This window comes from Pistacia vera, unplaced genomic scaffold (genome assembly GCF_008641045.1).
Source record: "Pistacia vera cultivar Batoury unplaced genomic scaffold, PisVer_v2 Contig99, whole genome shotgun sequence".
Taxonomy (NCBI): domain Eukaryota; kingdom Viridiplantae; phylum Streptophyta; class Magnoliopsida; order Sapindales; family Anacardiaceae; genus Pistacia; species Pistacia vera.
The window spans coordinates 169600-291573 of NW_022196878.1; the positions used below are offsets into that span (position 1 = coordinate 169600).

A 121974-nucleotide genomic window follows, 5' to 3' on the forward strand; every position below is an offset into this window, starting at 1 on the left:
ATGCCTATGTTATTGGACAGTCTCACATGTCATTGAAATGAGGTTGTGAGACTGTCTTAGTAATTTTTTCTCTAGCTTTATTGTTTGAGTTAATTCCTTTTTAGTTCATGTGGTTTCAATTAACTCTGGTAATCTATCTTTTAATATAATCATTACCTTATTTAGCTCAGCAAGTAATAAAAGATTCCGATAATATTTTATTACTCAGGTAATTTGTGAAGTGATATAGGGGGTTATGTGTGTTTACCAACTCAGAAGGTGGTATTTTAAGATTACCATGGTAATCCTATTTTTTTTCCAATTTTACCCTTAATAAAAATTCTTGACACAAATGCCCTCCTTTTTTATGTCAAATAACAAATAACCCAACTTGTGAATGACTTCTTTAACCTTATTAATTAATTATTTGGACAAAAACACAAACCCCCCCCCCCCCCCCGATAATCGTGAATTATACAATTTTCATTAGTCTTTTTATTCGGATTTCAGGTCTTTTTGGTGCATTTGACTTGAATTGATGTTTAATTCTTTACATTTTGTATTTCAGGTTAAAATGGACAATTTAAGCAAATAAAGACAAATTGGAAGTTTTTGACTCAAAAGTTAGCGGTCTCAAGTTAGGAGAGTTCTAAGCAGGATAAAGCACGATGAGGCTTGTTCCAAAGGGAGCATCAAGAATCGAAGAAGACGCAAGAAGCAAGTAGAGATCTGCCTCTTTCTTCGCCACGGCGACGGTCATTAATTTTAGTTTGTTAAACGCACAGTTTTACTTTGTGCATTTTTTTTGGCTGGGTAATGGCGAGGTATAAAAGAAACACTTAGCCATTTTGTCCAGGAGTCTTCGTTTTTAGGTTAAACAACTTTTACATTTTTCTTGGATTAAACTTTGAGCGATTTGGATTGTAAGAAGGGTGAAGATTGATTCTAACTAAGGGATTCATCTTTTGGGAGATTTCTCATCTTTTATTTCAGTTTCATTATGTTGAACTTGATTATTTTCGTTTTTTGTTTTGTATTGTTGATTTAGCTTGAACTAACCTATTTTGGGTTAGGGTTTTGATTGTAGTTTGGATTTTAATGGGTTAAGTGTTTTTTGTTTATTTTTCATATGAGTATGCTTTGGTTGTGTGTTTACTCTGAGTTTTATTGTTATAAGTGATGAATATGATGAGATTGAGAAATGAATCATGTATAGGCTTCTTGGGTAATCACCATTATAGTATTGGATGCTAGAGATAGATTCAAGAATTAATGAAATCATTGTAGGATTCTTCTGCTTAATGAGTTTGGAATTGTTAACATTCATTTTGTTGGGTGCGGAAGGTTAATAAGGATGAATAGTAAAACATAGCCCGAGAGGGTATGTTTAACACCTTAGTGAATTCGATTTACAACCATTGCGTATGAATATGAATTTAGTGAAATTTTAGATTTAACCCATAAAATCCGAATGAAGTCAAAACCCTACCCGTTTTAATTGAATTGATTTTTCAGTGTTTTTAATCTTGCATTCTTAGTTAAATTTTAGTTTAAAAGCATCTTGTTCGGTTTAATTAGAATTAGCTCCCATCAATCCAAAGAAGTCGATTGCTTCAACTAGATAACATTAGAGAACTTAATGCTTAGCTAACAATCCTCGTGGGAACGATACTCTATTCATCATTTTATTACTTGTGCGATTAGTATACTTGCTACATATTGCATGTTGTAGGAAACACGCATCAAGTTTTTGGCGCCGTTGCTAGGGATTGTTTTAAGTTAACATTGAGTCTTTCTATAGTTAGCTAGATTGGAGTTTGTATTTTTGTTTTTAATTTTCAGTTGATTTGTGATCTCACTTTCCTTCATTTCTGTTTTTGCAATTTATGCGAAGAACGAGACGTCAACCAGTGATCCCTATTGACCTTGAGCTTGAGAGGACCATTAGAAGACGTAACAGAGAGAGAAGAGAAAGAGAGGATTTAGTTGTAGAAGCAGAAGAAATAGTTGGTGAAATGGCTGAACCAGAAAACAGGACACTGAGGGAATTTTCAGTTCCCATAGTGAACGGTAGTGGGTTGAGCATTACTAGACTTATGGTGCAAGCAAACAACTTTGAGATCAAGCCGGCTATCAACCAGATGATCCAGCAGTCGGTTAGGTTCAATGGTGACTTGAAGGAAGATTCGAATCAGCACATTGCAAATTTCTTGGAAATTTGTGACACCTTCAAGTCAAATGGAGTGTCGGATAACGCTATTAGGCTGCAATTATTCCCATTCTCATTGGGAGATAAAGCCAAGGGGTGGTTAATGGCATTATTACCGGGAACAATAACAACTTGGAATGATCTAGCACAGAAATTCCTCCCCAAGTTCTTTTCTCCAGCTAAATCAGCAAAATTGAGAAATGAAATCACATCATTTCTATAAGATGATTCCGAGTCATTATATGAGGCTTGGTAGTGATACAAGGAGTTAATGAGGAAGTGTCCACACCATGGGTTGCCAGTTTGGCTTCAAGTCCAAACATTTTACAATGGTTTGATGGGTAATGTGCAAACCATGGTGGATGTAGCTTCAGGAGGGGCCTTGCAGAATAAGACACCTGAGGAGGCGTATGAGTTGCTTGAGGTTTTGGCAAGCAACAACTATCAAAGACCAAATGAGAGAGCAACAACAAGGAAATCTTCAGGTCTTTATGAAGTTGATGCATTCACAGCCATCTCAGCCCAACTCACGGCACTTCAGAAACAGTTGGGAACTATGCAGGTAAACTCTGTTGAAGCACCTCAACTAACGTGTGATTTTTGTGTAGGGAACCATGTGAGCAGCGAGTGTCAAGTTGGGAACACATTTACTTCGTCATCATTATCAACGGAGCAATTGAACTACTTGGTAAGAAATCAGAGACAACCAAACAACCCATACTCCAACACATACAACCCGGGGTGGAGAAATCATCCAAATCTGGCTTGGGGAAATCAGAACCAGCAAAATAACCAATGGAACCAAAGGCCAGTTCCAAATAACCAACCAGGGGTGACTAATCAACCGGGAGATCAAAGAGTGACAAAGTTGGAGGATATGTTTGGTAAATTCATGCAGGAGATCATAGGATTCATGAATGAGACGAGGACGAATTTTAGAAATCAAGGGGTGTCCATTCGGAATCTGGAGGTACAGATGGGCCAATTGGCCGAGAAGCTTAATGAGAGACCGCAGGGTTCCTTACCAAGCAACACAGTGACTAACCCACGTGAGCAAGTAAATGCAATTTCGTTGAGGAGTGGGAGAGCTTTAAAAGAAGTGAGAAATCCAACGAAAGAGGAAACTTCATCAAAGCAAAATGAAGAATTTGATGAGGAAGTTGATGAAGAAATTGAAGCTGAAGAGAAACCACCCAGCCCAAGGAAAGATGAACAGAAGCAGGAAGAGGGGAAAAAGAAAAGGAAAGAGAGATTGCCATTCCCCGAGATACCACCAGAGTTGGTGCATCACACACCACCCGTACCATTTCCTCAAAGACTCAAAAAAGAGAATCAGGATAAGCAGTTTATTAAATTTCTTCATGTTTTTAAAAAACTGCATATTAACATTCCTTTTGTAGATGCATTGCCACAGATGTCGAGCTACGCGAAATTTCTTAGAGAAATTTTATCGAACAAGAGGAAGCTTGAAGATAAGGAAATGGTGATGCTTACGAAGGAGTGCAGCGCCATTCTCCAGAAGAAGCTGCCCCCGAAACTCAAAGATCTAGGGAGTTTTACTATCCCTTGCACTATAGGAGATATAACCTTTGATCGAGTTTTATGTGACCTAGGTGCTATCATTAACCTTATGCCTTTTTCTGTTTTCAGGACACTAGGAATTAGTGAAGTTAAGCTAACAACCATATGTTTGCAACTTGCAAATCGATCAATAAAGCATCCGAGGGGCATTGTGGAAGATGTGTTGATTAAGGTGGACAAGTTTATTTTTCCTGCAGATTTCTTTGTGTTTGACATGGAAGAAGACAAAGAGATTCCTTTTATCCTGGGACGACCATTCCTAGCCACCGGAAGAGCGTTAATCGACGTTCAAGAAGGGAAGTTGATCATGAGGATGCAAGATGAAGAAATAAAATTCGGTGTCCTTGAATCAATGAAAGCTCCATCTAAACAAGAGCCGTGCTTAAAAATCGATGTAGTGGATCAGTCAAGAATTGAGCCCTTCCAACGGAATAATACTAAGGTGGAAATTCAGAGCTGCATTATCAAACCAAATCAGTTCGAGAGTGAGGACCAGAACGGAAGGGGTTGCACAAAATTTCGAGACGAGCCGCAGTTGAGTTTGAGTTTGCACAAGGAACGGATCTCTGAGATCAAAAAGGGTGAAGTAAAGCCAAGAAAATGGAAGGCGGTAGGTGAGAAGAGTTGAGCTACCAAAGTTCTGACCAAGGGATGGAAATGGGTGGTGAAACTCTCAACAAGGCCACTGTGTGAAGAAGATCATCAGCAAAAGAAGCTCCAGTACAAGGGAAATTTCCGGGAGGTGATGTACTTGAATAGTTTGGGCTGATGCGAAGGATTGAGAGAGTCGAGCTTTCGATTATAAACAAGCGCTTCTTAGGAGGCAACCCAAGTGTTTCTAACTTTTTGCTTTTCATTTTGGTTGTTTGATTTTGTGTAATTTCATTATGAGTTTCTATGAACGTTTATGTATTTGTTTTTGGGTGTTTCAGGTGACGTTTTCAGCAAAAGGAAGGAATCCAAATGCTCCAAGCTTTGCCGCGGCGAAGATTGTTCTTCACCGAGGTGAAGCAAGCTGCGAAAAAAAGAAGAATTTCCCCTGTAGGATTTCGCCCCAGTGAAGAAAAGAGAACCAATTTTTGCAAAATTTTTCTAAGGCATTTCGCCGCGGCGAAGATGTTTCTTTGCTGAGGCGAAATAAGCCTTGTATCCTCGGGAAGATTTCTTCCCGGTGAAGAGAATTTCTTCGCCGCAGCGAGACCTGGAAATTTTTTTAGGGTTCATGAATGATGAACGTCGCAGCGGCGAAGCTATTTCTTCGCCGCGGCGACGCCGCTTTTCTATAAATACTAAATTTTCTTTTTCATTCTTCACGCAACCCTTCACTTCCATTTGAGAGAAAATTTTTCAAAATTCAATCTTTTGTTTCCCTAGTGCTTCTCCAACCAAATTTCTTACTCTATAACATTCCTAAACACCAAAACAACCCATTTCAACAACAATTTTCGTGAAAATTTCACAAAAATTTATGGATAAAAAATTTGGGGCTTTTCAATCTGGGTTGTTTCCGGTTCAATTGGTGGCGAATACTCCTTCATTTTGGTAAGATCTCAATAACCCAAAGCTTTTTATCGAAAAATTTCAAGTTTATAATCATAGATCTAAAAATTTTATTGCGATTGACTTGAGAATTTTTGGGTGATTTTGAGTATTGATATTGTTTGAGGAAGAGTTGTTTGGGCTTTAAGTAATTGTTACGAGTGTGGGTATTGAATTTGTGGAGTGTTTGTGTTGAATTGAAAATTCGAAGTTTGGGGGTTAAATTGCGAATTTTTGGAAGTGTGGGTTGTTTTTACAGGTTTGAAGTGGCTGCGTAGAACAATTAGGTCTGAATTTTTGGGGTCATAATTTTGGAGTGGAATTGCAGTTTGAACGATGGCTCCGAAAATTAAGCATCCATACCAGGGCAAGGGTAAGAGAAAGGGTAAGGATATTGACAACTAGTTTGTTAATGATGAAGCTCGCAAAAGGTATGAGGGGGCAATTCAAAGAAAGGATAAGGGTATTATCCTGGAGCGTAGTTTAACCGCTAGTCAAGCCGATGACTGGAGTATAGGGAGACGTTGGGAGATGTTTAAGAGTGCTCCTGAACAACTGGCTGTTGAGCCGCTGGTAAGGGAGTTCTATGCCAATCTCCTGGATTGTTAGGAAGGTACAGTTTTTGTGAGAGGGGTTGATGTGCTATTTACGGATAGGGTGATCAATCAGTTTTACAAGCTGCCTAACCTAGATCAGGATGAATACATAAGGTTTAAGAGGTCACGATTTGAGGATAGTATCATCCTTCCAATTATTGCAAAACCTGATACAGAGTGGGCAGTTTCAAAGAAACAGATGAAGACTCTCAAGGGAACGCAGTTGACACCGATGGTTCGGCTGTGGTAATATTTTGTCTGTGCGAAATTGATGCTGAAATCACACTACAGCACAGTTACTCACGAGAAGGCGGTATTGTTTTACTCTATTGCCACAGGGAAGAGTATCGATGTGGGAGACATCATTTTGAACAGCATTAAGCTAGCAGCCAAACCAGGGCGAATAAGTTACGGTTTCCCACATCTCATCACAGCTTTGTGCCTTAGAGAGGGAGTCAAGGTTTAGGATGACGAGTATCGTATTTATGCTACCCCAGTTCTAGACTCAGAGTATTACAGGAAGCACCTTGACTGTTCGGAAGCGGCGCAACCAAGAGCAGGGGCAAAAAGGCAGCTAACAGGCCCAACCACATCCTCCAGCTCCACCGCTACACAGAAAGAAATGATGCAGCAAATGATAGGTTTAATGAAATATATGAAAAGACGTTAGGATTGGGTGGTGGAGCAGACTCAGATGATGCATGAGCTGCTACAGAATAGCTTTAAGGAGCTCAACGTTGACACTTCAGCATACCAATGGGCCGACTGGAACTCAGATGAGTACATGGACTCCGAGGAAGATTATGGAGATGAGGGAGATGAGGAAGATGAGGAAGAAGAAGACTGAGCCGGAGCACCTCTTTTACCTGTTTTTGTTTGTTTTTGTTTATTTATTTGTTTTCATTTGGTTTTGCTATTCATTTTAAACATTAAACTCATTTTATTTTGGTTTTGGTTTTGGATTTTGTTTAGTTGTTTAGTTATTGTTTTTAATTTGTAGTTTTTGAAAGGACGGGATTAGGTTGTAATATTTTCAAGTTAACTGTGCATTTGTGCTAACATAAAAGACACCACAATTTCAATTGTTTTGACAGAATTTGGGTGATGAAAAGTCCGAGACCGAGTGTTCATTGTGGAGCGACATTTCACAGGTTAACTAGGGAGCATTCTCGTACCTTTGTTGTTTTTATTATTTTCTATTCCTGATTAATGCATTATGGAACATTGGGGACAATGTCCGGTTTAGTTTGGGGGTAGGGAAATAGAAAAAAAACCTAGTTTAAGGGGTATATTGGCCGGAAACCCATAACTGCCTTAAAAACTGCCTAGCAGTACTTGGCGACTTCTAGTAAAACAAAGCCGCGTACACCTTAAACTGGAAAAAAAAAAAAAAAAAAATTTGGTTATTTTTCTTTAGTTTGTTTGTTTTTGCCAATGATGAAGTGTATAATTCAATTATAAGAATAGGGTTGTTGCAATTTTATTGTTGAGAAATGTTAAGCGTTGCTTCAAGTTTATCGTATTGACTGGATTTTGATTGAGGTCTGTTGAGTGGTTCAGCCACAACTTTCATTTATTTCGGCATGTTTAGATTCATTTTATGTGATTAGGCGAAGTTTGATAATGTTGGTGGACTCTAGAACCTAGTAGAGAAGTGCTTAAGGCGAAATTCTAGGGTTAGACATGGTTGAGGAGATGATTTAGGCATTCTTTTTGGAACGTTTGAGCTTTCTAGCCGACCCAAAATGAAATTGTCCCTAGTCACCCATTTGAGCCGTATAAATCAGTATTGTTTTATTTCTTTTTGCAAACCAAAAATTGTCTGATCCTGTTACCCTAAACACTTTATCGTACCATTAGGAGAATTCGGCCGTAATGCAAACACAAAGAATGGAATAAGAGTTGTACAAATAATCCAAACGAATAGTTTGGCGGTTGTGGGAAGGGCAATAAAAATAAAAAGAGGTAGTTCACCTCAATTCAGATTATATTCAAAAAAAAAAAAAAATTGTTTTTAGCTGGGTTTAAGGGTATATCGGCTGGAAACCAGTAATCGCCTTAAAAACTATATAGCAGTACTTGGCGACCTCAAGTTTAACAACGCCACTTACACCTTAAACCTGTGCATTTGTGGTATCAAAAATAAGAAGGATACGAGTTTGAGGGTGGTAAATAGTGGACACATTGATTGTTGGTTGAAAAGAAGTAGAGTTCGATTTGACTTAAGTGTTTGCATGAGAAAAACCGAGTTCTCCTACTTTGTTTTTCCTATCCTTTATTTGGAACCTACTACCTGAGCCTAACGTTACAAGCTTTTAAAGACCTTTTGATTCTCATCTGTGTTTAGTCCTCATTAGTGGATAGTAGTTCGATATTTAGGCTTATGGAGTCTGCCACCATTTGATGAACTTTACATTTTTGCATAAAATAATCCGAGAAGTTGGGATGTGGATTGAAGTGGGGATCACCTACTTGGTGGACCGATTGAGGAAGACAGTCGATAATGCTTATAACTTCTTGGAGTGTTGAATATTTCCTTATAATAATTTTTCAACAACTTTTGAGACTTGTGCAATTTCTAGGCGATTTGTGTGTTGAATTTGAGTCTTGAGTCTTGTTAGTTTTGTTCATTTTCCAGTTTTGTTGTGTGTGTTTGTGTTTTCGTCATTGTCTATGTTTTTGTTTTCGTTGGTTTTGTACCGTATGCTCAGGGACGAGCATATCTTTAGTTTGGGGGTATTTGATAATCCGTGGACTATATAATTTTCATTAGTCTTTTTATTTGGATTTCAGGTACTTTTTGGTGCATTTTCACCTGAATTGATGTTTAATTCTTTACATTTTGTATTTCAGGTTAAAATGGACAATTTAAGCAAATAAAGACAAAATTGGAAGTTTTTGACTCAAAAGTTAGCAGATCTCAGAAGTTAGGAGAGTTTTGAAGCAGGATAAAGCACGATGAGGCTTGTTCCAAAGGGAGAGCACCAAGAATCAAAGAAGAAAGCAAAGAAGCAAGCAAAGTGGCAGTTCTGTAAATTTAGAACCGTTCAAGTAACTTCGCCGTGGCGAAGTGAGCTAGTCACGAGCAAGATCTACTTCTTTCTTTGCTGCGGTGACGGTCATTAATTTCAGTTTTGTTAAACGCACAGTTTTACTTTGTGCGTGTTTTTGGCTGGGTAATGGGGCGAGGTATAAAAGAAACACTTAGCCATTTTGTCCAGGAGTCTTCGTTTTTAGGTTAAACAACTTTTACATTTTTCTTGGATTAAACTTTGAGCGACTTGGATTGTAAGAAGGGTGAAGATTCAATTCTAACTAAGGGATTCATCTTTTGGGGAGATTTCTCATCTTTTATTTTAGTTTCATTATGTTGAACTTGATTATTTTCATTTTTCGTTTTTGTATTGTTGATTTAGCTATGAACTAACCTATTTTGGGTTAGGGTTTTGATTGTAGTTTGGATTTTAATGGGTTAAGTGTTTGATTGTTTATTTTTCATATGAGTATGCTTTGGTTGTGTGTTTACTCTGAGTTTTATTGTTATAAGTGATGAATACGATGAGATTGAGAAATGAATCATGTTAGGCTTCTTGGGTAATCACCATTATAGTATTGGATGCTAGAGATAGATTCAAGAATTAATGAAATCATTGTAGGATTCTTCTGCTTAATGAGTTTGGAATTGTTAACCTTCATTTTGTTGGGTGTGGAAGGTTAATAAGGATGAATAGTAAAACATAGCCCGAGAGGGTATGTTTAACACTTTAGTGAATTCGATTTACAACCATTGCATATGAATATGAATTTAGTGAAATTTTAGGTTTAGCCCATAAAATCCGAATGAAGTCAAAACCCTACCCGTTTTAATTGAATTGATTTTTAAATGTTTTTAATCTTGCGTTCTTAGTTAAATTTTAGTTTAAAAGCGTCTTGTTCGGTTTAATTAGAATTAGCTCCCATCAATCCAAATAAGTCGATTGCTTCAACTAGATAACATTAGGGAACTTAGTGCTTAGCTAACAATCCTCGTGGGAACGATACTCTACTCATCATTTTATTACTTGTGCGATTAGTATACTTGCTACATATTGCATGTTGTAGGAAACACGCATCAACCCCCCCCCCCCCCCCCCCTCCAAAAACACACACACACACATAATTATTTTGGATTTGAAGATATAATTACTACATAGGTTCGTGATAAGAAAAACCTCATGTTCCTCTATTAATTTTAACCTTTGACCACTAAATTTTAGAGGGTTGTAAGTTTCTAAATAGTTTGATTGGATTGAGTCAATTCCTGTAGAAGTGGGCAAGGTCTGGGCCCAATTGATCTTGAGTCTAGGCCCAATTTGGGACTAGTCCCATTGGGGTTGAGCCCAATCGGTCCCAAGATCAGTCTTAGACCCATGAAATTTTTCAAGGTCCAGACTGGTCCTATGGGCTCGGAAAATTTCAATATGCCCTCTTAATACGCAAAATTTTGTTTAGCCCTTATATTTATTATCTATTTTATATAAAATAGAGGGGTTATGGATATTTATTAGGGGCTTAAACAAAATTGGGTAAGAGAGTTTGGGACCGAGCCTAGGACCAGTCCCAAGCTCGGGCCTTAGAGGAGGGACCGAACCAGGGCCTGGGCCCTCCTCCATGGTCCTAGTTCGGGTTTGGGACCATGCCTCCTAGGATCGATTTTTTGGGCCTGGTCCCAAATTCCCACCTCTAAATTCATGTCTTTGATTGGCCTAAATGATAATCAATGCAATTCCTCATGTAATTGCATTGCCCTATTTCTAAAATGGTGAAATTTTTTCTATTGAATTCTTTTGATAATGTTAATCTACACAAGAAAATGAAGGATCAAATGTATCTATGTTGATCAACAATGTAGTCCATATTACAAGTTAAAGACTGACTGTAAACTCGAACAATAACATTAAGATTTTCAATAATATCCTACTCCATCAAAGGATCTAAAACATTCAACCAATATTAATTTAAAGTTTATTTGATGAGATTGAGTTGTCAAAACTCTTATTGTGACCTCATGAGCCTTGCAGGAATAGTAGATAACTATTTTTGTTGAAAAACAGAGGAGAAAATAAATAAATAAATAAAAGAACAGCACAATAACAACACACAAAGGCACACAATATTTTACCTGATTTGACATAACTTGCCTACATCCATGAATGAGAGGGTTTTCTTATAACAATATGAATACGATACAAGTGTTTCATCACACCATTAATGTTCGTTCTGAGTGATCGTTGGATCCTCTAATTCTTCAGCTAAACATCTTGTTCCTACAGTGTTTTCCTGATACCAATAGTTCGCTTACATTAAAACCCCTTGTATCCTCACATTCTCTCTTTCTTTACTTCCCTCTCTCATAACCTTGAATTGGTTCTAACTCCCCTATTTATAGGTAAAATAGGACATTCTTATTCTACTATGATTCATATTCCTATTCCTAATAGAACTCCTTTAATTTAAATCATTCTCCTATTTTAACTTAAATAAAGTTCTAAACTAATTCTTATTTCCTAATACATCTACAATAGAAAAGGAAAACAATTATTCTCAATTACAAATTCCTAAACTAGAAATTTGCCTAAAACTTAAATTCTTTCTTCTTCTTGCTTGCGTTTTCTTCTTGATTGCCTTTTCTTCAACAATTACCAAAAAGTGTTCACATTCCAACTGTTTCAACCACAAAATCAAGTAGACTCACCATGGAATGCAATAAGATGAAGCAAGGAATCCCAATTCTAGCTCCATTTCTCCAATTTAAACCATCATCAGGTCTCCAAAATATGTTGTAGATTCTATCATCAATTACTACATAACAACATCTGAAGTAGACCTGGGCATTTGGGACCGGTCCTAGGAGGGCCTGGTCCCAAACCTGGACCAGGCCTATGGAGGAGGGACCAGTCCCTTGATTGGGCCGTCCTTCAAGGATCGGTCCTAAGCCTAGGCCCAAACCCTTTTGCTTTTTTTTTCAAAAAAGTCCCTTGAAAAATATCCAAAAACCTTTGTAAAATTTTAATTTGACAAAAATATTGAGGGTTAAATTGATATTTTACAAAAAAAAATAAAAATAGAATTATACAGCACATGATCGTTGGCAGCCAACGGTCATGTGGGGAATTTTTTTTTCATTTCTCCCTCCCAAAAAAAAAAAAAAAAAAAAAATCCTACACTATAAATAATCCCCCACACTTCCATTTTTTTTTCACACCAACTTTCAATCTCTCATTCTCTCAATCTCTCTACTCCAATCCAATCCTCATTCATATTCTCTTCAATTCAATTTATATTTATAATTTATTAAAAATCTTTATTTATTTATTTATGTTATTCAATTTTTTCTAGTTTTCAATATCATCTCTTATTCATATTATTATTCAATTTTTCATTTGAATTATATATTATTTTATCATAAATTCATAACAGAAGAGCCAAATGAGTTCTACGTTCCATCCATCGAAGAAATGGAAGGGTTCGATCCATTTTCATCCTTTCCAGAGGCAGCAACAACAATTTAACGACAACAACCACATTCAACCGGGACAGGGTGCAACCAAACACAAGCGAACTGTGACTCCACGGCCCAACCCCCCTGACCGTCAAAGAGGGTTGTGTCCGATGTATGGTGATGAGGAGGGGGAAGAATCGTGTAGGGTATGTAATTTTTGTGAAGTCGTTATCGATGTTGAGAATGTGACTTCGACGATGAGACGACACTTGGAGAAGAAGCACCCCCAAATAATCCAGCTATCCGATTCATCTTCAACGGGACCCAGTAAGCAAATTCAAACTCAACTTGATTTTAATCCACAATCCTCAACTCTGTCAACATGGCAATACAATGCACTCCCAAGCACGAGAGGAAATAGCAAGATACATAGTTGCTACGGACTCTCCCCTTTCTTTATCTGAAAATCCTTATTTTATTCACATAATTAAAACTGTATTTTGTTCAGCATATACCCTTGTTAGTAGAAGTACAAGTAGAAGAGACATACTAAAACCTTATAACCAAATAAATGTTCAACTTAAAAACGAATTTCAAAATTTTAGGAATATATCTATTGCACTTACTTCAGACATATGGGCTTGTAGATCAAAAATAGATTTTTTAACTGTCACAATACATTACTTAGATCATGGTTGGGGTTTACTGTTGGTGTATGCCCTAAGAAACAATTGTGTTGTTGGTTTCAGAGCATTATATCTTGTAAATACTCTTTTGAGAATAAAAGAAAGAGTTCTGATTTACATGTTGTTTACTGCTTCATTATACTATTTATAATGCATGTGAAATGTCTGAATGATATGGATCTTTAGAAGATCAAATCATCGAAGCATTCCCTACGTAAGTGATGTTAATTGGGCAATAACATTGCATAGTAGGCATGCTGAATGCCTCCATTGAATACCATGTGATGGTATTAGTGTGGGTGATTATAAGAGTTATATCACTAGGGCATTAGCATGGACAAACAGTTAGTGGACTGTTTATCGAATATGACTGATTACAATGAATCACATGGACATTTAGAATGTGGTCAATGATACATCGTAGGGTCATACTAGTGTACCATTAATCCTTAGACTTGAGACATCATGGTTGGATTCGAAATGAGATGCATATGGTTCATATGGTGTATAAACATGAGACTAGTCATGTCTTGTGTAAGAAGCCGATTTGGTCATATATTATTCATGTGCAAGGACAAGTGATGGTTAAGACGAGATTCGTTGACTCGAAATAGTTTGCACCCCGATTTCCCAACCGAATGTCAATAAACATTGGAAAAAAGAATCTCTAGCCAGAGTACAAAATAGTCATATGAAAAGTAGCTTCATGATGACACGTTCCATTGTATTGATTGACAATTAGGATAAAGATTATGTTAAGGGTTTTGACATACCATGAACCTATACTTAATTGGGATTAGATGACGGAGGGATTTTACTACATAAAACGTACAATCGGGAAAAAAGGTTCATTGGAGTTTAACTTCATTGTGGCGTAAGGGTTATGGAGCATTGCTAGATGCCTATCATGATCAGTGGGAGTTTTGATCATGAAGAGTTATAACGAAACATATCAAATTGTGATATTGGGCCCACAGCTAGGTTACAGTGAACCTAAGTGGTCACGCCTAAAAACCAATATGAGAAGAAAGAGTAATACATATCATTAAAGGTTAACGATAATTAGATGTAAATGTGTATATCCGAATTTATGTATTGGTGAGAAATAATTACTAATGAGAAGTTAGCACTTACCAAGGGTAATAAGGTAATTTGGTCATTGTTGGATTAGATTCAACTCTGGACTAAAATATATTATTGAATTAGATTCAATAATGGGTCAAATATTAAATGGGATTATTTTATATGCCTTGATTATAAATTTGTTTAAATCAAGGATTTAATATTAAATTGAAATTGTTTCAAGGACTTAGGATCAATAACAATTTAATATTAAGAGTTTATATTAAATTGAAATTAGTTCAAAGACTTGAAAACAATATTGAATTTGTGTTAAGTGTTAATATAGGATTCATATTAATTCAAGGACTTGAGAACAATTTCAAATTATTGCAAAATGATCCTTGTATATAAAAAACAAGATATTCCCAAATTTAATCTAATTTTCATTTTGATTGAAAATCTCTCTTGAGCTCTCATGGCCGACTCTATCTTCTTCATCTTGGGGAGGACTTTACTTTGAGGGTTTTCATCAAATTTGTTGAAGATCTTGAACTCCTTTTCAAGTTACAAAAGTTGTAAACCATAAAAGGTAACAATTACACCCTTTTAGTTTCAATAACATGTCATATGACCTTATACCAATGTTTTACACCAATTTTACCCTTTCTAAGCATGAATTCTTACATTTACAACAAAAGTTGATAGGTTTTAGACCATTATATACTGCACATAATGCTGACACTATTTATTTTACAATACTTGAAGTTTTGCAAGAATATGTATTAACTGATAAAGCTGTAGCGCTAACGCTAGATAATGCAGCTGCTAATACCGTGGCTATCTCTTTATTTGAAAAGAGATTGGATCCGCATGGTGGAGGCAATTTTTTTCACCAAAGATGTATTTGCCACATCATCAATTTGATTGTTAAAGTAGGTTTAGAAGCTATAAATTTGAAGACTGAGAGGGTGAGCGCGGCTATCAGATTCATCATCGACGGTATCAACAAAAGATGGCAAGAGTACATCAAATATTGTAAGCAAGAGGACCCACTGACTCGACTTTTGAAGTTTTGTACGGACATGCCTATCTGTTGGAACTCAACCTACTTGATGTTGGAAAAAGCTTTGCCAACTGCAAGACAAATTACAAATTTCATCAACCAGAAGAACCATCCGTAGGAAGTTGTCAGCTATGATGATTGGGCGGTTTGCGAACTTTTTTATTCATTTCTTAAAGTTTTTTTATGAATCCACTAATTTATTAAGTGGTATTTATTATCCTACTACTAATTTAGCGTTAGATATTTTATTTCAGATTTCTAAAACTTTTGCTAAATATAGATATAATGACATCGTAATGGAAATTGTTTCAAAGATAGAAAAAAAAATACGAGAAATATTGGTTAGATATTCCATTCTTATATGGATTAGGCCTAGTTGTAGATCCTAGATTTAAATTACACGTAGTTAATTGTATAGTTACTGAGATAGGCCAGCATTTAGGACATGATTATACGTATTATTTGATTAACTTTAAGCAAAAAATGGAAAGTATTTTTTCTTTATATTAGAGCAGGTACAATGGAATTGGAACTAAAACATCCAGCAAAGACGACCCTGATGAAGACATTTATCAAGAATCGAGCATGTGGACGTATATGGAACATGGCGGAAGTAGCAGCTCCAGCTCGTACATACATGGATCAAATGAGCTGAATTGCTACCTACAAATGGACATGTCCTACATGACGAAGAAGGAGAAATGTGAGATGGATGTACTTCAATGGTGGAAACAATATCAAAGTCAATTCCCCATTGTAGCCTAGATGGCATGTGACATTTTATCTATACCGGTTTCTACAATTTCAGCCAAGTCAGCATTCTCAATGAGTGGTAGATTGTTGAAGACAGAAGATGCTCTTTAACCAATGAGATGATTGACGTGATAATGTGTTTACGAGATTGGACTCATGTAGAGAGAAGACTATAGTTGATGATGTCAAACTACTCAAACTTTTTAGGAACACATATTTGAACGATTTAAATATTGTCGACAATGAATAATTTAATAAAAACAAATTTATTTAATTGTTTATTTGTGAAGTGTGAATATTACATTTATGTTAAAATTAATTAATTAAATTATCTCTTTAAAGTTTAAATTTAAAACACCCCATATTTATAAATAATTATTAATTATAATTAACCATTAATTAATTTATTATTTTTTAAAATTAATTACAAATTTACCAATCTCTCGGGGTGGAAATTTTTTTCGAGGCCCCTAAAAATTACTAAACCCCCCTATTTGGCCCTAAATATAAAAAAAGTTAGGGGTGGAAATAAAATTTTCAGGTCCATAAGACTGGTCCTAGGGACCTATCTAGGCCCTGAAATTAACTGCCCAAATAGGACCGGTCCCAATAGGTCTAATTTGAACACAAGTGAAAGGATGAAGAAGAATCTTCTTCTACAAGCTCAAGAAAACTAACAAAGTAGAGAAAGAAAAACAAAGAGCACAAAATTGAAAAACTGAAATGATTCTTTTTCTAACTAACTATACAAGATACACGTAATGTGCTTATAAGCAAACATTGCATGACAAGAGTAAACGACATCATTTTTACAATCAGCTTTTCTCATTTAGTTAATTTCCACTTTTGTCCTTCATTCTATCATTCCCCCATAAACCAAACATTCTATACTTCTCCTCTTATCTTCATATTCCCTCTTCATCGTAACACTCATTGCACTTTCTTCACATCTCATCTACAATTTTGTTCTTCACAACTTGTACTGATTTCTTTTTCCATCTAACAACAATTTTAACTGACTTTTTTCTTCATTAGTTTCTCTATCCTACTAATTCTGCAACTTTTAATAACGAATCTGCAACGAGCTGATGAAGTTAGCGAGCTAATTAAGTGAACAACAGCTGATGAAGTGAACAACAATAGCAAACTGATGAAGCAAACAACAATTGATGAAGCAAACAACAACAGCGAACCGATGAAGTGAACAACAGCTGATGAAGCGAACAACAACGGCGAACTGATGAAGCGAACAATAGCTGATGAAGTGAACAACAATTGATGAAACGAACAACAACAATGAACTGATGAAGCGAACAATAGCTGATGAAGCGAATAACAGTTGATGAAACAAACAACAACAGCGAACTGATGAAGCAAACAGGACAACAACTTTTAACCATTACAAAATGAATTTGCAAGAAGCTGATGAAGTTAGCGAGCTGATGAAGCAAACAATAACAGCGAACTCAAACATCTCCTCTAACTTTGATCATTTTCAATTTTCAGGCTTTCTCAATAAACAACAACTTTAACCGACTTCTTTCTTTATTAGGTTTTCTCTCCTACTAATTCTGCAACTTTTAATAATGAATCTACAACTTTTAACTTTTCCCTTAGCCATTGAAATATATGTCCAGACAAGGGCTTCGTTAGGATATCTGCCAACTGATATTCAGTACCCACATACTACACACTAATTCGTTTATCAACAACCAACTCTTGGACGTAATGCACATATATTTCAATGTGCTTCATTTTGGCATGGAAGATAGGGTTTGATGACAGAGCCCCTACACTCATGTTGTCACACCGCAGAATAGGCGTGAGTGTGTTTTTAGTTCTGTAAACAAATTTTGAATCCAAACCATTTCAGTGGCAGCTTGACACAAAGACCTGTACTCTACTTCAGTAGATGACAGAGAGACCACTTTTTGTTTTCTTGAACTCCACTAGATCAAATTTCCTCCCAGAAAAATTCCATACCCATTGGTTGATTTCCTATCTTAGTGTCACTGGCCTAATCTGCATCAGCGTATCCTTCAAGAACAAATCTTTTATCTCTGGTGAATAACAAGCCATGGTGAATGGTCCCTCGAATGTACCGAAGTACTCTCTTACAGGCTGACCAATGAGCAACCATAGGAGTCTGCAAAAACTGACTAAGTTTATTTACAGCAAATGCTATATCTGGTCTGGACAGAGTTAAGTACTGCAGGCTCCCCATAACCTTTCTATAAAGATAAGGTTGATCAAATACTTCACCATCCTCTTTACTAAGTTTTGTTTTGAGAGCCATAGGAGTCTGACAAGGTTTTGAATCTGTCATGCCAGCTTTGTTTAGCAACTCATGAGCATACCTAGTTTGCGTTAAGAGCAGTGAGGAATCATTTCTAGTCACTTCAAAACCAAGAAAGTAGTAGTTAAGTGACCCCAAGGTTTTGAGAGCAAATTTTTTATTCAAATCTATCACAATTTGCTTAATAAAATGATTATCATTCCCAGTGAGAAGGATATCATCTACGTACACCAGCAAATAGATGATTTGAGCTTCTCTTTTGAAGTAGAACAGACTAAAATCAGCAACAAAATTCTCAAAACCCCAAGAGTAAAACACTTTTCAACTTGTCAAACCAAGCTCTAGGAGCTTGTTTCAAGCCATACAAGGCTTTATGTAACTTACAAATTAACATGCTTTGGTACATGTGGATTAGCAAAACCTTCGGGTTGATACATGTAAACAGTCTCGATTAGCTCACTGTTAAGAAAGGTGTTATTGATATCGATTTGCTGGATATCCCATTGATGATAAACTACCAAGGATAGCATGACTCTTATGGTGGCAACTTTGATAACAGGTGAAAAAGTCTCAAAATAATCCAAGCCTGGTGTTTGTTGAAATCCTTTTGCAACAAGCCTTGCTTTATACCTTTGCAAAGATACATCAGAATTCAGTTTGGTCTTAAAACCCATTTGCTATTTACTATATTCATTCCAGGTATACAAGGCACCAACTCCCAAGTCTGATTGTTCATAAGTGCATTATATTCTGTCAACATTGCATCTTTCCATTCTGGTGTATTTAAGGCTTTAGTTGTAGATTTAGGCTCAACTAGGATTGTCTGACTTGATAAATAGGCACAAGGATTGGATGAGCTCAGACTGCTTTTGGACCTGGTCACCATCGGATGAGTGTTCTAAGTATTCTGAGGTTGGAACTTAGGAAAACATAAATCAACTTCCAACTGAATTCCTGGATGCTCAGAAGAAAATTTGTACTCTATAGGTGTTGTGCATCTGTCAGGTGGTTGATCAGTAGATTGATTTCTTTGTAACCTGGGACCTGGAAGAGATACAACTGAAGAAAGTACGACAGGTGATAGATTCTGCTGAGCAGAGATTGGTTCACATGCAGTCGGTTGAGTTCTTTGTAATCTGGAATCTGAGAGAGGCACTACAGCTGAAACATTTTACTGAGCTGCAAATGGATTTTGCTAAGCTACAGATGGATTTGAATGATTGTGTAGAGAGGACCTCACTGGTAATTGAGAGTCCGGAGCTTGGACTGCACACAACGTAGTTGAATTGGAATCTGGAAAATGCACTCCAGATGAAGTATTTTGCTGAGCTGCAGGCGCTGATGCAGATGGATCTGTATGATAATGTAAAAAGGATCTTACTGGTGATTGATAATCCGGAGCTTGACCTACACAAAACTCAGGGGAACTTGTAGTTATTGGATCTGAAGAATAGATAGAACAGTTTGGAAGCTGCTAGGAACTTTGAAAGATGGGAGCATTAGTCAGTCCAGCAACCTCACTATCCTCACATGAAACATTCTTGAAATCATTTTTAAATGGAAAATCATACTCATTGAACTTGGCTTGCTTGACAATATACATCTTACCAGATAAGGACATACACTTATAGCCTTTGTGAACTAGGCTATAACCCAGAAAAACACACTTCTTGGTATGGTAACCAAATTTTTGCTTATGATATGGTCTGATGAAGGGGTAACAACAGCAGCCAAACACCTTTAGATCATTATAGTTTGGTTCTTGACCAAATAACAATGTAAATGGAATTGAATAATCAAGGGAAGCTGAGGACAGTCCATTCAACAAGTAAACTACAATACCAAAAGGACTGCCACCAGAAATGAAGTGGCATAGTTGCATGTGCAAGAAGAGATAGTCCAAACTCAATAATGGCTCTATGTTTCCTTTCTACCAGACCATTTTGCTAGTGTAGATAAGGGCATGGATGTCTAAAGAATATGCCATGTTGGTCTAGATATTTGGAAAATATCCTAAACTCACCTTCCCAATCTGTTTGCAAACATTTAAGCTTATAATTCAGCTGTTTTTCAACCAAACAATGAAACTTTTTAAAGATGGGAAATGCTTCAGATTTAGCTTTCAGTGGGTATATCCACATAAATCTGTTGTAGTCATCCACAAATATGATATAATAGCAAAAACCTTCAGAAGATTTAATAGGGGCAAGTCCCCATAGATCAGAGTAAACTAATTCAAATGGAGCTTGTGAATGAGAATGAGATATAGGAAATTGTGCTTGTTGCATTTTACCATATTGACAAGCCTCACAAAAAGGTGTTTTATTGCCAAAGTAACTTGATACATTCAGCTTATTCAACACGACTTTTAAACTCTTTTCTTGAGGGTGTCCTAACCTAGCATGCCATAGCAAGGTAGTACTAAGCTTTGCATCTAATATGGGATGAACAGAAGTACAATTATTTGCTGCTAAAACAGAGTTAAAACTAGAAGGTCCAGCTTGTGAAACTGAAACTTTGTTTCCTTCGACATTAAGTGGAAAGCAGAAAGCTGGAACTGCAGATGAGGACGACAACATGGATGACATAACTGCATCAAGAGATCCAGCAGATGGCAGAGACATATGCAACTAGTACAGCCCATCTTTTAGACTCCCTTGTAGAAGTATGTCTTTAATTGTTTTGTCCTTTATAAAGCAATGTGCAGCATGAAATTCAACAATAACATCATTATCCTTTGTTATTTGTGAAATGCTCAAGAGATTTTTGGCTATACTAGGGACACACAACATATTTCTCAAACTCAACAACATAGAAGAGAAATCGGAAGATATAAAGTTAATACCTGTATGTGTAATGGGAATTGTATGTCCATTACCAACCTGAACTTGAGTATCGCCTTGATAAGCTGATGGAAGAAGCATGTTCTAAGGATCTGCCATCATATGGTTTGTAGCTCTAGAATCTACAAACCAGGTCTGATTATTTAAAGTAAGAGGAGTGGCAGATGCAAATGAGGATCCTTGGTCAGATAGACCTGTGACTGCTGGATTAGAGTTTACTTTGTCACTAGTAAATGAAGTTGTCAAGGATGATTGAGGCACATTATACTGTTGTGATGGAGGTGAAACATACTGGTGAAGGAGCACTAACTGAAGTATAAGATGATTGAAACTAAGGAGTGTTTGATTGAGGTGGTTGTGGTCGAAAGTTAAATGTAGGTTTTTGGTTAGATGGAGGTCCATATGATGAGTAGGGGAAGGGTTGAGGAGGCATGACTCTTGCTGCTGTTAATGCTTGGGTCGAAGCATCAGTGTAAATAGGAATTGTGGTGTTGGTTGGGTTAACAGGAAGTGAGCCAGCAATACTCTGATATTCATTATTAAACCGGTGATAGCAGTGAAGAGCAGAATGGCCAGTCTTCCCACATACTTGGCAAATTAGTTTAGGATGAAAATAGGCTCGACCTCTGCCTCGTCCTCTTTGCATGTTAGGACCAAACATCATCATTCCAGGATAATTAGAAAATCCACCATCAGGAGAACCATTCTGTGGAGTCAAGTACTGAGAATGAGCATACTGAGAAGAATGTTGATATTCATGTGGAAATATATTTCCACCATCATGATGGCCAGTCTGTGAGGTCAAGTACTGAGCAGGAGGATAGGCAGGTTGAACACTTGAATTCTCAAGATGTGATGATGCATTTACTGGTACAGATGTCGTTATATTCCCATTCTTGAACTTAGAACTTATATTAACAGTAGTTTCACTCTGCTTTGTAGCAAGTAATGCTGAAGCTAAGTGATCNCCTGCTTGAGGCTTCCTTCTTTGTAAACTGTAATAAACTTGGCAAATGTAATACTTTAACCATAGATTAGGTAACAAAATACTTTTGCAAAGTACACCAAATTTAGATAAAGTAGAACCTTTCAAACATCTCCAAACATTGTTTCAAAGATGGCAGCTAACAAGCATTTTATCTACTCTTTTCTCAACCTCAAGCCCAAAGGCGATTTGGACCTATTCCATGAGAAGCCGCTTAAGGATTTCCCTGAGAGTGTGTTTGGTTTAGGAAATGTTGAATTATTGGGAATATTGGATTACTGTAAAGTTAGATTACCTTGAAGATTACTAGGAATCTTTAGGAAAATATGTTTGGTTGATTGGAATAAATTGGTGGGCATCTTATATTAATATGTTTGGTTGAGAGGAATAAATTGGTAGGTATGTTATTTAAATTACTAAATTACCCTCTTTTTAAATATTAATACAATAATATTTTTATTATTAATTTTTGAATAATTTCTTTTAACGCCCAACATTTAAGATTTAGCTAAAACATCACCGCTTATATAAAACTTTAATTTATAACAAAATCAGCCCCACCCCCAAATCCACTGCCCGCTACCGCCAGCCGCTGCGAGAAGTCATCAGAAGTCACCTAAAGTCACCATGAGTAGCCCATCGTCACTGAAAGGGTTTGATTCTGGCCATTTTCAGCCAGATCTGCTCCCAATATGGTCTTTTCAACCATCAATATAGCCAGAAACGATCATATCGGAGCCTTCCAATGATGGTGGGCTACTCATGGCGACTCCATGTGACTCCCGATGACTTCCTACAGCGGCCAACGGTGGTTTGGCTGGCGACAGGCAACGGTAGGTGGGTGGGGGTGGTGGCTTGGGTAAGCTGAAATTTGTTTTGATTTCAAGGGTAATTTTGTCAAAAAAGTTAATTAATTGGGGTGAAATGGTAAAAGCAAGATTCATGTAAATAAATTTAAAAATAAGGGTATTATTGTCCTAAAATTTTGTTAATAAGGGATAGAATTGTAACAAAAAAAAATTACCTTAGTAATCTTACAATACCTAAGAAAATAGAGGTAATCAGATTACCTCTAATATTAACAACAGTAACTACTATTGATATTTGAAGATTACTAGAATCTTATATTACTTGATAACCAAACATGGTAATCAAGTAATATAAGATGACATAACCCTAGTAATCTCACATAACCTCCAACCAAATACCCCCTAGGTAATTAATTCTTAATTGGGTTTGGACTTAGGACAAGGATCCTTATAATACTAGGTTTTACTCTTTAAACCTAATATATAAACTTATTTTTCTCTTGTGTGAAAATGATAGCAAATCATGGTACAAATACATTCATTGTAATAAGAGAGATGAGATAGCATCTCAGTAATATTGACTCTGCAGAATGTAGCCTATTAATTGGGTGACCCAAGATAAATCGCGCATATTTTTTCTCTCTTTCCTAATTTGATATTTGTGTGCGTTTTTTTGGGTAAAAGATATTTGTGTGTGTTTTACTTGTGTGATTTTGTATTACTCTATATTGTTTAATTTCTGACTCTTTTTTTTTTTTTTTTTACTAACTTTCAGAACTCTTAGAACAGCCACTAACAGTGATTAACAAAACGCTGCATAAAAACACTTGCAGTTACTCAAACAAAACGCTCCCGTTTCCAGGCTTCTGCTTTTAACTACTTAACAGATTTTTGGCTACTTCAACAACCTTTCTTAACAGAAATTTCTTGGTTGAAGATCCTACTCCATCAAAGGATCTTAAACACTCCACCATATTGATTTGAAGTTGATTTGATGAGATTGAGTTGTCAAAACTCTCCTTGTGACCTCATGAGACTTGCAGGAGAAGTAGATAACTGTATAAACTACAAACTCAAGTAGACTCACCAAGGATTGCAACAAGATGAGGCAAGGAATTCCGATTCCAATTCCATTTCTCCAATTATAACCATCATCTGGTCCTAAAAATCTGTCGTAAATTCTATCATCAATTTTGTTCGAACAAATTCCGAACACAAGCCACAGGAAGACTGCGACTCCAATCTTGCTCTTTACCAAGTTTTTGCTCTTAATCCATGCTTTTTTCCCAGATAAATCTTCTATAACCGACACCACGGTAGCCAAATTCCGAAGTATTGTAATGTAAGCATGTCCCGCCTTGTACGAGAAACTGATAATTATAGCAATAATAGTTTTAGTGGTCACAATTTCAGCAGCATTAACAGCTTGATGAAGATCAGGAAAAAGACGCTGCACAATCGAGGTTTTGACTCTTCCAATAAAGCTATGATAACAAAAACCAATGGCGAAACTCAGTGCGAAAGTAATCATAACTCGCTTCCACATCTTCGGTAACATGCCCCCGATCTTCTTGAAGGTGACATCTTTTGCTGCGTATAAGAATGTAACAGCACAAACAATTGCGGATGCAGAAAGAAGAGAGGGGATTAAAATAACAAGGTAATAAGAAAACTCCCACAAGATCCAATGAACGAAGCGTTCGGAAGAGATTGAATGGATGGAATATTGGTGAAATTGGTAGAGGATAGAGAGAGGGAGGATAAAAGTGAGTGTGATTTGGGTGAAGAGTTTTGGTTTTGAGAAGATGATTTTGAAGGACTCTTTAAAGACGCCAGAGAAGCCAAGAAATTGAAGCTCTTGTTGTCGTTTTTCCATGGCTTATTTTCTGGATAATCTAGATGAGTTACGGATATATATAGTTAGGTAAAGCTTGTTCAATTATATATAATTATATATAGTGAAAGATCACGTTCAATCCAATATAATTAAATCATTTCAGATAATTAATTATTTCATGATAACGTTCAATCCAATGTATTGTGTTCAATTCTCACATAGTTTGACTTGTGGCACATAAATTATGCTACTTGTTCAACAAAAATTGATAATTGTGGTGTAGATATTATCAAGAGGCTGTTTGTTTTTTGCACCTGTATCCTAATCTTTTTGGGGCAATATTTATAATTTTTTTTAATAGATTGATTTACCCTTTAATTAAATAATTGGGTGTATTTGTTACTTTTTGAAACCTATGGGTGACTTCGGGACCTTCACTAAACTTTGAGGAGGCTTTTTATCTCTATGGAATGGATATTGATGATTACTAGCAATATCTATGGAAGATACGGTATTATTGTGTGAAGGGATACTGATTATTGTGTCGATTGATGCCTTTAGTTTACCCAAAACATTAAATTTATTGTTGCTGTTCATCAGGTAATTGCATTGCTTCTTGTTCATAGAGACTGTAGTGAAAATTTTTCTTCGGAATTCTTTTGAGAATGCCAAAGAACCAAAGAAATTGATAGAGAAAAATGTATGTTGATCAAAAATAAAGAGGAGGCTTTTTAACTCTATAAATAAATGAAAAATACAGATACAATTGACCCAAAAAGCTTGGACAATAACATTAAGATCATTTCCAGTAATAGTGGAGATCCTACGCCATCAGAGGATCCAAAACACTCCACCAGATTGATTTGAAGTTAGTCTGATGAGATTGAGTTTTCAAAACTCTTATTGTCACCTCATGAGATTTGCAGGAAAAGTAGATCACTGTGACAACAACAAGACTAAGAAGATTCCCCATGGACCCCAACAGAATGAAACAAGGAATTCTAATTCCAATTCCATTTCTCCAATTTAAACCACGATCAGGTCCTAAAAATATGTCGATAATTTTACCATCAATTACTGCAAAACAATATGAGAGCACAAGCCACATGAAGACTGCAACTCCAATCTTGCCCTTTATCAAGTTCATGCTCTTAATCATTGCTTTAATCCCAGATAAATCTTCTATAACTGAAACCGTCGCTGCCAAATTCCGAATTATGCTAATATAAACATAAATCGCCAGGTACAAGAACACGAGAGTTGAACCAATAATAGATTTAGTAGTCACAATTTCAGTAGCATTAACTTGTTCGGGAAAAAGAGGCCGAATCATCAAGGCTCCGGCTCTTTCCATAAGGTTTCCATAACAAAAATCGATGGCGAAATTCAATGCGAAAGTGATCATAACTCGCTTCCACATCTTCGGTAGCATGCCCCTGATCTTCTTGAAGGTCACATCTTTTCCTGTGTATAGGAATGTAATGGCGCAAACGATTGCGGATGTAGAAAGGAGAGAGGGGATTAAATTCAAAAGGTTATAAAAAATGTCGAGTAAGATCGAATATACGAAGTGCTTGGAGGAGATTGAACGGGAGAAATATTGGTGAATTGCGTCGATGATGGAGAGGGGGAGGATAAAGGTGAGTGTGATTTGGGTGAAGAGTTTTGGTTTTGAGAAGATGATTCTGAAGGATTCTTTGAAGATGCCGAAGAAGCCAAGAAATTGAAGCTCTTGTTGGCGTTTTTCCATGGCTTCTTTNAAGCTTTTCTGAGTGCTCAAAACTCTCATTGCAATCTCACGAGACTTGCAGGAAAAGTAGATAATTGCTCCAACAACAAGAGCAAGTAGTGTCACCATGGATTCCAACAAAATCAAGAATGGAATCCCAATTCCAACCCCATTTCTCCAATTCAGATGACCACCATAAAGTTCTAAAAATACGCTGTAAATTCTACCATTAATTACTATAAAACAACTCCCGAACGCAATAAACATCAAGACTGCAACTCCAATCTTGCCCTCTATCAAGTTATTGCTCTTAATCATTGCTTGAATCCCAGATAAATCTTCTACCACCGACACCACCTTAGCCAAATTCTGAATTATGCTAATGTAGTCAACAATCGCTATGTTCAAGAAATTGAGAGTTAACACCAATAACATTTCTAGTAGTAAGAATATCGATAGGATAAACTTGATGAGACATAAAATGCCTGTCGATCAATATTCCAACTCTTACAAGAAGCTTTTTAGAACAAAAATCAATGGCGAGACCCAATGCGACTGTAATCATAACTCGCTTCCAAATCCTCCGTAACACACCCCTGATGTTCTTGAAGGCGACATTTTTTTCTGCATATAGGAATGTAATAGCACAAACCACTGCGGATGTAGAAAGAAGAGAAGGGATAAAGATAACAAGGTAATAAGAAAACTCGAGCAAGATTGAATATTAGAGGCGTTTAGAGACGATTGTATAGGAAAAATATTTGTGAAACTGAGAGACGATGGAGAGTGGGAGGATAAAGGTGAGTGTGATTTGGGTAAAGAGTTTTGGTTTTGAGAAGATGAGTTTCAAAGATTCTTTGAAGATGCCAAAGAAGCCAAGAAATTGGAGCTCTTGTTGCCGTTTTTCCATGGCTTTGTTTTCTGAATAAATTGAGATGAGTGATGAAATGAATTATATAGGGAAAGATAATCCATTAATTGAAGTCATTCTAGATAATTAATTATTAGAACACTTGATATTAAGTTATAAAATCAAAGAACTACCAAATTTTTTATTAATTATTATTTGCACATATTTTATTGTACTTGTTCAACAAGCATGAGGAACAAAATTACTTCTCTTCCAAGAAGTATCTTTGGAACGATTTAAGTCAACCAGCATTAGCGCAAACGTAGGGTGGTTGTCTCTAGACTATATACATATTTGAATAAAGTCAATTAAAATATTTTGTTTAAAAGATGTAATGTGATAATTTCTAGAAAGTTAAAAAATTATATATAATTAAGAATTATTTCAGAAAATAATTCTAACACGTCTCCAAACAAAGTTCTCTTTCGCTACTTAAATTGACATTTATGATTACATATGAATGTCAAGATTATAGTTAATCGCTAAGATTATGCAAATCATCAAAAATCATTCAATTAATCAATTCCATTATTGAGTGTAATTACATTATTATGACTGGCAATCACCCAAAATTCTCAATCAATCAATCAATTCCCTGATTGAGTATAATACATTATTTTGTTTCCTTATTGTATAGCTAAATTTTTATAAAAATAGGTGATATATTCACAATTCAAAATAATTCAATACAATACAATTGAATTCATATAAATATATCTCTCAAGCATACTCCAACTTTCTTCAAATTGCCTCTCTTGCCTTCTCAATTCTAACATGATATCAGAGCTTCCAAGTTGAATCAGCTTCTGCTCAACTAGCCTCTCTTTTTTATCCTCGCAATTCATATAGATACTCGGTTAGCACAATACTCAGCTAGCTTCTCTTTCTGTCCTTGCAATTCAAACAAACTCGATTAGATTCTTTAATGGCAAACAACCAAAGCTCAAACTCTGACATAATTAGAGGTGGAAAAGTAACCTGTCCGGCCCAGCCCGCGGCGGGTTACTTAATTAGGCGGGTTGGTCCTAACCCGCCTGCCAACAAAGCTTAGCCCGCCAACCCTAACCTGTCGGGTTAGGCTGCGGGTCGGGCCGGGTTATCCCTATTTTTTTATTTTTTATTTTATTTTGTTTTATTTATTTAACTCTTCAAATAAATAATTAATAATTTATAAATGAATAAATGTAATTGTTTTTAATTAACTTTTCAAATATCAATAATTTAATTAAATTAATTTTTTTTTTTTTGGTTAACATTTTAAATATTAATTCAATTTTAATACAACAAAATTGTAGTATAAGAAAAATTAAATTTATTCATTCAATTGATGAAATTTTAGCAGAAGAATGAATTATATTTTATACAAGACATGGAAATTTGAGAATAAGACTTTAGTATTTTTTTTTTAATATTTTACGTACCATAAAAAATAATAATAACAATATGTCAAATATTACGAAGTTTTATACATTTTTATATTTATGATTTAGAAGTATAGTTTAATATTAGTGTGTAAAATTATTTGTTTGTAAGAGTTCAATCATAATAGTTTAATTAAAAGAATTAAAAAAATAGGGGAAACTTGAAAAAAATAATTTATTTTTTATTTTTTTAAATTTTTTTTGGGCCAACAGCCAACCCGCTGGGTTGGCTAATGCAAACAAAATAGCAACCCACCGGGTTGGCGGGTTGCCATATAGCAACTCGGCCTGCGCGGGGGTTGCATGCGGGTTGGGTTCAACCCAGCCCGCCTATAAGGCGGTCCGGGTTGAACCCTCTCTAATGCGGGCCGAGTTAGGGTTGACCCGCCTAACCCGGCCCATTTGTTCCACCTTTAGACATAATCACCCACATTTGCATCTTTTACACAAGCTTATGGTTTATGACCACAAGCTTGAAGGGGAGTGATAAAATATGAACGTCATGATTCTGGCTAATCACTAAGATTACGCTAATCATCTAGAATCACTCAATCACTCAATTCTCTTATTGAATGTAATACATTATTTTTTTTTCTTATTGTATATCTAAACTTTTGTATAAATAAGTGATATATTCACAATTCAAAATAATTCAATACAATACAATTGAGTTCATATAAAGATATCTCTCAGGCATACTCCACTTTTCTTCAAATTGCTTCTTTTGCCCTCTCAATTCTGACAATTTATACATATAATATTTTATAATTAGCTTGCAAGGGAGCTTAGAAAAATTAATGAGCACAATGAGCGATGAAACACCGTATAAGAACACAAAAAAGGATAGCAAGTGCATGTTATCATCTTAAACGGTGACATATATTTTCAACCTTTGATTTACTTCAATCTAATGGGCACTACCTGCAAGATCAAGATTCCAAATCTTTCAAGAAAGTTTTTCCATAAGAAAAATAAATGGCGAAACTCAATCGAAAGTGATCAGAGCCAATAAGGATTATGGATGTGTTTGACACATTGCATACAATGTATTAGTACTATTTTGGTATGAAAATATGGAAGAATCAAAGATGATCCGTCTAAGGCATTTTTTCATTTTCACAATTTGAACCTAAAATCAATGCATCAATCATATACTTTTTTGTCCCATACCAAAAGCGAAGTAAATTAATTATACCAAGTAACCAACTTTTATCAACGAACTGATTTTAAATCAATGTAAATGAAAAGTTGATTAAACAAATTTTATTTTTAAGTTTAAGTTTAAATATTTATTTATATGTATTTATATAGAAAATTTATATACATTAACTATTTGTGTACTTAAATATCATAAAGAATTGATAGAATATAAATTAGAATATCCCTTGTTACTTTTATGAAAAAAGTTATTTTCAATTATATTTAAATATTTATTTATACAAAATATTTTTTATTTATTTATTATTCTTATACATAACAAACACGCCCTATGACATAGAGGATCAGGATCCTCACCTGATTTGAGCTTAGATTTAAGCTTTTAAGGACTTGTGATTGATAATTACAAGATAGAATACTACTCGATACATAGTCTAAAACCATAATAAATAAATGCATGTGTGTCATAAGATCTTTAAAAGCTAATGTGATTTTAGATAAGGTGAGGATAAGTTTGTAGATCAAATAGAAATTTTCGGTATGGTTCTCAAGTGGGGTTTCACAACTTCCTCGCTAGAGTAGCAGCCTTTTATCGAGCTCAAACCGGGACATATAACAAGGATCCCCTTTCAGCATCATGAGAAGCCCCACCATATGAAACATATATCTCCCTGAAGGCAAGAAAAAGCTATTTAAAACTAAAATCAAAGAAAGGGCAAAAAGGCATTAAAAAATATAATGTCTCATATATCAAATCAGATCAGCATTGTAACAAGACACAAGCAAAACCTTAGAACAAAAGAAAAAAATTTTAGGGTTTGGATATTCATCCTCTTCTAAGTGTTATCCCAGAACCTTCATCCGCCATCTTGTATAACTTTCCAAGCATAATGCATTCAAACTTGTCAGCAAGTGACATCTTCACACCCTGGAATAAAATAGTACAATTACCAAGTTCAAAACAACAATCATGTACACAATTTGAGGCATTTTTAAGATATCATTTGCAATAGTTAACATGACGTTAATGGATTCTTGAATTTAGTACCTAGCCACTTAAACATGACATCTCGTGTCACATGGTACAAAATATATATATAAGATGTATTTTATATTATTAAAATAATAATTTATTTAATTTTCATGCCACATGGCACGAGACTATACTACAATTATCGCAAATGCGACTAGCGCTAACACACGTCCATAAACATTTTCAAGACCATAACATATTAGCAACCAGTATCTCCTCGAATCCTCCACCTTTCAACATATTTTATTTTCCACCCTTTATTTCAAATACTTGTCTTCATTCATGGTCTTCTACCATGTTTTATTGAAACCTTGTTTAGGTTTATTGAATAGAGAATGAGATTATATAAAGAGGAGTAGTTTGTATTTGTATTGTGCTTGTGCTTGTGCTTGTGCTTCAATTGTAATACGCAGAGTTTTATAAAGTCTTAAACTCTACATTTTGTATTAAATGGCAAATATAAAAGAGCCACCTTGTACAGTTTTGTTAGTTGATTGAAATGAAATAGACTTAATCCCAGTTACTTGTACTTACTTCATGATTTTCTTGATTCTTCTTCAATACGCAAATCTCTTCATGGTATCAAAGCTCTAGACAAGCATCTATGGTGAATCAAAACTTTGATTTAGCTAATTCATCCTCAGTCTGAGGAGAAATGGATTATGTTTTTACAAATTGTGCAAATACAACTGCTCCTCCTACTTTACCTTCAATCTTGATAAAGTTGTTGGAGAGGAATTATATATTTTGGAGGTCACAGATTCTGTTGGCTCTAACTTCACATGGATTGGACAACTTTGTTATAGGAGAGAAGATATGTCTTTTGATGCTCTTAATAGAGAAATCAGATGAATCAGGGGAAACGGTAAAGAAACCAAACCCTACTTACTTCACTTGGAAGAAAATCGACCAATCCTGGTTAGTTGGCTCTTTTCTACTATTTTTGAGTCTATTTTTCAACATGTAGCTAAATGCAATACTGCTTATGAAATTTGGAATATTTTGGAATTGCATTTTCAATCATTGTCTAAAGCTAGAACATTACATCTAAGAAACTTGTTACAAAGCACTAAGAAAGACTCCTGTAGCATTAGTGAATATGCACTAAAGATGAAAGAATTGGGAGATGAACTGATTGCTAATAGAGTGAATATAAGTGATGAGGAGTTGTTGTTGTACATATTGGACGATTTAGGGTCAGAATATGATGTTGGGGTAGCTAACCTTACCTTCAATAGTAGTAGAACTACATTACAAGAGGCCCAATTCCTACTTTATAAACATGAAATGAGACTTGAAAGGCAACATACTGCTTACAATAGCTTGCATGATCAGCTAGCTTCAGCCTTTGTAGTTTCCAAACAAGGATTTAATCAAGGGAACAATGAAGTTTCCTCAGTGTCTCAAAACAAAATTGTTTATGTACCAGATGTCAATACCAGTGTGAATCTTTCAAGAAATTACTATCCACAAAATCAGTCATTCATGCCCTCTAATGAACCAATGCTTCCTAACATTCCTATGCCTTCCTTTGCACCAATGTCTTCTAATGTGCCTAATGTGCCTAATATGCCTCAATTTATTGGAAGCCCTATGAGTCAAGGAAACCCCAAAACTGAATTTTCATTTCCATATCAATCTTAGTATGTACCAGCTAATGACTCAATCAATCAATTCCCTTCTAGTATGTTTATGTATAATCCATATATGGTGAGAAGTAAGGGCAGAGGCAAAGGCTTCTTTCGGCCTAAACTAATTAGTCAAGTTTGTGGTAAAGGAGGACATTTGGCTGTTCTTTCAAGAAATTACTCTCCACAAAATTAGTCCTTCGTGCCCTCTAATGTGCCAATGCTTCCTAACATGCCCATGCCTTCATTGGCACCAATGTCTTCTAATGTACCTAATATGCCTCAATTTATTGGAAGCCTTATGAGTCAAGGGAACCCCAAAACTGAATTTTCGTTTCCATATCAATCTTACTATGTGTTAGGGCCAAAAATCATCTTGGGCTTCACGAGGCCCAATAACAAAATAAACATGTCACGGCCTAAGGCCTCAACTCAATCCCGATTGGGCCTACGCTTAAAATCACCTTGTGAAGTACCCACTCTATGAGTTGGGCTATCCTATAAGTTAAGCTAAACTGGGTTTTAGCCTGTTAGCTTGCAATAGTCCATAAATAGGAAATCAGAATCACATTCTATTTCCTCTTCTACTAAGATTCCAAATCTTACTCAAACTATTAAACTTAATCTGATAAAGTCAAGAAATCATATCTCTTTCATGATAGGGATTATCTCCCAAAATAGGACTTAGTGTCCTACTAAGATTTCAAATCTTACTTAAACTATTAAACTTAATCTGATAAAGTCAAGAAATCATATCTCTTTCATGATATAGATTATCTCCCAAAATAGGACTTAGTGTCCTACTAAGATTTCAAATCTTACTCAAACTATCAAACTTAATCTGATAAAGTCAAGAAATCATATCTCTTTCATGATAGGGATTATCTCCCAAGATAGGACTTAGTGTCTTACTAAGATTCCAAATCTTACTCAAACTATCAAACTTAATCTGATAAAGTCAAGAAATCATATCTCTTTCATGATAGGGATTATCTCCCTAAAGAGGACTCAGTGTCCTACTAGGATTCCAACCCCTTGGGTTCACTATAAAAACAGAGGCTTGCCCTCTCATAGGCATGCAATCTCTCATAGTAATCTACACTACTCAAAACCATCTATTTGCTCCTAAGTTCTTACTCCCAAGAACCCGATGCCTCCGCTGTAGTCCTAGCCTCTAACAAGACTCCTGGTCATTCTTCATCTCCTTAATTCTTATTCATCTCCTTAATTCTTATCAAATAATTTCTTTTAGCCTCGTTGACTTAAGCGTCAGAGTGCCTATGACAAACACCACTCCGGTGTTTTCCGGAAGCTTCATGCTTATCCTTTCATGTGTGCAGGTCTAGCGGATTGTCAGTGGCCTCAACCTCACGGGATCAGACCATATTTTCATGACGGTAGATTTTTTCCATCTACAGTTTGGCGCCCATCGTGGGGCTCTGACAATCATCTGCCAACGGCGACTTGCAACATGAGAGGAGGCATGAAACTCCCTTCTACCGACGTCTTTGATCATATCACTACTCCTCCAGTCATCCAAGTCAAGTCTTGGACAATCACTTTCGATCAAATTCATTCAACTCTGCAATCTATTCAAAACCCATTGAGCCGAATGAAGGTGTCGCATATCTTGAAGCCCCTTTACATAAACAATTTTGGCTTATTTCCAAACACCAGAAAGAAAAACAAAAAAAAGAAATTCAAAGCCCATCTGTTTTCTTCTTCAGAAGCGCACAAATCAAGCCATATTTCACCAACACAACTTGTCACTTTTCGAAATTTCCTCCAAAATACAAATCCCAAGCACAAACAGAAAACCAAACACTTCCAAGCACTAGCGATCCTTCAAAAATTGCTCATCCCGTCTTTTACCTAGACTCCGTCAGGAGGCAAAAAAAAAAAACCAATCAAAGAATGTCAAAATTGCCTTCAAAAAATCCAAAACTTGTATGCTAGATAAGCCCATACTTTTCTCCTTCACCAAAACTGCCTCGGTGTCTTCCAAAAACAGTCTAGAAAGTGTTCAGAGCACAAAAAGAATAGAGGAAGAAGTAAGAGAATTACTGTGAAATCGCTAGAAAAACCACCAACTCCCTCAATTGAAAAAAAAAAAAAAAAAGCTTTTAAAAAAAAAAAAAAAAAAAAAAAGATAATGTGTCGAAGTTTCAATGGAATTGATGCCAAAACATGCTTTATTGCCTTTCAGTGCACATTATCTTTAAAAAAAAAAAAAAAGCCCATGTCTCGAACAATGGTGAGACTTTGAAAAAATGAGCTTTTTTAGCCTCCTGCACAAGGAATCCATGTTTCATGTGTTTTGCTCACACGCTTTGACACTCCTTTGGTGAAAAAGAGCCGAATAGATCAAAGTTTTATTTGAAAATCTTTTTGCTTGCTGAATGGACATCCACAAAAGACACCTTCAAAAGGTCGCATCCTTTAGGATGAACCTAACAGAGTGAGCAACAACAGCAGCAGATGTTGGCTCAGCAAAACCTCTCAAGTATGCATCATCAACAATTAGGCCCACAAAATAATATTTCAGGATTACAGTCATAGCAGCAGCAACAGTTACTTGGAAATTAGTCTGGAAACTCAAGCATGCAAACTAATCAAGACTCTGTCCATATGCTACAACAATCCAAGGTTCCATTACGGAATCAAAGCCAGCAAAGTGCACCTTCATTATCGAATCAAGGGCAATAGTCATAGTTGCAACAGCCACAGCAGCAATTAAGGTTTATGTTGGATCTCTATAACAAAATTCTGTGGGTACTTCTCAACAACCAAACAGGAATACTTTGTCATCACAAAGTGGAGTTAATATGCTACCGTCAAATATTAATCCCCTCCAGTTAAATTCAAATACAATACAACACCAGCATATGAAACAAGAGCACCAACAAATGCTGCAGTCCCCACAGCTCAAACAACCAAGGCAGCAACACCAGAGGCAGAGTCAAATGATGCAGAAGCCAATGCAACAGCAGCAACAAAAATTGCGTCAGTGAGCAAAACAGCACCTACAGGGGCATGCGCAAACGCATCGTTCATTTAAATGATCCTCCATTCGACACCACTCTGGCACATTTGGCATGCGCACCATTTTTTCCTGGTACGTTTTACATAAAACTTCATTTTGCTCTGCTTTTGCCAATCACATAGTAGAAGCATTCACCCCCATTTGTCTTTTTCTTTCTCCATTTGGCTTATTATTCATTTGGTTTATTACATGTGCACGCCATGCCCCCATGCATATTACTTCACCTCTTAACTTACACTCAGTTTGGTTTATTTTTTCTACATTTGACTTATTACTTCTCCATTTAGTGTATTCTTGATTGGGTCTACTACTATTACACATGCATGCCATTACTTCTCTTGTTCAATTTATCGTGGATAATTGTACATCATGTGGGATACCATACGAAGTTGTTTTAAATCATCTACTGTGACACCTTCAATCGGCCCAAACTGATTTACTGGTTTACACCTTCAATCGGCCCAGACTGATTTACTGATTCACAGCTTCAGTCGACCTAGACTGATTTATTGATTTACACCTTCAATCGGCCCAGAACGCTTTATAAGTTTACACCTTCGATTGGCCCAGACCGATTCATAAGTTTACACCTTCGATCAGCCAAACCGATTTATAAATTTACACCTTTGATTGGCCCAGGCCAATTCATAATTTACATCTTCGATTGGCCTAGACCGATTCATAAGTTTACACCTTCGATCTGCCCAGGCCAATTCATAATTTACATCTTCGATCGGCCTAGACCGATTCATAAGTTTACACCCTCGATCGACCCAGACCGATTCATAAGTTTACACCTTCAATCGGCCCAGACAGATTCATCTTTGATCGGCCCAAACCGATTCATAAGTTTACACCTTCGATCGACCTAGACCAATTCATAAGTTTACATCTTCAATCGGCCTAGACTAATTCATAAGTTTACACCTTCGATCGGCCTAAACTGATTCATAAGTTTACGCCTTCAATCGGCCTAAACCAATCCATGATTTTACGCCTTCGATTGGCCCAAACTGATCCATGAGTTTACACCTTCGATCGACCCATACCGATCCACGATTTTACGCCTTCGATCGGCCTAAACCGATCCATGAGTTTACACCTTCATGAGTTTACACCTTCGATCGACCCAAATCGATCCATGAGTTTACGCCTTCGATTGGCCCAGACCGATCCACGAGTTTAAACCTTAATGAGTTTATGCCTTCGATCGACCCAAACCAATCCAAGAGTTTACGCTTTCGATCGGCCTAGACCGATCCATGAGTTTACGGATTCGATCAGCCCAGACCGATCCACGAGTTTACGCCTTCAAGAGTTTATGCCTTCGATCGGCCTATACCGATACACAAGTTTACGCCTTCATGAGTTTACACCTTCAATCGGCCCAGACCGATCCATGAGTTTACACCTTCAATCGGCCCAGACCGACCCATGAGTTTACGCCTTCAATCTGCCTAGACTGGTCCATGAGTACGCCTTCGATCAGCCCAGACCGACCCATGAGTTTACGCCTTGGATCGGCCTAGACCGATCCATGAGTTTATGCCTTCGATCGGCCCAAACCGATCCATGAGTTTACACCTTCAATCGGCCCAAACCGATCCATGAGTTTACACCTTCGATCAGCCAAGACCGATATATAAGTTTACATCTTCAGTTGACCCAGATCGAGTGAAAGACTTGTACCTCAAATCGACAAGTCATCGACCCAATCCACACAACGGTCCATCTGACCTAACGAGTTGTTATCACTAATCCGCTCAGTCTACACTCATTCGATTAAATCTACTCTCTAAGCTAAATACTCTTTAACTTACAGAGTGGGGGGCTAACTAGTAGGGCTAAAAATCATCTTGGGCTTGACGAGGCCAAATAACGAAATAAACATGTCACGACCCAAGGCCTCAACCCAAGCCGGATTGGGCCTACACTTAAAATCACTTTGTGAACTACCCACTCTATGAGTTGGGCTATCCTATAAGTTAAGCTAAACTGGGTTTCAGCCCATTAGCCTGCAACAGTCTATAAATAGGAAATCAGAATCCCATTCTATTTCCTCTTCTACTAAGATTCCAAATCTTAGTCAAACTATTAAACTTAATCTGATAAAGTCAAGAAATCATTTCTCTTTCATAATATGGATTATCTCCCAAAATAGGACTTAGTGTCCTACTAAGATCATAATTCTTACTCAAACTATCAAACTTAATATGATAAAGTCAAGAAATCATATCTCTTTCATGATAGGGATTATCTCCCAAAAGAGGACTCAGTGTCCTACTAGGATTCCGACCCTTTGGGTTCACTATAAAAATAGAGGTTTGCCATCTCAGTAGGCATGCAATCTCCCATAGTCAATCTACACTACTCAAAACCATCTATTTGCTCCCAAGTTCTTGCTCCCAAGAACCCGACGCCTCCGCCGTAGTCCTACCCTCCGACAATACTCCTGGTAATTCTTCATCTCCTTAATTCTTATCAAATAATTTCTTTCAGCCTCGCTGACTTGAGCGTCGGAGTTCCTACGGCAAACACCACCCCAGTATTTTCCGAAAGCTTCACGTTTGTCCTTTCATGTGTGCAGGTCTAACGGATTGTTAGTGACCTCAACCTCATGAGATTAGACCCTATTTTCATGACGGTAGATTTTTTGCTTCTACAGTATGTACCAACCAATGACTCATTCAATCAATTCCATTTTGGTATGTTTATGTATAATCCATATATGGTGAGAAGTAGGGGTAGAGGCAAAGGCTTCTTTTGACCTAAACTAATCTGTCAAGTTTGTGGTAAAGGAGGACATTCTGATGTACATTATTATCATAGGTTTGATGAAGGCTTTCAAGGCTTTCCTACACCTATAGTTAATTAATGGCATCACAGAATCAGAATTCTAGTCAAACAAGTGAATCAGCTCTAGCCATGTTTGCAACAAAAAATTTACCAAGACATTTTACGCATCAATCAGCTTCTACTTACCTCAATTCTCTAGGTTTCAAAGAAATTCTCCAAACTTTCAAGGATTTCAAGACTCTGGTTTGGCAAATTTTCAAAATGGTTATCCTAGTTTTATAGGTTCTAATCAGCAACATGTTGGCACTCCACAACAAAATTAGTTCTTTCAATCTCTTGTTTCTTTAGCCAATGTTCTTGACATATCTTTTATGTCAGAGAATGTTCACTCATCTGCTTCAAGACAAACTAATCATTTACCTATAGCCAATCCTCAAACTGTTAATGATCAAACATGTTATGTGGACTCAAGGGCCACAAATCACATGACTGCTAATGCAACTAAAATGCTGCTAAAAAAAAAAAAAAATACCAAGGTGGTTCCATAGTTCAAGTTGGGAATGGCCAATCAGTTCACATTAGACACACAGGTGAGTCATTTTTACCAATGTTTTAAAAACCGACTCGAGGTGAAATTTGACAAAATGGTCGGGTCCCAGGTCTACTGGTTCAACCGGTTTAACCAGTTGGTTCAACCGATGGTGTCATCATGCTGACATCAACATGATGACACCCAAAAAAATTTCTCAAAAAATCACAAAAGACAAAAAAAGCCTGAGCTTTCTCTACACATTTCCACATGTCAGCATGATGACACCCCAAAAAAAAAATCCCGGAAAATCACAAAGAAAAAAAAAACCTAAGCTTTCTCTACACACTTCCACAACACCCCAAGAAACAAAGACAGAAAGACCAGAGAGACGACAAGACTGTTACAATAATGCCACTTCCACCTCCCTCCAATTTGCATCTACCTCCCCCCCCCCCCCCCCCCCCCCCCCCCCCCCCCTCTTCCCTCCTCTCTCTCTTCATCGCCCAAGTAAGTCTTTTTCTTCTCCTTTTTCATGCTTTCTTACCTAGGTATTTGCTCTTTTTCTTGTTATTGTTCTAGTTCTTGTGTTTTTTATTTTGATGTGTGTTGTTTGTTTGACTTGAACAATCATCTTCTATGGCAGAGAGAATCACTCCTGAAAGTAACTGCTGCTGAAGATGAGATGAAATGAAGATAACAAAGATGAAACAAAGCTGTCACTGAAGTGGAAATGAAAAAATTAAGAGATGAAGTGAAAAAATCGATGAAGAAATGAAGAAATAGACTAATGGAAGAGTAAAAATTTGGGTTAGGGCTTGAAAGAATGAAAAATTGAGGAAAAATGTTAAAAAAAAAAAAAAATCACATTTAAGAGGGGGTTAGAGTTTACCCCTTTTTTTCCCAAAACTGGTTGGATCGGCGGGTCGCTACAGTATCCCCGGTCCAACCGTGGGTCATATCGGGTGAATTCAATTATCCGTGTTTTATGCCAATTCGGCCTAGCTCAATGGTCGGGTCCCAGTTCAACCGGCCGGGCCAGGCCGAGTTTTAAAACATTGATTTTTACTTTCAAACTCTTCTCCAAGATTGTTACATCTCATAAACATATTATGTGTTCCACATATAGCCAAAAATATGTTAAGTATCTCTCAAATTACGAAAGATAATGGTGTGATTGTTGAATTTTATTTTGACTAATGCTTTGTTAAGTATAAACTCACTAGAGAAGTGCTACTATAAGGCTTTTTGAATGATGGTTTATATCAGCTTCAACTTTCACTTCCCTTTATGGCTTTTTCTTCATCTATTGCTAGCTCTAAAGCATTTAATGCACATTATCATGTTATTGTTTCTGGCTATAAAACTGTCACTCCTAGTAGTAGTAGCTTAAATGTTGTAAATCACAATAGTGATCATAGTTATATGAATAATGTTCATTTGGAGGTTTATGTTAGTCTCACAGCTCTGTGGCATGCTAGGTTAGGGCACCCACAAAAGAAAACCTTGAAGTTGATACTAAATGAAATTCATTCATGTGAATCTTTTACGAACAAAAGTTTAAGCTTTTTTTAAGCCTGTCAATTTGGCAAAATGAATCAAATTTCCTTTCCTCTATCTGATTTTCAAACTACCAGTCCGCTTGAATTGGTGTACTCTAACCTGTGGGGACTGCACTAGTTTGTTCTTCTAAGGGATTTAGATATTATATGCTATTTGTAGATGATTACAGTAGGTACATGTGGATCTATCCCTTGAAATTGAAATCTGAAGCTTTCAAAGTCTTTACCCAATTTCACTGTTTTGCTAAAAACCAAATGAATGCTAAACTAAAATGTTTACAAACTAACTAGAGAATAGAATTTAGACCTTTTATTGGTTATCTTCAGCAACATGGCATCCATGTCCATATTTACACCAACAGAATGGAAGAATAGAAGGAAGACATAGGATTATCACAATGTTTGGGTTAACTTTGTCAGCACATGTTGGTATGTCTAGCAAGCCTTTAACACAACAACCTATCTTACCAACGGACTTCCCTCAACTCCTCTTGCAAATCTTTCTCCTTTTCAGAAGTTATTCAAGCAACAACTAGTGTATACTGATCTCAAACTCTTTGGATATTGTTGTTATCCCTTTATAAGACCATACCAGAGACATAAATTGTCCTATCACACTGAAAAATGTGTGTTTATAGGGTACAACAATGCACATTATGGGTATAAGTGCCTCTTAGCATCAGGAAAGGTTTACATTGTTAGACAAGCCAAATTTAATGAAACAATTTTTCCCTTTAAAGATGATTTTAACTATTTTCTTTTTAAAGATTCTGATATTGTAGGCTCAAGTTCAGGTTTAGCGTCTAATGCAGAGGGAGGTATTTCCTCATGGAATCTTAATCACTGTATCAATTCAAGCTCTATTCCAAAAGCTTTCACTAATGATGATTCACCAGCTGCTAGTGAAGAAGCCACAGTATTTCTCCTAACTCTATGACTACTCCATCAGTGCCTCTCTCCACTAGGATATTACATTCCACTTCTAGTGTAGTTCCTACTGCTACTATAAATGAAGAGTCAACAGATACAGACGTAATGACTGCAAAATAATCCATTTTGCATCTGGTCATTGTTCTCCTGGCATACAATTGGAAGTAGTGTTACCCATTTCAAAGCAAAACATAGTCACTAATCATCATCCTATGATGACTTAATCAAAATTTGTAGCTTGTCACACTACAGGCCATGCTTATCTCTCTACTCAGACTATACTAGCTAAACCAAAAACTGCTTCTGAGGCACTGACCATACTAGAATGGCAAGCAGTAATTGAGGAAGAATTTCAAACTCTTTTAAATGAGATGAGACAAAAAGGAGTAGATTGTATCTGTATTGTGCTTGTGCTTCAATTGTAATACGCAGCATTTTGTAAAGTCTTAAACTCTGCGTTTTGCATTAAATGCCAAATATAAAAGAGCCACCTTGTACTGTTTTGTTAGTTAATTGAAATAAAACAGACTTAATCCCAATTACTTCTTCTACTTACTTTCTCCTTGATTTTTCTTGATTCTTCAATACTCAAATCTCTTCAAGGTTAAAAACGTTACTAATGAACTTCCACAGTTCTTTGGAGACTCAATGTCAGAAGTGGAAACAAAGTTTAATCAATTTCTATAGACAATATCTGCCTAATAGTATCACACAAATAGGATAAATACAAATTTTGCACAATCATTATATCCATTCTGCTCATTCTTTTAAATAACTATGACATTGATTGAGAGGGCAAAAACTCTATACAAAAGGACTAAACCTACCTAAGTATAATTGCCAATATCTTGTGTTCGATCCGGATTTGAAGTGTGAGCTAATGCCAATACCATTGCAAATTTATCACCTACACACATAAGACATATTTCTGTGTTCACGTCCAATAGCATGTACATTTCACAGTTCTAACTTCGTGCTTCAGAGCGATTAACTACATACCCACTCAAACACAAGCCTCAAATGCCCATAATAACATTAAGGGTTATCTTATCGTGTGCTCTTAGGGCACACTTAAAAACACTAGAAGACAAAAAAAATACTATGTACAAAAAGATTAACAAAAATAATAGAGATCAGAGGGGCTCGGTGGGGTTGCTAGTATAGGCACTTTAAGGACAGTCTCACACAAGGCTTAAATTAACTATTTAGTGAAAGTTTAGGATTTAGTATCCTCCTTGCTATGAAAGATTAGTTAATGAATCCATGAAATAAGGCATTCTAGGATATGAATCTTTTTATATTTGGATAGAATTCTAAGAGATCGTAATCCACCTCTTTTACCTTGATCTTCCTTTCTTGATAGTAGATATCTTCTTTTAATATAGGATTTCTCATAATTATAAGGAAGCATATCCTTAGTAATAAAAGTAGAATACTCCTTAGTCTTGCTTTTACTATATTGCCCTTGTTAAATTCAGTATCTACAAGTGTGATTTGGGTGAAGAGCTTTGGGGCCCCTTTGGTACACAAATTTTCACTACTCTATTCCCTATTCTATCCAAAACACATATTTATTTTCTTATTCTCAAAATATTATTCTATATTATTCAACTCCTTTTAAACGCCCTAGATTTGTTAATTTAACTAAACACCCCAAAAAAAAATTTAGAAATTGACAAAAACACCCCAGCAACCCACATTTGCCAGATTTCGGCCACCACTGCTGGAAGCAAGCCGGAATCTTGTAGATCGGCGCACTACCGGCTAGATCTGGCTGGTAGTGCATCGATCTAGCCTTTTCCAGCCCGATCCACAGTGGATTTGGCTAAAAAAGGCCAAATCTACCACTGAAGATCTAGATGTAGCCAATCTGTCAACAACAGCCATATCTTTGGCCGTCGTTAACGACCAAATACGGCCAGATCTAGCTGTAGATTTGGCCTTTTCTAGCTATATCCACTGTGGATCTGGCCAAAAAAAGCCATTTCGGCGCACAACCGGCCAGATCCAGTCGGTCATGCACCAATACGGTGACTCTGGCCACCCTCCTGCGGTGGTGGTCGGCTGTCAGTATTTAATGGGTGGGTGAGGGTATTTTTGTTGATTTTTAATATTTTATTATAGGGGTGTTTAGTAAATAAACAAACATATGGGGTATTTTTGTTAATTTCCAAATCCTACATCGTAATAACCACCAAATTTTACTTTTTTTAAATATTATTTTAAAAAGTATCAGAATAATGAACCAAGTGCACCTTTGGTTTTGAGAAGATGATTCTAAATGACTCTTTGAGGATGCCAAAGAAGCCAGGAAATTGGAGTTCTTGTAGGTGTTTTTCCATGGCTTCTTTCTAAAACAAATTAGGATGAGTGATGGATGGAGGTAGAGCTTGTTAATCTCTATAGTACTTATGTATAACCAAGAATTTATAAGTCAATGTTCTTGGTGGAGTTTTCCTTTTTTTTTAATTTTTTTTAATCCAAACTTAGAGTTTAATTGGTTGGACTTATTTATTGACCAAAGAGCCTATTTAAAGTCATAAGCACTTCCAAAATTTTTGTAGGTTGTTTGGTTGCATTTCAAAAATGCTTATAGAATTTTAAATAAGTTGAGACTTATAAGATTCTCCTATGGACTCTTTTTTAGTTTATTTAAAGTGTCGAAATTTCAAAAATATCTTTATTTTATTCTATAAATATGACTTGATCTATTCATTTAGATTAAAGCCTTTTTGGTAAATTAAACTTGGAAATTTTGATCTTAAAGAAAAAAAAAAAAAAAAATCTAGACTTAAACTTTTGTATGAAAGTTGAGATTGTAGGTTCAAACAAAATTTTTGTTCATGTAATTTGTAAGTCAATAAATAAGCTGATTTATATTTACTGTGAAAAACACATATTTTGAGTTTTTTTTTTTCCCCATATTTCAATTAGTTTTTTTAATGTTTTTATATTATTATAAGGAAACACTTTTCCATTTATAAAATCCAGTAATTAACATTTTTTATTTTATAAATTTATAAATTTTCTATATTATGATTAGTTGAATGTTATCTTCATAGAGACTCTCACTCGATCTCAATGGGACCATGGGTCCTAACTTATCAAGGGGTAGCATCACTACGAGGAGGAAATTTCATTAACAGTTGTCACACATAATTTCATTAATAATAACACTTTTTTTTTTTTTTTTTTTATAACCAAGGTATCTGAGAGGGAGAATAACACATAATTATTTATCTTCCAAGAATATTTAAAGAATGATTGGGGTCAATTTAAGGTTGAACATGTAAAATTAAGTTGTGCATATATTACATTATGTAATTTATGTTGTTATTAAACTGTATATATTACATTATATTATTTTTAAAGGAGATTCACCCTCACTAAGGTTTGGTGTAATAATAAAAATCCCACTAAAATTTTCAAAGTGACAAAAATTTTATTACCATTAATAAATTGTTAAAACTTATTCTATTATGCCTGAATATATATTTATTGAATCAATCTTCTACAGTTTTTTTAATATTTAAATCTTAACGTTGGGGAAATTTCTATTGTTATAGAAACCTCAAGGGGCTTTTTCTTTTTTTAAATGTAGAATGAGTCATGTTTTGTTGGGCCGTCCACCTATGTGGGCTTGGACATACATTAGCTTTTAAGCCCAAAGCAATAAAAACAGAGGTTGTGGTATTTGATCCCCTAAAACTCTTATAAGCCCCATTTTAATTAAAGAATGATGCTATTGATCCCTTATATTTTTTTTTTTGTTTTTTTTTTGTTTTTTGATAACCAATGTGTTTAGGCCAGTTTGCACGCACCTCAAATAATCTCCAGAATCTATTAAACACTTTACAAACTCAATGTTCCAAGTAAGCCACAAATATAACAGATAGTCCCAAGATAGTTTGAACTCATGAAGTCAATGAAGAGAGTAAACTTTCTTGATCACCATAGCAACCCCTTGAAATTATTTTATCTATTTAGATCTCAATTAATATTTTTTTAATTATAATTTTATCTTTTATTAAAATTACTAGAAAAGACATAAAAAATTATATTTTAAATATAAAGATGTGTTTATTTTTTTTATTTTGGTTAGGTGACAAAATCTCAGTTTGGGTTCATATATGAAGTAACTTACAGAATAATTTTATCTCTGTCCAAGTCCACCTATGTGGGCTTGGACATACATTAGCTTTTAAGCCCAAAGCAATTAAAACAGAGGTTGTGATATTTGATCCCCAAAAACTCTCTATAAGCTCCATTTTAATTAAAGAATGATGCTATTGATCACTTATATTTTATCTTTTTTTTTTCTTTTATTTTTTTTTTTTTTTTAATAACCAAGGTGTTTAGGTCAGTATGCACGTATTTCAATTAATCTTCAGAGTCTATTAAACATTTTACAAGCTCAATGTTTCATGTAAGCCACAAATGTAACAAGTAGGCCCAAGGTAGTTTGAACTCATGAAGTCAATGAAGGGAGTAAACTTTCTTGATCACCAGGACAACCCCTTGGAATTATTTTATCTATTTAGACCCCAATTAATATTTTTTTTAATTATAATTTTATCTTTTATTAAAATTACTAGAAAAGACATAAAAGAATTATATTTTAAATATAAAGATGTGTTTATTTTTTTTATTTTGGTTAGGTGACAAAATCTAAGTTTAGGTTCATATATAAAGTAACTGATAGAATAATATTAACTGATAAATATGCGCAGGTAGTAAGAGGAACTAAACACTGTTTTATTTTTTATTTTTTATTTTTTTTTTGTTACAGTTATAAACAAACTCTGATTCCAAGAAGATATAAAAAAATTATTAACAAACGAAACATTGCTAAAAGTTTTTAATAATGTTAAGAAATCTACAATAACCATACATTTTCATGCCTCCATACCATGCCAGATTTTCAGTTTTTTTCTCCTTTTTTCTTTCTTGCAAAACTTTGATTGTTATTCATGATTGGGGATTGTGTTCCCGTTATAGTAGCTACGATGATTTGGGGTTTGGGCGAAATCAGACATTAATTTCCGGGAGGGCGAACAAAATTCTTAAGCATATATAAAAATGCATTGATCTTGATGTGAAAAAAAAATTGTATTTAATAAAAAGTCACTTATTTCAAAAAATTAATTTTGTCATTAAAAATGCATATTTTATTTTGACAAGTAAGAGAAAGAAAAATTATTATAATTATGTTTAGAAGAGAAACACAATTATTTTTTTTATTTAGAATTTAGAAAATAAAGGAAGAGATAAATAAAATAAAGGGGTGAGCACGGGTAACGGGTAGAACCGGAACCGGGGGTAGAACCGGAACCGAAATCGGAACCTACTCGAAACCGATACTGTGCGGGTAGGTTCCGGTTCCAATTTTTTGAAACCGATACTGTGCGGTTCCGGTTCCGGTTCCGATTCTTGTGTGTGGAGGAACCGAAATCAGAACTTGTAAAAAGGGTACCCTGTTTGGAACCTGTAGGGGATACCCGGTTTGGAACCGATTTTTGGAACCTGTTTTAGAACCTATTTGGAACCTGTTTTGGAACTTGTTTTGGAACCTGGACTACAATGAAATATTTGTGAAATGTGAATAATGGAGGGTTTCTATTATTTTACATATAAAAAAAAATTAAAATAGAAAAAAGTTAAATTTTTAGAATAACCTAATTAAATAAATATACGAATATAATTATACTTATTACATATAAATTACACCATATTAAAAGCTTTAATATATTATAATACATTAATATTAAAGTTTTTATTAATTAAATAAATAATTGGAATTATGATCCAATTAAAAGTGTTTTACATTTTTAATGTTATTAAAAGAATTATTTTTGAATAAAATAGTATATTTAATTTAATAATAATATATTTCGTTATTTACTTCAATTATCAAATTCTAAGTATATCTATAATAAATTAGTAATTAATTAATTATATATGATAAATTGATAAACATTAATAAATTTAATAACTAGTTAAATATCATACTTAATCAATTATAACATTACATTATAGTTAAATGATTACTTAATTAATTATAATTTTATAACATTACTTAATTGATTTATAGTATAATTAATTATAGCATTACATTAATTGATTACTACTTAATTAATTGACTTATAAGTTATAACATTTAGTATATTATTTAATTAAACGATTAAAAATTTAATTAATTATAACATTACCTTATATATTTATAATATGATTACTTAATCAATTATAACATTCCATGATAAACATTAATACAAACTTAATTAAATGATTAAAAATTTAATTAATTATAATATTACATTAAAAATTTATAGTATGATTACTTAATAGTTAATTCACTATAACATTACACTATAGTATGATTATATAATTAATTATAACATTACATAATTAAATGATTACTTAATTGATTATGACATTATATTATAAATATTAGTAATTACTAATTTACTACATAAATATTAGCATAATACTTAATTAAATGATTAGAAATTTAATTAATTATAACATTACCATATAAACATTTCATTATAAACATTAATTAAGCATTACATTATAGTTAAATAATTACTCAATTAAATTATAACATTATTATATTACATTATATTATGATCACTTACTTAATTATAACATTATATAGTTAAATGATTACATAATTAGTTATGAATTTATAACATTACATTATAAACATTAGTAATTTACTAATTTACTATATTATTACATTATTTAATTAAACGATTAAAAATTTAATTAATTATAACATTACCTTATATATTTATAATATGATTACTTAATCAATTATAACATTCCATGATAAATATTAGTATATTAATTAAATGATTTGAAATTTAATTAATTCTAATATTAAATTATAGATTTATAGTATGATTACTTAATTCATTATAACATTACATTATACTATTATAGTATGATCATATAATTAATATAACATTACATAATTAAATGATTCCTTAATTGATTATGACATTATATTATAAACATTAGTAATTTACTAATTTATGCAATACTTAATTAAATGATTAGAATTTTATTAATTATAACATTACATTATAAATTTATGGTATGATTACTTAATTAATTATAACATTCTATTATAAACAATATTACAATACTTAATTAAATGATTAACAATTTAATTAATTATAATATTACATTATAATTAAACCCTAAACCCAAATATTATATTTGTTAGGGGTGTATTTGTAAACTTTTAAGGTATTTTTGTCATTTTTTAAACTAATAAGGGGGTAATTGATTTTTTATAGGGTACCCCGGAAAGGAACCGGAACCTGCATTTTAGGTTCCGGTTCCTTGAATTGAAGAACCTGCACTGTGCGGTTCCAGTTTCGGTTTTCTCGAAAAATGGAGGATACCCAGATCCGTTCACCCCTAGAGATAATAATAGGAAAAATGTTGTAAAATATTGTGGACCTCACGCCTTGAACTTTGAGGCGGTGGGGCGGTCAGCAGGGGAAGCGGTGTTTTCTATAAATACCTCCCTTCCTTTCATTATAAGGAATCCAAAATTTGAGAGGTTTTGAGCAAATATTAATTAAGTCTCATGGTACTCAATTCTCTTTCTTTGTCCCTTCTCTCTTTTATTTGTTAATTTATTCTTTTATCTAAGTTAAATATTTTACGAAGAACTTAACAAGTATAATGTTACACCTCTATTGAAAGTACGTACTTCGATTCTATATGTGTTCTTTAATCTTATGTATTCTTTAATCTCTATTTCTACTTTTATGATTAAATTTATTTATTATTATTAAAATTTTGTCTCTATGTTCAGATTTATTTATTATTGTTACATTCCGCCTTTATGGTCGGATCTATTTATTATTGTTAAATTACACCTCTATGACTGGATCTATTTATTATTGTTGAATACTATCTTCATGGTCAAATCTGTTTATTCTCATTGAATACAACATTTATGGATGGATATGCTTTTATTATATTTTCGATAACCAACGTTAGTAATTGTGCTTCCATCTTATATATGATAACTGAACTTGAAATTCCATAGATAAATATTGTTTTAGAACTTGAAGTTCTAAATATTGATTACAAACATGAAGTTTGTAAAACAGAGACAAAAAAAATGGACCTGAAGTTCCATATCATAAAGATGAAGTTCTGCAAACATCCTTACTAATGTAATTTTTTTTTTATTTTTTTTTATTTTTTTTTTAAAGATAGACTTCAAAACTGAAACATTGATATCTAGTAATGGTGGAGACATTAGTATACTGGACAATGCAACAATGCACACCATCCTTCAAGATAGAAAATATTTCTCAGGTTTGACCTTTACTAAGACTAAAATAAATACCATATCAGGATCTGCAAACATAATTGAGGGCTCCGGAAGAGCAACACTCATTTTACCAAGCGGAACTAAATTAAGTATCCATGATGCTTTATATTCTAGCAAATCTAGAAAAAAATTGCTTAGTTTCAATGATATACAACTCAATGGATAACACATTGAAACTTTAAGTGAAAATGATGGAAAGTTACTATGCATCACTACTAATACTTCATGCTGGAAGCATGTACTGGAGAAACTCCCTGCTTTCCCATTAGGGATATATTACACATTCTTTAAGAATGTTGAAGTCTATGCAATTATGAACTAGAAGTTCTCTAATCCTGAACTTTTTAAGATTTGGCACGACCGTCTTGGTCATCCAGGATCTACTATGATGCGTAGGATCATAGAAAACTCACATGGGCACCCATTAAAGAACCTGAAGATTTTGTCACCTAATGGGAATGCTTGTATTGCTTGCTCACAAGGCAAATAGGCACTTAAGTCATCCATCACTAAAGTTGGTCTAGAATCCCCATAATTTTTACAAAGAATTCAAGGTGACATATGTGGACCAATTCATTCATTAAGTGAACCTTTCCGCTATTTCATGGTATTGATTGACGCATCGGCACAATGGTCTCATGTTTGCCTACTATAATTTACTCGTAATGTTGCCTTTGCTAGATTGTTGGCACAAATTATCAGATTACGGGCACACTTTCTAGATTACCTAATTAAAGCAATCCGTTTGGTCAATGCTGGTGAGTTTATCTCAAAGACATTTGATGACTATTGTATAGCAATGGGAATTAATGTTGAACACCCGATACCACATGTACAAACCCAAAATGGTATGATAGAGTCATTTATAAAGCATATTCAATTAATTGTAAGAACCTTGCTACTACGTACATAATTACCGACTTCTGCCTATGCTCATGTTGTTTTACATGCTGCAACGTTAATTCGCCTAAGACCCACTACATATTATCAATACTCTCCAATACAGCTTGTATTTAGACATCAGTCTAATATATCGTATTTAAGAACTTTTGGTTGTGCTGTGCAAGTTCCAATTGCACCCCCTCTACACACACCAAAATGGGACCCCAACATCGTTTGAGAATATATGTTGGATATGACTCACTATCTATCATCAAATATCTTGAGCCCTTGATAGGTGATATGTTTATCGCATGTTTTGCGGATTGCCATTTTGATGAGATAATATTTCCTCATTTAGGATAAAAGGTAAAGCCTCCTGAAGTAAGGCCTGAACTTTCTTAGAAAGTGAATTCTATGTCTCATTTAGATCCTCACACATCTCAATTTGAAATCGAAGTGTAAAGAATAACACATTTGCAAAATATTGCCAACCAAATGGCTGATGCAGTTACAAATGCAACAATCATACATTTCTATTGTCAATACACCAACAAAGATTGATGTTACCAATAAACAATCCATACGGGCAGTGATCAATTCATATGTTACATGCCGAAAGCATGGTAGGCCGGTTGGAGCCAAGGATACTATTCCTAGGAAACGAAAAGCACATAACCAAATAGGTGCCAATGTTGACAATACTAGAATAGATAATTCCACATCTTCTAAACTAACTCCAGAAGAGTTAATAGTCCCTAAAAGGACACAAGCCCCTAAAGAGGAACAAATCCTTAAAGGAATACAAGAACATAGAAACGAAGAAATTTCTATAAACTATGCTCACAATAAAGAAATGAGGAATTGTGAAACAACTATTGTCAATAACTTATTCTCATACGTAGTAGCTATTGAAATTATGAATGATAAGTTCAAGCCACGTTCTATTGATGAATGTCGAAAGAGACATAATTGGAACAGGCAATTCAAGCAGAATTAACCTCTATAGAAAAACGTGCTGTATTTGGTCATGTAGTCCAAACGCTTGAAAATGTGAAACCCGTAGGATACAAGTGGATATTTGAAAGGAAACGGAATGAGAAAAATAAGATTACTAGGTATAAGGCCAGATTAGTAACCCAAATTTTTCTATAGAGACCTAAAATTGATTTCTATGAGACATATTCACCAGTGATGGATGCAATCACATTTCGATATTTGATTAGTTTTTCAGTCTCAAAAGAACTTGATATGCGTCTCATGGACGTTGTCACTACGTATTTGTATGGTAATTGGATACTGATATCTATATGAAAATCCTTGAAGGATTCAAAGTGTCAGAAGCAAATAAAAGGAACATGTATTCAATAAAATTGCAAAGATCATTATATGGGTTGAAACAATCAAGACGAACGTAGTATAATCATCTTAGTAAATATCTGATGAATGAAGGATACATCAATGATCTTGTATGCCCATGTGTCTTTATAAAAAGGTCAGAATCAAGATTTGCAATTGTGGCAGTATATGTCAATGACATGAACTTAATAAGGACTCCTGAAGAGCTCACAAAAGTTGCTAAGTACTTGAAAAGAGAATTTGAAATGAAGGATCTGGGGAAAACAAAGTATTGTCTCAGCTTGCAGATCGATCAATGTTCAAATGGAGTTTTTCTCTATCAATCAAATTAGACTGAAAAGATCCTAAAGCGATTTAATATGGATAAAACTCACCCCTTGAGTACCCCAATGATAGTTCGGTCTCTTGATCCTAAAAATGATCCATTTCGTCTTAAAGAAGATAACGAAAAGATACTTAGTCCTGAAGTACCATAAGTAAATGCAATAAGTGCCTTGATATATTTGGTACAATGTACGAGATCAGACATAGCATTTGCAGTGAATTTGTTGGTAAAATTTAGCTCTGTACCAACTCGCTGACATTGGAATGGGTATAAACATGTCTTGCGTTACCGCAATAGAGCAAAAGACTTGAGATTATTTTATCCAAGAAAATCTGTTATTGACCCTAAATTAGTTGGTTATACAAATGCTGGGTATTTCTTTACTTGAGTTTTTTACCATTGGGTTTTTCTTGAGTAAAGTTAAATACATTTATCTATAAATAGTGGAGGTCCAAGGGGGAGTGTTGTAAAATATTGTGGACCTCCACCACCTAGAACTTTGAGGCTGTGGGGCGGTCAAATGGGGGAGGGTGTTTTCTATAAATACCCCTCGTCTCTTTCATTCTAAGGGAATCCAAAATTTGAGAGGCTCTGAGCAATATTAATTAAATCCCATAGTTCTCAATCTCTTGCTTTGTCCCTTCTCTCTTTTATTTGTTAATTTATTCTTTTATCTTAGTTTAATTATTATACAACAAAAAATAAGTATTGAGATTTAAAATTAAGAAATTAAAAAGAAAAAAAATCATTTCATTTAACAAATTATGAATACATATATACACAAAGATTTACTCCTATGTTTGGCACATTTTTTTCCCACTATCCTATCCTAAAAACCCAAAAATGTATTTGTTTTAATATTCTTTAAAATCCAATCATATTCTATTCAACTCAAAATATTAACAATTACCTTTCTCAATAAAAGTTTTAAAATTAACAAAAACACCCTCATCCATCCAGGCCACTATCACCTGCTAGTAGTAGCCAACGCTAGCCGCCGTCATTGTAACGATGCACGACTGACTGGATCTGGCCAATTGTGTGCTAATCAATCCGTTTTTGGCTAGATCCACCATGGATCTGGCTGGAAACAACCAAATTGGCGACCTAAGACGACGACAACCATATCTTGGTTGTCAACGACAACTAGATTTGGCCTGATCAAGTCATCAACGTGGATCTAGACGGAAAATTAAAGGCCAAGTTAGCGCACTATTGGTTAGATCCAACTTTTTGTGCGTCATCCTAGAGGCTTCAGGCTACCATCTGGTGGTGGTGGCCGACTGCATGCAATAGTTTGGGTGGGTGGGAGTGTTTTTATCAATTTATAAACTTTTATTGTGGGGGGTGTTTAGTTAATTTAACAAACTTATGGAGTTAAAAATAATCTAAATATTTACAGAAAATATTTTTAAAAAATATACCAAAATAATTCTCAGAATCTTATCCTACTTTCCAAAAGTGTTATTCAGGATAGAATGTTATTCTAAAAAACTAACTAAACTTACAATATTTAAAAAAACAAATTTCCAAAACTTGACTCGGGCAGCAGCCAGAAGGGCCAACTAACCCTTTGACTCCGCTTCTATTGATGGCAATCTAAGAAGAAAAAAGGCTTTATATTACTTCCACTAATATATATGATGTGGGCTTGCGTCATCGTGCATGTTGATTTCATAAGTATAGCCCCACAAGCCGCGTTAAATGTTTGTTAAAGACTAGATATAGTTTCATACATAAATCCTTCTTCGTTTTAGAATTTTCTTATCATTCAACCTTTTTTTCCCCTTTACAAACATGAAAACCGCGTTGTTTTGGAAATATCAAAATTACGCTGTTTTTATTCAATCACCAAGGTCAAGTTATAGGTTAAATTCCTCCGTTTTTATTAGATTTTAAGTTTTATAATTTTCGAAAACTATTAATTAAAAATAAAAATACAATTAAGAATAATTATTAATTTCCTTATTATTTATAATAATACAAATAAAGATATAATAGTTTACAACTAATTCCCTTAACATCTTTAACCGCGTGTCACTTTTAAATTCTTCTAGGCTTTATTATTATTTTCCAGAAACCTCATCACCCATTATTCAAATTTCTTCTTTAATTAATTTTGTATAAGACTAGATATATCGATGTATAACAAAATTTCAATAACCCAAAATTATGGTCAAAATTACAACATAAAATATGACCATGAATGGAATTGCAGTTAGGTTTGAAATTGACCGCATAACCAATACACGTTTTCGACTTTTATGTTGGATAGACGTAGCCATCTTGTTATTTTCTAAACTTAATTTCAACTAAGAAATTTCCTCACCTATGAGTCTCTCTTGCTTGTTTGATCTACATTTCTTGCTTATTAAGTATAAACGTCTTGCCGCAAATATTACAATATATATTCACATAATATATCCTAAAACTAATATTTTGTATTAGAATCTCTCATTTAAATAAATTTATTATTCTCACCTTGAATAGACCCACTAAATATTTTAAATTAAGTCACCTTACCTATAAAGTATAATCAACATTTATTTAAATATTAGGGTGGTATGTCACTCTATCTCTAATCAATACATTAGAGAGTAAAAGGTAAACTTAATTTATATAAAATTGTTGTATAAACATTTTACAACCTCAATAAACATATATAATAAATTTATTCTCAGACTCGAACGTTCTGATTTCATAAAATTCAGAAAAATAAAACATTCTCATCTGAGAATTTTCACCATCGATAAAAGTGTAAATTCTAAACCTGAAATTGTTCCAATTGAACATCTTTAGCCTTGAGAGGAACATACTCTCCAAGATAAACCTCAAGATGATCAGCCAAGGAAGACTTATCAATATTCTCATGGTGATAAGACTTGCAAACGAAGTAAATAATTGTTTCAACAACAAGCCCCAAGAGAATCACCATCACCACCAACAAGAAGCAGACAATTCCCACCAAAATTGTTATCCCAACATTTGGCGACAATCCAAGTACCACAACATTCTCAAACAACACTTCAACCCCTCCAAAGAAAATACTCAAGACCACAAACATCCCAATCGAAATCCCCATTTTCCCCTTGATCAAATTCTTGCTCTTCTTCAACGCCTTGATCCCGTAAACATCTTCCAAAACTGAGACGACGCTTGCCAAATGCCAAACGATGCCGATATAAACAAACCCGCATAAGTAAAAAGCTAATAAGGCAACTCCCATCAGAGCTCCAACTGTGTTTTGTGCTAGAAAAATTGCCCAAAACACAAGGACAATCACTGCAACAACATGATATAGAAAAATGATGGCGAAACTCCAGAGAAAAGTGACCATGAGGCGCTTCCAAACCTTTGGGACGACGCTCATGACCTTCTTGAAGCTGATATTTTTGGCGGTGTAAATGCAGGCTATGGTGTAGACGACTGCGGAGGTGCAGAGGAGAGTAAGGATGAGGAAGAAGGTGAAGTAAGCGAATTTGAAGAGCCAGAAGGCGGTCCATTCGGAGGAGATGATATCGGAGAGGTTGGAGTATTTAGTGGAGCCGACTTGGGTGTGATCTAAGGCGTCTTTGTCATGGAGAATTTTGAAGAAGAGGAGCTGGGAGATTTCTATGTGGGCGAGGTAGATGAAAGAGAGGGGGAGAATGAGGGTGAGGGTGATTTGGGAGAATATTTTTGTCCATGAGAAGATGATCCTGAAGGACTCCTTGAAGATGCCGAAGAAGCTGAGAAATTGGAGGTCTTCTTGCTCTCTATCCATGGAGTTGTGATTTTCTGAAACAATAGAGGATTGAATGATGGAGGTTGAAGAAGAAGAGGTGAAGTTATAAATATTACAGGGAAGAACGAAGAAGTTGACTGAGTTTTAAGATTGCCCTTGGTCTTTGTAGAAATTACTAAAGGATTTTAGAGAGATTTTTGATGCATGAAATTAATATTTAATACATTCTATTTTTTATATTTATATTTATATTTGTTGATGAAAATCCGAAAACAATAAATTTAAAGAAAACATGCCTAATTGAAATATGTGAGGTGAGGAGAAACCAGGATTAGATCTAAACGAACCATGATTTTTTTTTTTTCATAAAATTTTCGATGTTATTATACAATTTATTATCAATAATACTATGCTTATTCACGATCTTACTAACTATCTTATTATCCTGTGTAAATATAAAACATAGTACGGGTACCATATATAATTTTAACAAAGGATAGTAAGATTGTTAGTAAGATCGTGAGTAAACATAGCATTACTCATTTATTATTTTAATTTTTTATGTTATGTTTTCGGTATTTTTGCATATTTAGAAAATTTTATTAATTTTAAATTTATTAACACTCATAAATTTTAATTTTGTATTATAGTTCTAAGTAGCGAAATATAAAAATATATTTTTGAAGCATGAAATTTTAGTTTCATCCATGTTAAAAAATATATATATAGTATCACGAAAAAGTAAATAAATTAATAATTTAAATAGAAAATATAAAAAATTGTTTATAAGCATTGCAAATATAATTGTAGGGGTAATCGAGTAATTGTAGTCAAAGTCAAGCAAACAACGGTTGACCAAATGTAAAATAATTTAGTGGATGACGAAGCTTCCCAAAGCAAAGAGATGATGACAGCTTCAAAGAAATTGTGTAGGAAATTAACTTACAATCAACTTAAAACTTCTAAGTCAATGGGTCCTCAAATCCTCATTTAAGCCACACAATGGAGAGCCTCAGAATTGCGATTTTCCACAGTTGAAATCTGATCTTGATGGTTGTGCAGATCCATTTTTATAGGGATTTTCATGTCTATTTCATATAGAAAATATCATTTTAATTAAGTATAATAAAGTATTACAATAATACTGTAATTAGAGTTAGGCTAAGTTAAAGAGGTGACTTTAAGGCAATCTAGTATCTCATGAATATAATATGTGCAATTAAAACTATATTATAATAATATTATTCACTATGTCACTAATTTGATATTATCTCTTATCATACCAAAACTTTATGTTATTTAAATAGCGATTGTCTTTACTTGAATTAAAGATAACATAATTAAAGACGATTTAATGATTCACAAGATGGATAACGTGATCCAGTACGGTAAAAAACCCAATATCAATTAATAATCTTTCAAAAAGAGTTTCTAAAAACATTTGTGTTTAAGTTACGCCTTTCACTATTATAAAAATCCTATAAGATACAATAAATTATAATTTAGGAAATCAATATTAAGCGTTCTATAAGTCACATGAATAGCAACATATATATGCATAGCTTTTGAATCATAGAGCAAAATTTCAAAAGCAAACCCACACCTTTAAAAAGTTGTTTTCTTACATTAGCCTTGTCATTTTGCCTATTGGGTGATTGAGTGTTTCTTCTTTTTCTGCTTTTAATTTTTTATTTTTTTTTCAGCCTTGTATGATTGATGCCTTTCCGATCACACTTTGTACATCATTTTACTAGTAATAATGGATAAATGCTACACATTTTAAGAAGTATTTGGAAATTTTAGTTTCAAGTAATGTGCTATCACTTATCATATATAAAATTATCTGTAAATGATAAGATTTAAGTTTCAATTTTGTTTGTTTTTGTTCTAACTTAAAAGATAAAAGTTTGCGGACTTGCAAGTTAAATCTTCTATTAGAGAGTTAAGGTGTGTATTTTGAAAAAAAAAAAAAAAAAAAAATATTAGGTAGTTTTGATAATGATTAAAAATGAAATAGAAAAAACAAAGATTGTGCATTGGGCCAGGATTATTGTTATTATTATATGGCATTGTATAAGTGCATTTTATAAGTTTTACATTTTGGATTTATAAATTTCACATTATGAGGTTATAAATTAAGTGTTGCAGTATTGATACAACGTTGTTACTATAGCAAAACTCCTATAAATTGTTTTGATCGATAGGAGTTTAGTAGGGCTAGCAAAACCCTGGGCCGGGCCAGGCCGAACCATCCTAGGTCAAACCTACATTAACCAGCCCAAGCCCATAAACCCAATATAAACAGCCTATAACACATAAATTACTCTAATCAACAAGAGCACATTCATGTGCAGCACTTAGCCTTTAGAATTTTCCAAAACTTAGCAGATTTTGCTTTTGGGCATTGGTTGGCTTCTGCTTTCTCTATACAATTTTCAGGATCCAATTCTTAAGCGTTAGGTGCAAGCAAATGCAAGAGTGAGCATCAGGCAAGGCATCTATAAAAGAAATCATGATAGTTTTATGAAAGTAACTAAGCATATATACTTTACTTCAAATTACCAAGAAGAACAAACCAAAAAACAATTAAAAATTCTTTTTCCTTTCTTCAGCTTGAGTATATATACAACTTCTTTTCGTGTTTCTCCAAGTCTCATCTTTTCAAGAACATTGGTAAGTGGAACTCATTTGTTAATTTCCTGTTATATTGGTTCATCTCTTGAGTTGGNTATGGCATTGTATAAGTGCATTTTATAAGTTTTACATTTTGGATTTATAAATTTCACATTATGAGGTTATAAATTAAGTGTTGCAGTATTGATACAACGTTGTTACTATAGCAAAACTCCTATAAATTGTTTTGATCGATAGGAGTTTAGTAGGGCTAGCAAAACCCTGGGCCGGGCCAGGCCGAACCATCCTAGGTCAAACCTACATTAACCAGCCCAAGCCCATAAACCCAATATAAACAGCCTATAACACATAAATTACTCTAATCAACAAGAGCACATTCATGTGCAGCACTTAGCCTTTAGAATTTTCCAAAACTTAGCAGATTTTGCTTTTGGGCATTGGTTGGCTTCTGCTTTCTCTATACAATTTTCAGGATCCAATTCTTAAGCGTTAGGTGCAAGCAAATGCAAGAGTGAGCATCAGGCAAGGCATTTATAAAAGAAATCATGATAGTTTTATGAAAGTAACTAAGCATATATACTTTACTTCAAATTACCAAGAAGAACAAACCAAAAAACAATTAAAAATTCTTTTTCCTTTCTTCAGCTTGAGTATATATACAACTTCTTTTCGTGTTTCTCCAAGTCTCATCTTTTCAAGAACATTGGTAAGTGGAACTCATTTGTTAATTTCCTGTTATATTGGTTCATCTCTTGAGTTGGGATATAGAGGTAATTTATTTCTTTTCTTTGAATTAAGGTCATCTACACAGTATAAGAAGAAACGAGAAGAATTGGCGAAATAATATTGATCAGTCTCACAAGTCTTTCGTTATTTGACACATCCAGGTATGTGATAAATGGAGTTATAACAATACTTACAATAAAATTTAAGGATGATAATTAGTTTGATTATGGAATTTTTATTTTTAATTTTATAACTAAATAATAATTATTTGTATTACAATTGATTTAGTACCAAAACTTTTTACAATTTTTTTTTATTTCTTTTTATTTTGATAATGGTTAATTACAACTACCGTCTCTGAAGTTTAAAAAGGTTTTAAGTTGGATGTGGTTTGTTTCTGAAACCTCAGGGTTGTTCTCTATTTAGTCCATTTTAGAATAGGTTTAACTCATTTAGACCCCTTATTTTTGTGTAAAGACTAGTAAACCCTTAGTTTTCAAAACTAACAACATTCAACCAATGTTAGCAGGGACGTAACCAGGATTTTTTAGTGAGTGGGTTCAAAACACCTAAATTGATAAATTTACAATAAAATATATATATTGAAGTAATAAGTATAAAAAATGTAATTTTAAAAATTATACATATCAATTGTGTATGTGGCTACATGCATGAACGCTAGTGTTGGTCCCTCACAAATATTATTTGACTAGTTGACTAGTAAAATACCAAAATTTACCCTTTATCATTCATAAAAAGAATAATTACTCCAAAATTAATAATCTTAATTAGAAATAATATGAATTCTATAAGAATTCCACTTTAACCTAAAATTAATAAAAGTTAACCCATATTTCAACCCATATTTCAACTTAATCAAAATCCCAAATTAATCAATAATATACTCTAAAACAAAATCCATCCAACATTTCTATAATATTTTCAACTCATATCCACAATACATTACACACTATAATAAAAGTCATCAACCACTTCCAATATATTTCAACTTCTTTCCATAACATGCAAAGATAACTCATTCATCCATCAAAATCATAGAACCCATAATAATAATAAAAAAAAAAATTTACATAACTAACATAAAACAAAACAAAAAGTAAATAAAAACCCAACAATTGGAAGCCTCACCGTTATGGCTAGACCTTGACTAGCTTGGCTAGACTATAATCTAGCCTTCATAGTTAGGTCATAGTTGTGGTAGTCGTGGCCAGACCACAACTTGGCCATGATCTTACCTAGGGGTGTAGCCAAGCTTAGCTTCTTTTGAGCAGCTTATGCTTGAGTTCGAACATTTCTTATATTTCACTAGCTGAGTATAGAGCCTGCTGGTACTCGACTTGTAAGTTCTTGAGCTTAAAAGGGCTTGCGTAAATATATCTCAATTTTAGCATATGCTCTAGTCCCTAAGTCCCAAATCCCATTCGCCAGACATAACAAGACACCCTAATTTCTTTTTTGCTCTCTATCTCTTCCATGCCATTTTCTAACCCATCTCTTTCTCACCACGGCCATGCCAAAGTCGACTTGTGATTGTGGTGGTTTTATCAAGCCTCTTTCCCCTGGGTTTTCTTGAGTTGAATGATGTTTTGTTGATGATTTTGGGCTTGAATGAAGGTTCTTGTTGGAATTAATATTTGTTGTAGTTTTGTTGTTGGTGTATTTGTGTTTGTGTTTTCTGGCCACTGGAAAATTCCAACTGCCCTTATACCAACCAACTTCCAGCTTGCACACAAATTGTTTGAGAAAAAGCCCAAGTGAAGCTGCCATGTTCCAACATAAGCCTGCGCTCAACGCCAAGCACTAGTAAACGAGTCGAGCTCGAGCCTGGGTTTCTAGAACTCGCCATGTAGAAACGTGATTTTCACATCAAGCTGAACTAGTTCAAAGTCAAACCATGCCACCAAGGCCAACAAAATTTGAATGGAAGAATGTTTCACTACTAGGGAAAACACTTCATTGTAATCAAATCCTTCCATTTGGTTGTATCCCTTTGCTACCAACTTATCCTTATGTCAAACATCTTCTTTGTTAGGAAATCCCTCCTTTTTTGCATATACCCATTTTCACCCAATCGCCTTCTTATGCTTAGATAACTTTACTAGTTCCCAAGTCTCGTTCTTATATAGGGATTGCATTTCATCATTCATGGCTTGTTTCCCTGATTCACAATCTGAACTCCTAACTGTTTCTTTATAAGTAGTAAAAATATCATCACATATGATTGGAAGTGCATAGACCACCATATTAGCAAAACAAGCAGGCTTGCAAATTTCTCGTCTTGATCTATTATATGCAATCAATTTCTATAGTTGTTGAGATTCTTGGGATAAAATCTCCATTCATCTTTATTACCCACATCAGTCACTTCAGAATCACTCTCTGTCTCGTGGACCCTATTTGGTTCAAATATAGTTTCAAACTCCACCTGTTGTGGAACTCTATTGGTCTTATTATTTTCTCTAGAATTTTTCTTTTCAACTTGTTTCTTTACCATGTTAGATTCATCAAAAGTCACATCCTTGCTAAAAACAATCTTCCTTGTGTATAGACACCAAAGACGATATCCCTCAATACTAGTAGTATGACCTAAGTATAACGCTTTCTTGGCCCTTGGATCCAACTTAGATTTGTACATGATAATATGCGGTGGCACCAAAAATATGTAAGAAATCATAATTAGCAGCAGGTTTTATAGACCATACCTTAATTGGCATCATGTCTTCAATTACAATTGATGGTAGACGATTAATGAGATGACATGCATATGTAATTGCCTCAACCAAAAACTTTTTGCCCAACCTAGAATTGGACAACATACATTGAACTTTCTCCAGCATAGTTCGATTCATGCATTCTGTCACCCATTCGATTGTGGTGTATTTCTGCCTATGAATGTCTAACAATTCCTTCATCTTGACAGACTTTCAAGAATAGGTCACTCATATATTCACTACCATTATCTAATTAGAGATATTTAATTTTTCTGCCAGTTTTAGTCTTAATCATCTTTTTCCATATCAAGAAGTTTTCCGAAACTTCACTCTTATTTTTCATAAAGTACACCCAAACTCGTAGAGAAAAATCATCAAAAAAAGTAACATAGTAGTGCATAGCAACTCTGGTAGGTCCCGATACATCTATATGCACATAATCTAGAATCTCTTTTGTTTCATGAATTGTAGATTCAAACTTTACTCTTGTTTGTTTCCCTATGACACAATGCTAAAAAAATTCCAATTTATTGGATTTTATGTCCTTCAATAAACCTTATTTCACCAAACCTTGTAATGTTTTCTCTTCGGCGTGTCTTAAATGCATATGCCATAATCTGGTTGCTTCCGAATCTACATCCTCCTAAGAGACTGTAGTTGCTAATCCAATAATTGTACTTCCTTGAAAGTAGTACCAATTATTATTTCTTCGAATACCTTTCATCACCACAAGTGTGTCTAATACAACTTTAAGAACACCATCTCGCATATTAATACTTAGTCCTTTAGATACAAAGACTCCTAATGAGATGAGGCTCTTCTTTAAACCCAGAACATATCAGACATCTGTTAGAACTCTGATCGATCCATCACGATTTTTCAAATGGATTGCACCTATCCCCATTGTTTTACACGCACTATCATTGCCCATAAAAACTTGTTCCCCAACTAGTTCCCCAAAGCTAGAAAACCATTCTCTATTATAACCCATATGATAGCTGCAACTCGAGTCCATAATCCACTCATCAGAATGAGACACCAAAGACAAACCAATTAAAGCAAAATCTGACTCATTTTCATCAATTTTAGCCACACAAACATTTGAAAGATCTTTGCCCTTATCTTTCTTTTGCAATTTAGGGCAATCCATCTTCCAATGTCCTTTCTCACGACAAAAGGCATATTCATCTTTAGTAAGTCTTCCTTTTAACTTAGATTTACTTCTATTTCTATCTTCAAATTTCTTACTATGAGATTGATCTCTAACTATTAAAGCTTGATCTAATGAATCCATATTTCCCCTTTTATCAAGTGTTCGTTTTTCATAATTTAAAAGGGAATTACAAACAGATTCATAAGACACTTTATCTTTCCCGTGAATGAAAGTGGTGGTTAAAAGGATAGAAAATAATGATAGAATTTGAGGTGGGCTTGACTCCTCGCCCAATAAGGCCTTGTTGAATGGGAGGATTACCTTCTCTTATAAACCAGTAGGCTTGATCGTGCCTAGTCGGTGTGGGACTCCAACACTCTCCCTCACAGTCAAGCCCGCATGTTGGGTCATGCCTATTATTGGAGGTAGTTGTTGGCTCTAACTCCTCACCCGCTGGTCAAACACTTAGCTCAATTGAACCTGGGCTCTGATACCAGATAGAATTTGAGGTGGGTCTGACTCCTCATCCAATAAAGACTTTATTGAATGGGAGAATTACCCTCTCTTATAAACTAGTAGGCTTGAGCGTGTCTAGTCAGTGTGAGACTCCAACAAATAACATCATAACAACTTATCAGTGTCTTTTACGAATTCATCTAAATTTGAAAAATCAGTAAAGCCTTGATGTGGTCATTCATGGACATTCCTAGCCGATAATCAAATCGAAAAAGCTTCTTCTTCAAATAGAGTACATTTTCAGCTCTTTTCCAAATGTTTTTCCTCCAAACTCTGCCAGAGTTTCCATGCAGACGTCTCCTTCATATAAGGATATTTTTGCTCCTTAGTGAGACATGAACGAATTGTCCCGCATGTCTGGCGGTTGATCTTTACCCATATTACATCCCTAAATCAAATGGTTTCTCTTCCTCAATGACACCCTCTAATTCTTGTTGGGACATGACATATTTAACTTCACACAACCACGTACTATAAGAATTTAACCCATCAAATATCAAATTTCTCTACTTCAAATTTTCCACTACTCACAACTGTCCTCAAGGACGACAAAGATTCTGCCATCTTAAAAAAAAATGTGGAACTCCAATAGCCCTAGATTAAACTACCACTTGTTGTGCTTAAAAATAATAGTATAAAATTATATCACTTCTATAACGAAATTAGTATAAAATTATACCACTTCTTAAGGGTGTTCAAAAGAACCGGTTGGAACCGAAACCAGCAGGTACCCTGGGTTTGGTTCCGGTTCCTACTCGGAACTGGTCATCAACAAGTAGGTTTCGGTTCCAAATTTTTGGAACTGTTACTGTGCAATTCCGGTTTCGGTTCCTATAGTTCAGAACCGAAACCAGGAACCAAGACTAATATAAAATAAAATTAAAGAGTAGGGGGGTTAATAAAAACTTTCGTAGAAAAAGTAATGTGAATATATTTATATTTATATTTCATAACATTTAAAGTAAGTTGGTTTGACTTTCGAGACTCTACCTTTAAAAAGTAATGGAGTTTGTAATTTGTAATTTATAATTTGTAATTTTATTTTTGTTAACAAGTGCCAGGTGGGGGAGTATTTGTAAGTTTTTAAGGGTTTTTTTTGCCATTTTAAAAACTTTTGGGGGGTCATGAATTTTATAGGGTACTTAGAACTGGAACCTGTAACACAGTTCTGGTTCTAAGTACCTAAGAACCAAAACCATCGGTTCTGATTCTGGTTTCAAATTTCAAGAAACCGTCAGTTTCGATTCAGGTTCCAATTCCTTCAAAAAATACAGATTACCCGGAACGGAACACCCCTACCACTTCTACAAGCACCAGTAAAAGATATGCAAAAAAATAAAACTGAGCAAAATTTAAACTAGAGAGAACATACAATACAATTTTTACAAAGTTCAAAAAATGTGCCTACGTCCTTGGGTTCTGATAACTAATTCATTATTTATGAGAACTACAATTGTTTGGAAACTCTCAATTACAAATTTAAAACATTCACTCAAAATATTAAAATGAGTAAATGTTTACAAATTTGTTAAGACACTAAAACCGAAGCTTAATACCCCTTTATGTAGACTTTAGGAAAATCTCACTCCTTTATATTGCCCACCAAGACTTGACTCCTTAATTTGCTAAACAATGTGGGATATAAGCAAAAATATATTTTTCCAATATTTAGTGTTTGAGCCATATTTAATCAACAATAACAATACTTACAATAAAAATATAAGGATGATAATTAGTTTGATTATTGCAATTGTTTTTTTTTTTAATTTTATAGCTAAATAATAAATAATTGTATAATAGTTAATTACAACTATTATAAATTGATTATAAATTGTAAGCCTAATATGGGTTACAAAATCAGTAGACGGAGTTGTTTTAATTTTAAAACCATGACTCAGTCGAATAAGCCAAAGAAATTTTGTCAGATAATGGCCGACAAAAAGTGCAGGGTTAGTCGCAAGTTCTAATTGTGTTTGTTTGCCGTTTGATTGAGTGGCTGAGATTTAGTAAAACTACAGTCACAAGGATTGCCCAAAAATATATAAACGTTTGTAAATCAATTTTACTTCTCAATGAAAAAGCTGAGATTTTTCTCTCAAATATTCTCTGTAATTTTGCTTTTCATATAGAAGTTTTATACAATTATTTTAATCTATCGTTTTCACTTTTGAATATTGACTAAATATTTTTCTTGACTTTCCTTTTCTTCTCCTCTGTTAACTAAATATTTTTCCAGATCTAATTTTCATAGTAATCTACTCGATATTTTCATAGTACTCAGTGGCTACAGTTTCCATCTGGGTCTGTCGCAAGTTCCACGAAAATTTCTTTTTACATAATACATGAAAATTCATTTAGCAGAAGAGAAAGCAAGAGAAAACGTTTAAGTGTTTCACCCAAACTCAAAGTTAGCGCTTCATCTAAAGTTAGCTTCTTGTTTTTGGACCATTTTCTGTATATTTCTTATTTAGAGTTGGATCAGAAATAAAATTTTTATTTTATTTTATGTTTTTATTGACTTCACTCTTTGTCATTTAAGAATTAAATAAATAAAAATAACACATTATTGAATTTATAAAAATTAGTGGTAAATTAGAAACTGAATTTTAAAGTTTTTTAGTTAACATAAAAATGCATTATATAAAGTGATTTATATTAATGGTATTTTAACATCTTCACGCACTTTATTTATATTATCACATATTTAACATATGATTCTATTTATGTATAAAGGAATCTCATAAATATTCAGTTTCTTATTAAAAAAAAAAAAAAAAAAAAAAAAAAAAAAGAAAGAAAGAAAGAAAGAAAGAAAATTGGACGTACTCTTGTTTATGTTTTACTTTTAGTTATCTTGATAGGTCTTCACTCAATAACATCAAGGTTTAAAATTCACAAAGAATTATAACTGCAAGAAAATAAATTAATTTATTATCTCTTTAATAAAATTAATTCAATTTTCTCTTGTTGTCGTGTCAGCTCTAAGGTTTTGACAAGATGTTTTGTACCCTTAACCATTTAATTTTATCTAACAGTTCATTAATTTATTAATATCGGCTACACAATAAAAACATTTAATGTTATTATTCATTTTCTTGGCATCAATTCTTGTAGATTGACATCAATCCACTAAGAGAGAGAGGTTAAGCTATGGCAGAGGCTGCGGTGGAGTTTGCTATAGACACCTTGAGTTCCCTTCTTGTCCAAGAAATCAAGTTGCTGGGAAATGCAAGAGAAGAAGTTCAAAGCATCAAAAGTGAATTGGAAAGCATAAGGTCTTGCCTCAGGGATGCCGATGCAAAGGCTGCAGCTGAAGAAGAAGGAAGAAGTAACGAAGGTGTCAAAACATGGGTAAAACAATTGAGGGAAGAAGCCTTTCATATTGAAGATGTCCTAGATGAGTACATTTTGAAGAAGGCACAACTTACTCGCGGCAGTGGCTTTCTTGGTGTTCTTCGTAAAATAAGTCGTTTCGTAAAGAAATTGAAATTGCGCCACGAAGTTGCAACTGCTATCCAAGATATCAAATCGTCGCTTGATGATATCAAACGAAGAAGACAAGACTTCAACTTCAGAGATGAAGGATCAAGTAGTGGTATAGGAGGTGTTATACCACATGACTCACGAGTTGGCTCCTTTTTCATTGAAGACTCAGAGATTGTGGGCATTGAATCTTCTAAACATAAATTGATTGATTTATTGGTGAGTCAAAGATCAAGTCTCTCAGTGATTGCCATGGTGGGTGAAGGAGGATTAGGAAAGACCACTCTTGCCGGGAAGATTTATGATAATGATGTTGTGAAGAAGCATTTTGACTGTCAGGTTTGGATCACAGTTGGGAAAGAATACATGAAGAAAGATCTGTTACAGACAATTAAACGGCAAGTTAACTGTCAAACAGGGTACGCTTCAGGGGAGATGGAGGACACGGAAGAGATGAATGAGATGAATCTGACGACTGCACTGAGAAAGCTCTTGAAAGACAAGTGTTACATGGTTGTGTTTGATGACGTGTGGAAAGATGATTTCTGGGAAGATGTTAAGTATGCTTTGCTTGATAATAACAAAGGCAGTAGGGTAATGCTGACAACACGATACATGAATGTTGCTGATTCAGTTCCTTCTGTGAATGTCCATAAGCTTGAACATTTGCCTTCAGATAAGGCATGGGAACTCTTTTCTAGAAAAGCGTTTGGGTTTAATATGTCTTGTCCAACGGAGCTGAAGAAATTGTCTCATGAAATCCTTGCAAAGTGTGGAGGTTTACCATTAGCAATCGTGGCCGTAGGTGGTATTTTGTCAAACAAAAACAAGGCTGTCTCTGAATGGCAAAAGTTACTTTGTGGTTTGGGCTCAAAGTTAGGGAGCGATCCCCATCTGAGAAGTTGCAACAGAGTTTTATCTGAAGGTTATTATGATCTCCCTCACCATTTGAAGTCATGCCTCTCGTACTTTGCCTTGTTTCCACAAGGCTTTAAAATTGTTTTTGGGAGACTAATACGCCTATGGATAGCTGAGGGCTTTGTCCAGTATAGCAAAAGCTACTCGCTTGAACAAGTTGCAGAAGATTACTTGACAGAGCTCATTGACAGAAGTTTGGTTCAAGTTTCGGAGAGAAAGGTTTCAGGACGAGTTAGAACATGTAAAGTCCATGATCTGATGCATGAAATCCTTCTAAAAAAGACTAAAGAACTGAGTTTCTATGGAGACCTAAGTGGAGAAGACATGAGTCATAAAACTCGTCGTATTTCAGTAAATAGAGGTACTGATGATGCTCTAGAAAGAATCAAGGATTCAAAGATTCGTTCTATTTGTCTTTTCGATGTAGACAAACTTCCTCAGTCTTTCATGAGTACATTTTTTGCCAATTTCAAGCTTCTGAAAATACTTGATTTTGAAGATGGTCCTGTGGAATACCTTCCTGATGGAGTGGGAAAGCTCTTTCATTTGCACTACTTAAGTTTGAAAAGAACAAACATAAAAGAACTTCCCAAGTCTATAGGCATGCTTATTAACTTAGAAACTCTAGATTTGAATTACTCTTTTGTGACTGAGCTGCCAGTTGAAATCAAGAATCTAAAAAAATTGCGTTGTCTAATTATATGGCATAAGGAGGACTTCTGTCCCAAAATACACGAGGGTCTTGGGGCTTTAACGAATTTACACAAGCTATATTCTGTCGAAGCAAATTCTGAATTTGTTGGAGAGCTTAAGCAACTAAGGCAGTTGAGGAGGTTGGACATTGTACTTGAAAATAGAGATTGGAAGGATCTGTTCCATGTTGTCAAGAATATGGAAAATCTTGAACGTTTGCGTGTAACATCTAAAGTTAAAGCAGAGATTGTTGATGTATCATCAATGGCCTCTCCTCCACAATCTCTTCAAAGTTTGTTTTTACAAGGGAATATTAAGAAGCTGCCGTTTTGGATTTCTGAGCTTCAAAAACTAATTAAAATACAATTGGTTTTTAGGGGAACAACTGATATTGATCCCATAAGTGTCCTTCAAGCCTTACCTAATTTATTGAAGCTTGTGATCAGGGTGACGTATTGTGATGAGAAATTGCATTTCGAAGAAGGTTGGTTTCCCAAGCTTGAAGAGCTGCATCTCGTCAACTTTGGAGAATTAAAATGGATGGTGATAGATAAAGGTTCAATGCCTAATTTAAAAGAATTTCGGATTGGACCAAGCCCACTTTTGACGGAGCTTCCAACAGGAATTGAGCATCTAATATATCTTAAGAGACTTATATTTCTGATGATGCCAAAAGAGATCTATTGGATGATGAAAGGTGAGAACTGGGAGAAACTCACTAAACAAATTCCAGAAGTATTGGCAACTTATAAACATGCATTTGGTTTTGGTTTTTGTTACAACACTAGATATTTGTCATCTCTGTCATGTGAAGATTTTGAGCAGCTTGTTGAAAAACAGTCTCATCCATGAAAAAACAGGTATGATTTCTTGAAAAGCGTCTTTTTAAGTTAATTTCATTGAAGCTCTTTATTGATAATGAGAAATGATTAGGGCGGTAGATCTGGAGTTATATTAATTTGTTGGAAATATTTATTACATAAAGCTGGCAATATAAGACATATTTTTCAGCTTGATAAATCAGCATATTTTTACCGTTAATTGTATTTTCATCTAAAGGTGGAAAACTTGTGTCAAAGAAATGGGGTTGTATATATATATATGGGGAAGGGATCCGCTACCCCTTGAATTAAAGCAAACTGAATGGTTAAAATATGAATGAGATAGAAATAAAATTAATTTATATCTATTATCTTATTTATTGCAACAAACGTCTCTCCTAATTAATTTTTTCAAAACTTCTCTTCACATATTTTGTGTGCTGCTCATTAAGTTTATTTAAAATGTCACTTCTTTTATTCAAATAAAAAAGGGTAATGATAATGATCAAATGCTTTTATAGTTTTATTTCTTAAATATCATATAATGCTTTTATAATTACTTATAATTCGACTAATTTTTATATTATTTTTGTATGTTAACATGAATAGGTGAAGTCTCTACTATTGTGAGAACACTGTGATGAGTCATCTTCCAGATTTATCAACCACGATTATTGAGGGTTATTTACTATTAGATGATCAAGGTGTAAAAATGGTGCAATGTTGATTGTTATCTAGAGTATTGCCTATTAAGTTGATGTGTTTTTATTTGCACTTTGTTTCTACTACTTTGTAATTAGAGTGAAAATACACATTTTTTATTTTTTTTTTATTTTTAAAACATATTAAAACTTACATTTTTTAAATAAAAGAAATTGGGGCAATTCAATGGTTTTTGTATCTTTTTGTTTTTAGTACTTTTTATTATTTTATTTCAAAAAATTTTAATAAAAAATCAATAATGTAAGTTTTCTTTGGGGTATTTTTGCAGTTAACTCCAGCAAAAGCAACTTATGAAATCTAAAAGTCCTTTATTTTAAAATAAAAACTTTTACTTTTTTTTTATAAATAAAATAAAAATTTTAAACTCAACCTCAAGTCATTTATAACCTTTTATATTTTAAAAAGTTTTAATTACTAATAAAAAAAAAAGTTTCAAATATATCTTTTTTTATACTGATAGAGGTGAAATAGAAGAATGTTTTCTTTAATAAAAAATAAATAAGTCCTTGATGTTGTTGAATCAAAACTATAAGAACTAAAATTTTTGTACCTTAATCTAAGATATACCTAACTAGACATGGCAAAATAATTATATCCAAAACTTTTTAATTTTTTTAGATACAAATATTTAAGTTTAGATATATTTTAAGATTATCTCCTCATCATTTAAATTCAATTTTAAGCTATGATAAACGATTAATAGATAAAATTTTATAATAAAAAAATATAAAAAGGATATGTTAATGATAAAATAATATATATATATTTTTTAATGTTTCATATTAATATTTTAAATATATTATATGTTAATATAAATTAAGGGTGTCAAATATATCTTATTTATTTTTATATATATGTGTATACAACTAAATGAAACTCCAACTCTAATTTTTTTTTTTTTTTCAACACATACTTATACATACAATACCATGATAAATGAATTTTTAAAAATTAAAGAAAAGTTAATAAATAATATTACACTAAAAAACTTAAAATATAGATCATAATTGTTTTGACATTTAATTTATCAATACCCTTGTTATCTAACTTGAGGTATGACGATTTATTTTTCTATAATCAATAAGGTATTAAATATATTAATCCAACACAAATTAAGATTTGAAGTACTTAAGGTCTAAAATTCGTAAATTAGTATTATGGAAATTTTATTTGTATTTATAGCATTATTGAAATTCAATATAGAACCTAACTTATATAAAACCAAGGATTAAGATTTGAAAGAAAGAAAATTAAATATTTAGAAATTTTTATTTAATAAAGAGAGAGAAACAATATTTTTAAATGATGAATTAGGTGTTTTAGTTTTTTTTTTTTAAATAAAATAATTATAATTTACATATGAAATATTGGAAAGTTTATTAACATAAAATAGTAACCTTTTAAAAATAAAAATCTTAAGAAATTAAATACGCGATTAAAAGAAAGGGAGGTGGGGCCGTGGGGAGTAATTTTGGAAGAGTCCCGTGAATAGCGGCTTCTTTCCACCGCTTTCTCGTAGAGATCACCAACACGCTACACGCTTAGTGTTCGTCCACACCACTATTTATCCTCTACCTCACTCCTCACCTTTAATCTACTCTTACCAATTCTCACCAACCACGTTCTAAATAATCCCTACCTACGCGTGTCAAACTTTCACTGACTAAAACTCCACTACGCTCTTCACTGCACCGGATCGAAGTTTCTCTCGTAATGTCCGAACCGGACACGCTGACACACATCAATTCCTAAAACAAAAATATAAAAAATACGCTAAATTGGCCGATGCGCATTGCCCACCCCTTCGTCTTCCTCACGTAACCTAACCACTGTTCATTCTCACAACCAAACCAACATCCTTCTTCCTCCAACACCACCCTCCATCAAAAAAAAAAATAAAACAATTTACTCGTGTCAAACAACTGAAAAAACGATTTTTTTTCTGTTTCGGGATCGTATCAGAAAACTGTTTTCGCAAGTTTTTTTTAATGCATGGCAAAGTTAAGAAAAGATTATGGAGTCTGAAAAACTAAATTTGCATGCGCTTGTAGGAAAATTAAGGAAGCCTTCATGGCACCGTTTCTTCTTCTTCTTTTGACTCTGGCGATAATCATCTCTTTGCAAATTAACAAAGTCTGCATACCCCATCCGGTCAGTCTTTTTTATGGATCAACGGAGTCCGATCAGTGGTTTGTTTATCCGGAAATGTTTCGGGTTCTCGGGGCAGTTGCCGAGGAGGAAGTCGTGATGTCGATAAAGGATTTTGGGGTGTCGGAGATGGGAAAACGTCGAATACCGAAACGTTTCGGAAGCGGTACTTTACATGCAAGGTTTTGGAGATAGAGGTGGCACCAGTTGAATGTGCCGGCCGGTACTTGGCTTACCGGAAGCTTCAATCTCACCAGTATTTCACGCTGTTTCTTGAAAAGGATGCTGTCATTTGGGCTCTCAGGTAATCAAAATCACTGTTTTGATTTCTTGCTTTTGATTTCTGGGATTTGTTTTTGTGTTTTTTTTGTATATTTGAAATTTTATAATCTGGTCTATTTTTTTTTTTTTTTTTATTTAGTTTAAGGGTAACATTTTTTTGTCTTTTCGCTTGGATTCACGGTTCAAGAATTGACTTGAGAGTTCTTTACTGATTGTGAAGGTTTTTAGTTGAAATTTTGAATTGGAATTCATCAATAGGGTTCAAAATGGTAAGTTTATATGAAAAAGTATGATGAGTTGTTCTGGTTTGACATATTCTTTGTGTTAAGTGTATAGTTTAATTTGGTCACGTTATTCTTAATCATAACTATTGTTTAATTTGGTCATTAGCAAGGTAGGCAGGCTAGTATGGTCCTCTCCTCATTTTGTCCTTTTGTTCCTTTTCCAAAAGGAAAAAGAAGGCTGGTGTGGGTGGGTGTTGATTCTGCTGATATTCATGCCAACCCAAAGGACCCACCAAATAATTCATTATCATATTGGTAAAGTTACTAACACTTTCTAATAAGTGTATATGTAATGCAGTGGTTACTGGCCCTGTATAAGCTATACACTCTTTAATAAAGTATATGTGCATGTAGTATGGTTAAATATTTCGGTTTTAATGTCGTTAGATAGTAGGTCCCAATTATGATTTTTCATGTTGCTAGTGACATCAGATTCTTGGTTGTGCTGGTAGCATTTGTCTCTGCCTATGCAACATTCAGAAACATGTGAAATGATGACTATTGACTTTATCTTAATGGGAGCAACCTGATTAGATGAATAATACAGCTCGAATCGATGTTTTTATGACGTAAAAGTGTAAATCTTGTTGTGTTGTTCTAATCTTTGTGTTTTCGATCGATAGGACACAAGAATGCCCATCTAGAGCCATTACCGTCTTATGGAAGAGGGAGAGGAGAGTTAGGAGGAAGACATATTAGCCTTATTCATGGAGATGGCCTCACCAATGTTGTCATTACAGGTATCAATTCTTTTTGCTTTGAATATTTTTATTCTTGAATGCATAAACAATGTTCTATATGCTTTCATAATCATAAAGGAGTGAAAGGAAGGGAAAAAAAGCAAGAATTGCTTCGATTATTTCTGCTTTTGAATATTATGATCTGTATTCATTAGCGTGTGAAAACATCTTAATGGACTTGTTTGATTGTTGAAAATAAAATAGGCTTATCTTCATAACTTAGATCCACTTAGATCAATATTTTTTTCGCAGACTGTTTCGTCCGTAGAATATATTTTATATGCTATTCTTTTTATGGTGTGTGGAACGAAACTTATTTCTAAGATAAGATTCATTGAGTACTTTATTTTATTAAATTACCAAAAAAAAAAAAAATCACCCGAGAAAGTTGTTATCGTATCAGCTTATGTGTTGGAATATTTTTTTTTCCTGTGATGATTATCCAAGATAATAGACGGAAGAGGACTCGTCTTCTTCTTCTCGTTTGTATTGGTTATACAATGAATTGAAGGATAGATGAAGTCACTAGTTTTCATATATGGTACTTTTAATAAGGAAACAGGAGGTTAATCTATCATAGACTCTTTAAATATGTGAAATAATGTCTACATCTCACATATAGAATTGAAATTTTTATAATTCGGTTTATTGGATTTTATTTTTCTGTCTTTCTTCTGCCCAATTTTGGGATATTTGATTTTTCCTTTCCTTCAATCATTCTCTTCCCAACCAACAGAGAAATTGTCCGCCTGTATATTTTTTCTTTCTTTCGTACTTAAATTCTGCGCCTATTTTTCTTCAACCAACCGTGAAGTTTCCTTCAGATTGAGGTTCCATAAAATAAATGTGCATAGAAAATTATATGTTTGAAAATTTGTGGTAGTTCATTAGGTAATCTATGGAAGATTCTTATGAGTTGTAATTAGAATTCAGTTTCTTTTACTTCCAAAATGATGAGTCATTTCTTTTCTAATGACCAATGTGAAAATTCTTATTTAGTAGTGTCTAAAACCAAAATTATGCATTATGTCACCCACAGTATGTCATCTACATTTTCTATTTATCATTTGGTAAACCATTGGTATCAATTGAGTCGAATGGTTTTTAAGTGCATCCGATAATTTTTTGTATTTTCAGGACCAGAATGGGAAGATGATGGTCAAGGGAAATTGTGGTGGGACTTATGGTGGAACAGAACATTGCAGCACACAAGAGGCCACCTCAGAACTAAAGAACTCTCATAACATTCTCATCTCCAATCTCACCTTCCATAACTCTCCCTTTTGACTATCCATCCAGTTTATTGCAGGTTCGACAATTTTTATTAATTCTCTCTTCTTGTTTTAATTATCCGCTATCTTCGGTAATGCTTGCTAACATGACAAAGAGTTAAGCAACTCTAAATGCTATCGTGCAAGACCAGTTAAGCTTTTGTTGTTTAATATATAGAAGCAAGTTGAAATATGTATGTTTCTCTCTAGTTGTGAAATTGCCGGACATCTGACAATTGAACAGAAAATTAATAAGAGTCATATGACCCCATCTCTGACCTAATGTTGAAGATAACTTTGTGCCACCGTGTGGGATCTATTAGGCTTGCTGTGGAACCAAACCACATAGAATAATTGTGAACAGAATCATTATATATACATAGCAATCATTATATGGTGCATTTTCCATCTAGTGATCGATTGACTTCATGATCATGCCTTATAATGGACCACTAATAGACAGAGAATTATTTGTTTCAGCAATGTATTATCAGAGGCATGACAATCCTTCAGATAGACATGGGAACTATTTTGTAGAAAACGGTTGGCTTTAACATGTCTTGTCCAATGGAGCTGAAGAAATTGTCTCATGAAATCCCTGCAAAGTGGGGGAGGTTTACCATTAGCAATTGTGGCTGTAGGTGGTCTTTTGTCAAACAAAAACAAGGTTGTCTGTAAAGGCAAAAGCTACTTCGTGGTTTGGTCAATTAGGAAGCAAGCCCCATCTAAAGTTGCTACAGAGTTTTATCTGAAGGTTATTATGATCTCCCTCACCACCTCAAGTCATGCCTCTTGTACTTTTGCGTTGTTTCCACAAGGCTTTAAAATTAATTTTGGGAGACTAATACGCCTAGGATAGCTGAGGGCTTTGTCCATATGCGAAACCTACTCCTTGAACAAGTTGCAGAGGATTACTTGATAGAGCTCATTGACAGAAGTTTGGTTCAAGTTCTGTAGAAAGGCTTGGGACGAGTTAGAAGATGTAAGTCCATGATCTATGATGAAATCCTTATCAAAAAGACTAAAGAATTGGGTTTCTATCGAGACCTAAGTGGAGAAGTCTTGAGTCATAAATCTCGTCGTATTTCAATAAATAGAGGTACTGATGATGCTCTAAAAGAATCAAGGATTCAATGATCGTTCTATTGTTTTTTCAGAGTAGACAAACTTCCTCAGTCTTTCATGATACACTTTTTGCCCATTTCAAGCTTCTGAAAATGCTTGATTTTGAAGATGGTCCTGTGGACTACCTTCCTGATGGAGTGGGAAAGCTCTTTCATTTGCACTACTTAAGTTTGAGAAGAACAAACATAAAGAACTTCTCAAGTCTATAGGCATGCTTTTTAACTTAGAAACTCTAGATTTAAGGAGTCTTTTGTGTCTGAGCTGCCGGTTGAGATCAAGAATCTAAAAAAAATTGCGCTGTCTAATTGTATACAATAAGGACGGAACCGGTACCAAAATACATAAGAGTCTTGGGGTTTTACGAACCTACAGATGCTAGATTTTGTGGAAGTAAACTTTGAAGTTCTTGAAGAGCTTAAGCACTAAGGCTGTTGAGGAGGCTGGGCATTAAACTTGAAATAGAGATTTGAAGGATCTGTTTGTTATTGTTGAGAATATGGAAAATGTGAAAGTTTGGCTGTAGAATCTAAATCTGAAGAAGATTCTTGATATATCATCAGTAGCCTCTCCTCCACAATGTCTTCAAAGATTGTGTTTACAAGGGAATATAAAGCTGCCGTTTTGGATTTTTGAACTTCAAAAACTAATTAAAATAGAATTGATTTATTGGAGAATAGCTGTATTGATACCAAAGTGCCCTTCAAGCCTTACCTAATTTATTGAGGCTCAAAATCCGTGTGAGGTGTTGTGATGAGAAATTGGATTTCAAAGAAGGTTGGTTTCCGAAGCTTGAAGTTTTGCAACTCATTTGATACCATAAGTGCCCTTCAAGCCTTACCTAATTTATTGAGGCTCAAAATCTTGTGAGGTGTTGTGATGAAATTGGATTCAAAGAAGGTTGGTTTCCGAAGCTTGAAGTTTTGCAACTCATTAACTTTTGAGATTAAGATGGATGATGATAGATAAAGGTTCTATGCCTAATCAAAAAGAATTTGTGTTGGACCATGCCCACTTTTGAAGGAGTTTCCAACAGGAATTGAGCATCTAACATCTTAGAGACTTGTATTTGTGGTGATGTTGAAAGAGATTTATTGGATGATGAACTCACTAAACACATTCCACAAGTATCGGTAGTTATCAAGAGGAATATGGAGAATATTTTGAATACAACCTAAATATTTGTCATCTCTGTCTGTGAAGATTTTATGAAGCTTGTTGAAAAACTAGGCCCATGTGACAGGCTGTTTCGTCCATCCCTGAAAAAACAGGTTTGTTTTTTTAACAATATGTATTTACTGTTAGATGATCAAGGTATAATAAAGGTGCAATGTTGTTTGTTATCAATATATGATCCGTATATAAAGTAATTATTGTTTGTTATAGGTTGATGATCCATGTAAATATGTGTACCATGTAATTGTCTTTTGAGTGTTGTCTTGAATTGATGTGTTTTTTTTGCACTTTGTCCATACCTTCTATTTGCACTTTGTTTCTACTACTTTGTAATAGAGTGAAAATTGACCAGATCCGAATTATCTCTTGAAACCCTCAATTACTACTCTTCTTTTACTGTTTTTTCTCTCACATAAATCACAAAACTGTGTGTCTGCTGCCTATTTTGATGGGCAGGACAAGCACTTCCTAGTTTGGTAATTAATGAAGATTAGATAGTAACCCCAAAGACAAAGTTTCACTGGTTGAACAACATGCATGGTGGTTGATTTGTTTCCCCTTGAGGAGGAAAAATTAATGAATAAACTTTTCAGTGATTGTAGGCCGGTGGAAATTGTGAGAGAAACATTGGGGATAAAGCCGAGGGTGGGCCATGTTGGCCCACGCACAGCATGACCGGCACGAAAAAGCACGCATGACAAGACACGACACAAAAAAAAGCATGGCACCAAAATATGTGGGTCGTTGCCGTGGGCCTTAAAAAGCCCGTGGACCGGCACGGCACGAAAAAAATAAAATTAAAAAATAATAAAATTATTGGGTACGTTTTGGTTCCATATTATTATCATATTCCTAATCATATTCCCCAATATTGTTTGAACCATTATTTGAGAATATTACTGTATTTTTAATTACTTTTAGACCCTTTAAGTTTATTAATTTCATTAAATACCCTAAAAAAAGTTTAAAATTAACAAAAACACCCTCACCACCCATAAATTGGAATTGTCTTCACCGATCTGACCGGAAAAAGTCATATCTGGCCATCGTTGACTGAAAACAACGGCCATATCTTTGGCTGTCACTGACAGTAAAAATGGACTTTTGCGTCGTCGACGACCACATCTGGTCGTATATTTGGCCTTTTCAAACCAGATCCGTGGCGGATCTGGTCAGAAAAGGCCATATGATGCGTTACGACACAGATCCGACCAGTCTGTGTCGTAATGCAATTTTCCAGCCATTCCGGCGTGGTGGCCGGAATCTAGCACTACGGGTGGTGGGGGTTTTTTGTTATTTTACAAAATTTTTATAATTAGGTGTTTAATTAAATTAGCAAACGTAGGGGGTTTTTTAGAAATTTTTAAATTTCCCTTCGTAAACTCCCTTATTTAACTACCCATATTATTCTCAAATCCTATCCAAAATAATAAACCAAACCCATCAAATTCTCTCTCACCCTAACGGTGAAGTTGTGGTGTGTGAGGAAGGTCTTGCATATATTTAGGAAATTTAATTATAATAACATATATGTAAATTAATTAATCAAATTTATTATTTAATTCAACCTCAAGTCCCTCACAACTTTTTATGTTTTAAAAAGTTTTAATTACCGATGAAAAGTCAAATATGTCCTTTATTCGTCTAGTTTTATACTGATAAGGTAAAGTAGAAGGATGTTTCTTTTTGGAAAAATAAATACTTCCTTGATTGTTTATGAATCAAACCATAGGGACTAAAAATTTGCCCCTTAATTAAGATACCTAACTGGACATGGCACAATAATTATGTCCAAAACTTTTTAATTTTTTATACAATATTTAAATTTAGATATGTTTTAAAGTTATCCCTCATCATTTAAATTCAATTCGATACAATAAAAAGTGCGATTAAAAAATAAAATAAAAAATAGGGGGATGGGGGATGGGGGAGATTTTAGAAGAGTACCGTGAATAGCGCGCGTCTTCCACCGCTGTCTCGTGGAGATCACCAGCACGCTACACGCTTAGTGGGCTTCACACCCATCAATTTATCCTCTACCTCACTCCGCACCTTTTACTAATCTACTCTACTACTTCTCACCGACCACGTTTCCAAATATCCAGCACCTACGCGTGTCAAATGTTCATTGACAAAAACTCCTCTACGCGCTTCACTGCACCCGACAAACCGGATCGAAGTTTCTCTCGTAATGTCCAACCGGACACGCATCAATCAACTCCTTAAAATCAAAAATATAAAAAGCATGCTAAATTGCGCCATATGCGCATTGCCCACCCCCTTGGTCTTCCTCACGTAACGCACCACTGTTTCATTCTCACAACGAAGCCACATCTCTTTCTTCCTCCCAACACCACCCTCCATCAAAAAATAAAATAAACCAATTTACTCGTGTCAAACAACTGGAGAAAACGATTCTTTTTTGTTTCGGATCGTTCTCAGAAAACTGTTTTCGCAAGTTTTTTTTTAATGCATGCAAAGTGAAGAGAAGATTAGGGTCTGAAAAACTAATTTGCATGCGCTTGTAGGAAAATTTAGGAAGCCTTCATGGCAACGTTTCTTCTTCTTCTTTTGACTCTGGCGATAATCATCTCTTTGCAAATTAAGACAAAGTCTGCGTACCCATCCGGGTCAGTCTTTTTATGGATCATCGGATGTCCGATCAGTGGTTTGTTTATCCGGAAACTTGTTCCGGGTTCTCGGGGAGTTGCCGAGAGGAAAGTCGTGATGTCGATAAGGATTTTGGAGGTGTCGGAGATGGGAAAACGTCGATACCGAACGTTTCGGAGAGCGTACGGTACATGCAATTTTTGGAGATAGAGGTGGCGCCAGTTGAATGTGCCGGCCGTACTTGGCTTACCGGAAGCTCAATCTCACCAGTAATTTCCCGCTGTTTCTTGAAAGGATGCTGTCATTTTGGGCTCTCAGTAATCAAATCACCGTTTTTTATTTCTTGCTTCTGACTTCTGGATTTTGTTTTTGTTTTTTGTATTATTTGTAATTTAATAATCTCGTCTATTTTTTTTTTTTTTTTTTAATTCGTTTAAGGTAACATTTTATTTTGTCTTTTCGCTTGGATTATGGTTCAACAATTGACTTGAGAGTTCTTTATGATTGTGAGAAGGGCTTTTAGTTGAATTTTGAATCGGGAAATCATCAAATAGGGTTCAAAATGGTAAGTTTATATGAAAAAGTTTAGATGAGTTGTTCACTGGTTTGACATATTCTTTGTGATAAGTATTAATTTAATTTGGTAACATTATTCTTAATCAAACTATATTTTAATTGGTCATTAGAAGGTAGGTACGCAGTCATGGTCCTCATCCTCATTTTGTCCTTTTTTACTTTTTCCCTAAAAGGGAAAGAAGGCTGGTGTGGGTGTGTGTTGATTCTGCTGTATTCAATGCCAACCCAGAGGACCCCCAATAAAAATGAGTAATCTATATTTACACCATCCATTACATCATTTTCATTACACCATCACCATTTTATTAATAATTATTTTATTAAATATTAAAAAAATTCAAATAATTAAAAATTTGTGTGGATGTGAGATATGCTACATCATGGTGTAATGAAACATAGTGTAATAGTGATGTAAATGTAGCATTACTCAATAAAAATTCATTATCATATTGGTAAAGTTAACTAACACTTCTAATAAGTGTATATGTAATGTAGTAAGGTTACTGGCCCTCTATAAGCTATACAGCTCTTTATAATAAAGTGTATGTGTAATGTAGAGGTTAAATATTTCAGTTTAATGTGGTTAGATTGAAATGTCACAATTATGATTTTCATGTTCTAGTGACATCAAGAGTCTGTTTGTGCTGGTAGCATTTGTCTCTGCATTGCAACATTCAGACAACTGTGAAATGATGATTATGACTTTATCTTAATGGGGAGCAACCTGATTAATGAATTTTAGCTCGAATTGATGTTTTATTGACCGTAAAGTGAAATCTTGTTGTGTTGGTTCTAATCTTTGTGTTTTCGATCGATAGGACACAAATGATGGCCCATCATAAGCCATTACCGTCTTATGGAAGGGAGAGAAGATTAGGAGGAAGACATATAGCCTTATTCATGGAAATGGCCTCACCAATGTTGTCATTACAGGTATCAATCTTTTTGCTTTGAATATTTTTATTCTTGAATGCATAAACAATGTTCTATAATGCTTTCATAATCATAAAGGAGTGAAAAGGAGAGAAAAAAAAGCAAAGAAGTCTTCGATTATATTCTGCTTTTGAATATTGATCTTGTATTCATTAGCTGTGGTGAAAACTATCTAATGGACTTGTTTTGAGTGTTGAGGAGAATAAAATAGCTTATCTTCATAACTTAGATCCACTTAGATCAATAATTTTTTTCGCAGACTGTTTTCGTCCGTAGAATATATTTTATATGCTAGCTTTTGTCTTCTTTTTATGGTGTGGTGGAACGAAACTTATTTCTAAGATAAGATTCATTGAGTACTTTATTTTTAATACCAAAAAAAAAAAAAAAAAATCACCCGAGAAAGTTGTATCGTATCAGCTTATGCACTTGGAATATTTTTTTTTCCTATGATGATTATCCAAGATAAGTAGACGGAAGAGACTCGTCTTTCTTCTCGTTGTATTGTTGATACATAAATTGAAAGGATAGATGAGAGTCCTAGTTTTCATATTATGGTACTTTTAATAGGAACACGGAGGTTATCTAATCATTAGACTCTTTAATATGTTGAAATAATGTCTACATCTCACATATATAATTGAAATTTTTTATAATTCTTGAAGTGGATTTTATATTTTCTGTCTTTCTTCTGCTAATATGATATTTGTCTTTTCCTTTCCTTCAATCATTTATCTTCCCAACCAACAGAGAAAATTGTCTGCCTGTATCGTTTTTCTTTCCTTTGTACTTAATTCCGTCGACCTATTTTTCTTCACCAACCAGTATTAGTTTCCTTCAGATTGCGGTTCCATCAAATAAATGTGCATGAAGAAAATTTTATATGTTTGAAAATTTGTTTGGTAGTTCATTGGGTAATCTATGGAGAGTTCTTATGATGAATGTCATTTCTTTTCTAAAGACCAATAGTGAAAATTCTTATTTAGTAGTGTCTAAAACCAAATTATGCATTTATGTCAGCCCACAGAGTGTCTCTACATTTTCTATATATCATTTGGTAAACCATTGGTTCAATTGAGTCGAATGGTTTTATAGTGCATACGAATAATTTTTTTGTGTTTGCAGGACAGAATGGGACGATTGAGGTCAAGGGAAAATTGTGTGGGATTATGTGGAACGAACATTGCAGCCACAAGAGGCCACCTCCTAGAACTAAAGAACTCTCATACAATTCTCATCTCTAATCTCACCTTCCGTGACTCCCCCTTTTGGACTATCCATCCAGTTTATTGCCGTTTCGACATGTTTTTATTAATTCTCTCTTCTTGTTTTAATTCTCTCTCTATCTTCGGTAATGCGTGCTAACATGACAAAGAGTTATGCAACTCTAAACGCTATCATGCAAACCAGTTAAGCTTTTGTTGTTTAATATATAGAAGCAAGTTGAAATATGTAGTATTCTCTCGAAGTTGTGAAATTGCCGGACATCTGACAATTGAATAGAAAAAGGATAAGAGTCTATGCCCCCATCTCTGACCTAATGTGAAGATAAGACTTTGTGCCGCCCTTGCGGGATCTATTAGGCTTGCTGTGGAACCGAAACGGCATAGATATGTTGAAACAGAATCTTAATATACATAAGCAATCATTATTATGGGCATTTTCTATCTGTGATTGATTGTAACTTCATGAACATGCCTTATTTGGACCACTAATAGACAGATTTATTTGTTTAGCAATGTATTATCAGAGCATGACAATCCTGGCTCCTCTTAATGCACCAATACTGATGGTATAGATCCAGGTAAACTTGTCTTTCTCTTATCGTTCTGTAGTGGATATGCATCACTCCCAGTCTTCTTTTTTTAAATGTGTATGACATATATTTTTGTTGTTTCCATTTTCTAAATAGACCAGACTCGTGCACCAATGTATGTATGAAGATTGTTATATTGAGAGCGGGGATGATCTAGTGGCAGTAAAGAGTGGGATGGACCAGTATGCATCGCCATGGCTCTTCCAAGCTCAAACATCATAGTGAGGAGAGTTTCCGGCACCACCCCAACTTGCTCTGGTGGTGGAATATAGTGAGATGTCTGGAGGGATTTTTAATATAACTATAGATCATTTACATGTCTGGAATTCAGCGGCCGGTGTGCGTATAAAGACTGACAAAGGTAGAGGGGGATATATTGCAAACATTAGATAAGTAATATCCAATGGACAGAGTGAAGGTACCCATAAGGTTCAGTAGAGGCTCTAATGACCACTCTGATGACAGATGGGATCCCAAGCTGTTCCTAAGGTTAAGGGTATTTACATTACTAATGTTGTCAGCGTAAATTCAACTAAAGCCCCTTTCTACAGGCATCAAGAATGCGCAATTTGAAGAATCTGCATAAAAATATTAGTCATTAGGCCTAGCTGCATCGGCAACGTGGCAATGTGAGTTTGTTTCAGGTTTTACCAGTCGGTGTTCCCTTCACCATGCCCCCATTACATAAAATGGCACTTCTTCCTGGTGTTCATTTTCCTGAGCTTCTTTGGATGGTTTCAGATTAAGCAAAAAAAAATTGAGTTCGAACTCTCGATTTTCAATGGTTTGCATTCAGGAATGAAGTTTGCTTACAGCAAAATGGACTGGAAGGTGAACTAACATTTGGGCATTGAATGCTCGGATTTGTTGGAGCAGAGAAAGTGAAGTTTTTTTATCTTTAGATGGGATGCTAATGAGCTTGATAAAGCACTGGTCGTGGCCTAGAATTCTGGCAGAAGCCTGATTTTACTTGTTCAAGTCGGCTAGCTGTGTGGGAAAGGTTTGTCAATGGATACTATGTGTGTTGCATGATGATTTTTCTGGTGGGTAAATATTTACCTGACTCGAACTGATTTTGTACATCAATTTCGAGATGCGTAAATGAGGCTTATAGGTCCTAGCTAAGCGAGAGTGAATAAAGGAGAGAAAGTGCAGATGTATAAAGAATACATGTAAACAGAAATTGAGATTGAATTTAGTGATAGATATAAAAATTTTAATTTTCGTTTGTTCCAAGCGTGTATAGATGTCAGAGCTTAAATGTTATGTTAAGAAAATCTTTCGTACAACAAACTATTGATAACCAACCTATTATAAGGCGAGTTCATGTCACAAATCCTGACATGATGTTTCATTATTGATTGGTTGTATGTTCATTAGATAGGAAGTTCTTATAATGTCAAGTTTTTGGAAGTAATTGTTCAAAAAAAAAGGGCACAACAAATGGTAAAGGCAGCATGAATAGGGAAGATATCAGTACCTACGTTTTCCCCCTCCCAGCAAGAGCCGTACTAGATATCAGTTTTTAGATTATGAATACTGGCCATATCTAACCAAAGTAGACTCTCAAACCAAAATTTCTCATCAAGAAAATAGCCTCAACAACATTAAAAATTGCCTGTACAATAATTAAAACGTTTACACCTACATCGCACCAGCATAGTAGAATATACACCAGTAATTCAAGCAATCACTAAATAGCCAAAGTCATGGAATTTTACAAGTCACCTGGAACTTAGTTTGAACACTAATCAATGAATTCAAATACTGACTCCCTCAAAGCATAACGCAGAAATAATACCAAATATGTAAAAACATATAATAACTCACAATTTTACATTTTTGGAGAGTTTGTATGAGATACTTCAAACAATAATAATATATTTTCCTTCAATATAAGATTTCAAAATCAAATGCTATTCATAATAGCATTTATTCATCACCATAACAATGCTATCTGAGTTCCCACAAATATCGGGGAAAAAGATATAAAGTGACCAAAGAACCACAGAAGTGGCATTACAACAGAAACAAGAAAGCAAAAAAGAAGCCTCAAAGTGAACCCTCTTCCCTCATCTAAAATTACCCTCATATCAGTCCCAACCATCCAAAACTGAATTGAAGGATAAGGCCATTATATTGTAAGTTACAATAACCCTATCTAATCACATGTATAGTACTTCCAAAATCAAATATTAATTATTGAAGCCAATGAATCATACCCTTGAATCTATACTTCTTTACTCCCTGCTGCCGCCGCTGCTCCTCAATTATCTTCTTATTCTTCTCAAGCGCTGCAGCAACCTCTGGAGCATATACTTCTCGTCATGCTTAGCCAAAACTTCAGTCGCCGCAAAATAACAATCTCCATTTCTCGCCTTCTCCGAAACTTCTTATCCGTTTTCGCATTCTTTATCTCCTCCGTAAACGGCTTGATAAACCCTCCACAATCACTGAATGACCCTCTCTAAACAAATCGGGTAATGAACCCTGATACCTAACTAAAACATCAGTAATTAAGTCAGTGATTTCAAACTCTATATCTGGAGAAGATGCCGGATGGGCCACACTGCCTTCAAGGACCAAACCGCCAAGCCTGAACTTGGTTTTTGTCGGGTTTTCTTGGTATTTTTCAAGAGCTTCAGTTGGAGTCACGTAAAAACTACTGATCTTGAAATTGTTGAGGACAATTACTATGAACCCAGCATACAGCTGAAGGTCAGTGCATAGGTCCGAGAACGACGGTTCTGTAGCTGTCGAGCTCGGCCTCCTATGTCAACCTTGTTGGACGAACCGGATGCCGACGGGCAGTGGAGAGGAAACGTAATGAATTATAGCCATTGATTTGGTGGCGGTAATCAGACAGTAAAGAGTGCATTGATGCTGAGATTCCATAACGGTGGCAGCGGAGTCAAGAGGACGTGGATTGTGGTCGGAGAGTATGACAAGTTGGGACTGAGACGAGAGGTAAATCGGTGGCCATGTTGGATTTTTCTCAATAAAATTAGTTTCAGCCTCTTATATATCAGGCCAAAGAAAGAATTTTCAACAATTCTTGCCCTTCTTTGCTGGGATAAGCTGCAAAAGTTTTAAGCAAAGGGAAAAGCATGAGACACAAATTGGATTCGAAAAAAATAACATACACAATAAGAATACTAAAAATTTTGATCCCTAAACTTAAAAAACATTAAGACAAATGTTAAATTTGGGATATCTGTTGCAAATATGTTACAAAATTACGGCAAAAACCCTAATTTCTCCTCAACAAAAAAAACAAAAAAAAAAAGACAAAACCAAAAACAATAAAATAAAATAAAATAATTGGGCGAGAACCAGAACTGAGCTAGTTTAAAACTATTAACACAATTAATATTGATACAATAAAAATTAAATAATTAGTTCTTAAAAAAAAAAAAAAAAATCAATGGATCGTGAAGGAGTCTGAAATTTGAAATATGTTTTGAGCTTCATCAAACCAAAGTTCATAATCTTCAAACCATTGAATATAAGGTAACAGAAGAGATTCCAGTTACCTAAAAAAGACGGAGGCGTCGGTGAGTAGAAGAGTTTGAAGGACCTCGACGCGGTGCGGGTGGTGGCGAGGGGAGGGGAGGCAAGGCGGCCGTTGCTATTGTTTGGAATAAGTGGCGGCGCTTAGTTTAATTTATAGTGAGTTTAGTGTGAAATTCTAAATATAACCTCACATTGATAAAAATAGTTACTTTTTAAAGAAGGGTGTAGAATAAGCATTGTAAAAGTACATCTACCACCCCATTTTTTGGGATATTATATTTAATTTTATTTCCAGTTTACAGATGGAATTTTAAAAATTTTAAGAGGAAAAAAATTTACAACCCCAACCATTATAAAACTTACCTTTATCTCCCTCAAGTTTCAAAAATGTATAATGGCACCCTACGCCAGAGTTCAAGTCATTTTAATTTGACAAGTAAAAGGTTTTTTTTAATCATTTCCTTTCACGTATAATTTGGTTAAATTGATATTATTTATTAAACCAATCGTATATCAACTAATAAACCCTCAAAATTTACAAATTAAGAAACTATTAACAAAATTTAATTGAAGATGCCATTGATATTGAACCATAATGGATGGTTGATATTTCAATCTTAGTTTGATGGTAAGCATGGTGGCATCTTCGCATAGTAGGCTGTGTTCGTAACATGGCAAGTCGCAATGAGCTACAGCCAAGGCTTGCAAGCTTGCATTGGAATCGAATACAAGCCCACATCGTTCTTAGCCACAACGTAGCCTATAGTGACAAAATCAGGAAATTGTATTTAGGGATTAAAGTGTAAAGTTTGATAAATAAGGAGAGTGACAAGTCTAATACATTTTAAGGGATAAAACTGATAAAATTTTAATAGTGCAAATTCCAATAGATGAATGAAACTCGTGTTACGTGTATGCTTTTGTGTATTATTAATTTGGGAGAAGGACAATTTCCCACCCAAGGTTGGGCTAATGACACTTTCTCATCCGTCAAGTTTCAAAATAGACACTTTCTCATCACTGACAAAAACAAAAATACTTTTTACTATTTAATTTAATTATTTTATTATTATTATTTTATGTCATGCAACAGGACCAATTACCAATATGCCCTTTCTATAAGTATGAAAATTGTATATAAATTTTAGTTAAATTCCAGTAAAAGTGTAAAAAATTATTTTTAATAAAAAGTTAGAGAGACAAATTGTAAATTTACATTCCCATTAATAATAACAATACCCTGTAATTGAGCAATAATAAAAGATTGTTGGACAGGTATTAAAATAAGCATTGAGAAGATTCTACAAAGAGTGAAAGAAGTAGAAACATGAAAAAACCATATCAATTTTTTTTATTTATTTATTATTATTATTAGTTTTTTATTGGTTCATGTCTCTCCTTTCACTTCTTTACCACCCATACCACACACTCTCTGGAACAACAGCAACATTTTGCAGAATCAAATTTCTATTTTTCTAGTATTCGCATAGACCATAGTAGCAACTTCCCAAAACCCTCAAACTCGTATGGTTTCTCTAACATCTCTTTTTCATTCTCCAACCTTAATTTCTTGATGTTCATCATCTTCCTCTTCTTCTTCCTCCACCAAATGTATTCTGCCTAGAGCTGGTCAAGGATCGGTCCTAAGCGAGCCTGGGCCTAGGCCTGTTTGGGATTGGTCCTTTGGGACTAGTCGCTCATGGGCCTGGGACTAGTCTCAGGCCCATGATGAGCAATTTTAAGACCCAGACCAGTCTTATGGGCCTGCAAAATTTCTTTTTCCCTCCTTATCTTTTTTTATATTTTAGGGGCGAAATGAAATTCTATAGGGGGGTTTAGTAATTTTCAGGGGTAGATTAGTAAGTTTTTAAAAGTTTAATTAATTTTAAAAAATAATAAATTAATTAATGGTTAATTTTAACATAAATATAATATTCACACATTCACGCTTCACAAATAAAAATTATTTATCTTCATCGTCAACAATATTTAAATCATTAAAATATGTGTTCCTAAAGAGTTCAAGTAGTTCAGGATCTTCAGGCTGTTGTTGTAGTCTTCTCTCTACATGAGTCCAATCTCGTAAACACGTTATCACTTCAATCATCTCATCGGTTAAAGAGCATCTCCTGTCTTCAACAATCCAACCACTCGTTGAAAATGTTGACTCAGATACAATTATAGAAACTGGTACAGATAAAATGTCACGTGCCATTTGGGCTACAATGGGGAATCGACTTTGATGTTGGTTCTACCATTGAAGCAATTCCATCTCACATTTCTTCTTTATCGTCATGTAGGACATGTCCATTTATAGGTAGCAATTCAGCTCATTTGATCCATGTATGTACAAGCTGGAGTTGTTACTTCTGCCATGTTCCATATACGTCCACATGCTCGATCCTTGATGAAGGTCTCCATCAGGGTCCTAATCGTCTCTCCTTGACGTTCCACTTCCACTTCCATTGTACCTATTCTGATATAAAGAAAAAAAGCTTTCCAATTTTTGCTTAAAGTCAGTCAAATAAGAAGTATAATCATATCCTAAATGCTGGTCAATCTCAGTAATTATACAGTTAACTACGTATAATTTAAACCTAGAATTTATAACAAGGCCTAATCTATATGAGAATGGAATATCTAACCAATATTTCTTGTATTTTTCTTCTATCTTTAAAACAATTTCCATTAAAACGTCATTATATCTATATTTAGCAAAAGTTTTAGAAATTTGAAGTAAAATATCTAACGCTAAATTATTAGTCGGATAATAAATACCACTTAATGTATTAGTGGAATCATAAAAAAATTTAAGAAATGAATAAAAACGTTCACAAACCGCCCAATCATCATAGCTGGCAACTTCCTCTGGATGGTTCTTCCGGTTGATGAAATCTATAATTTGTCTTGCAATTGGCAAAACTTTTTCCAACATCAAGTAGGTGAAGTTCTAACGGATAGACAAGTCCGTACATAACTTCAAAAGTCGAACCGGTGGATCCTCTTGCCTACAATATTTGATATACTCTTGCCATCTTTTGGTGCTACCGTCGACAATAAATCTGATAATCATGCCCACCCTCTCCATCTTTGAATGTATAACATCCAAACCCACTTTAACAATCAAATTGATGATGTGGCAAGCACATCTATGGTAAAAAAATTTGTCTTTACCATGCGGATCCAATCTCTTTTCAAATAAAGAGATTGTCGCGGTGTTAGTAACTGTATTATCAAGCGTTGGCAACCAATGGTTATTAAATGAACCTTCCCCCCCAGCCCATTAATAAGATAACTAACTGGACATGGCACAATAATTATGTCCAAAACTTTTAATTTTTTATACAATATAAATTTAGATTGTTTTAAAGTATCTCCTCATCATTTAAATTCAATTCGATACAAATAAAAAGTGCGATTAAAAAATAAAAAATAAAAAATGGGGATGGGGGATGGGGGAGATTTTAGAAGAGTACCGTGAATAGCGGCGTCTTTCCCACCCTGTCTCGTGGAGATCACCAGCACGCTACACGCTTAGTGGGCTTCACACCATCAATTTATCCTCTACCTCACTCCGCACTTTTACTAATCTACTCTACTACTTCTCACCGACCACGTTTCAAATAAATCCAGCACCTACGCGGGTCAAATGTTCATTGACAAAAACTCCTCTACGCGCTTCACTGCCACCGACAAACGGATCGAAGTTTCTCTCGTAATGTCCAAACCGGACACGCATCAATCAACTCCTTAAAATCAAAAATATAAAAAAAGCATGCTAAATTGCGCCATTGCGCATTGCCCACCCCCTTGGTCTTCCTCACGTAACGCACCACTGTTTCATTCTCACAACGAAGCCAACATCTCTTTCTTCCTCCCAACACCACCTCCATCAAAAAAAATAAAATAAACCATTTACTCGTGTCAAACAACTGGAGAAAACGATTCTTTTTCTGTTTCGGGATCGTATCAGAAAACTGTTTTCGCAGTTTTTTTTAATGCATGCAAAGTGAAGAGAAGATTATGGAGTCTGAAAAACTAAATTTGCATGCGCTTGTAGGAAAATTTAGGAAGCCTTCAGGGCACGTTTCTCTTCTTCTTTTGACTCTGGCGATAATCATCTCTTTGCAAATTAAGACAAAGTCTGCGTACCCCATCCGGGTCAGTCTTTTTTATGGATCATCGGAGTCCGATCAGTGGTTTGTTTATCCGGAAACGTGTTCCGGGTTCTCGGGGGAGTTGCCGAGGAGGAAAGTCGTGATGTCGATAAGGATTTTGGAGGTGTCGGAGATGGGAAAACGTCGAATACCGAAACGTTTCGGAGAGGTACGGTACATGCAAGGTTTTGGAGATAGAGGTGGCAGCCAGTTGAATGTGGGCGCGTACTTGGCTTACCGGAAGCTTCAATCTCACCAGTAATTTCACGCTGTTTCTTGAAAAGGATGCTGTCATTTTGGGCTCTCAGGTAATCAAAATCACCGTTTTTATTTCTTGCTTCTGACTTCTGGGATTTTGTTTTTGTTTTTTGATTATTTGTAATTTAATAATCTCGGTCTATTTTTTTTTTTTTTTTAATTTCGTTTAAGGGTAACATTTTATTTTGTCTTTTCGCTTGGATTATGGTTCAACAATTGACTTGAGAGTTCTTTACTGATTGTGAGAAGGGCTTTTAGTTGAAATTTTGAATCGGGAAATCATCAAATAGGTTCAAAATGGTAAGTTTATATGAAAAAGTTTAGATGAGTTGTTCACTGGTTTGACTATTCTTTGTGATAAGTATTAATTTAATTTGGTAACATTATTCTTAATCATAACAATAGTTTAATTTGGTCATTAGGAAGGTAGGTAGCGAGTCATGGTCCTCATCCTCATTTTGTCCTTTTTGTTACTTTTTCCCTAAAAGGAGAAGAAGGCTGTGTGGGGTGTGGTGTGATTCTGCTGATATTCAATGCCAACCAGAGGACCCACCAAATAAAATGAGTAATGCTATATTTACACCATCCATTACATCTTTCATTACACCATCACCATTTTATTAATAATTATTTTATTATAATATTAAAAAAATTCAAATAATAAAAATTTGTGTGGAGTGAGATATGCTACATCATGGTGTAATGAAATAGTGTAAAGGTGATGTAAATGTAGCATACTCAATAAAAATTCATTATCATATTGAAAGTTAACTAACCATTCTAAAGTGTATATGTAATGTAGTAAGGTTACGGCCCTCTATAAGCTATACTAGCTCTTTATAATAAAGTGTATGTGTAATGTAAGGTAAAATTTCAGTTAATGTGGTTAGATTGAAATGTCACAATTATGATTTTTCATGTTGCTAGTGACATCAAGAGTCTTGGTTGTGCTGGTAGCTTTGTCTCTGCATATGCAACATTCAGAAACATGTGAAATGATGATTATGACTTTATCTTAATGGGGAGCAACCTGATTAGATGAATAATTTAGCTCGAATTGATGTTTTTGACCGTAAAAGTGTAAATCTTGTTGTGTTGGTTCTAATCTTTGTGTTTTCGATCGATAGGACACAAATGAATGGCCCATCATAGAGCCATACCGTCTTATGGAAGAGGGAGAGAGAGATTAGGAGGAAGACAATTAGCATTCATGGAGATGGCCCACAATGTTGTCATTACAGGTATCAATTCTTTTTGCTTTGAATATTTTATTTTGAATGCATAAACAATGTTCTATAATGCTTTCATATAAAAAGGAGTGAAAAGGAAGAGAAAAAAAAGCAAAGAATTGCTGATTATATTCTGCTTTTGAAATTATGATCTTGTATTCATTAGTCGTGTGAAAACTATCTTAATGGACTTGTTTTGAGTGTTGAGGAGAATAAAATAGGCTTATCTTCATAACTTAGATCCACTAGATCAATAATTTTTTTCGCAGACTGTTTTCGTCCGTGAATATATTTATATATGCTAGCTTTTGTCTTCTTTTTATGGTGTGGTGGAACGAAACTTATTTCTAAGATAAGATTCATTGAGTACTTTATTTATTAAATTACCAAAAAAAAAAAAAAAAAATCACCCGAGAAAGTTGTATCGTATCAGCTTATGCACTTGGAATATTTTTTTTTCCTATGATGATTATCCAAGATAAGTAGACGGAGAGGACTCGTCTTTCTTCTCGTTTGTATTGGTTGATACAATGAAATTGAAAGGAATATGAGAGTCGCTAGTTTTATATTATGGTATCTTTAATAGGAAACAGGAGGTTAATCTAATCATTAGACTTTTTAATATGTTGAAATAATGTCTACATCTCACCTATATAATTGAAATTTTTATAATTCGGTTTAGTGGGATTTATATTTTCTGTTTCTTCTGCCTAATTATGGGATATTTGTCTTTTCCTTTCCTTCAATCATTTATCTTCCCAACCAAACAGAGAAAATTGTCGCCTGTATCGTTTTCTTTCCTTTGTACTTAAATTCCGTCGACTATTTTCTTCAACCAACCAGTATTAGTTTCCTTCAGATTGCGGTTCCATCAAATAAATGTGCATGAAGAAAATTATTATATGTTTGAAAATTTGTTGGGAGTTCATTGGGAATCTATGGAAGATTCTTATGAGAATGTCATTTCTTTCTAAAGACCAATAGTGAAAATTCTTATTTAGTAGTGTTAAAACCAAAATTATGCATTTATGTCAGCCACAGAGTGTCATCTACATTTTCTATATATCATTTGGTAAACCATTGGTATCAATTGAGTCGAATGGTTTATTAAGTGCATACGAATAATTTTTTGTGTTGCAGGACAGAATGGGACGATTGATGGTCAAGGAAAATGTGGTGGGACTTATGGTGGAACAGAACATTGCAGCACACAAGAGGCCAATCCTAGAACTAAAGAACTTCATAACATTTCATCTCTAATCTCACCTTCCGTGACTCTCCCTTTGGACTATCCACCAGTTATTGCCGGTTCGACATGTTTTTATTAATTCTCTTCTTGTTTTAATTCTCTCTCTATCTTCGGTAATGTGCTAACATGACAAAGATTATGCAACTCTAAACGGCTATCATGCAAGACCAGTTAAGCTTTTGTTGTTTAAATATAGAAGCAAGTTGAAAAATGTAGTATTCTCTCGAAGTTGTGAAAATTGCCGGACATCTGACAATTGAATAGAAAATTAAGGATAAGAGTCATATGACCCATCTCTGACCTAATGTTGAAGATAAGACTTTGTGCCGCCCTTGCGGGATCTATTAGGCTTGCTGTGGAACCGAAACGGCATAGAATAATTGTGAAACAGAATCATTATAATACATAAGCAATCATTATTATGGTGCATTTTCTATCTAGTGATTTATTGTAAATTCATGAACATGCTTATATTGGACCACAATAGACAGATTTATTGTTTCAGCAATGTTATTATCAGAGGCATGACAATCCTGGCTCCTCTTAATGCACCAAATACTGATGGTATAGATAGGTAAACTAATGTCTTTCTCTTATCGTTTGTAGTGGATATGCATCACTCCCAGTCTTCTTTTTATTAAATGTGTATTGACATATATTTTTGTTGTTTCCATTTTCTAAATATGACAGACTCGTGCACCAATGTATGTATTGAAGATTGTTATATGAGAGCGGGGATGATCTAGTGGCAGTAAAGAGTGGATGGGACCAGTATGGCATCGCCATGGCTCTTCCAAGCTCAAACATCATAGTGAGGAGAGTTTCCGGCACCACCCCAACTTGCTCTGGTGTTGGAATAGGTAGTGAGATGTCTGGAGGGATTTTTAATATAACTAGATCATTTACATGTCTGGAATTCAGCGGCCGGTGTGCGTATAAAGACTGACAAGGTAGAGGGGGATATATTGCAAACTTAAGATAAGTAATATAACCATGGACAGAGTGAAGGTACCCATAAGGTTCAGTAGAGGCTCTAATGACCATCCTGATGACAGATGGGATCCCAAAGCTGTTCCTAAGGTTAAGGGTATTTACATACTAAGTTGTCAGCGTAAATTCAACTAAAGCCCCAGTTCTACAAGGCATAAAGATGCGCAATTTGAAGAAATCTGCATGAAAAATTTAGTCTATTAGGCCTAGCTGCATCTGCAACGTGGCAATGTGAGTTTGTTTCAGGTTTTACCAGTCAGGTGTTCCCTTCACCATGCCCCCAGTTACATAAAAATGGCACTTCTTCCTGGTGTTCATTTTCCTGAGCTTCTTTGGATGGTTTCAGATTAAGCAAACGAAAATTTAGGTTCGAACTCTCGAGTTCAATGGGTTTGCATTCAGAATGAAGTTTGCTTACAGCAAAATGGACTGGAAGGTAACTAACATTTGGGCATTGAATGCTCGGATTTGTTGGAGCAGAGAAAGTGAAGTTTTTTTATCTTTAGATGGGATGCTAATGAGCTTGATAAAGCACTGGTCGTGGCCTAGAATTCTGGCAGAAGCCTGATTTTACTTGTTCAAGTCGGCTAGCTGGTGTGGAAAGGTTTGTCAATGGATACTATGTGTGTTGCATGATGAGTTTCTGGATTGGTAAATATTTCCTGACTCGAACTGATTCTGTACATGCAATTTCGAGATGCGTAATGAGGCTTAAGGTCCTAGCTAAGCGAGAGTGAATAAAGGAGAAGGAAAGTGCAGATGTATAAAGAATACATGTAAACAGAAATTGAGATTGAATTTAGTGATATGATATAAAAATTTTAATTTTCGTTTGTTACAAGCGTAGTATATAGAATGTCAGAGCTAAATGTTAATGTTAAGAAAATCTTCGTACAACAAACTTATGAGATAACCAACCTATTAAGGCGAGTTCATGTCACAAATCCTGACATGATGTTTCATTATTGATGGTTGTATGTTCATTAGATAGGGAAGTTCTTATAATGTCAAGTTTTTGGAAGTAATTGTTCAAAAAAAAAGGGCACAAAAAATGGTAGAGGCAGCATGATAGGGAAGATATCAGTACCTACGTTTTCCCCCTCACAGAGAAGCCGTACTAGATATCAGTTTTTAGATTATGAATACTGGCCATATCTAACCAAAGTAGACTCTCAAACCAAAATTTCATCAAGAAAATAGCCTCAACAACTTAAATGCCGTACAATAAATTAAAACGTTACACTACATCAAGCACAGCATAGTAGAATATACTACCAAGTAATTCAAGGCAATCACTAAAAAGCCAAAGTCATGGAATTTTACGTACCTGGAACTAGTTTGAACACTAATCAATGAATCAAATACTGACTCCCTCAAAGCATAACGCAGAAATAATACCAGAATATGTAAAAACATATATATAACTTCCAATTTAACATTTTGGAGAGTTTGTATGGAGATAACATTCAAACAATAATAAATATTTTCTTCAATATAAGATTTCAAAATCAAATGCTATTCATAAATAGCATTTATTCATCACCATAACAATGCTAATCTGAGTTCCCACAAAATATCGGGGAAAAGAATGATAAAGTGACCAAAAGACCACAGAAGTGGCATTACAACAGAAACAAGAAAGCAAAAAAGAAGCCTCAAAGTGAACCCTCTTCCCTCATCTAAAATTACCCTCAATCAGTCCCCAACCATCCAAAACTGAATTGAAGGATAAGGCCATTATATTGTAAGTTACAATAACCCTATTCTAATCACATGTATGAGTACTTCCAAAATCAAATATTAATTAATTGAAGCCAATGAAATCATACCCTTGAAATCTATACTTCTTTACTCCCTGCTGCGCCGCGCTCCTCAATTATCTTCTTATTCTTCTCAAGCGCTGCAGCAACCTCTGGAGGCATATACTTCGTCATGTTAGCCAAAACTCAGTCGCCGCAAAATAACAATCTCCATTCTCGCCTTCTCCGAAACATTCTTATCCGATTTCGCATTCTTATCTCCTCCGTAAACGGCTTGATAAACCCTCCACAATCACTGAAGACCCTCTCTAAACAAATCGGGTAATGAACCCTGATACCTAACTAAACATCAGTAATTAGTCAGTGATTACAAACTCTAATCTGGAGAAGATGCCGGATGGGCCACACTGCCTTCAAGGACCAAACCGCCAAGCCTGAATTGGTTTTTGTCGGGTTTTCTTGGTATTTTCAAGAGCTTCAGTTGGAGTCACGTAAAAACTAACTGATCTTGAAATTGTTGAGGACAATTACTATGAACCCAGCAATACAGCTGAAGGTCAGTGCATAGGTCCAGAGACGACGGTTCTGTAGCTGTCGAGCTCGGGCTCCTATGTCAACCTTGTTGGACCGAACGGATGCCGACGGGCAGTGGAGAGGAAACGTAATGAATTATAGCCATTGATGGTGGCGGTAATCAGACAGTAAAGAGTGCATTGATGGCTGAGATTCCATAACGGTGGCAGCCGGAGTCAAGAGGAGTCGGGATGTGTCGGAGAGTATTGACAAGTTGGGATCTGAGACGAGAGGTAAATCTGGTGGCCATGTTGGATTTTTCTCAATAAATTAGTTTCAGCCTCTTATATATCAGGCCAAAGAAAGAATTTTCAACAATTCTTGCCCTTCTTTGCTGGGATAAGCTGCAAAAAGTTTAAGCAAAAGGGAAAAGCATGAGACACAAATTGGATTCGAAAAAAATAACATACACAATAAGAATACTAAAAATTTATATGATCCCAAACTTAAAAAAACAATTAAAGACAAATGTTAAATTTGGGATATCTGTGCAAATATGTTAACAAAATTACGGCAAAAACCCTAATTTCTCCTCAACAAAAAAAAAAAAAAAAAAAAGACAAAACCAAAAACAAAAAAAAAATAAAATAATGGGCGAGAACCGAACTGAGCTAGTTTAAAACTATTAACACAATTAATATTGATACAATAAAAATTAAATAATTAGTTCTTAAAAAAAAAAAAAAAATCATGGACGTGAAGGAGTCTGAAATTTGAAATATGTTTTGAGCTTCATCAAACCAAAGTTCAAATCTTCAAACCATGAATAAAGGTAACAGAAGAGTTCCAGTTACCTAAAAAAGACGGAGGCGTCGGTACGTAGAAGAGTTTGAAGGACCTCGAAGCGGTGCGGGTGGTGGCGAGGGGAGGGAGGCAAGGCGGCCGTTGCTATTGTTTGGAATAAGTGGCGGCGCTTAGTTTAATTTATAGTGAGTTTAGTGTGAAATTTCAAATATAACCTCACATTAATAAAAATAGTTACTTTTTTAATAGGTGTGGAATAAGCATTGTAAAGTACATCTACCACCCCATTTTTTGGGATATATTTATTTTATTTCCAGTTTACAGATGGAATTTTAAAAATTTTAAGAGGAAAAATTTACACCCCAACCATTTAAAAAACCATTTCTCCCCTCAAGTTTCAAAAATGTATAATGGCACCCTACGCCTGAGTACAAGTCATTTTAATTTGACAAGTAAAAGGTTTTTTTTAATCATTTCCTTTCACGCAAATTTGGTTAAATTGATATTATTATTAAACCAATCGTATATCAACTAATAAACCCTCAAAATTTACAAATATGAAACTATAACAAAATTTAATTGAAGATGCCATTGATATTGAACCATAATGGATGGTTGATATTTCAATTTAGTTTGATGGTGAGCATGGTGGCATCTTGCATAGTAGGCGTGTTCGTAACATGGCAAGTCGCAATGAGCTACAGCCAGGGCTTGCAGATTGCATGGAATCGAATACAAGCCCGCATCGTTCTTAGCCACAACCTAGCCTATAGTGACAAAATCAGAATTTATTGAGGCTCAAAATCCGTGTGAGGTGTTGTGATGAGAAATTGGATTTCAAAGAAGGTTGGTTTCCGAAGCTTGAAGTTTTGCAACTCATTAACTTTTGAGGATTAAGATGGATGATGATAGATAAAGGTTCTATGCCTAATCTAAAAGAATTTGTGATTGGACCATGCCCACTTTTGAAGGAGTTTCCAACAGGAATTGAGCATCTAACATATCTTAAGAGACTTGTATTTGTGGTGATGTTGAAAGAGATTTATTGGATGATGAACTCACTAAACACATTCCACAAGTATCGGTAGGTTATCAAGAGGAATATGGAGAATATTTTGAATACAACGCTAAATATTTGTCATCTCTGTCATGTGAAGATTTTATGAAGCTTGTTGAAAAACTAGGCCCATGTGACAGGCTGTTTCGTCCAATTCCCTGAAAAAACAGGTTTGTATTTCTTAACAAATATGATATTTACTGTTAGATGATCAAGGTATAATAATGGTGCAATGTTGTTTGTTATCAATATGATGATCCGTGTATAAATGTAAGATATTGTTTGTTATAGGTATGATGATCAGCATGTAATATGTTGTGTACTATGTAATTGTTCTTTTGAGTGTTGTCTGTGAAATTGATGTGTTTTTATTTGCACTTTGTCCATACCTTCTATTTGCACTTTGTTTCTACTACTTTGTAAATAGAGTGAAAATTGACCAGATCCGAATTATCTCTTGAAACCCTCAATTACTACTCTTCTTTTACTTGTTTTTCTCTCACATAAATCACAAAACTTGTGTGTCTGCTGCCTATTTTGATGGGCAGGACAAGCTCTTCCTAGTTTGGTAATTAATGAAGATTAGTAAATAGTAACCCCAAAGACAAAGTTTTACTGGTTGAACAACATGCATGGTGGTTGATTTGTTTCCCCTTGAGGTAGGAAAAATTAAATGAATAAACTTTTCAGTGATTGATGGCCGGTGGAAATTGTGGAGAGAACATTGGGGATAGAGTCGAGGGTGGGCCATGTTGGCCCACGGCACAGCACGAAAAAAGCATAGCATGACAAGACATGACACGAAAAAAAGCATGGCACCAAAATATGTGGGTCGTGCCGTGGGCCTTAAAAAAAAGTCCGTAGACCGGCATGGCACGAAAAAAATAAAATTATTGGGTGCGTTTGGTTCCATATTATTATCCATATTCCCAATCCTATTCCCCAAATATTGTTTGGCACATTATTTGAGAAATATTACTGTATTTTTTAATTACTTTTAGACCCATTAACTTTATTAATTTCATTAAATACCCTAAAAAAAGTTTAAAAATTAGCAAAAACATCCCTACCACCCATAAACTGCAACTGGCCAGTAATTCACCGATCTGGTCGGAAAAAACCATATCTGGCCATCGTTGACCGAAAACGACGGCCATATCTTTGGCCGTCGCTGACAGCCAAAAATGGACTTTTGCGGCCGTCGACGACCACATCTGGCCGTAGATCTGGCCTTTTCCGTGGTGGATCTGGTCAGAAAAAGCCGTATTGATGCGTTACGACATAGATCCGACTAGTCTGTGTCGTAACGTAATTTTCTAGCCAGATTCCGGTGGTGGTGGTCGGAATCTGGCACTGCAGGTGGTGGGGGTGTTTTTATTATTTTACAAAAATTTTATATATTAGGGTGTTTAATTAAATTAGCAAAAATAGGGGGTTTTTTTAAAATTTTTAAATTTTACTTCGTAATACTCCCTTATTTAACTACCCAATATTATTCCCAAAATCTTATCCAAAATAATAAACCAAACCCATCAAATTCTCTCTCACCCTAACGGTGAAGTGGTGATGGTGTGAGGAAGGTCTTGCATATATTTAGGAAATTTAATTATAATAACATTATGTAAATTAATTAATCAAATTTATTTATTTAATAAAAAATTTAATTCAACCTCAAGTCCCTTACAACTTTTTATGTTTTAAAAAGTTTTAATTACCGATTAAAAGTCAAATATGTCCTTTATTCGTCTAGTTTTATACTGATAGAGGTAAAGTAGAAGGATGTTTTCTTTTGGGAAAAATAAATACGTCCTTGATTGTTATTGAATCAAAACCATAGGGACTAAAAATTCATAATCATATTGGTAAAGTTAACTAGCATTTTCTAATAAGTGTATATCTAATGTAGTAAGGTTACTGGCCCTGTATAAGCTATACTAGCTCTTTATAAAAAGTGTATGTGTATATGTATGGTTAAATATTTCGGTTTTAATGTCGTTAGATAGATGTCATAATTATGATTTTTCATGTTGCTAGTGACATCAAGATTCTTGGTTGTGCTGGTACATTGTCTCTGCCTATGCAACATTCAGAAACATGTGAAATGATGACTATTGACTTTATCTTAATGGAGCAACCTGATTAGATTAATAATATAGCTCGAATTGATGTTTTTATGACCGTAAAAGTGTAAATCTTGTTGTGTTGGTTCTAATCTTTGTGTTTTCGATCATAGACACGATGAATGGCCCATCATAGAGCCATTGCCGTCTTATGGAAGAGGGAGAGAGAGATTAGAGAAGACATATTAGCCTTATTCATGGAGATGGCCTCACCAATGTTGTCATTACAGGTATCAATTCTTTTTGCTTGAATGCATAAACAATGTTTCATAATCGTAGTTTTTTTTCCTGTGATTATCCAAGATAAGTAGACGGAAGAGACTCGTCTTTCTTCTCGTTTTTATTGGTTGATACATGAAATTGAAAGGATAGATGAGAGTCGCTAGTTTTCATATTATAGTATCTTTTAATAAGGAAACAGGAGTTATCTAATCTAGACTTTTCTAGTACGTTGAAAAATGTCTACATCTCACATATATATTGAAATTTTTATAATTCGGTTTAGTGGATTTTATATTTCTATCTTTCTTCTGCCCAATTATGGGATATTTGATCTTTTCCTTTCCTTCAATCATTTCTCTTCCCAACCAAACAGAGAAAATTGTCCCCTGTATCGTTTTTTCTTTCTTTCGTACTAAATTCTGTTGCCTATTTCTTCAACCACCAGTGATAGTTTCCTTCATATTGGTTCATAAAATAAATGTGCATGAAAAATTATTATATGTTTGAAAATTTGTTTGTAGTATTGTTAGTAATCTATGGAAGATTCTTATGAGTTGTAATTAGAATCGGTTTCTTTTACTTCAAAATGATGAATGTCATTTTTTTCTAATGACCATAGTGAAAATTCTTATTATAGTTGTCTAAACCAAAATTATGCATTATGTCAGCCACAGTATGCTCTACATTTTCTATTTTCATTTGGTAAACCATTGGTATCAATTGAGTCGAATGGTTTATTAAGTGCATCCAATAATTTTTTTGTATTTTCAGGACAGAATGGGAAGATTGATGGTCAAGGGAAAATGTGGTGGGACTTATGTGAACAGAACATTGCAGCCACACAGAGGCCACCTCTAGAACTAAAGAACTCTCATACATTCTCATCTCCTCTCACCTTCCTAACTCTCCCTTTTGGACTATCCTCCAGTTTATTGCAGTTCGACAAGTTTTTATTAATTCTCTCTCTTGTTTTAATTATCTCTCTATCTTCGGTAATGCTTGCTAACATGACAAAGAGTTAAGCAACTCTAAATGGCTATCGGCAGACCAGTTAAGCTTTTGTTGTTTAATATATAGAAGCAAGTTGAAATATGTAGTGTTCTCTCTAAGTTGTGAAAATTGCCGGACATCTGACAATTGAACGAAAATTAAGGATAAGAGTCATATGACCCATCTCTGACCTAATGTTGAAGATAAGACTTTGTGCCACCCTTGTGGGATCTATTAGGCTTGCTGTGGAACGAACAGCATAGAATAATTGTGAAACAGAATCATTATATATACATAAGCAATCATTATTATGGTGCATTTTCCATCTAGTGATCGATTGTAACTTCATGATCATGCCTTATAATGGACCACTAATAGACAGAGAATTATTTGTTTCAGCAATGTTATTATCAAGGCAGGACAATCCTTCAGATAAACATGGGAACTGTTTTGTAAGAAAGCGTTTGCTTTAACATGTCTTGTCCAACGAGCTGAAGAAATTGTCTCATGAAATCCCTGCAAAGTGTGGAGGTTTACCATTAGCAATTGTGGCTGTATGTGTCTTTTGTCAAACAAAACAAGGTTGTCTGTAAATGGCAAAAGCTACTTCGGTTTAGGGTCAAAGTTAGGAAGCAACCCCATCTAAAAGTTGCAACAGAGTTTTATCTGAAGGTTATTATGATCTCCCTCACCACCTCAAGTCTGCCTCTTGTACTTTGCGTTGTTTCCACAGGCTTTAAAATTAATTTTGGGAGACTAATACGCCTATGGATACCTGAGGGCTTTGTCCAATATAGCGAAACCTACTCGCTTGACAAGTTGCAGAGGTTACTTGATAGAGCTCATTGACGAAGTTTGGTTCAAGTTTCATGTAGAAAGGCTTTGGGACGAGTTAGAATGTAAAGTCCATGACTAATGCATGAAATCCTTATCAAAAAGACTAAAGAATTGGGTTTCTATCGAGACCTAAGTGGAGAAGTCTTGAGTCATAAATCTCGTCGTATTTCAATAAATAAGGTACTGATGATGCTCTAAAAGAATCAAGGATTCAAGATCGTCTATTTGTTTTTTCAGAGTAGACAAACTTCCTCAGTCTTTCATGAGTACACTTTTTGCCCATTTCAGCTTCTGAAAATGCTTGATTTGAAGATGGTCCTGTGGACTACCTTCCTGATGGATGGGAAAGCTCTTTCATTGCACTACTTAAGTTTGAGAAGAACAAACATAAAAGAACTTCTCAAGTCTATAGGCATGCTTTTAACTTAGAACTCTAGATTTGAAGGAGTCTTTGTGTCTGAGCTGCCGGTTGAGATCAAGAATCTAAAAAAAATTGCCTGTCTAATTGTATACAATAAGGACGGAACCGGTACCAAAATACATAAGAGTCTTGGGGTTTTAACGAACCTACAATGCTAGATTTTGTGAAGTAACTTTGAAGTTCTGAAGAGCTTAAGCAGCTAAGGCTGTTGAGGAGGCTGGGCATAACTTGGAAATAGAGATTTGAAGGATCTGTTTGTTTGTTGAGAATATGGAAAATGTTGAAAGTTTGGCTGTAGAATCAAATCTGAAGAAGAGATTCTTGATATATCATCAGTAGCCTCTCCTCCACAATGTCTTCAAGATTGTGTTTACAAGGAATATTAAGAGCTGCTGCCGTTTTGGATTTTTGAACTTCAAAAACTAATTAAAATAGAATTGATTTATTGGAGAATAGCTGATTTTGATACCATAAGTGCCCTTCAAGCTTTACCATGTATTATAATATATTAAAGCTTTTAATATGGTGTAATTTATATGTAATAAGTATAATTGTATTCGTATATTTATTTAATTAGGTTATTCTAAAAATTTAACTTTTTCTATTTTAAATTTTTTTATATGTAAAATAATAGAAACTCCCCCATTATTTACATTTTACAAATATTTCATTATAGTTCAGATTCCAAAATAGGTTCTAAAAACAAGTTCCAAAACAGGTTCCAAAACAGGTTCCAAAGCAGGTTCCAAATAGGTTCCAAAACAGGTTCCAAACAGGCTCCAAACAGATTCCAAAACAGGTTCCAAACCAGGTACCCCCTACAGGTTCCAAACAGGGTACCCTTTTTACAGGTTCTGGTTCCTCCACATGCAAGAACTGGAACCGGAACCGCACAGTAGCGGTTCCAAAAAATTGGAACCAGAACCTACCCGCACAGTGCAGGTTCTGAGTAGGTTCTAGTTCCGGTTCTGATTCTTACCCTTGGTTTTGGTTTTACCTGCTACCCGTGCTCACCCCTACTCGTAGAGACCATCAACACAGGCCTCCACACCATCTATTTATCCACTACCTCACTCCCCACCTTTACTAATCTACTCTTAAACAATTCTCACCAACCACGTTTCCAAATAAATCCACCACCTACGCGTGTCAAACGTTCACTGACTAAAAACTCCACTACACGCTTCACTGCACCCGACAAACCGGATCGAAGTTTCTCTCGTAATGTCCGAACCGGACACACTGGCACACGTCAACTCCTTAAAGTTAAAACCAAAAATATAAAAAAGTACGATATGTTGCGCCGTATGCGCACTGCCCACCCCTTTTTCGTCTTTCTCACGTAACACACCACTGTTTCATTCTCACAACCAAACCAACATCTCTTTCTTCCTCCCAACACCACCCTCCATCAAAAAATAAAAAAATTTACTCGTGTCAAACAACTGAAAGAACGATTTTTTTCTCGTTTCGGGATCGTATCAGAAAACTGTTTTCGAAGTTATATTTTTTTTCTATATAATGCATGCAAAGTGAAGAGAAGATTATGGAGTCTGAAAAACTAAATTTGCATGCGCTTGTAGGAAAATTTAGGAAGCCTTCATGGGCGCCGTTTCTTCTTCTTCTTTTGACTCTGGCGATAATTCTCTCTTTGCAAATTACGACAAAGTCCGTGTACCCCATCCGGGTCAGTCTTTTTTATGGATCATCGGAGTCCGATCAGTGGTTTTTTTATCCGGAAACGTGTTCCGGGTTCTTGGGGGAGTTGCCGAGGAGGAAAGTGGTGATGTCGATAAAAGATTTTGGAGGTGTCGGAGATGGGAAAACGTCGAATACCGAAACGTTTCGGAGAGCGGTACGGTACATGCAAGGTTTTGGAGATAGAGGTGGCAGCCAGTTGAATGTGCCGGCCGGTACTTGGCTTACCGGAAGTTTCAATCTCACCAGTAATTTCACGCTGTTTCTTGAAAAGGATGCTGTCATTTTGGGCTCTCAGGTAATCAAAATCACCGTTTTTGATTTATTGCTTCTGACTTCTGGGATTTTGTTTTTGTTTTTTTGTATTATTTGTAATTTAATAATCTCGGTCTATTTTTTTTTTTTTTTTTTTAATTTCGTTTAAGGGTAACATTTTATTTTGTCTTTTCGCTTGGATTATGGTTCAACAATTGACTTGAGAGTTCTTTACTGATTGTGAGAAGGGCTTTTAGTTGAAATTTTGAATCGGGAAATCATCAAATAGGGTTCAAAATGGTAAGTTTATATGAAAAAGTTTAGATGAGTTGTTCACTGGTTTGACATATTCTTTGTGATAAGTATTAATTTAATTTGGTAACATTATTCTTAATCATAACTAATAGTTTAATTTGGTCATTAGGAAGGTAGGTACGCTAGTCATGGTCCTCATCCTCATTTTGTCCTTTTTGTTACTTTTTCCCTAAAAGGAGAAAGAAGGCTGGTGTGGGTGTGTGTTGATTCTGCTGATATTCAATGCCAACCCAGAGGACCCACCAAATAAAAATGAGTAATGCTATATTTACACCATCCATTACATCATTTTCATTACACCATCACCATTTTATTAATAATTATTTTATTATAATATTAAAAAAATTCAAAATAATTAAAAATTTGTGTGGATGTGAGATATGCTACATCATGGTGTAATGAAAATAGTGTAATAGGTGATGTAAATGTAGCATTACTCAATAAAAATTCATTATCATATTGGTAAAGTTAACTAACACTTTCTAATAAGTGTATATGTAATGTAGTAAGGTTACTGGCCCTCTATAAGCTATACTAGCTCTTTATAATAAAGTGTATGTGTAATGTAGTAGGTTAAATATTTCAGTTTTAATGTGGTTAGATTGAAATGTCACAATTATGATTTTTCATGTTGCTAGTGACATCAAGAGTCTTGGTTGTGCTGGTAGCATTTGTCTCTGCATATGCAACATTCAGAAACATGTGAAATGATGATTATTGACTTTATCTTAATGGGGAGCAACCTGATTAGATGAATAATTTAGCTCGAATTGATGTTTTTATGACCGTAAAAGTGTAAATCTTGTTGTGTTGGTTCTAATCTTTGTGTTTTCGATCGATAGGACACAAATGAATGGCCCATCATAGAGCCATTACCGTCTTATGGAAGAGGGAGAGAGAGATTAGGAGGAAGACATATTAGCCTTATTCATGGAGATGGCCTCACCAATGTTGTCATTACAGGTATCAATTCTTTTTGCTTTGAATATTTTTATTCTTGAATGCATAAACAATGTTCTATAATGCTTTCATAATCATAAAGGAGTGAAAAGGAAGGGGAAAAAAAAGCAAAGAATTGCTTCGATTATATTCTGCTTTTGAATATTATGATCTTGTATTCATTAGCTGTGTGAAAACTATCTTAATGGACTTGTTTTGAGTGTTGAGGAGAATAAAATAGGCTTATCTTCATAACTTAGATCCACTTAGATCAATAATTTTTTTCGCAGACTGTTTCGTCCGTAGAATATATTTATATATGCTATTCTTTTTATGGTGTGGTGGAACGAAACTTATTTCTAAGATAAGATTCATTGAGTACTTTATTTTATTAAATTACCAAAAAAAAAAAAAAAATTCACCCGAGAAAGTTGTATCGTATCAGCTTATGTGTTGGAATATTTTTTTTTCCTGTGATGATTATCCAAGATAAGTAGACGGAAGAGGACTCGTCTTTCTTCTCGTTTGTATTGGTTGATACAATGAAATTGAAAGGATAGATGAGAGTCACTAGTTTTCATATTATGGTATCTTTTAATAAGGAAACAGGAGGTTAATCTAATCATTAGACTCTTTTAATATGTTGAAATAATGTCTACATCTCACATATAGAATTGAAATTTTTATAATTCGGTTTAGTGGATTTTATATTTTCTGTCTTTCTTCTGCCCAATTTTGGGATATTTGATATTTTCCTTTCCTTCAATCATTTCTCTTCCCAACCAAACAGAGAAAATTGTCCGCCTGTATATTTTTTCTTTCTTTCGTACTTAAATTCTGTCGACCTATTTTTCTTCAACCAACCAGTGATAGTTTCCTTCAGATTGAGGTTCCATAAAATAAATGTGCATGAAGAAAATTATTATATGTTTGAAAATTTGTTTGGTAGTTCATTAGGTAATCTATGGAAGATTCTTATGAGTTGTAATTAGAATTCAGTTTCTTTTACTTCCAAAATGATGAATGTCATTTCTTTTCTAATGACCAATAGTGAAAATTCTTATTTACTAGTGTCTAAAACCAAAATTATGCATTTATGTCAGCCACAGTATGTCATCTACATTTTCTATTTATCATTTGGTAAACCATTGGTATCAATTGAGTCGAATGGTTTATTAAGTGCATCCGAATAATTTTTTTGTATTTTCAGGACAGAATGGGAAGATTGATGGTCAAGGGAAATTGTGGTGGGACTTATGGTGGAACAGAACATTGCAGCACACAAGAGGCCACCTCCTAGAACTAAAGAACTCTCATAACATTCTCATCTCCAATCTCACCTTCCGTAACTCTCCCTTTTGGACTATCCATCCAGTTTATTGCAGGTTCGACAAGTTTTTATTAATTCTCTCTTCTTGTTTTAATTATCTCTCTATCTTCGGTAATGCTTGCTAACATGACAAAGAGTTAAGCAACTCTAAATGGCTATCGTGCAAGACCAGTTAAGCTTTTGTTGTTTAATATATAGAAGCAAGTTGAAATATGTAGTGTTCTCTCTAAGTTGTGAAAATTGCCGGACATCTGACAATTGAACAGAAAATTAAGGATAAGAGTCATATGACCCCATCTCTGACCTAATGTTGAAGATAAGACTTTGTGCCACCCTTGTGGGATCTATTAGGCTTGCTGTGGAACTGAAACAGCATAGAATAATTGTGAAACAGAATCATTATATATACATAAGCAATCATTATTATGGTGCATTTTCCATCTAGTGATCGATTGTAACTTCATGATCATGCCTTATAATGGACCACTAATAGACAGAGAATTATTTGTTTCAGCAATGTTATTATCAGAGGCATGACAATCCTTCAGATAAGACATGGGAACTGTTTTGTAGAAAAGCGTTTGGCTTTAACATGTCTTGTCCAATGGAGCTGAAGAAATTGTCTCATGAAATCCCTGCAAAGTGTGGAGGTTTACCATTAGCAATTGTGGCTGTAGGTGGTCTTTTGTCAAACAAAAACAAGGTTGTCTGTAAATGGCAAAAGCTACTTCGTGGTTTAGGGTCAAAGTTAGGAAGCAATCCCCATCTAAGAAGTTGCTACAGAGTTTTATCTGAAGGTTATTATGATCTCCCTCACCACCTCAAGTCATGCCTCTTGTACTTTGCGTTGTTTCCACAAGGCTTTAAAATTAATTTTGGGAGACTAATACGCCTATGGATACCTGAGGGCTTTGTCCAATATAGCGAAACCTACTCGCTTGAACAAGTTGCAGAGGATTACTTGATAGAGCTCATTGACAGAAGTTTGGTTCAAGTTTCATGTAGAAAGGCTTTGGGACGAGTTAGAAGATGTAAAGTCCATGATCTAATGCATGAAATCCTTATCAAAAAGACTAAAGAATTGGGTTTCTATCGAGACCTAAGTGGAGAAGTCTTGAGTCATAAATCTCGTCGTATTTCAATAAATAAAGGTACTGATGATGCTCTAAAAAGAATCAAGGATTCAATGATCGTTCTATTTGTTTTTTCAGAGTAGACAAACTTCCTCAGTCTTTCATGAGTACACTTTTTGCCCATTTCAAGCTTCTGAAAATGCTTGATTTTGAAGATGGTCCTGTGGACTACCTTCCTGATGGAGTGGGAAAGCTCTTTCATTTGCACTACTTAAGTTTGAGAAGAACAAACATAAAAGAACTTCTCAAGTCTATAGGCATGCTTTTTAACTTAGAAACTCTAGATTTGAAGGAGTCTTTTGTGTCTGAGCTGCCGGTTGAGATCAAGAATCTAAAAAAAATTTGCGCTGTCTAATTGTATACAATAAGGACGGAACCGGTACCAAATACATAAGAGTCTTGGGGTTTTACGAACCTACAGATGCTAGATTTTGTGGAAGTAAACTTTGAAGTTCTTGAAGAGCTTAAGCACTAAGGCTGTTGAGGAGGCTGGGCATTAAACTTGAAATAGAGATTTGAAGGATCTGTTTGTTATTGTTGAGAATATGGAAAATGTGAAAGTTTGGCTGTAGAATCTAAATCTGAAGAAGATTCTTGATATATCATCAGTAGCCTCTCCTCCACAATGTCTTCAAAGATTGTGTTTACAAGGGAATATTAAAGCTGCCGTTTTGGATTTTTGAACTTCAAAAACTAATTAAAATAGAATTGATTTATTGGAGAATAGCTGTATTGATACCAAAGTGCCCTTCAAGCTTACCTAATTTATTGAGGCTCAAAATCCGTGTGAGGTGTTGTGATGAGAAATTGGATTTCAAGAAGGTTGGTTTCCGAAGCTTGAAGTTTTGCAACTCATTGATACTATGTGCCTTCAAGCCTTACTATTTATGAGGCTCAAAATCTTGTGAGGTGTTGTGATGAAATTGGATTCAAAGAAGGTTGGTTTCCGAAGCTTGAAGTTTTGCAACTCATAACTTTTGAGATTAAGATGGATGATGATAGATAAAGGTTCTATGCCTAATCAAAAAGAATTTGTGTTGGACCATGCCCACTTTTGAAGGAGTTTCCAACAGGAATTGAGCATCTAACATCTTAGAGACTTGTATTTGTGGTGATGTTGAAAGAGATTTATTGGATGATGAACTCACTAAACACATTCCACAAGTATCGGTAGTTATCAAGAGGAATATGGAGAATATTTTGAATACAACCTAAATATTTGTCATCTCTGTCTGTGAAGATTTTATGAAGCTTGTTGAAAAACTAGGCCCATGTGACAGGCTGTTTCGTCCATCCCTGAAAAAACAGGTTTGTTTTTTTAACAAATATGATATTTACTGTTAGATGATCAAGGTATAATAAGGTGCAATGTTGTTTGTTATCAATATATGATCCGTATATAAAGTAATTATTGTTTGTTATAGGTTGATGATCCATGTAAATATGTGTCCATGTAATTGTTCTTTTGAGTGTTGTCTTGAATTGATGTGTTTTTTTTGCACTTTGTCCATACCTTCTATTTGCACTTTGTTTCTACTACTTTGTAATAGAGTGAAAATTGACCAGATCCGAATTATCTCTTGAAACCCTCAATTACTACTCTTCTTTTACTTTTTTTCTCTCACATAAATCACAAAACTGTGTGTCTGCTGCCTATTTTGATGGGCAGGACAAGCACTTCCTAGTTTGGTAATTAATGAAGATTAGTATAGTAACCCCAAAGACAAAGTTTCACTGGTTGAACAACATGCATGGTGGTTGATTTGTTTCCCCTTGAGGTAGGAAAAATTAATGAATAAACTTTTCAGTGATTGTAGGCCGGTGGAAATTGTGAGAGAAACATTGGGGATAAAGCCGAGGGTGGGCCATGTTGGCCCACGCACAGCATGACCGACGAAAAAGCAGCATGACAAGACACGACACAAAAAAAAGCATGGCACCAAAATATGTGGGTCTTGCCGTGGGCCTTAAAAAGCCGGGACCGGCACGGCACGAAAAAAATAAAATTAAAAATAATAAATTATTGGGTACGTTTTGGTTCCATATTTTATCCATATTCCTAATCATATTCCCCAATATTGTTTGACCATTATTTGAGAATATTACTGTATTTTTAATTACTTTTAGACCCTTTAGTTTATTAATTTCATTAAATACCCTAAAAAAAGTTTAAAATTAACAAAAACACCCTCACCACCCATAAATTGGAATTGTCTTCACCGATCTGGGGAAAAATATATCTGGCCATCGTTGACTGAAAACAACGGCCATATCTTTGGCTGTCACTGACAGTAAAAATGGACTTTTGCGCGTCGACGACCACATCTGGTCGTAATTTGGCCTTTTCCAACAGATCCGTGGGATCTGGTCAGAAAGGCCATATGATGCGTTACGACACAGATCCGACCAGTCTGTGTCGTAATGCAATTTTCCAGCCATTCCGGGTGGTGGCCGGAATCTAGCACTACGGGTGGTGGGGGTTTTTTGTTATTTTACAAAATTTTTATAATTAGGTGTTTAATTAAATTAGCAAAGTAGGGGGTTTTTTAGAAATTTTTAAATTTCCTTCGTAAACTCCCTTATTTAACTACCCATATTATTCTCAAATCCTATCCAAAATAATAAACCAAACCCATCAATTCTCTCTCACCCTAACGGTGAAGTGTGAGTGTGTGAGGAAGGTCTTGCATATATTTAGGAAATTTAATTATAATAACATATGTAAATTAATTAATCAAATTTATTTATTTAATTCAACCTCAAGTCCCTCACAACTTTTTATGTTTTAAAAAGTTTTAATTACCGATAAAAGTCAAATATGTCCTTTATTCGTCTAGTTTTATACTGATAAGGTAAAGTAGAAGGATGTTTTTTTTGGAAAAATAAATACTCCTTGATTGTTATGAATCAAAACCATAGGGACTAAAAATTCCCCTTAATTAAGATACCTAACTGGACATGGCACAATAATTATGTCCAAAACTTTTTAATTTTTTATACAATATTTAAATTTAGATATGTTTTAAAGTTATCCCTCATCATTTAATTCAATTCGATACAATAAAAAGTGCGATTAAAAAATAAAATAAAAAATAGGGGATGGGGATGGGGAGATTTTAGAAGAGTACCGTGAATAGCGCGCGTCTTCCACCGCTGTCTCGTGGAGATCACCAGCACGCTACACGCTTAGTGGGCTTCACACCATCAATTTATCCTCTACCTCACTCGCACCTTTTACTAATCTACTCTACTACTTCTCACCGACCACGTTTCCAAATATCCACACCTACGCGTGTCAAATGTTCATTGACAAAAACTCCTCTACGCGCTTCACTGCACCCGACAAACCGGATCGAAGTTTCTCTCGTAATGTCCAAACCGGACACGCATCAATCAACTCCTTAAAATCAAAAATATAAAAAGCATGCTAAATTGCGCTATGCGCATTGCCCACCCCCTTGGTCTTCCCACGTAACGCACCACTGTTTCATTCTCACAACGAACCAACATCTCTTTCTTCCTCCCAACACCACCCTCCATCAAAAAATAAAATAAACAATTTACTCGTGTCAAACAACTGGAGAAAACGATTCTTTTCTTGTTTCGGATCGTATCTCAGAAAACTGTTTTCGCAAGTTTTTTTTTAATGCATGCAAAGTGAAGAGAAGATTAGGGGTCTGAAAAACTATTGCATGCGCTTGTAGGAAAATTTAGGAAGCCTTCATGGCAACGTTTCTTCTTCTTCTTTTGACTCTGGCGATAATCATCTCTTTGCAAATTAAGACAAAGTCTGCGTACCCATCCGGGTCAGTCTTTTTATGGATCATCGGATCCGATCAGTGGTTTGTTTATCCGGAAACGTTCCGGGTTCTCGGGGGAGTTGCCGAGGAGGAAAGTCGTGATGTCGAAAGGATTTTGGAGGTGTCGGAGATGGGAAAACGTCGATACCGAACGTTTCGGAGAGCGTACGGTACATGCAAGTTTTGGAGATAGAGGTGGCGCCAGTTGAATGTGCCGGCCGTACTTGGCTTACCGGAAGCTCAATCTCACCAGTATTTCCGCTGTTTCTGAAGGATGCTGTCATTTTGGGCTCTCAGTAATCAAATCACCGTTTTTATTTCTTGCTTCTGACTTCTGGGATTTTGTTTTTGTTTTTTGTATTATTTGTAATTTAATAATCTCGTCTATTTTTTTTTTTTTTTTTTAATTCGTTAAGGTAACATTTTATTTGTCTTTTCGCTTGGATTATGGTTCAACAATTGACTTGAGAGTTCTTTACTGATTGTGAGAAGGGCTTTTAGTTGAATTTTGAATCGGGAAATCATCAAATAGGGTTCAAAATGGTAAGTTTATATGAAAAAGTTTAGATGAGTTGTTCACTGGTTTGACATATTCTTTGTGATAAGTATTAATTTAATTTGGTAACATTATTCTTAATCAAACTAATTTTTTGGTCATTAGAAGGTAGGTACGCAGTCATGGTCCTCATCCTCATTTTGTCCTTTTTGTACTTTTTCCCTAAAAGGGAAAGAAGGCTGGTGTGGGTGTGTGTTGATTCTGCTGTATTCAATGCCAACCCAGAGGACCCCCAATAAAAATGAGTAATCTATATTTACACCATCCATTACATCATTTTCATTACACCATCACCATTTTATTAATAATTATTTTATTAATATTAAAAAAATTCAAATAATTAAAAATTTGTGTGGATGTGAGATATGCTACATCATGGTGTAATGAAAAAGTGTAATAGTGATGTAAATGTGCATTACTCAATAAAAATTCATTATCATATTGGTAAAGTTAACTAACACTTTCTAATAAGTGTAATGTAATGTAGTAAGGTTACTGCCCTCTATAAGCTATACTAGCTCTTTATAATAAAGTGTATGTGTAATGTAGAGGTTAAATATTTCAGTTTAATGTGGTTAGATTGAAATGTCACAATTATGATTTTTCATGTTCTAGTGACATCAAGAGTCTGTTTGTGCTGGTAGCATTTGTCTCTGCATTGCAACATTCAGACAATGTGAAATGATGATTATGACTTTATCTTAATGGGGAGCAACCTGATTAATGTAATTTAGCTCGAATTGATGTTTTATGACCGTAAAAGTGAAATCTTGTTGTGTTGGTTCTAATCTTTGTGTTTTCGATCGATAGGACACAAATGAATGGCCCATCATAAGCCATTACCGTCTTATGGAAGGGAGAGAAGATTAGGAGGAAGACATTAGCCTTTTCATGGAGATGGCCTCACCAATGTTGTCATTACAGGTATCAATCTTTTTGCTTTGAATATTTTATTCTTGAATGCATAAACAATGTTCTATAATGCTTTCATAATCATAAAGGAGTGAAAAGGAAGAGAAAAAAAAGCAAAGAAGTCTTCGATTATATTCTGCTTTTGAATATTGATCTTGTATTCATTAGCTGTGGAAAACTATCTAATGGACTTGTTTTGAGTGTTGAGGAGAATAAAATAGCTTATCTTCATAACTTAGATCCACTTAGATCAATAATTTTTTTCGCAGACTGTTTTCGTCCGTAGAATATATTTTATATGCTAGCTTTTGTCTTCTTTTTATGGTGTGGTGGAACGAAACTTATTTCTAAGATAAGATTCATTGAGTACTTTATTTTTAATACCAAAAAAAAAAAAAAAAAATCACCCGAGAAAGTTGTATCGTATCAGCTTATGCACTTGGAATATTTTTTTTTCCTATGATGATTATCCAAGATAAGTAGACGGAAGAGACTCGTCTTTCTTCTCGTTTGTATTGTTGATACATGAAATTGAAAGGATAGATGAGAGTCCTAGTTTTCATATTATGGTATCTTTTAATAGGAAACAGGAGGTTATCTAATCATTAGACTCTTTTAATATGTTGAAATAATGTCTACATCTCACATATATAATTGAAATTTTTATATTCTTGAGTGGATTTTATATTTTCTGTCTTTCTTCTGCCTAATATGATATTTGTCTTTTCCTTTCCTTCAATCATTTATCTTCCCAACCAACAGAGAAAATTGTCTGCCTGTATCGTTTTTTCTTTCCTTTGTACTTAATTTCCGTCGACCTATTTTTCTTCACCAACCAGTATTAGTTTCCTTCAGATTGCGGTTCCATCAAATAAATGTGCATGAAGAAAATTATTATATGTTTGAAAATTTGTTTGGTAGTTCATTGGGTAATCTATGGAAGATTCTTATGATGAATGTCATTTCTTTTCTAAAGACCAATAGTGAAAATTCTTATTTAGTAGTGTCTAAAACCAAATTATGCATTTATGTCAGCCCACAGAGTGTCTCTACATTTTCTATATATCATTTGGTAAACCATTGGTTCAATTGAGTCGAATGGTTTATTAGTGCATACGAATAATTTTTTTGTGTTTGCAGGACAGAATGGGACGATTGAGGTCAAGGGAAAATTTGTGGGACTTATGTGGAACAGAACCATTGCAGCCCACAAAGGCCACCTCCTAGAACTAAAGAACTCTCATAACATTCTCATCTCTAATCTCACCTTCCGTGACTCTCCCTTTTGGACTATCCATCCAGTTTATTGCCGGTTCGACATGTTTTTATTAATTCTCTCTTCTTGTTTTAATTCTCTCTCTATCTTCGGTAATGCGTGCTAACATGACAAAGAGTTATGCAACTCTAAACGGCTATCATGCAAGACCAGTTAAGCTTTTGTTGTTTAATATATAGAAGCAAGTTGAAATATGTAGTATTCTCTCGAAGTTGTGAAAATTGCCGGACATCTGACAATTGAATAGAAAATTAAGGATAAGAGTCATATGACCCCATCTCTGACCTAATGTTGAAGATAAGACTTTGTGCCGCCCTTGTGGGATCTATTAGGCTTGCTGTGGAAACGAAACGGCATAGAATAATTGTGAAACAGAATCATTATATATACATAAGCAATCATTATTATGGTGCATTTTCTATCGATTGATTGATTGTAACTTCATGAACATGCCTTATATTGGACCACTAATAGACAGATTTATTTGTTTCAGCAATGTTATTATCAGAGGCATGACAATCCTGGCTCCTCTTAATGCACCAAATACTGATGGTATAGATCCAGGTAAACTAATGTCTTTCTCTTATCGTTCTGTAGTGGATATGCATCACTCCCAGTCTTCTTTTTTATTAAATGTGTATTGACATATATTTTTGTTGTTTCCATTTTCTAAATATGACAGACTCGTGCACCAATGTATGTATTGAAGATTGTTATATTGAGAGCGGGGATGATCTAGTGGCAGTAAAGAGTGGATGGGACCAGTATGGCATCGCCATGGCTCTTCCAAGCTCAAACATCATAGTGAGGAGAGTTTCCGGCACCACCCCAACTTGCTCTGGTGTTGGAATAGGTAGTGAGATGTCTGGAGGGATTTTTAATATAACTATAGATCATTTACATGTCTGGAATTCAGCGGCCGGTGTGCGTATAAAGACTGACAAAGGTAGAGGGGGATATATTGCAAACATTAAGATAAGTAATATAACAATGGACAGAGTGAAGGTACCCATAAGGTTCAGTAGAGGCTCTAATGACCATCCTGATGACAGATGGGATCCCAAAGCTGTTCCTAAGGTTAAGGGTATTTACATTACTAATGTTGTCAGCGTAAATTCAACTAAAGCCCCAGTTCTACAAGGCATCAAAGATGCGCAATTTGAAGAAATCTGCATGAAAAATATTAGTCTATTAGGCCTAGCTGCATCTGCAACGTGGCAATGTGAGTTTGTTTCAGGTTTTACCAGTCAGGTGTTCCCTTCACCATGCCCCCAGTTACATAAAAATGGCACTTCTTCCTGGTGTTCATTTTCCTGAGCTTCTTTGGATGGTTTCAGATTAAGCAAACGAAAATTTAGGTTCGAACTCTCGAGTTCAATGGGTTTGCATTCAGGAATGAAGTTTGCTTACAGCAAAATGGACTGGAATGTGAACTAACATTTGGGCATTGAATGCTCGGATTTGTTGGAGCAGAGAAAGTGAAGTTTTTTTATCTTTAGATGGGATGCTAATGAGCTTGATAAAGCACTGGTCGTGGCCTAGAATTCTGGCAGAAGCCTGATTTTACTTGTTCAAGTCGGCTAGCTGGTGTGGAAAGGTTTGTCAATGGATACTATGTGTGTTGCATGATGAGTTTCTGGATTGGTAAATATTTACCTGACTCGAACTGATTCTGTACATGCAATTTCGAGATGCGTAAATGAGGCTTATAGGTCCTAGCTAAGCGAGAGTGAATAAAAGGAGAAGGAAAGTGCAGATGTATAAAGAATACATGTAAACAGAAATTGAGATTGAATTTAGTGATATGATATAAAAATTTTAATTTTCGTTTGTTACAAGCGTAGTATATAGAATGTCAGAGCTTAAATGTTAATGTTAAGAAAATCTTTCGTACAACAAACTTATGAGATAACCAACCTATTATAAGGCGAGTTCATGTCACAAATCCTGACATGATGTTTCATTATTGATTGGTTGTATGTTCATTAGATAGGGAAGTTCTTATAATGTCAAGTTTTTGGAAGTAATTGTTCAAAAAAAAAGGGCACAAACAAATGGTAGAGGCAGCATGAATAGGGAAGATATCAGTACCTACGTTTTCCCCCTCACAGCAGAAGCCGTACTAGATATCAGTTTTTAGATTATGAATACTGGCCATATCTAACCAAAGTAGACTCTCAAACCAAAATTTCTCATCAAGAAAATAGCCTCAACAACATTAAAAATTGCCTGTACAATAAATTAAAACGTTTACACCTACATCAAGCACAGCATAGTAGAATATTACTACCAAGTAATTCAAGGCAATCACTAAATAAGCCAAAGTCATGGAATTTTACAAGTCACCTGGAACTTAGTTTGAACACTAATCAATGAATTCAAATACTGACTCCCTCAAAGCATAACGCAGAAATAATACCAGAATATGTAAAAACATATATATAACTTCACAATTTTACATTTTTGGAGAGTTTGTATGGAGATAACATTCAAACAATAATAATATATTTTCCTTCAATATAAGATTTCAAAATCAAATGCTATTCATAAATAGCATTTATTCATCACCATAACAATGTTAATCTGAGTTCCCACAAAATTATCGGGGAAAAGAATGATAAAGTGACCAAAAGACCACAGAAGTGGCATTACAACAGAAACAAGAAAGCAAAAAAGGAGCCTCAAAGTGAACCCTCTTCCCTCATCTAAAATTACCCTCATATCAGTCCCCAACCATCCAAAACTGAATTGAAGGATAAGGCCATTATATTGTAAGTTACAATAACCCTATTCTAATCACATGTATGAGTACTTCCAAAATCAAATATTAATTAATTGAAGCCAATGAAATCATACCCTTGAATCTATACTTCTTTTACTCCCTGCTGCCGCCGCTGCTCCTCAATTATCTTCTTATTCTTCTCAAGCGCTGCAGCAACCTCTGGAGGCATATACTTCTCGTCATGCTTAGCCAAAACTTCAGTCGCCGCAAAATAACAATCTCCATTTCTCGCCTTCTCCGAAACATTCTTATCCGATTTTGCATTCTTTATCTCCTCCGTAAACGGCTTGATAAACCCCTCCACAATCACTGAATGACCCTCTCTAAACAAATCGGGTAATGAACCCTGATACCTAACTAAAACATCAGTAATTAAGTCAGTGATTACAAACTCTATATCTGGAGAAGATGCCGGATGGGCCACACTGCCTTCAAGGACCAAACCGCCAAGCCTGAACTTGGTTTTTGTCGGGTTTTCTTGGTATTTTTCAAGAGCTTCAGTTGGAGTCACGTAAAAAACTAACTGATCTTGAAAATTGTTGAGGACAATTACTATGAACCCAGCAATACAGCTGAAGGTCAGTGCATAGGTCCAGAGACGACGGTTCTGTAGCTGTCGAGCTCGGGCTCCTATGTCAACCTTGTTGGACCGAACCGGATGCCGACGGGCAGTGGAGAGGAAACGTAATGAATTATAGCCATTGATTTGGTGGCGGTAATCAGACAGTAAAGAGTGCATTGATGGCTGAGATTCCATAACGGTGGCAGCCGGAGTCAAGAGGAGTCGGGGATTGTGTCGGAGAGTATTGACAAGTTGGGATCTGAGACGAGAGGTAAATCTGGTGGCCATGTTGGATTTTTCTCAATAAAATTAGTTTCAGCCTCTTATATATCAGGCCAAAGAAAGAATTTTCAACAATTCTTGCCCTTCTTTGCTGGGATAAGCTGCAAAAAGTTTTAAGCAAAAGGGAAAAGCATGAGACACAAATTGGATTCGAAAAAAATAACATACACAATAAGAATACTAAAAATTTATATGATCCCTAAACTTAAAAAAACAATTAAAGACAAATGTTAAATTTGGGATATCTGTGCAAATATGTTAACAAAATTACGGCAAAAACCCTAATTTCTCCTCAACCAAAAAAACAAAAAAAAAAAGACAAAACCAAAAACAATAAAATAAAATAAAATAATTGGGCGAGAACCAGAACTGAGCTAGTTTAAAACTATTAACACAATTAATATTGATACAATAAAAATTAAATAATTAGTTCTTAAAAAAAAAAAAAAATCAATGGATCGTGAAGGAGTCTGAAATTTGAAATATGTTTTGAGCTTCATCAAACCAAAGTTCATAATCTTCAAACCATTGAATATAAGGTAACAGAAGAGATTCCAGTTACCTAAAAAAGACGGAGGCGTCGGTAAGTAGAAGAGTTTGAAGGACCTCGACGCGGTGCGGGTGGTGGCGAGGGGAGGGGAGGCAAGGCGGCCGTTGCTATTGTTTGGAATAAGTGGCGGCGCTTAGTTTAATTTATAGTGAGTTTAGTGTGAAATTCTAAATATAACCTCACATTGATAAAAATAGTTACTTTTTAAAGAAGGGTGTAGAATAAGCATTGTAAAAGTACATCTACCACCCCATTTTTTGGGATATTATATTTAATTTTATTTCCAGTTTACAGATGGAATTTTAAAAATTTTAAGAGGAAAAAAATTTACAACCCCAACCATTATAAAACTTACCTTTATCTCCCTCAAGTTTCAAAAATGTATAATGGCACCCTACGCCTGAGTACAAGTCATTTTAATTTGACAAGTAAAAGGTTTTTTTTAATCATTTCCTTTCACGTATAATTTGGTTAAATTGATATTATTTATTAAACCAATCGTATATCAACTAATAAACCCTCAAAATTTACAAATTAAGAAACTATTAACAAAATTTAATTGAAGATGCCATTGATATTGAACCATAATGGATGGTTGATATTTCAATCTTAGTTTGATGGTGAGCATGGTGGCATCTTCGCATAGTAGGCTGTGTTCGTAACATGGCAAGTCGCAATGAGCTACAGCCAGGGCTTGCAAGCTTGCATTGGAATCGAATACAAGCCCGCATCGTTCTTAGCCACAACCTAGCCTATAGTGACAAAATCAGGAAATTGTATTTGGGGATTAAAGTGTAAAGTTTTATAAATAAGGAGAGTGGCAGGTGTAATACATTTTAAGGGATAAAACTGATAAAATTTGTAATGCAAATTCCAATAGATGAAACTCGTGTTATGTGTATGCTTTTGTGTATGAGTAATGTTACACTTACATCACTCTTTTACACAATTTTCATTACATCATGATGTGGCATATGTCATAACCACACAAATTTTTAATTATTTTGAATTTTTAATATTGTAATAGAATTTGTGTGGTTGTAGCATATGCCACATCATAATGTAATAAAAATGGTGTAAGTGTAGCATTACTCTTTGTGTATTATTTATTTGGGTGGGAGAAGGACAATTTCTCACCCAAGGTTGCGCTAATGACACTTTCTCACCTGTCAAGTTTCAAAACATACACTTTTTCACCCACTGATAAAAACAAAAATATCTTTTACTATTTAATTTAATAATTTTATTATTATTATTTTATGTCATGCAACAGGACCAATTACCAATATACCCTTTCTATAAATATGAAAATTGTATATAAATTTTAGTTAAATTCCAGTAAAAGTGTAAAAAATTATTTTAATAAAAAGTTAGAGAGACAAATTGTAAATTTACATTCCCATTAATAATAACAATACCCTGTAATTGAACAATAATAAAAGATTGTTGGACGGTATCAAAATAAGCATTGAGAAGATTCTACAAAGAGTGAAAAAAGTAGAAACATGAAAAAACCATATCAATTTTTTTTTTTTTTTTTTTCTTTTGATTGGTTCATGTCTCTCCTTTCACTTCTTTACTACCCATACCACACACACCCTCTGGAACAACAACAACATTTTGCAGAATCAAATTTCTATTTTTCTAGTATTCGCATAGACCATAGTAGCAACTTCCCAAAACCCTCAAACTCGCATGGTTTCTCTAACATCTCTTTTTCATTCTCCAACCTTAATTTCTTGATGTTCATCATCTTCTTCTTCTCCTTCCTCCACCAAATGTATTCTACCTAGAGCTGGTTAAGGATCGGTCCTAAGCGGGCCTGGGCTTAGGCCCGTTTGGGATTGGTCCTTTGGGACCAGTCGCTCATGGGCCTGGGACCAGTCTCAGGCCCATGAGCAATTTTAAGACCCAGACTGGTCTTATGGGCCTGCAAAATTTCTTTTTCCCTCCTTATCTTTTTTTTATATATTTAGGGGCGAAATGAAATTCTGTAGGGGGGTTTA

At 34.7% G+C, this 121974-nt stretch overlaps 5 protein-coding genes, 1 non-coding gene and 4 pseudogenes across 6 annotated transcripts; 5 read left to right on the top strand and 5 right to left on the bottom strand.

Moving 5' to 3' along the window:
• Window positions 1–2378: 2378 nt before the first annotated feature.
• Window positions 2379–2485, bottom strand: LOC116121519. Its single transcript, XR_004126739.1, has one exon. It is a non-coding gene; the product is annotated as a small nucleolar RNA R71 (small nucleolar RNA).
• Window positions 2486–55010: 52525 nt separating this feature from the next.
• Window positions 55011–56162, bottom strand: LOC116121513. Its single transcript, XM_031407467.1, has one exon. The coding sequence runs from the start codon at window positions 56138–56140 to the stop codon at window positions 55142–55144; it is 999 nt and encodes a 332-aa protein (XP_031263327.1). The 5' UTR covers window positions 56141–56162; the 3' UTR covers window positions 55011–55141.
• A 10850-nt stretch (window positions 56163–67012) lies between these two features.
• On the top strand, window positions 67013–69808 carry LOC116121486 (disease resistance protein RPM1-like). The gene has a single exon (XM_031407440.1). The coding sequence runs from the start codon at window positions 67013–67015 to the stop codon at window positions 69806–69808; it is 2796 nt and encodes a 931-aa protein (XP_031263300.1).
• A 2706-nt stretch (window positions 69809–72514) lies between these two features.
• LOC116121487 lies at window positions 72515–84146 on the top strand (annotated as a pseudogene).
• A 1511-nt stretch (window positions 84147–85657) lies between these two features.
• On the bottom strand, window positions 85658–86336 carry LOC116121488 (annotated as a pseudogene).
• Window positions 86337–90785: 4449 nt separating this feature from the next.
• On the top strand, window positions 90786–95244 carry LOC116121512 (annotated as a pseudogene).
• Window positions 95245–96692: 1448 nt separating this feature from the next.
• Window positions 96693–98219, bottom strand: LOC116121489 (annotated as a pseudogene).
• Window positions 98220–99127: 908 nt separating this feature from the next.
• Window positions 99128–109623, top strand: LOC116121511 (probable polygalacturonase). Its single transcript, XM_031407466.1, has 5 exons — window positions 99128–99158; window positions 105162–105574; window positions 106689–106809; window positions 107996–108170; window positions 108630–109623. Exons 2-5 carry the CDS (start codon window positions 105365–105367, stop codon window positions 108727–108729), a joined length of 606 nt encoding a protein of 201 aa, XP_031263326.1. The 5' UTR covers window positions 99128–99158; window positions 105162–105364; the 3' UTR covers window positions 108730–109623.
• A 4887-nt stretch (window positions 109624–114510) lies between these two features.
• LOC116121510 (probable polygalacturonase) lies at window positions 114511–117619 on the top strand. Its single transcript, XM_031407465.1, has 3 exons — window positions 114511–114528; window positions 116286–116356; window positions 116475–117619. Exons 2-3 carry the CDS (start codon window positions 116305–116307, stop codon window positions 117107–117109), a joined length of 687 nt encoding a protein of 228 aa, XP_031263325.1. The 5' UTR covers window positions 114511–114528; window positions 116286–116304; the 3' UTR covers window positions 117110–117619.
• Window positions 117620–118391: 772 nt separating this feature from the next.
• Window positions 118392–120021, bottom strand: LOC116121509 (cytochrome c-type biogenesis protein CcmE homolog, mitochondrial-like). Its single transcript, XM_031407464.1, has 2 exons — window positions 119981–120021; window positions 118392–119519 (listed from the first exon to the last, which is right to left on the bottom strand). Exon 2 carries the CDS (start codon window positions 119422–119424, stop codon window positions 118657–118659), a length of 768 nt encoding a protein of 255 aa, XP_031263324.1. The 5' UTR covers window positions 119425–119519; window positions 119981–120021; the 3' UTR covers window positions 118392–118656.
• Window positions 120022–121974: the final 1953 nt, after the last annotated feature.

What these genes read in the sequence shown, in the direction of transcription:
- LOC116121513 (XM_031407467.1), bottom strand. Translation starts at nt 56,140, where the DNA reads ATGGATAGAGAGCAAGAAGACCTCCAATTTCTCAGCTTCTTCGGCATC.
- LOC116121486 (XM_031407440.1), top strand. Translation starts at nt 67,013, where the DNA reads ATGGCAGAGGCTGCGGTGGAGTTTGCTATAGACACCTTGAGTTCCCTT.
- LOC116121511 (XM_031407466.1), top strand. Translation starts at nt 105,365, where the DNA reads ATGTCGATAAAAGATTTTGGAGGTGTCGGAGATGGGAAAACGTCGAAT. An exon ending in CTGTCATTTTGGGCTCTCAG is followed by an intron (nt 105,575 to 106,688) that starts GTAATCAAAATC and finishes TTCGATCGATAG; the next exon opens with GACACAAATGAATGGCCCAT. An exon ending in CACCAATGTTGTCATTACAG is followed by an intron (nt 106,810 to 107,995) that starts GTATCAATTCTT and finishes TTGTATTTTCAG; the next exon opens with GACAGAATGGGAAGATTGAT.
- LOC116121510 (XM_031407465.1), top strand. Translation starts at nt 116,305, where the DNA reads ATGACAATCCTGGCTCCTCTTAATGCACCAAATACTGATGGTATAGAT. An exon ending in TACTGATGGTATAGATCCAG is followed by an intron (nt 116,357 to 116,474) that starts GTAAACTAATGT and finishes TAAATATGACAG; the next exon opens with ACTCGTGCACCAATGTATGT.
- LOC116121509 (XM_031407464.1), bottom strand. Translation starts at nt 119,424, where the DNA reads ATGGCCACCAGATTTACCTCTCGTCTCAGATCCCAACTTGTCAATACT.